General features: G+C 31.4%; 3 protein-coding genes across 5 annotated transcripts; 2 read left to right on the top strand and 1 right to left on the bottom strand.

Moving 5' to 3' along the window:
- Positions 1–24,785: 24,785 nt before the first annotated feature.
- mamo (maternal gene required for meiosis) lies at positions 24,786–58,084 on the top strand. Of its 3 annotated transcripts, XM_068775400.1 has the most exons (8): positions 24,786–25,063; positions 41,834–41,994; positions 44,394–44,585; positions 45,271–45,883; positions 46,704–46,903; positions 47,923–48,009; positions 50,138–50,567; positions 50,652–50,993. In XM_068775400.1, the coding sequence occupies exons 2-8, from the start codon at positions 41,854–41,856 to the stop codon at positions 50,801–50,803; spliced, it is 1,815 nt and encodes a 604-aa protein (XP_068631501.1). In that variant the 5' UTR covers positions 24,786–25,063; positions 41,834–41,853; the 3' UTR covers positions 50,804–50,993. The 3 variants fall into 3 exon arrangements, with proteins under 3 accessions (XP_068631501.1, XP_068631498.1, XP_068631499.1); XM_068775397.1 differs by lacking the exons at positions 50,138–50,567; positions 50,652–50,993 and adding an exon at positions 55,757–58,084; XM_068775398.1 differs by lacking the exons at positions 24,786–25,063; positions 50,138–50,567; positions 50,652–50,993 and adding exons at positions 25,085–25,170; positions 55,757–58,084.
- Positions 58,085–69,421: 11,337 nt separating this feature from the next.
- Positions 69,422–111,631, top strand: LOC137931641 (acetylcholinesterase-like). Its single transcript, XM_068775109.1, has 7 exons — positions 69,422–69,598; positions 98,004–99,319; positions 101,050–101,192; positions 102,665–102,817; positions 108,830–108,993; positions 109,783–109,940; positions 110,423–111,631. Exons 2-7 carry the CDS (start codon positions 98,134–98,136, stop codon positions 110,533–110,535), a joined length of 1,917 nt encoding a protein of 638 aa, XP_068631210.1. The 5' UTR covers positions 69,422–69,598; positions 98,004–98,133; the 3' UTR covers positions 110,536–111,631.
- Positions 111,632–116,558: 4,927 nt separating this feature from the next.
- LOC137931708 (corticotropin-releasing factor-binding protein) lies at positions 116,559–140,656 on the bottom strand. The gene is made up of 7 exons (XM_068775198.1): positions 140,496–140,656; positions 129,371–129,476; positions 128,342–128,502; positions 126,272–126,467; positions 123,739–123,914; positions 118,244–118,352; positions 116,559–117,030 (listed from the first exon to the last, which is right to left on the bottom strand). Exons 1-7 carry the CDS (start codon positions 140,562–140,564, stop codon positions 116,879–116,881), a joined length of 969 nt encoding a protein of 322 aa, XP_068631299.1. The 5' UTR covers positions 140,565–140,656; the 3' UTR covers positions 116,559–116,878.
- Positions 140,657–144,179: the final 3,523 nt, after the last annotated feature.

The following is a 144,179-nucleotide window of genomic DNA, read 5'->3' as shown; positions in this document are numbered from 1 at the left end:
CACTTCTACTGCTCAAATTTACACTTATCTCGTCTACTGTTTATGAACTTTTCTTCATTATCATCATTATTTCAGCCGGAGGACGTCCACTACTGGATAGGTCTATGTCAATGATTACACTAGTTACAATAATTTACAAACAAGATAGACGTAGAATTACAAAGATACAAGTAAATTATAAATTAGTAATCGTGACAGCCTAAAAAGTAAAAAAAAGATAAATGTGAGTAAGTGCACAGACAGTAATTACCTCATACAATATCCATCTTTGACCTGGTTATAACCTAAATGCAAACATTAGGGACACGCAAGTTGCAGCTACGTGCTGCGTGTCATTACTTGCTAGGCTGTCATGCAAGCTTATGCCTACCTATAAATTAATGTGAAAAATAATATAAAAATGCAATTTATTGAAGATAATTTGTTTTATCATATTACGACACGTAATGAACTATTTACTCGTTTTGTTTGTAAAATGCATATTAACGCAGTACAGAGTAAGTTGTTTGTGTGTGTTTCGTGGAAATCCATGTATGTAAATTTGCTGACGCACGAATGACAATCAAAGTCTATGAAAAGGTATACATAGTTCAAAATACATCGCAATAGGCTGAAATTATCATTTAGTGACATGGTAACAGGCCTTATAAAAAGATTATTATTTTAAATGCAACCATCTAAATTATTTGGAATTTGTAAGGAAAAGGATTTAAAGGCTATTTGTGCAAAACCGTATCGCTTAGTCAATTGAATAGTTTCTGAAATTATACTCAATTTGGTTAAATTTTGATTGATTTTGGGTGTTTGCTGATTGGCTATAATTTAAAAACTGAATGATCATTTGTATGTGTAAAAATAAAAAAAAATTGTGATATTAGTAAAAAGGTTTCTTTACAACTGGTTTAGAAGAATTCTTTATAAGCATACTGCGTAAACTATTAAACATACATTTCTACCAGCAAGTAGATGTCGTTCAAACTTGTTATGTCGATCAGCAAAAAGATGACCATTATTAATGGAAGTTAAAGTTGAAACTAGTGATAACGTTTATTGCTCTTTAATTGTTAACTGGAAACAAAGCACCCTTCTGTGTATACTTATAATATTCCAATATTCAATAAAAATGTAGTTTATAATTCGTAAATATATTACCTGCACGGAGGCTTCTTATTCTTAAGCAACTATCTGTTATGGAAGAACTGATGTCTAAGATAAAGGCCAGGCCTGGTTTCCCAATGTTAATTATTTCGACAGTTTACTTGTTCGATGTGTGTTCCTAATTGGGTTTGTTATTAAAAGATGTATTTTCAGTCGATTGCAGATACTTTTGATAACAAGAAGGCAAAATGTTGATTGTATCGCCAATTTATAATCTCCTTATAATGGACATACTTTCCGTTGAGATCTTAGTTGGCGACTTCGGTTCCCGGGATTCCATCTCATATAATTCACACTTTTATTAATTATATAGGCTTGCTTACAAACAAGTTTCCAGAAGATAGGCAATAGCGTCCTCTGCGTAATACTATATTATGACGACGAATGGAAATACTAAGCTTACTGTGTCTGTTTATGTTACTCGTGTTAATACGATAATTTATTCAGTTCAACAACGTTTAACAGCTTATATTCCAATAGAAGTATTCTGTGGGGAATAGACTATATACATAGCCAAGAGTATGAGTATAGAATAAAATTTCACTGGGACCGGTGGCAAACGATCTGCATCAAGCGTCGTCCAGCGAATATTAAAATTTAAATAATTTATCTTAATATATGATAAATAATCATTTTACTAAAAAATACTGTTCCCCAGTAATAGGTTAATTCACAGCTCATAATAAATAACATTGACCCGGTCCTACCAAATATATAGCCATACTTTCGAAGCGTGAATATTTTACAAGCCCATAACGTACAAGCATGACCGAGCAGACTCTGTGACTTTTTTCTTTAAGTTGCTGCAATGAATACTTTTTACAACATCATTCACGATTCGTCGAAGATAGCCCTTTTTTATTTGTAGATGGGCCATTTTTATAGAAAAATTACGCTCAACGTCACGGACCCTAGTTGTTCGCTTTTGAGTCATTCCCTGTGCATCCATTCCTTCAAAATGGCTTATCGGATCCATTTGATATTGAAGTAAGTTGTTCTTATGTTTGGCATGGATCTTCATCGAACAATTTCTCTATTTCAGCTTCTGGGAATATTTTTGTACCCTCCTTGAAGGGGATAGTCGGTAACAACGAAATCACCAAATTTCCACCAGCATTTCCGTAAACTTATATTGAAATGAAAAATGAAAGGTATAATTTTTCGGAAATGTCTATTATTTAACACAAAATAAAACATTTTCACATAGCTTATACAATATGCATTACTTACGTATTAGAGCCATTTCTTTGCCATATATCTGAACTGGGTTCATCGCATTTTGAATTATCAAAATCAAGAAATACTGTTGTAGCCATTAATTGACAAACGGATCGAAAATAATTTTGTTCCATAATTTAAAGTTTATGTACTGACAATTTCATATTTTTTTCAGAAATCCGAAATTTAAATAAATGATTCTTACTTATAACAAATATAAAACCTTATAAAAATAATTCTTGAAATATATTTAACAGGTATAGAATTGCTTGTGTTTGCAGCAAAACGATTTAATGTAATAAATATACATCTCTCGTTTTCTGTCTTTGACTTCAAAAGCATTCTCAATGGGCCATTGTCAATAATTGAAATGTTACGGTGGCCTTTACTAACATCTGCTACTAATGAAAATTCTATAAAAATACTTCAGTGCGTCGTGTATTGTTTTGTTAATTAATATTTATCAAATTTAAGAGTTTTTAAAAAGACCACTTTTTGTCAAGTAATTAGTTTTAATTATAGTCTTTTGGAAATTTATCAAATATGTATAACTTTCGGAACCGTATGGTATAAAAATTGTAAGCTAGATTAGTCGCTACTCATATGAGCTATCAGTTTAATAAAAATGTCTAATACGCCGTGATATATAATCATTAACTTTGACCATAATCGAAATTTTAATTTTCCGTTTCACAGGGAGTTGTAACTAACTTCGTAATACATGAAGTTTTAAAAAAATATTAAAATAGAATATTAAAAAATACACTAAAGAAACAAGATATTGGCTTAGATTTACACTGTAATCGATTAATATAAAATAAGTTGCTACAATTTCTACTCAATTAGTATGAATTCGAATAAAATCTGATTTTATTTTTTATTGTATTTCCGTGGATTATCAGAGAAATATAAAAATATGAATAAGATTCACATTTCATTGAAGGAGGGAACCATATCCAAAATAAATACTAATTGTTATTAGATATAAATAAAGAACTAAAAGGTTTTATTATTATTATTGGTATCCATAAGCATTCCTAATTAATTTAAAAGTATTTATTTATCGTTATTTTATTATGTACTTCAGCAGACATACAAAAATATATGTTATGCAAAATAATGTGTTTAGGAAAAAAAATACGTTAAAATAATTTCACAATTAACAATTTTAATTCAAATAAAAAAATATAGTGTCAGATTGTTTACAAACTGCGTATTGTGAAGACCTTTTTAACGAAACTGGTGTAGCCTAAAACCTAAAAATTGATTGACGATGAGAAAGAAGAAGGCAGGAGCAAAATTCTTACAGTAGATAAATATCGGCAAACGGTGATCTTATTACAACCAAAAAGAACTGCAAAAATTATTTACACCACACTATAATAATTATTTAACTAAGTACATAGACTATGTACTTAACAAAATAAAATCATTTTACGACAAAACCTACTTGCGTGGCTGTCATTAGTTGTACGCGTTTAGTCTACAAAGAACTTTAAGACTTTGACACTAAACTCGCTCCCGAACACCGGTTAATCGGGTAGAGACTTGATTTAAAGCAGAAGGTCACTCACTGTACATGCGACGTAATAATAGATCGTCGGGCCAACCACATGAATATTTATAAAAGAGTCAAAGTTTTTGCGTAAAAATAAATTTGTGAGAATGAAAAATTTAAACTGTAGACATTCGCAAAGGAATAGAAATTTAATTTTGTTTTGTACAATTTGCTTGCTATATAGTTTATAATTAATGAAATGTGTTTTTTCATTAACTTTTTAATTTGACATATTTTTAGATATAATCTAAACCCGAAATATTTTAAGAGGATTATGACATTACGCGTTTTTTACTGATTCAATATTACTCTCATTTTAAAACTTTACACTGCAAGGATAATTATTTTTTATTGGAAGCAACAAAACTTTTTAAACAGAAACATCTTCTGTTTTTTTCTGCCGCTGAATATAAAAAATCTTTATGTTGGTTCACTATTCCAGAATATTAGACGATTTTTAAACTTATTTTTTTAGAATTCAAACGTTGAGATTTTTTTATATTTCCAATAATATAATTATACCTTAATTATAAACTTTGTTAAATCACCGGTGACACCTTAGCTATTCTTCTGGTGGAAGCTCAAGACGTTAGCAGACGGAAGTGGTTACTTAAGTCCCGTGAACAGTTTGTACGTTCGTGCGCCTTCCTTACTTAACGGGACGGTCTGTTGTGATATTTCTCAGCTCATAAGGTTATTAAGAAGCTTATACTCATTAGGCTATCGCATAAACTAACACGTGTCAATAAGTGAAGAAACTGCAAATAAGTTTTAAAAAAAACTTTTTACTCTTAGAAATATTAAAAGACTAAAAACAAGGCTTTCGTCTGGGCTATTACACGCGGATAATTGGAGAAATGTTAACAAAGAACGATAACACAAAATGTAGTAAAATAATATGTCCTTAATAAAAACGATCGCAGACATTTCTAATATCGTTTTGTTTAGATTTAAGTCACAAATAAAAAAGATGCTTTCGTGCAACTTTTTTCTAAGGTTTTCAAAAGTCAGTAGAGAAGTTCTGAGATCATTTCTTTACGTTAATTATTTACTTGTATAAACGATCATGATTATTAAAAATTGCCATATAAAGAAGTATTTGTAAAAAACGGTTCGATTCCTTATTATAAACATTGTTTAAATTAATTTATTCTCAAATACAAATCGTAAAAGGATTTCGTATTAATGGAACATTCCTGAAAAATTTATTAAAATTTGCCTAACAAATACTTTTTGCAATTATTTTTGGTCTTAAACATACAATTTTGTTTATAAATTTGGAATAAATTAATATTAAATTGCATCGGTTGAACAACTTTCTCGTTTCTGTAACTTTATTTTACGCGTAGGATTGTTCGAAACTAGGCTAGGGAAAGTTACGCTACATTTAATAAGAACGCCTGATTAACCTTCAGTTTCTTGTCATAAACCTATGTTAATTGTAATATAAAGGTATATTCACAATAGCTTTTGCAAATGTATAAAAATTATATTAAATAAGTAACACCCGATTCTAAATTTTCAAATAAAATCCAAAAAAAAATTTTGTGACATTAATGTCATAAACGGCAAAGGCACAGACAATGCTAAAAACATGTTTGAGATAATTTAATCATTTTGTCTGAGCGAAAATTTTTAGAGGCCAATAAAAAACAAGAATTCTAATATAATAACAAAAAAGGCAATAGAAATTTTAACGTCTGCCTTAGTCATTTGAGAGGATTCTTATTATTCCAGTTCTGCATATGCTTGAGTGAAACATGTATGTGTACAATATGTTAATGACCTAAAATCAGGTGAAAATGCAAATTCAAAACTTCATTTCACGATTTATAAGGTCTGTCTTATATATTAAGTAATTAATTTACTAAAAGAGTTAAGCAGTTAATAGACCAAACATGGAAATTGTAAAATGTTGAAGAATAAGTGTACACGCTAATTACGGGTGCGAAAACAGCATTCGTGTTAAACAAAAATTGAAATATATTTGTTGCTGTGAGTTATGCATGTGCAGGTTTAAGAAATAAAGAATTTAAAAAAAAAATGTTCCGAAAACAAGTCTATTCTGGGTTTTATTCTGAAGTCTTTTGTTATATAACTAGTTTAATAAAATTAAACGAATACAATCTGTTATTGGGACACTAAAATACTGTCATCAAAAAAGAACTGATTTAAATTGGTCCAACATACGCGCAAAAAATTTCAGGAAATGCATTAAGTAGTCATAAAGTCATTTAAAATATTGATTTTCATCTTTAAATTTTCGCCTTTTTTGACTCTACAATTTTTTTCAATTGTCTGTACCTCAATCTTTATCTTTACTTCATCTTATATATTATTGTCTAACATTGCACGCTAGTTTAAAATATTATTTGAATCGATTTCACTTTTAATTATTCACTGGTGAAAATTTCTTAGAGCAGTGGTAGCCTAGCGATAGAGGACTGGAACTTGCGGTCCTGGGTCGTGGGTTCGATATCCGGGATACAGTCTTAAATGGTTCACATTTTGTGCATTAGTTATATAGCTTACTATATCATAACCATAAAATAACGTTGTTACTATATTATATTATTTATATCGTTGTTAGAATAAGGTATATGGAATTTACAAAAAAATATTATTTTAGTAAAATGTACGTAAATTAAATCAAATACCGTGAAACAACTTATAAATGACACTCACTTCGGTTCGCTCTTCGCACAGTCACTCAACATGCCATGGAGAGGGCTTGGAATATTCCGGCGAGATTGAATTAGGATTGAGAAGATTCGTAAATGGATTAACTTAACCTACGTAGCTCAGCGGATTTGGAATTGACTGAAATGGGCAGTTCACAAGTGCACAGAACAAACGGACGATAGAGTCCCGAAGAGGTGACCAAGAACCTGTAGGAAGTCCATAAATATAGTCAACAGACGACTTTGTTAAGATCCAGTTTGCTACTAGTGGTATTGGAAATCTAAAGGAGTAGGTACGGCAGAATTGATGATAGTGATAATAGCTACATCCGTGATTTTTAATTTCACTTTTAAATCAAACTATAGCAAATTGAAATTTTTTAAAAAAATCCTTTTTTAAAAATGTGAAAATGAATGTAAAATATTGTCTCAGTGAATATTTAAGTAGAAGCAGAAGACGGACTGTAAATATGAGTAGTAGTTGTGTATAAAAAGATAAGTAGAGGAGTGCTCGTACCAACAGGTCCACCGTCGGTAAACGGAGGCTGTTCCTGTTCTAGCGCGACGGGGGCGTGGCGGGAAAAGTTGCATATTATTTACGATAGCCACAAAGTCGATGCGGCGATAAGGCGCGTCGCAGTCGCTGCATCACGATCTCAGCTATTCTCCGATACCCAAGTTAAGGCCGTAATAATAAGATTGAAGGCATTGCTCCTAATTTACTTAGAGAGAAAATCAGCGTACTAGTAACAGAAAAGCGGGCTCTCCTAATAGATATGCCTAAAATAAGCCTCCTGCGATCACTAAAAAATATTAATTAGCACATAAAGTTTATATTAGACCATAGTTATAGTAATTTTGGGGTCAAGATGGTCATGACCATGATATTAGCCGGTGGAATATTTGGCGTCACAGGCAAAATAGACATTGAAGTTGGAAGTAATCCTAACGAAAGGCAAATGAGACTATACTAACCATATCAAAGGCAACCAGAGTATGGATACTATAGGATCCATATAGTATCCATACGGATGCTACTGCATTACCCTTGTTCTCGGTTGCTCTACGAATGAATATAAAAACATTTGCAGAGCATGTCTATGTATATACATATAAAACTTCGTGCCAGTGGCATCATAAATTTGTTTGTAATATTGAACAGTTCGTTTGGGATTCTGTCTACGAACATTGCATTGTCCACAGTTCTTTTTATTGCTCATAGTTTAGACGACAACAGAAACCGAAGAGAGACTTAAATACATTACTAAATAAACGATCAGCGAAACAAAACAAATTTTAATAAATTGAAATCTTAAATTATTATAACTTACATTAAACTAATTTTTTTCACTTTTTCAACTTTTTTATTTAAATCAGTACCCGTATTTTCATTATCTTTTTAAACTTTTATTAGTATCTTTTCTCTAGGCTTCATATAACTTCGTGGGTAGCGTAGACTACGCATATCCCGGGACGGTTTATTTAAAATAGCTACGCCGAGGGAAGATCGCATGGTGATCTCTGACCGGGAGATGCCGCAGTTCGCCACATCGCGCAAAAGGCGATCACCTATGGGTTTTAGTGGGAGTCCCACATAGTCCTGTCCTTCTTTCCAGATATATCCCCGTAATATTAGTAACTCTTTTGTGGGATACTATGTACAGTACTGTAATATTGTAAAGTAAAAGTGACCACAAAAAATCCATCTGCGTTTGATGTGGGCTCTATTTAGATCACGGGAGGCATCTTTGAGACCCTTGTGGCATTTAGGTAAAGCTGCCAATATAGCGGAGTTCAATCTGATTCTAGCTGCTGACAAATTGAGCTCTCCTTTGCATGACGTACATGAAAAATTGGATACTAATTGCAAGTAACACCTAATACAGTAGAGTACTAATACTAGTGACTTTTCATTACAATACATTAAGTAGGTATATTTTACTACATATTAATATTTCACTACACAAGACACCTCCGAGAACTCCGTTAATAAACATAAAAACAAATGAACTCGTTTGGACACCGTGTTGGGGACAAGCAGCGTGTCTTAACGTAGCGCTCCCCAGTAAGTTGTAAGTCACCTTGAGTTACAACTTACTGCGGAGCGCTCATCATCTTAAAGCAATGACTGCCTCTGCTGCCTCACACTTACATTAGAAACACATAACTCTGAAGCGTGTAAGGGCCACTTTCCTACAAACTTCCAACTAAAATGTCATCCCTAAAATAATTTATGCAGTAGTAAAATATGTTTTTAGTATAAAAATCTAGTACATTTGTTTTTAATACAGAGAGTATTCATCAACCTGTACATGCCTTCACGAGGAGATCAAACTGCTGCATTTGATTCTAGTTGGTTTATGGCTAGGGCATTATGCAACTCTTCCAAAGCCACAGTATTAGTAAAACGGTTTGCCTATCTTAAATCAATCCTACGTTACGGTACTCGTTTTGATAGCATTATTAATTTCCTACAATTTTAAACTCCATAAAATTGCGCCCTAAATTTAAATTCTTTGAATTTTAAAATCCATCATGAAGGTTGACAATATAGGTGAGTTTTCTGGTATTTACCTTGCGACGTGCAAAAGTGATCGCTTTAAATGATCCAATATAGGTAATAATATAAATAAATAAAATTAATATTATCATTAGATTTGAAGGCAAGAGATAATTAATTGGTGCTGAGATGAAAAAGTTCTTACCGTACGTTTCTTAATGTAACGTTTTAAAATTCCATCTCTTCTCGGCCACGACACTTGTTGTTGAGATCAAAATTCCCAGAAGCCAGTATTGAAACCAAATAGGAGCTTGTGTTCAATAGCGGTACCTCACCCGATGGCTTGTGCGTTGTCTTAGATTATGATTTATTAATAAAAAATAGCCTACAATAACGATATTTCCGTTATCATAAAACCAATACTCAACAACAAAATTTCTTAACGAAAAACTACAAAATTACAGAGTTCATAGACTTTTTAAAATTATATGTATAATATTGTTATTGCGTTGAATACGAATATGTAATCAAAATGGAAAAAATCTGAAAAACATTGCAAAAGTGTTATCCATATTTTCAGTATAACCACTGAATAAATGAAAATATTTGTTCTCCCAAAAGGCCTAACAAAACTAAAACTAATACGAAATAGGAAGCCTTTTTTTAAGTAAACGTTGTTAAATGTTACGACATTAAATCAATAAATAAAGTGACCACACTAAAAAGGTTTTTTTTCTATTTGATGGCGACAGACCAATAACTTATGACAGTAGACATCTGTCGAGATAAGCTAGTTTGATATAAATGCAAGGAAAAAAAACAGTCACTATTTTAAAATTTTAGAGAATTAGATAAGAAGGAACATTTTTTTACGCATTTTTTATTTGGCATGACGTAATACTTGGCTAGTGCGCAAACTGTCTTTATACATCGGACATTATAAATGCATACGACGCATAATGTATTGACGAGAACGTCGTAAATTGTAATCGGAATATAAAATTGTAAGTAATGGGCATTTGCTTCTGTTCAATGACAATATTTCTCAACCTCAACACCACGAATATATATATATAGCTGGCTGTCTTCTGCCCGCTTCGCGTTTTAAATTAGAAAAATAATATAATTTGGTCATGTTTAATACCTATAAGAGCTGAAGTTTGTTCAATGCCAAATTTTGTTTTTAGCTGACCTCGTTCTAGAGGTATCATGATTTTAATTACCAATTTGTATGATTACACGTATATGGTATATAGTTAACAGAGACACATATAAAATACGTATTGACGACTATGCTTTGTTTTTTCGAGAAAAGATGACAAGAGTGCAAGTGTCACTATATCCGATTTATGGAGCGTCGATGAACCTTCGCTATGAACGCATCGTAAGAACTAAAACTACTGAACTCCTTCAGACGTCGAATAATTACTTTAAAATTATTTTTGTTTATGCCAGGAACATCGCGTCGCATGTCGTGATGTTCTAGGTCAATATGGGCTTGGAAGGTTATATACTACCGCAAAAACTTGCGCCTTTCCTTGCCTCACTTAAAAAATGAAAATAAAACTTCGTTGTATAACCTTAATTCTGTCATTAATAGTAATTCAGACAAAGTTCGAGGCTCTGGCGCAAGTTGGAGAGATTTCAGTTACTAACCTTGAACGCTATAGCACGACCTTTCAACGACTCCGACGGTCGAACACCACATGATATACTGTTGAATATAAATAGAAGTTACTATTACTAATGTTTGCTATTATCACGGTATTGAGTTTTGATCTTTACGTGGGCGCTGAAAACCATACAGCACAGTATTTCCACATTTTAGTGCATGTATTAAGAGTTCATGATGAATGGCAATATTTTAATACAATTTCTATATTATTAGTTTTAGGTATTGTGGTATGGATTACCACTTTGGTGTGTTCATGGTAAACTTTAGAGTATTTGTGCTATTTTCCGTTGCCACCGTGCTTCGCCGTTTCGGTAAACATGTTTGATATTTACTTCTACTTCTCGTGTTCAGTCGAAGTAAAAACTTTGAGGTATTTATTGCCATAAAATTTAAGAGAAATTCACGCTCGCAGCTAGAAAATATTTGCTGTGTGTCTGAGAATTTCTTCGAGAAATACTCTAGTAGTTCCCATCTGTTTTTTTTTTAATTTGTTGTAGTGCAGCTCCTGCTAATAAGTTTATTCATACGTCATAATCACGTTGGAGTTACCGCTTATTTAGGGTAACTACACTAGTATTTTCCATGGATACGCTAATATTGATTGTTAAAGCATTAAAGGGATGAATTTATTGCACATTGCTTATCAAAAATTATCAAAAGGGAAGTCGCTGGAAGCGGCATTGCATTGCACATCCATAGGCTGAAAAGAAGAAAAAGAAGTTAAAGGTATTAGAAAACAAAAGATTTTGCATCTATTTCCAAAAACCTTTAGAAAATTTAACTCTGAAATATGTTACATTAATTTGATTATTATATTGAAATGCGACAGGCTCGAATCACTTCTGGCAGTACAAAGTAAATAATAATTCTTTTGATAAGTATTCTTACTATTTTATAATTGTGTGAAACCATCGATTTTTGGATAGGGTGTACAAGGGTGTGTATAAAGTAATTGACAGCAAATGGACTATACATTCACCACTAGTTTTTACATGTAAAACCCAGTAAACTGTTATTCATTTATGCTAATGTTAAGGGCTTTTCTCAGAAAGAGAGCGTATTAACAATGTTTATTCTGATACTTCTATTACTTTACTAAAAAAAAATGTATAAAAAATTGTAAGGAATGACTAAAACACATAGTTATATTAAGAATAACTGGTGTTTTCTTAGTACGGTTTTTATTATAGATCTCGTATAAAATTTAGAATAAAAAGGTAAAATTACTATATTTTGCTTTTATAATCTTTAAAAAAATATTTATTTAAGAAGTTCATTCAAGTTTCTCCATTATCTGTAACGTTATAAATTTACTCACATAAAAAATACATTTACTTCATTTTAATATTCATTCGCCAAGTGTCCATTTTTGTCTTAAGGTTCAAACAAATTACTTTTTCTTATTATCAGTAAGATGCATTGACATTAAACTACGTAGATAGATCAGTCGATACGCTTGTTGCTATAAATTCACATTACGCGTAGGGTTGTTCTTAACCGGCGAATAGGTTAAGTTATCATGCATTTAGTAAGAATAGCTAACTGTTCTCCGGTGCCTTGTGTCGAGTGCTGTAGAATATATCCACAAGATACTAACTCCCGTGTAGTGTCTCTAAATTATCGTGTAATACGTTTAATAATTTTAATAAACAAAAACTTATAATAAAATCCTTTTACAGTGTGAAGAATTTCTTAAGTGATAATAAAGTTTGTCAATGTATTGGTCATTGTCACTTTTACTATACTTTATACAGTAGTATTATTTGTTGTACGTCCGGAAAGTAATTGAATGAAGGCAGTGCCAGACAGGTCATCGTGGTGGTCTTTGAGAGAGGCCTGTGCATTGCCGTGGGTGTCTATCAGCTGAAAAAGAAGAAGAAGAAAGTGACCTAAAAAGAACCCGTCTAAGTTTGTTGCGGGTTCTTCTTAGACCAAGACGCGTATGAAAACCTCGTAGATTTAAGTGGAAGAATGCTATTTAAGAAGAGATTGCATGTTGCATTTAGTTTATATTAATTTATGTTTTTCCTTCTTTTTTTTAGGACATACACAATTCGCTAACTGTCAACTATCCTATGTGGATAACATACGAAAAATAGATGCTACAAACACTAAAAATACAAAAAAAATAGATTGTTATAATAGAATTAAACAATACAATGCTAAAAACCTGCTTAAGATAAATGAAAAAGGCGTAAACTTTAACACCAGCGAACATAAATGAAATTGAATGAATTGTAATGAATGCAAAATAGGCTATGAAAAGTTTAATGTAACCGACATTTTTAATGGCCAAACGTCTAGCACGAAGTGCGCGTGCACCGTTTTTAGTCAAAAACAACGCCACGGACACGAATGCGATAGTGTTACCGTAGTTTGCCCGGCCTCCGATCCTCTAAGACGCTTCGCACATGAAATACATAGAGTAGATTCGACAGTTTTTTTTTTTAAATCAGAGTACAAAATTTATTAAGTCTAGTACATATTAGTTTTAAAGATATATCGCATGAAATATCTTCATACATTATGTTTTGCCTTCAATATATGATTCCTTAAGACAAAAAGGGAGTATATACGTGTTTAAGTCTGTCTTTATGTTATATTAAGTTATTTAATAATTTTTAGTCTATGTACAATAACACGAAAAAGAAGTTATATAATTTTACTAAACTATATACAAAATAATAAAATTTAATTCTGCTTTTTGAAAACAAAATCTATTATTTGATTTCAAATAAAACTATTTCTTAAAATATAATAAATATTAAAAACCATTTTAACTGTGAAAAATTTATTAATAATTGATGTTATTTAACACGATTTAAATGCTAGAAGCAAGTCCACTTACTTTGTTATTCCATAGTGAGCTAAAGTATTTCCATATGTTTAATATTGTATTAGTATAAAGTTAATCGTAATGCGATTAATTTAGATTTGATTTAAACAGGCTTGAAAAGGTTAACATTACAACGGTACATTCACAAAATAACTAAGTTTTAAATATACTAAAATCTAAACTCTAGTAACTGCGAATCAGACGCATTGAAAAGCATGCATTTTAATATAATCACTAAAAAAAAGGCATTAGAAAGTTTAATGTCTGTCTGCCTCTAGACTGGGTACTTATTATTCCGGTTCTGCAAACTATAAAGTGGAACATAATTAAGAAGGATATAAATTGCCTAATCTCTCAGAAAAATGCAATATGTAAAACCATGTGTCATAAATGTCTCCGCATAAATTGTTATTATCTCAATTTTAGCGTTTCTGTTGCTTTTCATGATATATAGCGACATATTGAAAATGCGACGTATAGGTCATTAACCTCTAAACGATATTTTAAAATTTGGAAGTAGTAATTTATTTATCACGTAGCCACGTCACAAGTATTTATAACTTTTATTTAATCTGTTATATTATTAAACTAAAGCAAACTTATTTTCAGAAATATTGTTTTATTTAAATGTGAAAGTAGATATAAAGTATTGGCTTTTGAATATTTAAGTGTAATCAGAAAATGATATCCTATAGTTTAAAAAGAAAATTTTTTGCGTCATTTTATTTTTCATTAATATAACTCTAAAGATAAATGATTTTTAAACAATTAATTGTTTTATTATTATGTGAAGATTGTCTTAGTAAATATTTAAGTAGAAGCAGAAAAAGTATGCCATAAATATGAGTAGTAGTTGTGTATGAAAAGATAAGTAGAGGAGTCCTCGTACCAGCAGGTCCACCGACGGCAACTGCGGGCTGTTCCTGTTCTGGCGCGGTGGGGGCGTGGCGGGAAAAGTTGCACATTATTTACGATAGCCACGAAGCCGATGCGGCGATAAGGCGCGTCGCAGTCGCCGCGTCACGATCTCCGCTATCTTCCGATACCGATATTGAGGCTGTAATAATAGGATTAAATGCTTTACTCCCAATGTTTACCGACGGGACGTTCAAGTTTATTCATTTTTTATGCTAAAAAAACTATAACGTTACTCACAAACTGTCACACTTCTTCGGCCACTGCTGACAAATAAAAATACGTAAATATTACATTTATGTTTATTTATGTATTGAAATTTTATGTCGATAAATGCAAAAATATTACGGTACGATATTTTGTAGTCTTAAATTCGCGGTCGGATAGGACATCAACAAGCAAATATTAACTTTAAAAACAAAATCTTTTAATTTTTTGAATAGTTACTTTTGCCTTTTTTATTTTTTTCGGTTTTATCTTTATATAATCTGCAGAGCTAACCCTCACTATACACTAGACTAAAATATAATTTCCATATTATTCACTATACGAGACCGGCTGTGCCAAATGCAGAGTATTTTGACAAAGACGATGTACAATTGAAATATATTGAATAATTATTAAACAATTTTATTTTTGAAACACGAAAAATCGTGAAAATGTGACTTTATAAAAAGTATCAATATGTGGCCCATCTTAAATGCTACCAGCACATTTTAGGATCACATCCCTATAGCTATTCATTTAATAAACACTTTTTGAAAATTAGTTGAAACTCCATGCATGAAGACATGAAAAAATATCAAAATTACGTAACTTACATACATAAGAATAGCAGTTTGTTATTATTTTCTAACCTTTGACAAGATTATGACTAAAATAATATTTACACTATTTTGATCGAGACAAGGGGCGCCATCTATTATGTGTTTAATAAAAATAAATTCAGTTGTTGTAATAAGGTTACATATTTACTTAAAAAACATTTTTAAAAAGTATTAAAGCAACTGTTGTGACTGAGAAAATAGTCACGGTCATTAATTAGATTTCTTTGAGAGTTTACGTAAGAGAGCGACGGCAATTTAACGGTAAGACAAATCGGTCTGCGTTGCGCGTCCTCAGATATTCGTCTGTTAGGTTACGTAAATGCCGGTGGCGCAACCGATTGATCAACCCTAAATTAGTTGATGCGGGGCAAACGAGGCGCGCGGGGTAGCTTACGGCAAACTAGGTTGGCCGCGGAAGCACACTAACCCCTAGAAAACTAGGGGTGCGAAACTCCTCCCCCTTTTCTGGTCACGAGAGCACAGCGATTGGTCCGCTCGTTTCAACCGCTCGCCCCTCACCCAGATTACAATCGGTGGGGTGCGCTCATAGAAATAGTACTATGTGCCATGTCTATGTACACTTAAGCATCCTATGTATAACTAATTTATATATGCCTAGCCCCAATACGTGACATTGAAAACGTTTGCCATCGCTTACCTAGATTCTATTGACAGTGAACGGTATTCATGCCGATGTAATTTTATAATAAAATTACATTTTTAATGCACGATAGATTCGTTTTTCATCGACTTAACAAAAATAACCCTGTTCTGTTTTGCCACTTAATGTTCAATCGTTTTTTCGTACAATTGTATAAGAAAGTTTGGACAAAAAAAAAATCATCAATTCTCATGAATGTTATATAATGAATACATCTTAAATTTTTACATAATGTAAGAAATCCTAATTTATTTGAAACAAAGGAACTATTTATATCACCGACAAAATTGAAGTAAACAAACTATGAATTCAATTTCTAATAAGTACTTATAATTCGCTAAGATAATTTATTTTCTATTATTAATAAATTGTTAGTAATTTTAATTATAGCTTTCTTATTACTTCTTGTTACCATGTCCTAACTGAAAAAGTATGTATGAACTTACGTTAGTTTTACAGTATCTTAATATAACTACAATATTATAGGTGTAGCAAAATAAAAATATTTTTTCAAATTATAAAGTGGAAGGTCATCTAATAAGCAGTCACCACACAGTTGCAATCTACGATCATAACAATGACATAAGATAAATTTTTTGAATTATGAAACCAATTTATTTTTATTCACCATATTACTTTTTCTAGCTATGTAAGATAAAGTTATTTCTTCTTTATGTAACAAGAGAACAACAATTCTTTTGTGATCTGTGGTAAAACTATTTAGAAGCACAATTCAAAAATAATAAAACAGTCTTTATGAATTAAATCAGGTAAGAATTTTTAGATAAATAGTCACTAGATATGGTTCTTACATATTACATATTTATGCATTAAATAGGAATTTATTGCATAATTACAGAACGTGCAGTTTCAAATGAGATATATCAATGATTTTTACTTTTTAATTTTATAACAGTATGTAATGTAAAGTTTTAATTCATTTATTTACTATTACTTTTGAAACAAAGTAATTGACGCATGTAACGTTGGTTTTATTAAAGGAATTGGGTTAGTTGACAAAATGTCTCAATACAGTTTAAAGAGGTCGTATGGAACATGCATTTCTACAAGCAGACAAATCAAATATATAACTTTAAAAAGAAATGCTTTGTTTTTTAACTAGAAAATTTTCTCCGTAAGCTGATGAACATGTATCGTTGCTATGCAAAGTCAATGGTAATTGGCGGCAAATCTTAAGTAACTTGGTTGTTAACTCGTTGCAGAGATGCGCGCATTCGCGAGCCAGCAGCGAGCTAACTTCGTCTGAACTGAATGAAACTTCGCGGCTAAAGACTTTCGTTTTCCATACGAGCAGCTCACATGTTTGCAGCTTTGCATTTTGTTTCCCGCTTTTTCACTCATGACGTCATACGATTCATGGACGCGTGGTTTCATACAATATCCATCTAGAGTAACTTAATATCGAAACTCTAAACATGTAACAGCTTTGCTTAATCGTAAAGCTAGGAATACGATAAGCGAGGTTAGAGTACTAAAAGAATTTTGCCTGTTTCAACTTGTCATAATATTTTGAATATAAAAGAGATTAGTACCTGGTAATTGTAAAATCATACAAAATTCATGTAATGGTTGCTATCGTTACAATATGAAAGTAATTCATTCCAAGTCTGCCTATTGATGCAAATAGTCATAGTTAATACTACTGACTAGATGAATTTATTAATACAATTAACATTTTTACAACTATTACTGTACCGTGTTTATCATTAATTGGAGACAAATTTAAATACAATGGCCAAAAAACTTCAAGTTACTGTTTTTTTATTATAAAGACTTCTGTTTTAAATTTAAGTTAGCATTTTTATTAGCCATCATCAACATCATCGTTATGTCAGCCAATAGATGCCCCTTGCAAGGTATAGGTCTCACCTATACACCGCCGGGATGACCAGTTGCCAGAATCTTAACCTGACTATGTCTTTGGTCCATCTAGTTAACCTTTCGACCCCAATGGCCACCGGTTGCACAAGAGATGTACCCCCGCCAAGTGAAACTTCAAACGAGCAATTCTTCTACGATACTACGTCGGCCACCTTGATTCTTCTGCGGATTTCATCATCTCTGAATCAATCTCGCAGCCAAGCTCAGAGCATACCCCTCTCCGTTGTACTGTGAGTGATCATGAGTTTTCTTGCTAGGCCCATCGTTTTAAGTACAGTTTTATTATAGTAAAGAAAATAAACTCAACATTTTAATACTGCATTATCCAATATTTTGTGTTTTTTGTTGAACATAAGTTTGCTGTATTATCAATTTCTGAATGGTTTTGATTTGTTAATAAAATAACAAACAAGAGCTTTTATAAACATTCTAACAATAATTTAATTACAGAGGCATGGTGAGGTGATATAAATGTTTTGACACACTTCAATACATCAATATATTGTACTTCATAAATAAAATGATAACAGCTAGAATAAAATAGTCGAGTTTTATGAGGATATTTGGATGTATGTTATTTTTATTCTTGGTTACGTACTTTAAGTGAGGACAGAGGAGGTGTAAAAATGTACGATTGCAAAGGATTATTATTGTTAGATGTTTTATTGTTAGTAGTGGAATTTTTTAATGTAAGTATACCATGGAACTTTTAGAAAAAATATAACAATTTGATTAAAAACGTAAAAGACTTTTATATTTAAAAAAGATTAATAAAATTCTCGAGTCAAAAGTTAGTTTTAATTTTCAATAGAAGTGTACCCGGGTCTCCTTGACAGTAAAATGTCTATGAAGTTATACCAATGCCGTAGTCTTTTTCATGGTAAGCAGAATTAACTTTCTGATGTTACTATTATATATAGCAATAGGAAATTTTATTTAGATTTATCTATGGTATTACCAATGCAAGGCTTCAAAATCAAAGCGATAAATATAAAAAAATCAAGAAATATACTTAATAAATGTAACATAATATCGTTAGTACCAAATAAAGTGCCTGTATCTTAATTTATCTATTTAATTTAAATTCCTCCTTCAAAATTTTAAATATAATTAATTACATTGAAAGAAAAATCTGTCAAAAAATAAAAAATCGGTCTCCAAAAAAGGTACTCTTATTAACAAAAGATTTTTCAAATATACATAAAATCCTCTATATTTTTTAAAAAGAAACGTAGTACTTTTGGGAAAGTAAATTAATACACCATACTATATGGAAGGCATTGGAAATATTAGAAAATTGAACAGTTATTATTTTTCCCAAATTGTTTTATTCATTTACCATTTTTACATTTTGTGCAATGGCTGACTGCTTTAAAGGCATTCTCAACTCATCAATGTAGAGTAGTCCAGAGATAACAAGTAGGCAAGTGTATAAATAAATTAAAGTCAAATATAATACTATATATATGTAATAAATACTGTACGTCGTTTCTAATTACTCAGAAACGCATACCTAAGTAGAAGGATATACTTAAATTGCACCTTTACTTTAATTTAAATATATATATATATACACGTAGAGTGAAGTGAAGTCAATTCTTCCGTCCCTCAATTTCCGTGTTGGAGCTTATTTCAAAGTAAAACGCTTTAAACAGTAAAAGAAGTAAAAGAAATGTAGTCAGATTATAGTGGTAGAGAGAGTAGTAATAGATTATTGGGCGTTCGTAGATTTATCTCATGGTTTTAGTCAAAGAATTGGAGGTATCGTGTTAATTGGGCGAAGTATTAGACATAAATAATTAATAGAGGTTAGTTAAAGCTCGTAAATTTCTTCGCTCAAGAATTATTAACCATCAGAGATAACAGAATGCCGAGCAAAGACGTGGTCATGTTGATAAAAGTTAAAAACGAATTTTAAAACTTTTTTTTTTGTAATGATTACTATAAATGATTTGCAAATATTATTACGTAATTAATCCACGTGATATTTATTTTCCTTCTTCGTGCGTTCAAAATAAATCTAAAATTATAACACAATCTGACATATTTCGTGAAGCAAAAAAAAATTCTATCAAAATGCTCAAAACTAAAAACTTGTAAGCTGACTAAAAAAATAAAATTAAAAACTTGTCTCACTGCATTAGCAGACGTGTATAATTTGTTCAAGGATATATCAGGACTATTCAAATTGTATCTAGCCAAATGTGCCATAAGATATTTGTGAACTTGTTTTGTAAGTTTTTTGGAATTAACGCTAATGCGTTTCGCAACCCACTTAAATACATTCTAATGTTTAGAAGAACATCCCATAATAAAGCTTGTACAAAAGCAACGGTACCTGAGAGCAGGTTTGGTCTCTTTTTACAAAAAATAATTTTAATATTTAATATTAATATTGTGGTTTTCGAGGTGAGCTATCTTGCAGTATATTAAACAAAAAATGTAATGAATCGATATATATTTTCAATTACATATATTATATACTTTAAATGTTCCAATGAAATATGAACAAAACCAAAATATGCCTTATTGTGTTGATAGTGCTCATCAATCTTCGTTTATATTATTGGTCACTCTACCAAATTTGTATTACTTTAATTGATTGTCGGCCCTTCATTTGGAGATAATTTTCGTCTTACATTTACGAATTTTTTTTTAACATTTAACACAAAGGCGTGTACAAAACATTATTTAAACTCGAGCCTTTCAAATCGAATAGTTTTTTTTTATTGTGTCGTACAGACATCGAAACCTAAGTTCAATGACCATTAGAGTTAGTCTGGCCTTGTGTCTAATAAAGGTGCCTACGAAAATAAAATTAAGACTTTTTAAATTGATCGCTTATTAAAATAAAAATATTTTGTTTACGATTTAATTTCTAATTTCATATAACACGCAAACTCTGATTTCAAGACAAATAACTCGGAAATAAATAGAGAATAACCGCTTATTGTAAGTATTTATAAGTTACTTAGTACAGAAACTAATATATTATAACTTTAAAAAATTCAAGTCAGTTCTTCAAAACCAGCTTTTGCATTAGTTATTATAAACTGTCATAATGAATAACTTTTGTAATTTATTTAAAACTTGTAATTAAATTTTTTTAATAATTTCAACATCTATCTAAAAATAAATTAAAATTACTAAAATATAACATGGCTATGTTTTTTTCATATATAAAATACATAGCTAAAACGTAAAAGAAGCTACTTGCCAATACGCCAAACTTACTAAAGTTTTTTTGGAAAATTGTATTTTAAGCAATAAAATGTAAAAATCAATATTTTAAATAAAGCTCAAAAGTTACGGGAGTCAGAAATATCAATATAATCATCGATACTAGAGATTTAGAGGTAACCAATGTACCTAACTTGTTTCAGCAAAAAAGTTGTATAAATGCATGAGGCATAACCATTTTTAATGTCAGCCGAGGTCACGAAGCGACTGGCTTGCAGAAAAAACGGTGCCTAACACGCTAAGAACTAGACGTCCTACAAAAAATGATTCCGTAAGGTTGGCGCGCGGTGCAACGTTTGAATTGTAGCCACTATTTTTGAATTCCGAACGACAACGGCTGTCACACGTTCAACATATAATTTTTTGTTCCTCTACGTTTTTCGTTTAGTTATAATTAGTAATTCTTTTATGTATGCTTATTTTTACTAGCGAACACAAATATGTAAATTTTAAACGTTAGAGTGTAGCAACGTTCGCTGATACAAACCATCCAATGATTATCTGTCCTGTACATTTATGCAACTATCTTTGTCAGTTACATGTTTAGGGGAACTTAATTAAGTGGAAAATTTATCAAAGTATTGTCTGTCATTCCATATATTAGAAATCATTATATATAATGCTAGCGGTCGTTCGCTAGCTACGCGTGGCTCTCACTGTCGCCTACAGTGGGTGTTATTTTATAATATCAATTCTTGGTAATTTTTAACATGCCAAAACCAATATTCTTGCTAAACCTTGTACCTATAAAAGACTTTGGAGTTCGAAAATATTTTTAATGCTCCCATAACGTCTTGCGGATGGAATTTAATAAAATCCGTTCTTAAAACATGGTAACGGTTCCAGAGTATCGTGTTAGATCAGTAAATAGGTACTATAATTGCTTTCTTTTAAACGCAATCAAAAGTAATAGATTCGTGAATTAAATATTTTATTTAGTATAAAAACAAGTAAATATGTAAATATCGTTATAACTAGCAAAATGAATGAATTCACAAATTGAATTGTTGCATATTTTAATGGTTAATTAGCTTAAAGTTATCATATTAATAACAAACGATTATTTGATTATATACAAAAAGCCTTCCTAGCTTGATAGTTACATTTATTGTTCTAAAATTTATTGCAGAAGTCCTGTTAACACTAAATAAATTCCGCAGCAGCAGCCAAGTCTCACGTCTCGACAGTTCTTGGAAGCAAGCGTGCTGACTTTGCACTAGGCACCGGCCACCACCCACAGATTAGAAAGTTTGCATCTAGATATATAAATATTGCCAAACTAATTTTTTTTAAGAATTTGCATATTTCACCTGTATCAATCAAGTGCAATCAGGCTCATATTGAGGCCTTTAGAAAATTTTTTTTTGTTATTATGATCATAAAATTTTTCGAATTTGAAGAGCTTTTATGCTTATAAAAGCTCTTTATGCTTATAAAAGCTCTTCTCGAAACAAACGATCAAGTATCCCGATACTTAGTCTAAGTGTAAAAAGAAACTTTAATTTCATTTATTTACTATAGCAAAAATAATGATAAAGCTTCAACGAACTTAATAGCCTTATAATCCTTTTATTTAACCGCAAAGTCCATAAAATTTTATTTATTATTTCCTACTTTGTATTAAAATTTTCATAAAAAAGCACAGACATGTTAAATACACGAGAAATATTCATTGAATTTTCAAATGTACTTCCTTTTACATTTTTTTAGTTGCGAAATATAATTTTATCACCAAAACCTTTCAACTAAAATTATCTAAACATTAATTTTTTTTTAATTTTATCTAAGGTTCAATAAACGATGACGTACGACTTAGTTTTAGGTTCAACATTCAACCCAAGTGCATAGACCTCATTTCACAAAGAAAGGGCTTCGACCGCATTGCTTCAAATACTCTGAGATCTTCACTTTTAAGGACACAAAGTCAATAGATGCAGACAGCTACAAATCAATTTATATTTTATTTGTGTTAAGTTTGAGTCAAGTTGTTTTATTTTCATTATATTGCATATTAATTTAACGCCAGAAACTGTGTTTCGTAATGATGGTGTATTCACCATTGATCCTATTCTCTTTCAGTAGTTTTGATATACTTAAATATAAACTACTTGTAGCGTGACGAAGGTGATTCCAGCATTGGTGCTATAATTTGCTGTCACTCAATTTTCAGCATTTACCATTCAAGTACAATTAAATAACAGAAACAGTTATTTTCTGAATTGTAATGAGTGTATTACTTTTCTAATTCACATTGGCACTTTAAGTAATAAAAATTTTACGCTGTCAAGTTGCCACTATTATCTTATTTTGCCATAAATAATCGCTCTCCCAATAGATCATACTAGAATATTGCGGTAAATTAGTGAAACACTGCTTTTAGTTTTCATACAGATAAAGGTATGAATTGAAGTCTTTTCTTAGTAAGTAGTTTTAACTATTCCCAAAACGATGATGAGGTGTAACTTATATAATAGAAAAAAGTTTGAAATATCTATTAAATATAATGGTTTTATAACTTAAACAATCTGATTTTAATTATAATAGTACTTTGAAAGGCTGTAATTATTTTGAAAAGCAAATATTACATTACATGTTTCAGAATAATTTTTATTACTTACCTAATAAAAAATATGCCTTCATCAATACATTAAAATAGCAAAAAGTGGAAAAGTACCATTCATAACTTTGTGTGAGTTACCTATTAATAGGAAACATTACACCGGCCAACTGTTAGACATTGATGTAACATTCTCAGAATTGAAAATATGCTTGCATTAATATTGTATATTGATTTAAGGACAGTATGTCATATTTCATACTGTTTAAAAGTAAATTTGCACGGTGCTTGTTTAACTTTTACAGTGACCTAAATGATTTTAAAGATTGTATTTAGTAATAGAATATCGAATTAACTTTTTACTGTCCAACATGTCCTCAACTTTTGTATCAATACAAGTTTTATATTTATCTATACTAATATAATAATTACTTATTTCAATTTTTTTTTCACAATTTTTTTGCTGTCGAAAATTGTAACAAATCGTTTATGGATCAGTTTGCTATTTTTTAATATTTTCTTTTGTATAGGTGTTAAAGTTTTGTCATTTTTCCTACTGAACATAAATGTCAAATTAGTGCGTAAATAATATAGCTCCGAAATCTTGTTATTAGCAACCTCTTATATTTGTTTTTCTCTCTAAGCTTTCTTACTAATAAATAAAAAATAAAACATAAATCCATAAATATTTTTGTAACATTGTAAGAAATTTAATTTAAACTATTTACAGTTGTAAAAAGACAAGGTCGGGATTATAGTTGGTCTTTAATGTAATGAAGTAGGACGGTAACGGACTGCGCAGCGCTTGACCGGCACGGTCGCCGGTAACTTCGTCTGATAGGAGGCAAGGGCGCCGTGCGTCTTGCCGAAATTATTCGGGGCTCGCTGCACAATCGATTTTTCCCGCCCGATGCGGAAAATTCTTCGAGGCGGAGTGGGTGGCGCGCGGCGGGAGGAGGGGGCCGAAAGGGGGCTCAGCGGTAGGGGGGCAGGCAGAGTGCAGCGGGGCGGTGCAACGCGCGCCGCCGTCCCGGCCGTCGGGCAGACAGTAGGACGGCGACGCCACTGTGAGTCGGTGACCACGGCGCGAGGAGCGCGCTCGCCGCACCGTGACATGTAGCGCGGCCACAGCGCCGCAGCCCCGCGACCACTCCGCCGGTGGCGGCGCGCCGATGCGCTGCCCTCGGCCCGACGCCCGCGCCGTCAACACTCCGCCAGCCTCCACCGCGTCGACTCACCTGTGTCGCTTTGCCTCTAACACCTGAACCGAGCTCTTCTACCCGTCTGTATTGACGACCGTCGGATGGAACCCGGAGTGCGCCGATTCGCATCAAGGTTAGATGAATATTTGAATGTGAGTGTTTGTGCACTGCCCGCCGTCCGACACGAGTGCTAACATCCCCAGCCGTACGCGCACCCTTTCGGACATCGTAGCGCAATAGGTACGCCGAAATATTTACCTCTTGCTAAAAAAATATTAACAATTTGTGAATAACACATGGTTATTGCCAAATAATGTTATATTGGTCAGTTCACAAATACTAATGTCGCCTGTATATATATAGGATAGTTTTAGTGTAGCGATTGCTCTTTCAGGATCTGAACGAAGGCGGCAGTCTAGCTTAATGTCAACATTGTAGAAGGCGTTAATTTATTATTCGCGCCTTGTCTAGTTCGTTTACGTGCTTCGTGCAGTTTCTTCTGTCCTTGGAAATATGGTTATATATTTTTACATACATACTTCCCTTTATAAAATGACAAAAAACTGAATGTATAATCTACATCTTGTTCTAAAACTTTTGCACTAAGCACAACGTAGTAAAACGTAACATTAACTTTTACACATTTAAAATGATTGCAATAATTAGTCTTAAGGGTATAAAAATAATATAAAGGTTCTAATACAGGTAGCATTTATGTGTGCATGTATGGATACTGTATTAAAACATTCAACATAAGTCGTTTACTTTGAATGATAGTATCCTAATAAACTAAGGACAAGTAACCTTATAATCAGCTCCAAGCATTTAATAAAAACAGAAACGTTTTATTGTTTTATAATATTTATAAAGTGTCATCCCTATATATTAATAGCTATAAATGAAACATTTGTACGATGTTTAGTTAGTTTCTTTGTTCCAGTTTGAATATAAAGTTATATGTAAATAAGACTATTTAAAAAACATCTTTTATTTCTAGGTGTCAAAATTAAATGGAAGAGTTATAAATTATTTCATTATAAACACTGAATCCGTAATGTACTACACATTTAACGAATTTACAACAACTTTAACAACATCTTTAAAACCATCTGGATGGTTTTTTCGTATACCATTGCTATAAATTTATAAGTTCAATGAATTAATTACTGTCTGTTCACACAATTTTATTCTATGGTATTCAATTGCTATAAATTTATGTCTAGTGAATTAAATACAGTCTAGACACAAAACTTGTAATACTAAGTCTAGCGGTGTAAAGATTTTGACGAATAATAATGTTTGTATGCAATCTTTTTTATTTAAAAGTATTAGATATGGTTTTACGTAATTAACGATTTTTGAATTGTGATAATATCACATGGAAACAATTTAAAAGTACACATGTTTTATCGAAAAACGCAGGATTAATTTTCGATAATCGTAGAAAGACAAGATAACAGTAAAATCCTGGACTAAATGCATTTTATGCATCGTCAAGGTTTCTTAAGATTTTATTTAAAAATAGTTTAGTTGGTGTTAAACTTAGTTCTTGTGTAGTCTTTTTGTTATTATGTTTTTAATAACGAGTAAAGGTTAAACTGAATAACGACCGAATGGTATATCGGAAGAAAACTTTCAGTAAATTTGACGTAAATCAACTTAAACACTTAGAAATATACATATATCTCCTTACACATCGTAGCAGATAGTTGCAAAAGTATAAAAATATGTTAAAATTGGTTAAAATTGGTACATCCTTGACGATTGCATAAACTTAAAAATAAACATTGTAAGATATGATTTATTAATATTCAATATGAGCTTTTGGTATGTTTTCACGGCTGTGTTATGATAGAGCTATAAGCTCTAGCCGAACCGTATAGCAGAGTACACAATGTTATGACATTAATTAAAAATATTCCAAATAAATTCGGCATGTCTTGGAGATAGACTGTAAAAGATAAGAGTTATTTTCGTTATTAAGCGCTGACCTACCTCACATCGTAATCAACTGTACAACAGCGCGGTAGATAATAACACATTACCTAAATATTCGTAGATAGCTCTTTGCTTTTTGTCTGGTATTTTCGCTTAAATATCCAAAATTAATCATTTTGGAGGCCTCGCCGATTTTAAAATTATTGATAACGTTGGGTTGCTGATAATACATCGTCCTGTTGCTTTTTGAAGGTTATCAGTTACATTACACAGCCTATCTGATAGTGTTTCGAGTGAATTACAGATAAGGTTTTCGCATAATTCACTGGCTGCTAAAATAAACGCGTGCTCTAAAATTATTGCAATATCCATGTTAAACATAAGTCATGTGCTTTTTACGTCATAAATTAACAAGTTGAACCCGCTGAATTTACTTCGGTATACTTTACCCTGATGGTATAAAAATTGAGTTTAAAATTGACTGTTAATATGACTCGTATATCGTATTGTGTTTTTAATTATAAAGAAAATAATTTGGATTATTAACTTGGGTTATTTAAAACTTCAAAGAAATATTTTTGTATTTTTACAAAATCGAAAACAAATAGTTTTATTATGATTTAATAATAACATATTTATCTATTTTATGTATTTTATTTTATGTCCGGTACAAACTTATTTTAATGCCAGCCTTGTCACGTTCTCCTTTTGATGCGAATGCATACAATTAGTTAAAAAAGAGTAGGGGACAGGTAATTAATCAATTAGCTTAGTGGAAATCAGTGGATTTCTTTTTCGTTTTTTGACTTAAGTTCATCGATTTTTTGCTTACATAGTTTACACAAAGGATTTACTTATTTTTTAAATAAGGTAGTATTACTTATATAGTACATTCAATAATGAATACTAAGATATAAATTTTATAGATATTTCAATAGCAATTTTCAATTTAATAGAACGTACATAATACAATAATATAATCGTGAGACAGGAAAGGAGTTAGCGAAAACAAATATGTTGGGAATAACGCTTCGGCGTTCGATAATAGAAAGGGTGTTTTTGTTAGCACATACGACGGGTCATCTTCGCGTGCGTCTAGTTTGATTAGTTAACATTATCAATATATACAAGGCAAAATGTAACGGATAGATTCGACTCCACCTGTGAAAATACTCAATGTTATGGCATATAAGTTTTTGAACATCTTATACTAATTTTCATTTTATTTAGTCAATTATCATAAACTAGTCTTAGCCTAAAATATTGTTAAAGGAAAAATCTTTGTTAGTTTATCTTGTAGTTGTAGTATTTAGTATATCTTGTGTTAGTTTATAAATTAAGATAATCAATGATTTACTCAAAATAAATCATCATTCGAAGATAATTTCATTGGATCTAATACAGTCACCTAAGTGTCGAGGCCAGTTACCAATAGAGTCACGCACTCTCTTAATGGGTAAAATTTCATTGCTGATGTTATGGATTATTTCAGAGACTTCAAATTATTGTTGCGTTAATAGCATACCATACTCTCGAGAACTCTCCCTAAGTTATAAACCGACGGATCAAAATGGGGACAAATGACGGTCAGTTTTCAGCCATGGTGCTGTCCGAATGTTCGTTCCTAATCATCGCAATCGCTTGTGTGGATCGAGCTTATAATCGTAGTAAGTAAAAGTGTCGTAGACGAAGAGAACTTATTCTATGATTAAAAAAAGATATCTCTGCACCTAATAAAATCCCCGTCAACAAACATTCAACTCATAAAGACGATGAGTTTTAAAAATGGCATTTGGTTCCATACTTGATTTGTCTTATACTCGGATTATCCAATTACAATATTGTTTTATATCCTCTTTAGTTAATTTAAATTTTGTTTTCCTTTTCAAATTCGATTTAAGATTTCCTGAGGTCATTAATAATACTTTATAAAGTTGTCATCTATCAATTATTTAACTTTTAAGTGCTTGAATCAAATAGCACAAAACTTGGTGACTTCGTTTTAATTTTTAATAAATCTTTAAACTTATTTCTCTCAACTCGTTTTTAACAATTCTATGAGCGGATTCATACATTAAGAAAACTTAATGATTTTCATAAAGGAATAATAAAACAAGGATATCGACAAATTACGTAACGCAGCTTATTCGATTAAATAAAAGAATTGTTCATCAAACATTACAATTTAATAAATGAGCCGATTACTTTCATTAAAATTTGTTTCCCATATTTTGCGCTTATCTTTATTGACTTCGATTTTTAAAAAGAATATTTGAAACTGTGCGTTTTCTCAGTCGGCGTTATTGTAACAATTGAATTAAACAGTAAACTGTTTATATTCCCTAGACAGAAAAATGTTATAATTTTACTAATTAATTTAGCAATTTTATGGTAAATGAATGTGATTTCTTTTTATGTATTAAACCTGTAGAATTCTTTTGACTAGCAGTTTGTTTTTCACCAAACTTATACTTAATTACTTAATATCTTTAACGGGCGAAATACTAAATATTGCAATTATATATTTTTCTCATTGATGTAGCGGACGTTCGACGTGCGGCTTATGCTACGTCTTGTGAGATGGCGGTTCATTGCAAAACGCATACAGCTGACTCGAAATTCATCCGCCTATTTATTTCGGGCATAGTAACTACGTATCTCCTATCGAAAAAGTTAGCTGCCGCCAGCGACGGCCACGCACTCATCTATAGCATACCAACACATATGCACTTAGCTCACAATAGGCGCCTAGGTTACATGACGTTTATTCGAGCTCTACGCTCGCACGCAGACAACACAGTCGCACGAGCATGTGTTCGGACGTAGACTTTACCCTTGAGAATACGCATAATGCTAGACACTTAATTAGCGCGTAGATAAAAATTTGATAAACCAATTCAACTTTCGTCCACAACTCCTAAACAAATCAATGTAAAATGTACGATCTTTGATCGGCAATACTTTTTTCTATAAAACTTAATTTGTCATTTACTGTTCTACACTTGCGCGGACCGTCGACAAAAAATTAATAGATTGATTGATATGGTTTTAATACCGGTCAATACTCCATAATCCATATCTAACTAGCACAAAGCATTCAGTTCTTAAAAGAACTCTTTGGCTGGAACTGGCCCAGCTTAATAATATCCTTGTTATGAAAGTACCGTTTCACTTCCGATAACCCGTAAATTTAGGTTATTCTATTATAGCCTTTTCTATATATTATATATTTTTACATGTAGTATGAATATAAATGAAGCATTTATTGAATATAGCAAATGAAATAAAATTTAACCACTCCACCACAAATAAAAATTCAGTTCTAAAAAGTATTAATATAGTTTTTATCATTGATTAGAAAATAAATTTCTAAAGTCAAGCAAGAAAAAACTTAGTAGTTCTTGGAATACCTCTGAATAGAATTCGGTAGTCCTAAAAAAGCGAACGACGATACAGTTACTTCCTCGTATCTTGACAATTAGTGAGACAGAATTTCGGAACAGTTTTGCTTAGGTCTTCTTATGAATACTACCCGAGTAAAATTCAAATAGCGATAAAAACTATTTTAAGTTATACTGTAACTCTATTCACTTTTTTGTTAATAAAAATAATAAACTAACGAGCACTCGTTGATGTCTATTAAAGGTTGTTTTCTTTTCTTGGCACGCTTTACAATAAAGAATATTTTGAAAGAATACTCTCAGTACTACATGTAATTTGTTTATCATATATGATAAGATCTTAAAAGTAACATTTTAATCATACGTTGTCAAATAATATATTTCAATTTGCTTCTTTGTGACTGAAACAAAAAGGCATTAGTTTTATGTCATAAAAAATCTAGACACAATTAATAATTATACTGGCTTATCGCATAGATATAATGAATCATTGTATTTAAACATTATAGTATGTAGCCTTAGTATGTAACAAGGCAATATATATAACATTTGTGAATATGCTTGCCAACATCCTTTTGATTAATTTAAAACAGAAGGCCTAATACGAAAATTTGGAATATTCCCTCTCAAGAGTCATTATCATTAGTGTTAATGATTTTTTTTAAACGTTCTAAACATAAAACACGGCGTGTTAGATTTCGTTTACTATAGACCGGACTATTAGGCACAATGACCTCTATTCCAATTGCTCGTTTTTGTGCTAAAAGACTTTCGGAAATCCCCGTGAGTAGTGGTTAGTGGTTTTTAAATTTGAACACACGGGCATTTCAGAAAAATTATAAGTTCGATGTTATTAACTTACATATACTCTTAATTCATTTGATTTTTATTTTATAAATGCCCTTTGAACGTAACTGAAATCGCGGCTAAACATTATGACAAATTTAATATGTTTACGATAATTTGAGTAACTTTTTGTAAAAAATATTTGTTATAATTTACACTCAAAATAGATTATAGCGGTCAAAATGAAATTTCCTCTTACAATTTTTATCTAAGTACACTAGACTAAGCACAAAATTGAAGTGACATCTAATCGATTGTTAATTTATTAGAGTAATTGCCATTACATCGCGGTGACTAACTCTTGCCGAGGTTACAGCCATTGATCTATTTAGACAAAGATCGCAAGAAAATATTCGAAAGATTAGAATATCTAAACCGTCTAGGTAGACTGGTTTGACGCGCCAGACCGAAAATGAATAAAAAAACTAAGCCGAAACGTCTACGTCCAGATAGCCTTAGCATAGTAATTAAACAGTTTTTTCCGTTAGACTTGCATATTCATAGTCTTGATATTTATAAGGCGTCGGATATATCCTGTTTACTGTGCGTATTCTATAATTGTGTAAGATGGAGTCGTTTTTAAAAATCAACTAAAACCTTGAAAATATCAAAGAAGTGTTTCTGAAAACATATCGCAACATTTATTGCGTTATGATAGCATTTAGTTTATCAATTTTCACCAATATTTAAAGTTGTAAGCTTCACAACCGAGGAATATAAAACCAGCCTTATCTGACGGACATTTTGCGTAACTTATTTAACTCTACTTCGGTTATATTTTATAATGAATGTTAAACTGATGTTCTGGAATGAAAGACTATTGCTTAACTAAAAGCTTGAAAAGTATTGTCTTTAAAAATTAAAATAGACTTAGTTCTTATTTATCTTATTTTTTGTGGATATAAAGACCATGAGTTGAGCGAGAATTGTAACGCTTAAATGTGGCGTGGTTTTTCGGTCAATAATACTGAATTGATTGCGAGGATGCCGGACAGTGATAGGCGTTGTTCCGTGCAAAAATTCCGCGTAGGCGCTCAACATCTCCGCCCGCGCATTCCCCGCCTCTATTAAAGCGACGATCGTTTATACTTTTCCCCCTGGATGCGTTGTTAACGATTTCAAACATTTGCCACATGTCCCAAAAATTCAACAAAATTAATACTGTTTTATTTTACTATATCTAACAAAAATAATAAAATATGTGGGTGGATAATAGTTATACAACAGTTACCAAATTTTAACAAAAATATTTATTAATAATTATTAACACATTATAAGAATAAAACTGAAAACAAATAATATGTTAAATATACCCGGATGTACAAAAACTTTTTATTTCTTGTCTAGATAAAATGTTTGATGTCATTTATAAAAAAAAAAACTTCTGTTCATCCGTCGGAGATTCATGCCTATAGGTACACAAAAATTCGATGCATAAAAACAATGTTCTCTGGGTTTTCCCATACTTTGAGTTGCTTTAAGCAGTGAGTTATCACTGGTTTCTAATCTGTTCAATTGGTATGTGTGTCCAGATACGTTCCTAATAAGAAATTTTTAAGTAAAGCATTTATTTATCATCTACAATGTTAATTTATACTTTTAAGAAAACATTTTATGAGTTTTTGTCCAGATTTTACTTATTTTATTTAAATCTGCAGAGACACGTTAATTACAAAGAAATAGTATGTAATTTGTAATATAATGATATCCACTTTAGGAAGTTAGATTAGTTATTTACGTTTTTAAAAAAATCTCTGTAAACGTGTTCAATGAATACTGTTATTATTGAATAAGATTCATAATAATAATATAATTTATTTCAACAATAATACGAGTAGCTAATTAATTAAATTTTACAGATGTTCAATAGTAATATTCACCGTTGCAATACTATTTATCTCTCTGATATTAGTTACAACTAATTTATTTGACTAATTCAATATTGATCTCCGATACTTTATGTTTTAATTATGTCACGTAAATTTAATGTAATCTAAATCAGTCGATAGGGCAAGTAGGAGCAAAGCGCGTTAAAAGCAATTAAAAGAATCCATGTCACTTAAAGTCTACTTTAGTTGGACTTATTAATAATTTTAAGCACATAGTTTATTTTTAAGTATTCATTTCTTTCAAAATCGGGCTCTTGTAATATGAACTTTTGTTGTACGTTTATAGAAGGGATATTTACCGTAACAAGAGAATGAAACAAATGTAGTAAAAGTAATAGAACATTTTAGCATGCATACACATTATTTAATTTAATGGCCGTTTTATTAAAAATACACGACAGACGCGAGAATACTAAGTAATAATCTACCCTATTACACGATATCTGTTTGATGTCGATTTGTAGGATAATGAACAGTTCTCTTTGTCATATTCACTAATATAAAGTTTTACAGTCATTAGCATATAATTTAGTAAATGTATAAATTTATTGCAGAGACAGTGCTCGTTTTTTTAGTGTGTATTAACGATAATATGTATACATGTATAAAGATTTATTGATACAATTTTGAGGAAAAGTATAATGGTTACAATATAACATTTCACCGCTTATTTCTTTAGGTAATGAATTACTTTGGTAACGAATTATTTTAGACCACATTTGCTTATTACAAATACTTGAACATAGTATCAACATTTTGTATGTCACACTGAAATTTTTATACCAAAACTTTGGATTTTAATAACATCTTCATGTAACGTGATAGAAATGTTTTTGGAAAATATAGTTACTATTTCGGTATTCCACCAAACCGGAAAACTCTTCATGGTAAACACAATAGAATTTCGAAATGATCTTATTGTAAATTTATAATATACATTCTGAATTAAGATGTAAGCAACATTTTATGTAACTTACAAAAGCACATTAAAATCAAATCGATGACACAAGGTAAACATAAAATGAAATTACAGATATTGAATGTACGTTTGTTAAAATATTTCCACAAAACAGACAGATTGGAAAGTTATTAGTAATTTTTTGTTAAAAATTAGAAATTGTTAAAATATTTATGTAATACATATGTTGATATACATGATGATTTATTATAGTTGTAATAGATACTTCCAGTCATTCTATATAAAGAAGTACACTCAGAAATACTTAACAGCAATTTGTTTTTTCCATGGGAATGTGACAGTCCAAAAAATTCAGTACAATGTCTGCAAGTACAGATAGTAAACCAAGTAAATAATCTACCATATACAACAATAAGTAAGGTGATTGGTTATGGGTGTAAAAACTTTTAAGGAGTAGAATGTATGGATCATTTGTCAGCAAAAAGTTTGAAGCTTTTACACCTAATTTCAATCGCTCTTTATTAAGATACTCGTATTACAATGGAAAAGTTTGCATTAATTTGTTTTTCTATTTAAATGCAACATGATTAATAACTACAGTACGAAATCTGTAGGGACAGTCAGTGAACAATAATTAATTTTATGTATGGAAATCTGGATTGTGAAAAAAAATTTTTTGTATTATACTATCAATACATGAAATATGATAAAAACATTAATTTTTGGATAAGGTAAGTAGGTAGCGCAAGTGTGTAAAATCTATAAAAGAGTTGACAGTAAAGTTAACTTGGATACGTATATTTAACGCTTCTGTTAAAGTTAATACTTTTACAAACAATTAAGACAATCCATCATTTTACGTTATTTCAGTAATTACAATACATTCCCCGTTACGTAACATTTAGGTTAATTTGAAGGGTCTTAGTTAAATTATTTCATATTATTTGCGTTTTTGTATCTTATGTTAAACTTCTAATTAATTATTGTTCGTAGTTAATACAGTCTTTGTCTTTGAGTAACATATATATTAGATATTGTAACTTATTATTACGTATTGCATTGAAATAATAAACATAGTGCCCTATATGTACTATTTAATAATAAAAGTAACATTAACTAAATAAATTTCTACACAAAGTTATTTACTCATCACATGTTAATTTTCACAATTTTTGTTATTTATCTTCTTGTGTATTAAGCGTCAAAGATTGAAGTTTGGTGTGGGTGATATAGTAATTTTTTATATTACTAACTTACCTCATTCATAAAACATGAGTATAACATTTATAAGAAAGGAAACCAACAGACGCTGCCTTCATTTACATCGCAAGCCGGGAAGCTGTACATTTGCTTCACTTTTATAATCTTTTTTAAATAATTTACAAAGAGGTTTATTGTTTTGCAATACGTTGCATCTATGTTAGGTAACTGACATAGCTTAGTGGATTGGTAAGTTGAATTGACAGAGAGTAAGCCACGTAACGCGTAAAACATATGACCCCTGGAGCCTTAATGGTCTGGAAGGGAGACCACAGACCGACGTCACGTACAGCATAGGATGTCCACCCATAAGGTGGACTGATGAACATGTTACGGTTTTCGGAAGACGCAGGATGCATACCACCGTCAACCGGTCTTATTAAAAATCGATCAGGAGGCAGTCAAGCAATGTACCACGGCAGGAATGAAGTTTGTGTTAAATAATTTTGCGATTGTACCGAATATTTAGTGGCAGTTCTGTATTATTGACATTTCTGGATGCTTATTTATATATTAACGTCTTTTAATTATAAATCTGCATAGATGAACTAAATTTTACTACATAATACGTTTTACATATGAGTTTAAATACAATAATATTAAATATTACCTCCGTCATTAGTATATTCAATGTTAGGTATGAACCTGTCCAAGATGTCTGAACAACCGCAATGCCACGTCGGGTCCTAGTGCCTCGGAGTAACTCAAGCCCGGCCAAGATGTTCTTAATTAGGCAGTCTTCCGTATATACTCCAAATACTAAAGAGACATATTTCTGATTTAGGTTAAATTCCTAGAATTAATTTCTTTCGAACCATCGGTAAAAAAGTAATAATAATTAGACAGTAAGAGAATACTTCATTATGTAAATAAAAAAAAACACGTGGTCACGGACATTTATAATTATTAGTAATAACTTCCACACACATGTGCATGTGCGATACGCAATTCCAGCCCAATTTAGTAACGTACGAATCCTAAATCCAATTTGGGTGCGACCGGATGTCCAGCCGACGTTACCTAGTTTACCAATCGGCAGGCAACTGTTCAAAGATATCGCCAACGTACGTACGTTGTGTGTGCGTTATTTAGCGCGACCTTGATCCCCACGCAACGCGCTCAGATCAGCGCGTGCAGAGTAAGACTAATTCAATACAGTGCAGTAAAACTAATGGGACAGAGTATCGCTATCGAAGTGTCATAACGGACACACATCACGTGTATAAACTATTTAATTTTAACTATTTCAAATGCGCAAAAATACATTACATTCTTGTCTTGGCTAGTTCTATAAGAAATTATCCAAGTTTCCATCGATTGATAAAATTTTATGTTAAATGGATTCAAAAATTTATCCTTATAAAAAAAGTTAATAGATTATTTTTTTAAGTAAATAAGAACGTAATGAACTTGTTAATATTATTATCATACATATGCCATCAGCTTATAAAAACTGTAAAATCAATTAATTAAGAAGTGTTTAAAAATAATACAATACACTTTCATGTCCAGTTAAGTTTAGCAATATTTAAAATAAAATAATAGATTGATTAATAAATCGTCACGCATTTAATGGACGTCTTGTATTTACATAATACTATAATTTATGCGATAACCATGTTATTTGCAAATATTCATAACCGAAAAAATTATTAATATCAAGGCTATAATGCGTTCTTTTCACGTTTTTAATTTATGGCTAATAATTTCACACAATATTTTAGATGAGAAACAAATCAAATACTGTGTTCGGCATATATGATTTAACATGAACATCGCCACATTTGTCGGTTATGTCCACTACCTTAATACATAGTGCATGCTAGCTTCACTGTAGCTGTGAAGGTCATGCATAGTTACAACGAGCAATGTCGCGTCATCTATTCTCGTTTAAGCGTAGAAATCCATATTCTCGCACACTTAATACAACTATATAAAAAAACCTCTACCCGTAAAATTGTTAGATTCGTTTCAATAAGATAAATAAAACATTTTAATCCGTCGGCAATGACGACGCGGATCTGAACCAGATCTTTGATATGATCAAAATTGATTACCGCGGCTGTAATCCCCAACAAGACTATGTTGGGATTACTTTACGTCAACATTGCTTCGCAGTATTTATAAAAATGGTCGGTAAGTTTTTATTATAGTTAACACGAATTTTGTTCTAAAATGAAATCATCAATATTATTTTAATCGTAGAACGTTCTCAGCTGGACATACACGACCTTCATAGATTTCCGATGTGACTGGATGGAAGTGGCCTATATCCAGCATTTTTCTGCTACCTTAAGAAGGACATCTGTTTACCTTGTGGATGGACGTCCTGCGCTACACTTGCCGGTCTGTGGCCTCCATTCCAGAACCTTAACGCTTCAGAGGTCATTTGTTGTGCGCGTTCCATTACCACTTCAACTTACTAACATGCTGCTATGAAGTAGTTCTATATTTTTGAGTATATTAGTCGTTTTCGATAATATAAATACAAAATTTAAAATTTATTTTTAAATAAAACCGAAATGTAAATTTATTTTAAAATCCTAGACAAACTAGTGTCTAAGGCCACTAGAAATTCATGCGGTCAAAAATTAAAAATAGAACGTTCCGCATCCGCGGCCTTTCTGAAACGAGCGTGATGAAGGAGTGGGGAGACGTAGACGGCCCGATGACATCACACCGCGTTGCAGTGCGGTGCGACAGCCAACTCTTGCGCAATCGCGCGCCCTTGATCTTGACTGCGTCGCGGCAGCACGCGTGTGCGCACACCATATTTAAATAGTATACCCGCGACTATATTTATCTTCTCGCATGGAGGCGCGAAATAGTAATCATAGAATATGAAACGTAACTACATTTACAACGCAGTGCTGCTTCGTTTGAAAATAATATAATAACATTTTCGATGCAAATTATTACTGAACGGAGTTTTGAAGGTAAAATATGTATTAAATAGCAAACACGAAATTGATAGTTTATTTTTAAGAATAAATTTTACAAGTTACTCTTTGTTTAAAAATACATATTTTACGATAATTTAATATTAATAGAATTATATTAATTACAGTATTCTTCATCGAACATTATTTACATCAGGTCTAATGAAAAGTCCGAAATATTTAAAGTGCACAACCATTATATAATTATTAAAATGAATGAATGCAGAGTAATAAGCTTATTTTAATTTATAAAGAAACAAAAATATGTATATATATCTATTTTTAAATATTTTTTAAATAAAATTTTATATTCAAATCAGATATTAACATATAAATAGCGTTTTGTATGCGCGTTACGGGTTATTAGTTGTCTCCTGTAATAGTTGGCGGAATTGATTGTTGACATCGTGGAATATTTATTTGATACTTTTTTATTTATTTTATAAATACGAAACTACTGGTAAAAAATTAACCTTCTTTTCCAAAGAAGACAAAGCGTGCAAGCAACATTTTGTAAAAAAATAATGTCTGAATAATTCTAACCAAATATAGAAATCATGTCGATTTTTTGTAAAAATCCAAGCGGCGAATAATGCTAATCAATTTTATAAGTTGTTAGTTACGTACGTGAACAGGAAATAAGTCGGCGCGCTACGCCGATAAGACGAAGCTAAACGTAATGAATCGTCCTATCTTCTATAGTGTTCTAAATAGAGAAGGAGTTCTGCATATTTATAGGTCTCTAACACCACTCTGAAGTAAAATTAAAATTCCCTTAAATTTTTCTGGTTTATCTTGTTAAAAATGTTCAAGGTATAAGTTACTGTAACAACCTAAAAAAAAAACAGTTTTTTTTTAATGCGAAAGTTATACTTCTGAAATATTTTTATCAGTAAAAATTTTAATTCATTCATTTTATAATAAACATTGCGTTTGCAGAGAATATTTAAATAAATACTTTGAAAGAAAAAATAATTTAAATTGTGTAAGTAATTTAAATTAGCTGCAGAAGCAAAAATAATTATTTCATAATATTGATACTCTATGTACAGAGAAAAGCTGTGAAAAGCACAGGGGAGCAATTCGAAAGTGGACTCGACACGAGTTTTACCCTTTCGCTTTAATATAAAGAAATATATGTGTTACATAGAGTGGCGTAAGAATTTTAGAAATGCTACGGTGGGGCATTTCACATAAAAAGTTGACCAGTATTTTTCAACATTTTCAGGCAATGCTTATCGATAATCTTTCTTTCTTAAAATTTTAATATACTTAGACTAAGTAAAACAAAGAAAGTTCGGTGCTGTGAAGAGACTTGTTGTCCAGGGTAGAGTGAATGGTCCAAGATCTAGAGGACGATCTATTTACGCCATTCCCTTTCTATCACTGAATATACAGATATGCAGCGGCCATTTATCTATTTAACGAAGAGATTCCTCTCATGCAATCGAAGCCTTTCTCATTGTGGTTTTAATATCCACAACTGACAAGTGGAATTTTCAGTTGTGAGTAAGAGTGCATAGTCTATTACTATTCTAACGTATTTCATCAAAAGCGACTGCATCACCTCTTATACTTACGTAAAATGGCATTTAAATACTAATGTATGATAATTTTATAAAATCAGTGTGTATAATCAAGACGTATTCTAGACATACATGAAGGACATGACGTATTATGTCAATGTCAGAAAGTAGTAAATATAAATAAAAACATTTCGTTTAAATTTCTGACGCGGTGAATGATTCAGTCTGTCGTTTAAATAAAATTTCTGCATGTAATTTGCATGAATGCCTTTAAACTAGGATATCTATAATGTGGTATTAAACAAACGGTTACAAAATGCGCTATTGACTATGCTAAAGGTCACTATATTCACACGAAAAAGGAAATTTATAAATTTATTCTAAGCATTACGAAAAAAAATTAAGGGCGGTTTATACGAAATAATAAACAAAAATTCCAATAGAGTGGAATTAAGAATTGAAAAATATTTTATTATAAGCAATATTTATTAAAATTGCTGTACGCAACGCCTTGATGTAGGCTTCATAGTGTCTTGCACATAATTGCCAAAGACAGTTTTTATTCATTCATAATCACCCAACCGCTTCTCTGCAGACTCTAGTGTTAAAAATTCTTTCTAAAATCGACCAGATGAAAAGATCTAGATTCGCTATCTTACTATGGAGAATTCAGTAGTTGTGATAAAGATATCCACGGTGCAGACGAGAATATCATAAACCCAGCCTAATCCTTTGCGGAAAACTAGGAAACCTTAAAAAATGCTTAGCTTTATATGTCTCCTACTAGTAACGAAGTAGAAAAGATACGCTGTTTTTATAACAATACATCTTGTCTGGAGAGGAACATGTTTCCAGCACCTTCTGAAGCTACTACGAGTGCCATTGTGAGATCATAGGAGCATTCTAGTGACCCTTACTAGATGTCCATAAAATTATATCGTCGTTGATATTCAGCGGTTCGATTTTGTCGATTCTATCAAACAGAGGATACTTAGAAAAGTACGGATCATCAATAAACAATGGTTACTAAATAATATCGAAGTTTTCTCGAATGTCTTATAATGCGTGATTATTTGATAATACATTGTATAATGGTTTATGTAAAAAATAAGAAAGTTTTTTTTTGTTAAATGACTAGGTTAACTTTTAACAACACCATGAGCATGGTGTTTTGTTTTTATCAAGAATGATACTTTCAACACTCAGCACCAGCTCATGAAGCTCGATACAACCATGTATAGTTGGAGAGCAACGTTTCCGATTTACCAGAACGTTTGAAGACTTACCGTTATATAGTCTCGATCTTAATTTAATTTTCAGTATTAGAGAGTATGGAATGCTTAAGAGTACCACGACAATTTAGTCAATGAAAAAACCTACAACTTTGGCAGCGAAGAATTTTCTGATAAAAAGAATTTTCATATTTTATTTATGTTGATAATTGACCTCGACGTTTAAAGGACGGCACTAAACACAATAGAGCACATTTTAAATAAGTGTCTTCGTGCATCTTTAATGTTATTAAATTAATATATACTAACACATATTACAATAATAAATGGTTTATGTAATAAAAAGGTGTCTTTCGTATTGAAAAATTTATAGCTAGACTAAGCTAATATTTATACAAATAAGTGTTAACGACGTCATTGGATAATAGAGATGATATATTTAAAAAATAATGGAGACGATTGAGAACTACTAATGATATATAATAGTTGTCAGTTAGGTATTTTCGAATTGAATATGCAGTATTGAAAAAAAAAAGGCAATAAAAATGTTGCACTACTTTACAAATTTCAAACAATAATCTCGTATACTAAGTTAAATATAAAATATTTCTATTATGAACAAGCAATTAACACTGAAGTTGTTATTTAAGAGACCATACGTCTCACAATATCTAAAATCTGTTAAATGTGAAACAAACAGACTAAAGACTAAGATCGTTTATTACAGATTTTCACATTGTAACGTATATTTCCTAATACAGACACACTGAAAATGACACACTTGCGAACTATTTGTAAACAAAAACCTTGTGTAAAATAATAATTTATATTAATATTATAATCATTATTATTTATACAGGATAAATAAGTTCGTCGTAGGTTTTTCGTAAAGCTAAGTTACAACTTACTCTTGGTTGTATTTTTAAACATTTTATTTTTTATTGTTTTGCCAGCGGCGGGAGCTAGCTCAGACATGGGAAGTGAGCACTATTGCCTGAGGTGGAACAATCATCAGAGCAACCTGCTGGGAGTATTCAGCCAGTTGCTGCACGACGAAAGCTTGGTGGACGTTACGCTCGCCTGTTCCGAAGGTGCCTCGATACGGGCTCACAAGGTTCGCAAAAAATCATTTGTCAACTAATCAATTTGATTAACAGTTATGACGATTTTGAATTAATAATTTATGTTACTATTAAATAAAAAATTAAGATCGATAGCAAATATTTTCAAAATCGTACACATAATTTTGGAAAAAATTAAGAACATTAAGATGCTAATTTTAAATCAATAGCTGTTAAATTTGACATTTTATTAATAATTTCCCTGCATATTTATTATTCGTGTAAATAATAGGAAAATAAAATAAATGTCTACAAGATCTCTCTTGTTGATCTTTTCTATCTACTTTATTCTATTATTTCTTCAAAGGATTTAATATATTACTTACTTACTGCGTTCATAATTATAATTAATCGATTATTATAAAGAAATAATTTGCTTGTCGTTATCGTTTATAATAATTACCGTTATCACTAAAAATATTATAAATTTAAATACTGATTACTAATTTTAACGTATCATGTTGGCAATCTTAAAATAAAAATATATATGTATAAATAACATAAAATTTTTCAACTATTGGTATCGATTAAGCTTCTTTTTCATTCGAAATGAACTAGATTTTTTGTGCATTAACAATTTTGGAAATTTTCTCTACAATGTATCCACTCATCGTCCTTATTCGTTTAAAACCATCTATATAGTACCTACTTAAACATTTTCTCTATACTCAATACTTCTATTTTCGCTAGAAGTAGTCCAGAAAATGTTTAAGAACAATCTAGAAAAACCTTAAAAAATTAATAGTTGTCTCCAGATGGATAAAAACTATAGTTTTGTTTATTTAACAAATAAAATTAAGGTAATACTTTACTAAATGCCTCGGAATAAAGTGGTCTCAATAGTTAACGTCGAACAAATTGAAGCTTAAAGAACCTAAAACTGCAACTTTTTTCTTTCTTTACGACTGACTACGTTCGTCGCAAGCGCTGTACATTCTGCCACTAAACAGTGCGTAAACTTGAATTTTTTTTTCAATTTGAATGCATTCTTTTAAAGGAAAAAATATATGTCGTCAAAAATTGTATGTATTAATTTTGGACAATGGGTCCAAGTTGTTTTTATTATTACTGGTTACTCAAAATGTTATCAAGTATTAAGAAAATTATTTAAAAAAATAAAAAAAGTACAAATAGTCAAACACAAAATTAGCGGAATCAATGACTGAACAAAAAACTGTTTGTGTTTTTCGATTCTCAACTGAAACCTGATTCCTAATGAAAAATATCGTTGCCAAAAAAACAATTTGGGTAAATTTAAGTGTCTTGATTTTTCTAACGTACTATTAATGAAAAGGTCCTCTTAAACTTAATTTACATAAAATTCTAAAGATTTGTTTTTAATTTTAGCTTATGTGTGTTAGTTACCCATGCTTAGAATAAATATCTTTAGATTAATTATGAAAAATTATTGCTTACTACAACTCATTTAAAATTCAAACAAAGATTGTTTTTAGAAATGTCCACTATTAAAACCTGGAAGTATAAACTTCTACTTTTTTATTAACACAACAAGCTGTTCAACATCTGAGTATGTTTATATATGTGTGGTATAGATCCTATTAATTTACTTGTGTTTAATATAAAATAAAGGGCTTAAAAGAGCGAAAATAATTATTGTCGGCTCTTCTGTGTGTTTCATTTATGTTTAACACTAATTATTTCATCTGATTTTAAAATCTTCTTAGCTAACCCATATTACCCTTTACATTTGGAAATATTTAATAAGCGTTAAGTTAAAATTTTTAAAATAACCGTCAAGATCATGGCATAGAATCTTGACAAGAAGCTATGAACATTCAATTATTTAGCAAAAGTGAAATTCGCTTCGAAATTCCTTTGTGAATTCATTTAATTATTTAACGTATTAATATTTTTTCTTGGTCTGAAAAAACGAAATATGTTAAATTTATCGATCTGTCCGTGAAACAAAATAACGACGAATACATATGAATATAACCTAATATATTATAATTTTATTAAAATTATATAGGAGTACGCGTACGAAGATAAGCTTTTTTGTGAAAATTTTATAATGTGTTAAACTAATAAGTTAATGTACCACATGATATAAGATGTATTTACCTTAGCTTGAAATAACATATATTGAATTATTTACTTCGGTTAAAATATGGATTACGCCATTTTAGTTGATTATTGAATAGAGAAAAATGAATACACTCGATTTTTAATTTCTCTTAATAAAATTATCATAGATTTTCTTAGCAATTTTTGGTATAGCATTTTCACGACCAAATATTGGAATCTTTGATATACTTTTAATTTTATAAAAATTTTTTGACATGTTCTGTGCTCAAGGCTAGTAAATGTTCATTCTAAAAAATAAAACAAAAATTACAGCTGGAGATAATAAATGTGAAATAATAAATTTCAGGTAGTTCTGTCTGCGTGTTCATCGTACTTCCGGTCGCTGTTCGTAGACCATCCTTCACGCCACCCAATTGTGATCTTGAAAGACGTTGGCTTGGAAGAGCTACGAACGCTCGTCGACTTCATGTACAAGGGCGAAGTCAACGTGCAATACTGTCAATTGCCTGCTCTCCTTAAAACTGCCGAGAGCCTTCAGGTAATCGGTTATTAATGTAATATCAAAGTAATGAACTATTATTTTGTGACCAAGAATGTCAAACAATACCAGTGATTTAATACAATTGTTTGATTATTTTTACAGAAATAAAATATTTTAGATTAGAAAAATAGCTCAATTTTTAATGTTTTCTTTATAATTCATCCAAATGATGTCGCAATTTCAGTTGAAGGATGTCAATTACTAGACGTAAGCCTCCCTCATATATTTCGCATAGGTCCGGGAGGAAGTGGTTTCCATTCTGCGTCTTTCAGGACTTTAAAAAGGTTGTCTGTCCTTGTGTGCGACAAATATTACGTTCACGGGTCTGTGATCTCCACTCTAAGAATCGAATCCTAAGGCCTCACCAGCAATCTTTTCTTGATTAATATGACTCAATTTTTTGTCATAATGCGTTAAAAAAACATCTTGATTATAAAAAAAAATCTGTAATAGGTGCGCATTACGTCAATACAACAAAGTAATGCTATGAAACCAGTATATATTACTTAGGAGGAAAAATCTGTAAGGTATGTGACTATTTTGAACTAGGTCCACGTGGTGAAAATGTCCTTGTAGTTTTTGTTTGCATAGAGGTGATAGCAGGAAAGTTGCGAACATATGACAAATGATACAAAAGTAAAATTTTTAATTGTTAACTAATAATTTGTAAATCAATTTTTAGGTCAAAGGTTTAGCTGAAATGACTACTTTAAGCGCAGCTGGGATCGATACAAGAAACGTTTCGGAACCGATGGAGGAGAGCCAATCGCAAGATATGCGAGACAGCACTGTATCACACGAGAGATTGGAAGATAGAGAAATCCGGGAAAAAGAAGAAAGGAAAGATTCTAAAGAATTGCGTGAGAGGGAATGCAAGGATAGCCGAGACGGAAGGGAATGTCATACAAGGGAAGCTAGGGAGAGTCGAGATATACAAAGAGAACCCCGTGACCTACGTGACACAAGAGAATCAAGAGAATCTCGTGAATTAAGAGAATCCAGAGATCATAGAGAGCTACGTGATTCTAGAGACAACCGAGAATTGCGTGACTTAAGGGACATACGAGATCCAAGGGAGCACAGAGACACACGTGATCCTCGTGAGGCACCAGATGCCTCACCTCCCCGAATATCCCCTTTATTATCTGTACGCAGATTTCGGTCAGAGACCACAATTGAGACACCGATACCCACACATCCGTCTATACTAAAAGACGAACCGCCAGACGACCTGATACGTCCACCGTCTACCGAAGAGGACACAGTATCTATAAGATCAAATGGTGATAACATGGGTATGTATTTAAGAATTTTTAGTAATGTATTTTATTTAGCTACATTAATTGAATATTGGAACGGTATGAATTAATAATTAAATTCTATTATATTTTTTTTATAAAGGGGTAATAACACCGCCATAATTATTAATTTTTACAAAGCTCGAATTTCTTTTATGGTTAAGATTAGATTGGACTACATTTAAGTAGGAATTCACATTATCACCGAAAACTACAACAAAATTTTAAATAGATTTTGATAGTAACAATGCAGTGTTTACCTTACTTCTTTAAAATAAAAACATTTTTCAAAAAAAAGCGTGTGTGGCACTATTGTAAAATATTTTTCCAAAGTTTGGATATAAAATAAGCCTTTAAAATTATTATACTCAACGAGCGGTATCATAATTTTATATAAAGAAATTAATTTATAGTTTACTGAACCACAAAATGTTTATAAAATTTATAACTAATCGTAAAGAACAAGAAGTTATGAGAATTATAACTATTAACCCAAGAGAAAATTTACTATGGTCTAACCACACAATTAAAGTGTCAAAGTTAAGCAGTGTTATTTTGCGCTGTCTAAAATTTACTGATACGCAGTTGCAGTTCTTTAGATTTAAAAATGATATCCATAAGGCGCAGAATTAATATGCATCTATTAAATAAATTCTTAAGTTTTGCTATATTTTTCCAACCATGTTTACTTTTTTTTTGTGACATTAAACCTGGAGATATCACTTGAGGTTGAGGTAAACACATTTTGCGCGACACATTTTTAACATAAACAAACCCGGAAGCCGGTACTTAAGAGTATTCAATAATGTTTTTTCAGGTCTTAATATGACGATAAATAGCCACAGTAGTGTCAGCACATTAGGTTCGCGGTATTCTCCTGTGGAACAGAGGCTAAGTGTATTAAACGCATTACCACATCCTGGGCTTCCTCATCCATCACACGCATCTTTACCAAGCCCAAGAAGTGAACCCATTGCCGGCCCATCAGGATTGCCTCCTGTACAACAAGTACCATTGGTAAGTTATTTACACAAAAATGTTTCACATTTTATTTATTTAAAATGAAGAGGTGAGGAATTTAAACAATATTTCCATACTCTTCCATTTTTGGAATTGTGATTCTAAACAGAGATCACACAGCGCTCTTTCAACCACACTTGTAAGAAAGTAAATGGAGCAGATGTTTGTAGTGGGTGTTAACAATAGTAAAAAAAAATAATGATAGTGTTACAATTGGTTTCATTTTAGATGTGGTGGAAGTTACGATGTATATGTCTTAAGTTTTGTTTTATTTTCCTATTATCAGTCTTCTTGTTTTATGGAAAATAGATCTTTGTTGCTGGGGTTTCTGTTCTATTTGTCATTGTTTCCAAGAAATAATAAGTCACAGATAAATCAGGAATCAATGCAAAAATTTATGATATCAGCAAGCCTATTTTTGTTTTGTTAATTAAACGAATTACCCTGAAAGTAAGACAAGTGTTCATGCCATGTGAATGACAGTTGCATCTAAACACATTTGTAGCTTGTTAACACTAACTAATGAATGAGTGATTAAAGATTACTGGTTGTTGTACAGAAAGAGTTATTTAAGTTTTACTGGTGCAGCAAAACTATTACTGTAGAGCTATTGTTTATAAAACTTGTTAATAGATAATTTCTTTGTAATATTTATTGATGTTGCAATAAATATTCATATATATGAATGATCAAAGTTGCAAGTTCTACATTATGGTGAGAAATAACACTTGTATTCACAATTAGTGATTAGGAATAATTACTAAAAGCTTTTAATTATGAACATAGCAGAACTTTTCTGTTTTTTTTTTCTTTTTTTTATTAAGTCATGTTACATTTCTTACTCAAATCTTACTTTGGAAGTCAAAATGCTAATTTTGATCTAGTTTTTAAATGTAAAGTCTTTTAATTATAATAATGAGTGTCAATAAGCTTGATCAATTTTTTCAATTAATCTATATAGCACTTATGATGTGTTAAGATGCCTATACTAAAATAATTATTTTTGCTAATTTCAGTCCCTTAAAAAAGAAGTTGATTGGGAGAGGGGTAATGAAGATAAGCTTGGAGAAACATCAACAGAATACCGGATGCAGCATGAAACGGTATGTGTGACTTGCTTATGTGTTTGTGATGGTAGAGTTAAATATATTTTGAGTAATCACAATATGTATAGCATATTAATTAACCTATTTGCTATAATTGGTATGATGCTTTTCTTTGAAATAATTGTTTTATCTTATTATTCTGGGTGACCCATATATCTGCAATTTTTGTCAAAGTGAAATAGGATAATTGATAGAAGTTAACCCTGTTAAAATTAAAAAAAATAAATAAAAAAACCTTTTTTTAAAACCATTTGCCCAACATTACATAGTAATTTTTTGTTAATACCATATTAATAAAAAAATACTATGTGATATGGGAATGTGGTTTACCAAAAAAGTGAGGTTTTTTTTTTAAAAAAAACAGGCTATCATAATATGAATTACTAACTTTGTTCACTAGCGGATTTTTATTTTTATTATTTTACAACATAGACTGTTCACAGTGATATGAAAAAAGAATAAAAATGTTGATAAATAAACGGTTATTGTCATAGTTAAAGTAAGAGCATAAAAGTTGCATAAAATCATTTTAAAAATATGGGACAAAAATTTACTAAATTATTCTGGAACTAGCCATAATTGATATTGGCTTGACTTTGCTTTATGGGTTTTCATGTATAAATCTACCAAATTTTGAACTACAGCAGGCTGACATTTTTGAATATTTGCTTATTTTCTTGCTGCTGAAAAAATATTTTAAAGTCCAAATATTTTATGAAAGTTTTATATTACTGATAAAAAATCAAAGCATAAAGTACTCATTTAATTTGTAAAATGTTGCTATTATTTTTTGTTGTACAGAGATGTAAAATATTAAAGAACTAAATGAGTTTTTTTTAAATACTATTGTGATTATCAAGATATGTTTGGGATTACTGTATAAAGGTTGCATGCATGTTGTATACTTTTATTTATATGATGAGAACCGGTAGCTTATATTGGTTTAGGCAGCACCTTAGGTTATTATTATATACTTACTGCATGATTGTGTGTTATATTTTTGTAGTTCTATCAGATATTAATGCCAACAAAGAGTTTGTTTTATACTGTCAAAGGGTTTATGCCTAATATATGCAGATAAGATTAAGAAAAATCTAGTGAAATAAATTTTAAATATTAGCTTTTAATTTTTGTTTTTTAATTATCTAGTTTACAAAGACAATGTTATACATTTGAAATGAGTAGGCATGGCCGATTATTAGACAGCTTGTTGGGAAGTATTTTTTTAATAGTTATACAAAAAATTTATAAGAAAAAGTTATTAAAAAAATGTTTATATGTTTCTATTTTTAATGATTACATAACTACATTAAAAATTAAACACAAAATTGTAGTGTGTATTTAAACACTTAATTCTTTCTTTATTCTTTTAAAACCATTACTAATAGTTTGTATCTGAGTAAAAATAATGCACAGGCATATCTAATGTGGATAAAATTTGTTTCTGCTACATGTATAAATTCATAAAATACATGCTAAGGTCAACATTTTGAAAAGTAATTGTTTTATTTACTTAAAATTTTTATAAACGTTCTACAATTTTTTTAAGTATTACTAAAGTATATGTTCCTTAAATAACACTTGTAAGTCTAAAATAATAAATTAGGTAATTGAAAAGACATGAAGTAGTAACTCAAAAACTTAATGTGTGGGTAAAGAATTATTGAATTTAGTCATTACTTTGTGTGCTTCGTTTGACTTCCCAAATGCATGCTTGTCAATGTGCGCTACGCTATTTTAAAGATCGAGTACTATGCCTTGCTGTCAAGAAGTTGACCTTCATTTTGTTGGCCATCATTTTTATATCCATTCGTTTTGTTTGATATATATTTTGGGCAGTTTTATTTTATTTGATATTTGGCCATTGATGCAAACGTCTGTACGAATCAGTGATTCAGTACGCGTGCGTTGCTAAGCAACAAGGCATTACGCGTAGCCGGATCCCGGGGCACTCCTGCACAGATTTTGGGCAAAAATGAGCGTCAACTTCTTAGATAGTGAATCCTAAGAATATAACGAGACTGCATCTCAATTTAGAAAGTAGTGGTAGAGACATTGCACACACTTTGGTCCGTGTAAGACTCGAACCAGAGAAAAGAAGTTGATGTTCTTTTTGTGGTTGCAGGAGTACGAAGGGTCCGGTAGGGGACGAATTGAGGAAGGGGAGAGAGGTTTTCCTTGCATACACTGTGGCGCGGCGTTTCCTCATCAGAACAAATTGGCCAGACATATCCTTACGACACATACGCTCGAGTCGTTAAAGTATCGTGATGCGATATTGGGTAGGCCAATAGGTTTGCCCATGATCGGACAGTTCAACGAACCGACGTATATGACGATGCCTACAGAGGACACGCCCATCGACTTAGACATTGGCCCAGTTGAACCGGGAAACGTCGTCCTGTGCAAGTTTTGTGGCAAGAGTTTTCCAGATGTTTCGTCGTTAATAGCTCACTTGCCAGTACATACGGGCGACAGGCCATTTAAATGTGAATTTTGCGGAAAAGCATTTAAGTTAAGACATCATATGAAAGATCATTGTAGAGTACATACAGGTAAGTCATGCCAATTCTTTTTTATATTTTTGAACTTATTTATTTTAAATGGATTAATATATTGACGTGGTTTCTTAATTTTAGGCGAACGGCCTTTTCGTTGTGTGCTATGCGGCAAAACCTTTTCCCGATCAACAATTCTTAAGGCCCATGAGAAAACACATTATCCAAAATACGCTCGAAAGTTTCTTTCGCCCAGCCCCGTGGACACGGAAGAAGAAAGTCCCCACCAATGAGTATGGGATGGCTATTGTACGCAAACATGTGGCGATTTGTTAGTCAATAATATTAGTTATTATTGGAAGTAACCAATGGTGAGAATTAATTGAACAAATGAAGGACAATATGTTGTAATTAGTTAAGAATGTGATTAAAACGCCGCAACTGTGATCTGAATGATATGAATAATATTTGATATTTCACTAATAGATACAAGAAGTTGTTAATTGTTCGTTTTAGTTGATCAAGAGTGTTATTAGTTTTCTGCTTGTTTCTTTTATACTTTGAACTTTAGGTGCTTATTTTACGCTTTAGATTATATTTTTTAACTCAATAAATTATGAATACCTTAGATGGCATAGCCAAAGTTAGGTAGAGAAATAAAATTTACTTTAAATGATATTTGCTAATCGCATGTTATCATTTCAATTATTTCAGTGTAAATTTACTAATTTGTTTAATGTGTTTGAGAATTTCTTAATTTTTGTTTGCAATAAAAGTATAATGCAATGAGAAGTGCTTTTCAAATAAACATTAATTGTAAATTACTATATTAATTTAGAATTGACATAATCTTTAGGAACTTGCGTATTTTAAATTAGTGTTTCCCTCAGAAATGATTTTGAAGAACCCAATTGAAGATTGATTATGAGTGCTTTAATTATTGTTAGAGACTTTACAGAGATCGCACTCAATATAGTTAGTACCATTGACGTTTAGGGATTTGAGATTTTTACTAATTTAATGTCTTTCCAAATTATCGACGCACGCTCCCCTGAGGGTACTCAAAAGCAATACTACGACATATAAATGTAAATACATATAGTTTGATACATAATATCGGATTTTTAGAAAATTTATATTAGATTATTACTGCTTCAGTAGCTCTATTTGGATGCATGGGGAGGGTTGTGGGATTTGTGATCATGGGAATCAAAGCTTTAAGCATCGTTTTCAGTTCTATTTGTTGACTATGCCTTAATTTCCTGTTGAAATATTAAAATTTAGATTGTTCAATATTTGGTTACTTCATAATACCCCATATAAGTTTAACTTATTATTGTGCAGGACGACATAAGGCATAGTTACAGCAAGTAATTGTAAATTTCTTGTCTATTTTAATACAGAATAATTCACATTCTCTTGTTATTTATGTAGAAAGTTTCAAATGCTGTATCTATATAATTGTCTCCGCATAATTATTTTTTCATGACACATAATATAATTGTTTATGACAGAGATGAAAATAAAAAAAATAAGCATTTGAAACTCCACAAATACTGTGTTCATTAAATAAAACAGAGTTAAATACAGGGATATTGTACGAAACTTAATTTACTAGACACATTTTTTGTTAAAAAGAATTGCCTGTGGCCATTGGTCCGGATGAATCTGCCGGTGTTCACAGGCAATATGACATCACAACCGACAAATAATTATTGAAGCTTTGATTTTGTATTGATTGAGGAGTTGATGAGGTGGCGACTTACTTTGGTTAGCTGATCTTACTGGACACGACAGAGCACAAAACACATTAGTTAATCTTTGACGCGGAAGGTTAAACTTGTGCGCTTTGCCTTGTTAGAGTAAAACGTACTATTTTTTCTTTATAAATTGCTAAGGTAACTCTGACTGGATCATGTGCGGGATCACATTTGACCACTTTACAGTGTAAATGTGCGTCATTAAAAGCTCTTGCTAGTCTCCGGACATACCCGATCTTCTCATAATACTTATAGGGCGTTCATAACATATCATTTGATATTTAAATAGTACTTTAAACTTGTTTTAAATTAGTATTTGTCAAAATTTTTAAAGAGCGAGAATAAAATGGGATGAAATTGGTGATGTTTTGGAGTAGAATTATGTAATTTTAGATTATTCTCTTATATCCAAAATAATATCAGTCTAAAGTATTTTGGTAATTTAGAAAAGATCTGTGATATTTTTTAAATAAGTACGCAACCTCTGGACGATGGGAACCTCGATCTCAGATTGTGATTTGAAGTTTAGGAATACTAGGGCCACCGATGTCGGTATTGGTTAATAAATTTATTTACTTTGTAGTACAACTTCGGTATACTCTGACTTGACTACTGCTTTAAAAAGTAGTCATTTAAGATTAGATTAATTGAAATGGCAATATTGTTACTTTTGGGCTTTCTTAATATAAATTAGATACGCTATTTCAAACAGATCTCATATATTTAAGATGTAGACTAAGACACTGTAGAAATTTTAAGATTTCTGCACTGTCTCGTACAAGTAATAAAATTTGTTTTAAATTTTACGTTAATAAATTTTGTAAGTACATGTCGATTTTTGAATTGTTATAGAATAACATAACAATTTTCTGTATGTTTATAATTTTGCTAGATCTTTTATGATTTGCAATTCCACCGATATCGTTAACTCTGACAAAATTATATTGTACATTTCAAATTAGATGATTTTGTGATGTGAAAGCAGGGAGTACCTTAGCAATTTCGTGTAAAAATACTTGTTAATCTTAACAAAAATGAGGGTAGTGAGAATATTTGCCGCCGTAGTTTTAGAGGACTCTTCCAATTGCACGTGGTTAAGTAATTAGATGTAACCAGTGCAGTATTTATACATGAACGAAAGTTGGTTTACGTTCCATTGTTTACGGAGTAGGTGAGAGCGCACTACACACCTTGTTGTTGAATGTTTGTACAATGTCAACATTCCATACGATTCTATAGAATTTTAACTTTACTTCTGTACTGGTTATTCACATCTTTTCGTTTTTATAATAAATAGATAAACTTATATTGTGACGTTGAAATGTCATTCGAGTTGGCACAATGTTATAACAAAAGTTTTAGTTAACGCGATAAAACATAAAAAAAAAATTGTATCACCGAAAAACATTGATTTATATGACATAAGGGATGACATGTAATTAAACATAAATAGTGAATAGATTGGTAGATGCGCTACTTCCCGGAGTTAGTGTTTGAATTAATATGCGTAATTGCGAAAGAGACAACAATGTTTCTATTTGAAGAGCTGCACTGTTTTTGTTTCCCAGAGCCGAACGTTACCAAACTTGAAGCAATATCGCAACCTTGATTAATGTTCCTCTTCTTATTTTAAGAAAGATTGAATATTTACAATTTACATAATAAATTAATAGCAATAAAGAAATTGTTAATAAAGATGCGAATTAACAAATTTGTACGAGTTTTTATCAAAATAGTTTTTATAATAGAACAAAATGCAGTTTAAAAAGCTATTTTATTTCCTAACTTTCAGAGGTACTATTTATTAATTAATGGATAATATTGTTATAATTATATTTCTATGTATTGACATGTATATAGCCGGAGAGAAGAGTTGTTAGTGGATTGTAATGTAACATACACAAGCAATAGTATTACATGAACCCTAAGTGCAGTTATTCAAATTTTAACATTTTCTACTCGTTGCCACGTCCCTGCGAAGTTGACACGCCATTAGCACAAATAAAAGTAATAGACTAATCTATAAAAATATATGATATTTATGTCAAATTATGGTAGATATATTTTTTTCGAGTATCTACTGAGCATGATAAATTATAAGAAAATCTAGCACGAAATGTTTTATGAGTTGTAACGGTTAGACTTAGACTCATTTTTATATCATGAATTGTGACCACAGTTTTATATTTAGAGTGCCTCTTGCCTATACAAGACTTATATAAAGGCTGCAAATCACGGAATATATAGTTTACGTAGAAAATGATCTATTAGGAGCGAAATTTCAATTTTATGGTGAAAATTGTAAGTTGCGTTATGATATGTGACTTGCTTTCTTTGGTAATTAAATTGTGGAAGATATATTAAATAGCTTAACGCGACCACGGCTCTACCAGGATCGAGCACCTCGGCAGCTAGCGCATTCCAATCTCACGATGTGGTTGACAAATCTATCAAACCAGTGCAAACTTGTGTTTACGACCAATCCTAGGACAATAGCGTTTTTTGTATAGTTTTAGGTAGTACTGTTAAGTTTCAGCAACAACACGGTGAAAGCCGAACGACAGAATACAAATGGTTCGTTGTGATTTTCTTATTATTTTAAGTGGCATACCTAAATATAGAACTTTACTGCAATTTTTCTAAGTTCCTGTAGGCGTATTAATTATTGTATGTTGCTATAATTTGTTTATTAATTGTAATTTGTTTACTATAATTTATTTAGGTTTAAACCTGTGGACTACCGTTTGTATTGGCATAATATACATTTCAGATAACATTCGTCGGATTTTGTTACTGGATGGACTTCGTTGGTTTTGCAATGATGTTCCGCTAGACATTAATGGTGTCTTATTTGTGTATTATGCTTTGGTAAGTTTTATTAAGCACAAGTTCAAATAATTTAGTTTCACTTTGTTTATTAAATATAACAGTCATTGTTTTCTTTTGGACAGGCGGTGACTATCTCCCTTCCGTTTTATTTAACATTGTTGACATTTTAGATTAGACAAATCTGTTTTGCCTTAATATTATTAATAGTTCATAATGTTGTAACTGAGAGCAGTATGGTTTTGTTGAATATTAGATGCAGTATATCAGAACGATCGAAAGGATCCAACTGGTGTAACGTTCGTCAATTCTGCAACAGTTTATAAAGAACCCTTAGATGGTTGAATATAGTAACATTTGAAACAAATATAAGCATATCATAGCTGTAAAAATACAATTTTGACAAATAAAAGCTCTACAATCATTACATTGTTTTTTTATTTACTAAACCTTCAAATGAGAAGAATAAGGAAGAAATATACAGGTATGTAAATGTTACACCAGCACAAAATAATAAAGGATTACATCCAAATTTACCAAAAAAAATTGTGTATGTTGGCAAAGGTACAAAATATTTAGTAGGTTGATTTTTAATAAAAGATAAGACTTATTGAAAGAAAGCACAAATAATAAAATAATATTGTTTCATTTTATTTCCAGATGTGCTTGGATATGACATGTGGTTCCCCCGGCATTCCGAGTCCAATAGCTTCTCGGAGCCCTACCGCATTGCCGTTGTGGTCACCATTGTTGGCCCTGCAGGCTTGCCGGCTACGCAGGTACCTTAGCGACGATTGTATGACTTACCAAAGCCGTCATTTATTACATACTGAAAGACGACGTTGCGGAGTTTGTCTCGCCTCCTTTCCCTCGTCTTGGCTTCTTGAACGCCACGCTGCCCTCCAACACGCGTCTCAAACATCTTGCGACGATAAACCTTTCGTGTGCGAACAATGCGGACAGAGTTACAGATACAGATCAGCATATGTCAAACATAGAGAACAAAATCATCGGGCTCGACTGCCTGCTGACAAGTTATTCACTTGTGATGTATGCGGTATGCAGTTTCGTTACCTCAAATCCTTTAAAAAACATCGTCTTAATCATACACTAGAAAGGCTTCACACAAAAAACACAGACCCCATCGAAAGCATTGACCAAGTATCAAGCACGAACGAAGTTTTTGGACAATGCGGTGAAATGGATTTGTCAGTAAAGAAGAAAACCAGCCCTGAAGTCACCCGTACTCCGCCTATCGAAGTTCTCGGCGATGCTGAACAAGACAGCACTGTTGATTCTAACGGACCGTCGGATTCCATCGTGACGGTTGACGACTCCACTGATTGTAGAAATTCGGGCGCTGAGAGCGAAAACAAAAGAGATAGGGACACACCGATAAATGAAAGAAGACGTATACCAGTTTCCTTCGCAAGCATTAGTTCAATGGCCGATAGCTCTGAAAGTGAGTCACGCACTGAAAGCAATAAATTAGAAAGTTCGAGCTCGCATTCCGGCATCCTGGGTTTCCTTCAGAATGATGAACGGCAAAGAGACAGGGAAAGGAGATTCGCCTGTCCTTTTTGCGGTAAGTGTGTGAGATCCAAGGAGAATTTAAAGCTGCATGTTCGTAAACATACCGGGGAGCGACCGTTCGTTTGCCTGTTCTGCGGCCGCGCTTTCGGCGGCAAGAGCGATCTGACGCGTCACCTGCGGATCCACACCGGAGAGCGGCCGTACCACTGCGAGGCGTGCGGCAAATGCTTCGCTAGAGCCGACTACCTATCGAAGCACCTCACGACGCACGTACACAACGCTCGTTAAATGTCCTCCGCGCCGTCCGGTTTTCAATCTTTTCTTACCTCTTATAGTTAATGACCGAGTCATATTATAATAACAGCAAATCGGAATATTTTTTGTAAAGAGTTTTTTAACGTTTACTACATTATTATGGATATATCTAAGCAGGTCTAATTAGTCTACAGAGTTTTTCTTTTTGAAGGTGGTCATATATATAGTTTAAAAAATAATTTTCGGATATTTATTGTTTAGGAAATAATATGAGGTGAGGATTTAGTTACCTCTCACTGAAAGTTACGCAAGTTGATTTGACGAAATGATTCCATGTGTTAAATTAGTCTCTTTAAAACTTATCATCTTATTGTAAACATTGATTAAGGCTTCTAATTTATTTTGTATTAAACTAATTGAGTTACCTTGCGTTTGCTAAGATTAGTCTGCGTCTCCTTGGGTGTTTGATATCGAGTCAACGTTTTCAGTATATATGGAGGTTTTTTTTAAGTTGCTATAATAGTTAATTTGCCATGTGTTACAGTTCTAATAAGATTGAAAACTCATTCCATTAAAGGGAAAATCTAGAAAAATTATAGTGGTGTCGATAGGTTAGTAGGTGAATGCAAAAAAGCTGTGATCCATACGATTAAGACCAGTCAACAAGTTTTAGAACATCGAAAATTGAAACGTAATTTTAAATATTATTAATGTTTAGAGATAAACAAATATTAGATTTAAGAAATCTCTCTGTGCCAAAATATGTACCTCATACTAATAAACATTAAAGTAGATAAACGAATTGTGTAGGATTATTTCTACACATTTTTTTAGATTTCTTTGTTATGAATACCTTTGCAAGGTTGAATAATAATTTTTGTACGCATATAAAGTATTCTATTTTTGATCACTGATTAAGCTTTTATGCTAGGAAGTAAGGAACGATTCCACACGAATAATTATGACCTCATTTTACACTGTCTAGACACTAGCCCGTATTAGTACACGGCTCTGATATTTTTCAACTCAAGTACTGCCATTATTGTGATATTTCTTGTACGACAGTAAATTGTGGGAAACATTCACACTGTGTCAAAAACATTTTTTTCTGAACCATTTGCATTTATTTTGTGCTTTAATTTTATCAAGCAATTACTGCATATTTATGTGCGTATAAAATTTTATCCTTTTGCTAAAAACATAAACAAAATTATTTTCATGAAATGTCAATGTCATGACAGTTAAAATAATTCTCAATAAGTACTTTAAACAAATATGGTTGTCCCTTTCGTTTAAAGTATTTTTATCAAGCCTTTTTTGTTTAAACTTAGTTATCACGAATTTTCTAAATGTTCGAAGAATAGGCAATGTTCTCATAATTTACTCTTCAGCGTATTTAACAATAGAAATAGTATAAATCCGTATATTCTATTCTATTAAATCATAATGTCTCAAAGACAAACATAAATACAATGTCAATTAAAATAATATAAGATAATTAATTATTCTTAATTACGTAAGTTCAAGCGTTTAAAACGGGCTAGTGTCATTCTGTTAATTGTATTAAATACAATAAGATAAAACAATAAATTCCATATATACGTTATTACAATAGACCGTTTACTGAGTTTTTTGGTTGTGGACAAGTTGGGAATAGTTTATATGACGAACGGAAAACAAAACTACTTGTTTTTCATAAAGCAGATGTATTATGATTTTTTATCACATATTTGACTATAGTCTGTCTATTGTTTACTAATAATTGATTTGACTTTTTTACATTATTAAATGGCCTAGAAAAGTACTTTTTCTATTCATATTACGATTATAAATTTATACATTTTTGTAGATAGTTTTTAATCTCAATTTATCTTAGGATGTAATTATTTCTATTACTACGGGGTTTTAAAAATAATATCAAACCGACTCGGTAGTGACATAATCTGTTATGTGCAAGAAAAGCCCATGAATTCTGTTTGTGCTGTTGGGATTATAACATTGGCTACCGACAGTCTCTATGTTTGATATTATAAATGTTTCTCATATAAAGTTATTCCCAGTTTGTGTCGTAATAATGTGTCACGTGTTTGTTGTTAAATAGTACAGAATCATACATAACGACTAACAGACAAGTAACAGATATATGTATGTAAAGCAGGAGCAACGAAATAGCCTAAGTCGTAAAGAGTATAGTCTTATTTATTTAGTTAGTGCTGTTGCCTCGAGTGCACCACTGGTTAGTTACAATGTTAATGTACCGATTTCAATTAGTACATTGTTATATGTTGTTCGCCTACGTCTGAATTTAAATTCTATTTAATTATTAAATATGTAATAGAAACATTGCCAGAGGGATATATTATAAGGAATATATTTAGGTAGACGAAAACTTTTAGTGTAAACGAGAAGCAATACTCTGAATTTTTATTTTTTACTGCAGAAATACTCTAAATGCAATAAGAAGCGTGTACGTAAGATGGGCCGTACGTATTCGTGTATCACACGTGTCAATGTGTACACATCTGAGTGCGATGACGTCATAGACGAGTAAAACTAGATACATGAGACACTTACTGATTATTAGTTTTTATTAAGCCCTTATCAACTTATATAACAGTACCATCGAAATGAACAATGTAGAAGCAACATTGAAATTGTGTATATGTAGATATTTTGCCATTACGTCAAATTTATATTATAAATAATAATTATTCGGAAATTGATGTTGACTGTTTTTATAATTATATCATCGGTAGTTACTTGATGTTGTGGTGTAAATTAGTGTCTTATAGATTTAAGGTCATTAACCACTCAAAGAAATTACCTAAAAGACAACGTTAACCTGTAACGCGGCCGAGGAAAGCGTTATTTCTCCGTAGCCAATTCATTGTTTATTTCCAGTAAAAACTCTTACAACTAATATTTTAATTGACATCTTGGTATTTTTGAGTGGTTCATTATTTTGAATTCTCGTAATATATAATATTGGTGTGGTCTTTATATACATATGTTCTTGTAACGTACGTATTAAATGTAATTTAAATAATTTTCAAAACATATTTAAAAAAAATTATAATGCACTGTAAATGTTCTGTAAATGATTGATTATTAATCAGAACAAATGTGATATATTAGGGTTTAAGTGATTGGACAGCCACAAGTTATGATTGCGTTCACCTCCTTTGCAACGCAATGCAAATTGATTACAGATGTTTTATTAAATGCTATTTATAATTACCATTTACCGACGACTTTTAACTAATGGGCATTATTTTTATCTTATTTATTTTTACATTGGAATGTAGAATTGTCAAAAGGTGTACGTCATACCCGGACGAGACAAACCCAAAGTTTGCACGTGTAACGTGAGATCAACTTTATGACGTTACAACATTTTAGTAATTTTATCTCCGTCCATGTCATAAATGCGTTGTAAGTTTTTTTTGTTGCCAGTGTCAACAGTCAATTGCTTATTAAATATTAATACGTATTTTTTATTTTTATATTGTTTACAATTATTTTAGCAATTTTAATTCTTTTACGATTAGGTGTTTTATTAGTCTTATTTGTTACAAAGCATTCATTTTACTTTGTAATTTCTATAGATGGAAACCACTTTGTGGGTATTCCAGTTGTCATTTGACAACATCGAAATTATTTTCGTTGTTTTAATTTTTTATTTGTGTACATTTATGTAATTTGTTTTATTATCGATATGTTTTTGTTCTTTAAAACGATATGTAAATGAATATGATGATTTTTTCCTAAGTATTTTACTCGTAATTATGGTAAAGCAATCGAAAGATGTGATTCGTTTTACAAGTGTATCCTTTTAAATTAATTAATTTATAATTTGTTTTTGTTATTTATTGTAATTTTTTGTTATGACTCGATTTTTGAAAACATTGATTAGTGAAAAGCTCGATGTACGATTAATAGTATATATGTTTCATAAAAAATGTTACTCTATAATAGTATAAATTTGTATCAGTCCTTATTTAATTCACGTATTCACTATTTAAATAAATATAGATTGAGATGTAATTGTTGAAAAAATTAGGAATCCGATTGCGTTTTCAGAAAGGAAGTTTGTTGTGTTTGAATTATATATGTTCTGCCCAATTAAGACGACGTGACTCTTGCGAAGAAGATAACAGGCAAGCGGAGAGCATTAATGTCGATAGAGTATAATCGCGCCGAGGGATCATGTTTTATTCTGATGGTTTTTAAAAATGTTTTATGACGATTATGGTAATTGTGATATTATTATAAGTTATATAGCGCGTGACGCACGAGAGCACGATGTCTCAACAACTAAGCCAACGAAGAACGAACGTAGACTGATTTTCGGGTAGAAGTAAGATAGGCCAGAAGATTCGCAGTCAATATTTAATATCTACAAATAGGTGTTGATTTTAAACGTTTTTAAGCCAAAACACAGTTTCAATAGTTAACGACATAAAACAATAAGAGAGTTTATTTAATTTTTAAACATAACTTATACAGAATGTTTTATATACCAATCTTAAATTATTTTTCAGATGTATTGATTTTTATACATGTCCATATACAACAATGAATAGTGGTAAGTGTAGTTAACGTAGATGGGTCTATTAACCGCGTGGTGCTACATGTGTAAAGATATGTGATAGAAACTGTTCTACATATACGTTTTATTTACCGAAGCCTTCCCAGGCAAACGATAGAAATCACCGGGCATTATGATGTACAGTATCGGCGATCATTTGCTTTAGGTAACGGCTTAGTAATTTTTCATTGCCAGTGTTTAAACGAAATCGTCTGGGTCTGTGGTGTCTCTTAGAAACCAAAGTGTTGTAATAAGCAGAAACAGGTTTTAAAAACAGTTTGTTGTAAAATCCATTTGGTTTTGAAAGATGGGGAAGCAATAACATAAAATTATTGGAAGGTGATATGGATTACAGTTTTCAAATATTTTTTCTTTTCGTTCGCGTTACTTCCGTCGTCAAGTACGCTGAGCTGCAGGCACTAAGTTTATTTTATTTAAACGGTTACGGCTCGTCTTTGTCGCTTAATACTTGTGTTGTTTTCTAGCCCCCTTTTTAGATTGTAAAAATGTTATTATTTTTATTTAAAATACTATAACTATATGTACAACTAACTATGTTAAATATGATGATAGGCTAAAGGATTTAAAGTATTTGTGGGTTGATATACAATATTTCCAGTCACAATTTTGAACATTTGTTTACAGAGAAAGTTTTCATTTATACTCAACTCTTCGGATAATTTTTAAACCATGAAATTAGGTTATAGTACATACTGTTGTATAACAATATATTTTTTTTACTGGTATATTCAGATACTTATTACTGTTATACATAGTCCTGTTTTATAGTTTTAACATGTAAATCTTATTAACAATTATATATATAGGTATTTCCATATTTTTTTTTTATTTGGCGGATAGGTTTTTGAACATATTTTATCTGAAAACAGTCCATTTAATTTTAATATTGTCTTGTCCATTGTCCAAACTAACTTAGATATAATTCAATATTTTGGATGTGTATTACGCCACATTCTAAATTAAATGCTATTGTGTATATTATTTCATTAAATATTGATGTGCAAAATTATAGTAAATGTCTTGGATCTCTAAAATTAAGTAAAAAAAAAAGACAAAAACACTTTACGAAAAATCTAAATGTGCAATAAATGTGTGTGTTGTAGTGTTACCATTAGGCATAAATTTTTACTACAAAAATATGGTTACTGAATTATTTGGACTGTGAACACTGTCCATTATTTTAATCTTTGTGCTTTTGAATATAACAATGATCTCATTATAATCAGTAATCATATTTTTATTGCGTTACTTGAATATTTGGCACTTTAAAAAAAGGCACATTTTCCTATTATCTTATTGAAAATGGTTTGAAAAACGTGTTGAAAATGGATTTGTTGGGTAATTAATTTCGTAATGAAATATATTTGTTTCATTAATAATAGCTGTTTTATTTACTCTGTTTTTCCCTTTTATTCTGATATATATGGCTACGTAACGTAATTCAAGTCAATCGAGGTATAAAAATAATAAAGGTTTGATTGTGATTTTTATCGATATTGATAGATAAATATAAGTTTAAAATAACGAGATATCCTTGAAAAGATTTCCGAATGATGAATATAGTTCGAGATGATAGCTAATGAAAAAAAACTTTCATGCTATTGTTTTCTTTTTGTGAGAGCCAAAACTGCGAGCATAAGTCTAATCGCCATTGTAATTATACCTTAATTAAAGACGCAGAGATCTTTTATTTTAAGCGAGTTAACATCCTAAGGGAAACTAATTATTTACAACTAACTAAAGGACATTGTTAAAAGCTTAAATTCAAATAATATTTATAATTTAAACATCTAAGAACCATGAAAGGCGCCCGATGCAATCTGCTTTCAATCGGTCTTATTAAGAATCAGTAAGGGAGCTCTATGTTTAGGACATCTTACGCCTAAAATATTGATGGTGATAATGAAACATAAATATTGTCAATAACTTAATAGACTAAAATATTTATTTTAAACTGTGACATGAAGTTTTATAGAAATAAATAGTATTAGTAATCAGTCTGATGCCTATGCCTTGCGTGTGAGCGGCGTGTGCTTGCTTTATCAGTTAATTTGATGGCCGTGAATCAGTCTGATCAATCGAGAGTTTTTTTCATTCATATAGATATAAAGATAGTTTATATTAATACCTAGACATTGTAAATTACTTAAGTAGTTTTTTTAGGTGAAGTGGGCAAATGCACAAGTAGTCCATATAAAGATAAGTGACCACAAACATACGTAATATCAGAAAATCGCAGGTACGTTCCCGAAGTTCGGTATATGACAGAGGTATATTATATATGTCAGCCTATGATAGGCGCGCTGGTCATTTTTAACTGATAAATTAATAAGATTTGAGTGAAAAAATCAAAACAACTGCGTAACCGGTAAGCGGACGGAGGTCTTAACAAACAAAATTCCCATATTCATGCTGAAAGGTCTGGAAAAGCTACCCAATTAGTCTACAGGCTACTACGTGAGCACTATCCGATTTCAGTGATGATTTAATAGGGAAATAGCTATGAAGGAGTGACTGAGTTATATTTTCGTGAAAAAAGGTATCAAAATATCGGAGAGAAGGTAGTTAAGCTCCTAAATGAAACCGCGTTCAATAACCAAGAATGCTTCTTCCAGTAAGACTCGACGTCAGGCCATAAAGCTCGATCCACTGAATCTTGATTAGAAACGAACTCTCCGGACTTCACTAGAACATAAAAGTGGTCGTCATTCAGAACTGTATTGCGGTCAATGGAGACCACTTCAAATAAGTTTTATAAATTTGTAATGGTCTTATGTTAATGTACTCTAATGTGCTGTAATAGTATTAATATATAAAATAATACAAATATGTACGAACACACATATAAACATATTAATAATTAACACCTTTCAATAATGTATGTAGTCTACGTATGCCAGCGACGGCTTATTCTATAACTATTTTATTCGTATTTAAATTTATGCTTACATTGAAAATTGAAGAACTACTACAGTTTGACGTCGACAAGATAACAGTAGGTTTTATGTGTATTTGCACGAAGGTACTGTAAAACTTCGCTACCTCGGAGAGGCGTTAAGCTCAGTGTCCTGTGCGCTCTGCCTCCACGCACCCGCAAGCAATGTAAGCCTAGTCAAAAATATTATATACATTTTTAATGTATATAAATAATTTCAAATAAAACCGTATATAAGGCGTGACTTTAAAATATCTACACTTTTGTTGCGTACGTAACTTTTATATTGACGGTGAAATTTTTCGCCAGTCTAAATATTGTAATTTGCAGAATTTCAATACAGGCTTAGGCAAATAAGGTGAAATCATTAAAGGTTTCTTGTTAGTAGTAAATGTGTAAATATTTTCTTTTGGATGTTTTATATTATTTATTTTGAGATTAAAATTCTGGCAATCCTTACGTTAAGTTGTCTAGTCAAATTAAACCGATTTATTTGGTTTAATTAGAAAATTAGTTCGTAGGTTCGATTCTCGATGTATAATCATGTATAATTCAAAATATGTGCAGTAATTATATAGATTTGCCACAGATCGTAAACCAGTTTCCAGACGTTGGGCAGCAGCGTCCTCTGCCTACTATAATACCATACTGCAATTGCCATCCCGCATGACAAGTGTGGCGCTTATAGTATATTCCCCATAGATATTTTCGGGGGTGGCCTATGCATTGCAATGGGCGTTTATAGGCTGAAACGACGACGACGAGATTATAAAGGAGTGGACGGTAAGTGAGACAAATAAGAGAGACTTTACACCAACAGAGTTGCCACTAAAAACGGAGAAATGTTCTTAGGTTATTAGAAGGATTTTGCCTGAGCTTTTTTTTATTATAACAACATTTTGCTAAATTATTATTCGCAAACTTTGACATTATGAAACTTTTCGGTCGGTGAAGTTGACATTTCCACGACAAAACTTATTTGAAGAAGACTGGCTTGTTTCAAAGTTTCTATATTCAAATTTGTGAATACAGTATTGAATTAAAAAAAAACTTTCGTCAACGATATTTGATACTTTGTGGTATTCAATTAAATTTAAGGAACTGAAAAATAAGGCATCATTTTTTTTAAATCTGCAGTCATTGACAAAACTATAGTTCAGTTCATCATGCATGTTTATTCATATTATTATCCGCAAAAGACCATTAAAATGACCATTTTTGTACTCTATGAGAAGTTTGCCGGAGAAACCCAATTCGATGGAAACTAAAATAAGAATGTACTCCCCTATAAGGCATCCTTAAATGTAAGCTACGAGGGACTCCAAAAGCGCCAAACGTCTTTCACAGACTCCAAGTTGCACAGAACAGATTCATGAGAAGGCCCACGGGCCTGACCTGGGACTCCCAACAATCGCCCATTTCATTAAACTGTAGTTGCCACCACTTACAATACAATTACATCTAGTTCACAACGCCGCGCCGTCTTGAGACGTATATATACGTACTTGAGTTTCCGGACATTGCGACGATAATAAGCCAAGAAATGTACATTGCACACCATCACTGTCGCCATTCCATAACCAATCGGTCACGTCAAAAACGAGGCCGGATCGTTTTATCACAAAGGAGGCCACCGCTGATCATAATAAATAGCATTGCTGAAGTTTCTTTCGCTACTTTTGCTCCCGACGCTAAAGCTTTCTAAAGTGGTAGTAGTGATGTTAGCCGGGCAATAATGACCGACCAAGCCTAATTTCAGCCGTCTCGGGTGCCCTTGTGTCGGAGTTCTTGGCGGGTATTATCGAGTCATTCCACAGCGCATTCACCGAAGCTATCTTCGCCTCCCAATCTGTTGAAATGGCAATATTGAGCTGACCGAGCCGAGGCTCCCCAAAGAGCCCTCGTGCTTTACTACTTTAAAAGGTCTTATGCTAGGCGCTCTCTCCGCTCTGCTACCTCAAACCTCCGAAATCTGAAAAAAAAAACTTTACCTTAGAAAAGCCCTAACTTGAATGGTTTATTTAAATAAACGCAGGTTCTAATAGAGCATGAGGCAAACGTTTTACTATCTGATTAAAACAAAGTTTCTATTCAATCTTCTCTCCATATGGTTTTGTCAAGTAGTCTATTTTTATTAATTCTAATTTGTGTCGCTAGTGTTTTTTTACAATATTTTTTTATCGCTTTTACTAAACGCAGACAATTGGGAGTGGATTGCCTATTTGATACGGTGCGTTCTTCTCCCAGCTGAGAGGCACGACAGCGTTTTACCATTATTTACAATATTTCATGTACAGTTTTCTCTTACGGGTAAATACAGCTAAAATTTATAAATATTAACAATACAATTTGAAAGTTTTACTCGAGTATACATTAGTTAGTACATTGTTTTGTTTCAAGTCGTTGCCCAAGCGCTACAGATCATTAAATGTCTTGAGGTTTAGGACCATGTGCCGGGCCAATTCATCAAAAGATTCTGCCTTAAATTTTTTCGGAGATGGAATTTCTTATGGCGTTCGATATCTCCGGCCGTTTTTGTTGTGTTTACGTATCTTATATTTTACTGTTTTTTATAAACTCTTAATTTCATAATCATCTTAATATTCCTGAAGAAGTTATTTTGAACCTTTTACAAAATAACGCAATATTGTTTTTGCTGGCTAATTTGGATGACGTATGTTCTATGTGTTTTATGGTGGTATACATATACATGTAGATATCAGAAACTCGTTGTCTATAAAAAGCAAGGATTTTTTAAACTTATGCTCCTATCGAACAGTCAATTGAAATGGTTCGCTTGTTTTGTCAATGTTTGCCGCCTAAACCAGTGATAAACAAGACATCCCAGTTATTTTGTGATAAAATATTATTTTCCAAACGAACAGGAAAACAGTGTACTTTACTTTATATGTAGGTTATATGGTAAGAATGCATCATCATCATCATTTTATGGGACGGATTTCCACTGTTAGACGTAGGCTTCTACCATAGATTTTTAATAGGACCGAATGTAAGTTGTCTGTATCCAGTGCCTTCCAATGACCTTGTGAAGCAGCTGGATGGACGTCGTCAGTCTCCTTTGAGAATGGAGTGAATTATAATTGTCCGACGACCCATTCACGCCCCTATACAATGGTTCCTAATTAGAGAGATATGTAACGCAGTGATCAGGTAAAGGTATACCTACTAATGCAATGGTTGTTTAACTGCTACGCTAAAAGCTACCTACAATTGCACTACTGTTACCCTGCGCACCCTGACCGACGGCGTTGAGCGAAGAGGGAACAACTATCTTGTTTGTCAAACGACTTGCCTTTAAGATCGCCACCGCACTGACGATTTGAGCAACACCGCCCCAACAAGACACCGCGTTGACAAACGTCGCTATTATGCATGCTCCTGCGGGTAAAGGGAAATTTTGTGATATATTATTCCACAGTTATGTCAGTGTGTTACCAGTGATGACTGAAGGAAATAAGCGTGGTCTCTCACTTTGAGCCAACAAGCTCACAGTAACCCGTGATCGCGTTGGAATGAGGAGATCCGTGAGCGAATGTTTTTGATTTTGAATGAAATTTTTGATAAGGTACTGATGGCCGTTGGTGAGGAGACCATAGACCGACAAGGTGGCTTTGTTAAGGTTGCCGGAAAACGCTTAGTACTGATCTATCTTTGGACCAGCCCATTTTCAGCAGCGAACGCCTTTTGTTTTAAATAATGAAGATTCCTTAACACGCAAAAACACTAAGATTCCCTTTATCGCCGTCTATAATATTGCTTACATATATTAATTTTTAAAATGCACATAAAACATTTATTCTTATTTGAACTTTTTTACTTCAAAATTATTACCTCTATTAAGATTAACACAAAGATGTATATTGTAAAGTATGATTGTTAATAAGTCATTCATCATTAAAAATCTTTTCATATCATTTTTATTTGTAATTTTTGTTATACATTATCATATGTAATGCGAATATACAACATTGAATTATTCTGTAACAACCTGTGCAAGTTAAATAGTTCCGGATTTTTCGAAGTGTTGCTCTTAAAAAACTGGATATTCATGTTAGGATAATATTAATAAGGAAAATTTAACATGTATTATACATTGCTTGTCGGTTGCAATTTGTAATAAATTTACTTCAATCAAAACCAGCAGTGGATTGTCCTAATGTAAAATAACCGTAATTCAACACGGACATTGTATACCGCGTAGGGTGCCCGGGGCACGATGCCCGTCAGGAGGATTGATCATACAAAAGGTATACAGCACACGGGAATTTTGCCACATTTTAGGCAAAATTTATTTGACAATAAAATTTTATTTAATATTAAATAACCATTTTTATTTCATTGTGTATATTGAAATAAGCTAAATTTTGTAACAAATTTTTTGAAATATTTTGTTATTATTCAACTAAAAACCTTTTTTAAATGCATTCAATTTTTTTTGTATTGTGGAAAATCATTCAAGGTGATTGATTATTGGTGTATTATTATGATTATACGATTATAGGTGTTAAGCTTTAAATGAGTGGATTTGTAGTTCATTTCTCAGCAAAAAGATTTTACAGCTATTTCCAATTAACCTGTATGATGTGATAACTGTGAAATATGAAATATTTATTTTTTGTTTTGATACGGGATAAGCCAATAACTTCAGACAGTACAAATTCTGCAGGGAAAGATAGTAAACATCAATTATTTTTAAATGTAGTAATCCAAATTTTAAAAACGCATTTTCCCCATTATATAATAATTATTATTTATCATTTCTGAAAGCATTGCTAATGGAAGATATTGAACCTACAGTAACAGACAGCAAAGGCAATACTTTCACCCCTTTAAAGATTTTACACCTGTAACCGATCAACCGTATACTTATTTTTCGTATAGCCCCCGAAATGTGGTGAAATGTGTCAGAAGCTAGCAACCCTTGCAGCAAGCCACCGACCGACTAGCGCTCAGTCTACACGGAGACGTCAATGGAATCGCTTTCCGTTAGATTCTCGAATATTTACTGACTATATACATATCATACGAAACGCGAGTGTTTGAGTGAACCTCTAGACTTCCTAGTGTCGATTGCACTCCTCCCTTCTGTTAATTATTTACCGAAGGTCGAATCGTCAAATTTGACAAATGATTTTTATATACATATAAGGTAAGCATAGACGTATTTATTCTGATAACATTTTATTTATTTAGACGCTGTTTATCAATATAATAATTAATTTAAGTTACGAAATTATTAGAATTTCTAGTGTTTTTGTTTACTCTTGCATGTTAGTATTTTTATATTTCAATATTTGGTATAATTATTTATTTGCAACTGTTGTTATAATTAATCATGAAATAATATTGAAATGATGTTAACCATGAAAAATAAATCCGAAAAATTAAAACCTTTTTTTGAAAATAAATAAGTGAAATAAAAATTTTTATATTTTATTTTTGTAAGAACAAAAAAGTCGTAAATTTAAAAAAAAGTATAAAACGGGCAAAAATGTATTATATTTTGTTTGGGAACCGGCAATTGGAATATCCTGGATAATCAGTTGAGTGTACGGCCCGGGGCAGCGGAAGCGTCGGATTCATTCAAATAATTCAATTAAATCTCGTGTTGAGCAGAGGGCAGTCCTGTTTCACAGCTGCAGATCCGAGTAGAGATTTATAATTACTAGCAATAATGATGTGAAATTTTTATTTATAATTTTGTTGAATATTTTTCTATCTGTATTTAATCTTTGTTAACGCATTTCAGTGTGCTCCGTCTTACAGTTTTACGAGGAATGTCAGTAATTAATGTAAAGGCTACTCATACATTAAAATCAATCCTATTTTTTAGTCAAATGTGTTGTGCTATAAATGTTTGAAAACATATTTTTCTTTAAAGAAAATTAACAAAAAGTCATCAAAGATATGAAATATATTGAGTCATCGAGAATTTACTAAAACAATTATATTATTTTAACGTTGAGAAAATTATGTCCATATGATAAAATTGCTTATTAAAGTATAACTATTATATTCCATTTACAAAAAAAAAACAAAGACATCATATATAATCATATCAACACCAAACATGGATATCGATATTTTCATCGATACGCCGATACCCTAGTCTATTATGCAATAGCGGCATCGATGTAGCTCTTTCATGTCAGATGCACTAACAAGATGTTGATAACAATTGATTATCGATCTGTATTATTTTATGTTATATATCTCTTTGATTTTTATTACATCAAATTGTACATGATTGAATTTTATCGTTTATTCTACGTTATGTTGAATAATGAGTATTGGTGTTACAAGTTTCAATAAACCTCTTTAACTATTTTTCAAAATTTTATTACGCTCTTATTTTTTTATTTCATGACGTTTAAAGTTTGAATTAAATTAAACGTCGTAAACAATTTTAATAACGCTATAAAATTAAAAACAAATTGCGTAATGTTTTTTTTTTTTAATTTAGTTAAAGAGGTTTATAAGAACAATTAGATATTAAGAAAAATACAAAGAAAGAATTACGATTCTTACAAAATTAACATTTTTCTAAACTCTAAAGACTATATATCGTTGCATATTATGTTTCTTTGGTTAGAAATACTTTGCAGTTACAATGACGATGTAATAAAGCTATGATGCATGTAATTACAAAGCCTTAAGATGTTTATTAGTTCTGTTACTGTTCTGTTCTGTTAATTTGCTCTTAAGAAACAGTATCATGGTAATTGAACATGGTATGTACATGTAGATGGTACACAGGACTTTTTTCAGCTCGAAAAATTAATAAACACGCAAAAAATAATATGTGCTCAATGACCTCAAAATTGTTTGATCTTATACTGTATGTCTTCTTTTCCATCTCTTCGTCATCTTCTCTTCTATAATCTATGTCTTATATTTCAAGATTACGTGAGATTGTGTATCAGAGTTCCTATATATAGATAAATCATAGATACTTTTTGGTAGTATAGCAGTGAGCTGTAAATGTCATATAAATGCATAAAAGCAAAGTTCAATTTCTTTACATACGTCCATGTTAATTTTAAACCGAGTAAATTTTAAACTACGTGAGTTTAAGATATCATTTACACTTTGCTAATGAAATTATGACTCTTTCAGTGGAACTTTTTCTGCCGAACTACTATTGATATTGAAGCTTGATACCTACGTAGTTTTTGTTTAAATATTGTAGTCTTCCGATATGCCCGATTTTGTTGACTGAGTAATACACCAACTTATAGATCAATCAGAAATTAATGCAAGAAATATCAATATCACAGGTTAAATAAGCATCTTTACAAAAACACGTCGGTTTGTATAGAGTGGTAGAACAATTGACATAAGATAAAGAGGAAGCTTCGACACCATGTAAACCGTGTACGTGTAAACGACTCCTTACCTTTTCACAATTAACCAAAAAAAAAAGCTGTGAGTTTTACTGTAACAACTCTCTTCAGCGAATGCATGAAGACCTATGACAAGGGAAGACTACTAATTAAAATCAATTACATGTTGATTAATTTGCGCTTATGCTCTTAAAATAACCTGCACAAGGTTATTTTCATAGAATTAAAGCTGCTCATATTCGATTATTGACACCGCCTATGTAATAGCGCACCTCAACTTATAGATGTCTATCATCATCTTCATCATTTCAGTTACAGGACTACCACAGCTGGACATAGGTAGTCTGATAAATTATTGAATTTGTTTACCTCACAAATTTGTTATTTTTTTACGATTGCGTACTTTCTAGTCCATTCCATATTATAATGCCTCATAATGAATATAAGTAAAAACATTTGAGGATTTGTAATTCGGAGTTCAGAAAAAAATTGCGTATTCTGAAATTGTATTTATAAGAAAGGCAGATAAATATTGTCATCTTTAAAAAGCAAAACTTTAAATAACTAATTTTTTGACCTCTAAATAAATTATACATGAAGAAATTATGCTACAAACAACTGAAGCCCTGTTAACCCATTTTGTACTCCGTGTTATTCTTTGATTAAAATTTTATTAACAAATAAGTCATAAATTTTGATAAAAGAATAACACGTGGAATAATGTAGTTAAATAGCGCTTCAATTTTCCTTGTTGAAATATAAAGACTGAATAAACAGCGTTAAGAGTAGCTTCCGTCCGTTTCGTCTCTGCAGCTTATTAGGTTCGATGACAGATGCGGACCGTTGGATTTCTTATTCCCTATAAAACAGAGAATATTACTACTAGGTTTATAAGATTTTCTATAAAAGAATTTTTTTTTGGCTAAGCCTTACTATTTTTTAAATTCTTCTTCTAAAATGTTGTCTCGTCTTTGATAAATGTGCTCAATAAGACTGACTGATTTGACCACACCCATTGCAAAATTGCTTTTTACAACTACTTTCTAGATATACTTGATTTATAGACTATCTGCCCTTGCGCTATCATTACCTACGGTAGACAGGTGACCATAGACAAAGGTCAAATAATTTTAAACGAAAAAGCTTATATTGTTTTCGTAAACTTTGTACCGAAATAAAGAAATATTAACCTGATAAATGGTGAGTAAAGGATCCTAAACAAACATGTTTATGATATTGTTCATAAACTTGCGAAACGTGGGAGGAAAATATACAGATTTAGGCAAATTAATTTGGCCTACTGGACCAAATAATTTTCTTGTTATTTAGAGCTCCGGGCTAGAATACCAAATCTCTGCCTATTGAATAATAAAAAAACTATTTGTGATGTAATTAATATTAAGTCAGAAACTTTAGAAACTACACAAACAGAATTAAGCATAAAACTAGTTTGTCTTCTTAATTTAACCTACAACTTGTTTACAATGATAAAAACTAGGGTTTCTTAAATTTGTTTTCCAAGATGAAAAGAAACTCTTTATTTGCTCTGTAGTATGTGTCTTATTAGGATTTTTCCAACGTTATTATACAAAAGATGTATTCCTGTATCAGGTCTTTACATATCAAAGAGCCGTAAATATAAACGTAATTAAACTGAAATAACAATATAAATTAATTTATAAATGTGCACTATTGTTAAAGATGTGTTTCCGCGAGTTTGATTCGACGAATCCTTTGTAGGTGATTTTAACTGCCCTAACGGATATCATTTTATTTCCAGTTGGAACAAGGTTTGAAAAGTTTGTAGGTGTCGGAGTCTTAGTAACTGCTTCTCTAATATTAGCAAAATGTCTGTCTGTCTGGCAGTGTGTAAAAGGCTGCTGCCTTAAAGGAGCTCTTTACTATAGCAATTGTCCTGTTGTCTCGATTATTGAAGGGGCGAGCTTTTCCATCATCGTTTGCAATTGTTAACAATACATATCAGCGGTAATTGAAGTCTGAATTGATGCAAAAACTAATGAATAACTAATTTCGAACAAATTTGTGGAAACAGCTTTAACTTAAAATGATTTTGAAGTTAGAATTTTTGTATAAATTGATATAGATATTTTGATTTCAAAATAACCAGTATGGAGTAACAGAAATTTTATAGTTTTAACGGTATCGGAGGAATACTATAGATATTACGAATTTATTATAGTGAAGAAGTATATTTCTTTATTGAATAATTAACTGCAAAACTGTGTAAAAATTCTAGTGAAAGCAAAAATCATCTTAAGTTTACATTATTTTAGTGTTGACGTTTTGATTACTTCAGATGTAGATTAATTTGCCACCGTTGTGTATTTGAACGAAAACTTTAAAAAATTTACTTCTACGATATTAAAATAACATTTAATGACATTAATCTTACAAAAAATAAAAAAAAATAATTTCCACTTGGAATTAAAGTATTTTATTGGATTCGGTACAGTCTATTTTTTTTCGAATAGGCAACTAAATAAATTAAATAAAGCCTTTTAAGAAATGCACGAATACGTTTTTCGGATGATGACGTAATGTCTATCCCTTAAAACAATGTCTATAGATAATTTTCTCTCTTCCTCACAAAAGAGTTAATTTAACAAGCCACAGATAGATACCGTTTGAAGTTACATACGATATTACCAAAAAGAGTAAATACATTTTAGTGAGAAATTTTCAATAAATACTAGGTACAACTAAAACATAATAATCCTATTTTATTTATTTATAGAATATAACTGGTACAATCGGTAATATGTTAACATACTGGAAATGAGTAATTAATAATTGTTATTTTAAAAAATTAATAAAAATTTCTATGTCATTTATGTTACTGTTGATTACTATTAATATTTAATATCAATGGTGGCTAATAAAATTAAATTGTAATTAAAAAATAAAGTTAAATAAACAGTCCACAGTGCCCCAGTATTGGACAGCAAAATATTAATTGATATGGTCTTTTACGCCGTTATTACAGCTTTATAATCTAGGCATCATTATCGACACTTACGTGTGTTTCGGCTAAAGCACTCTGCGATTACACGTGGTTATAATGGAACTGAAAGATCTATTGTTACGAGATTTGATAGTAAAAAATCTGCGATCGCATAAAAGAAGATAAACATTCAGTTCACGGATGAGGGCGCTGCGAGTGTGACTTTGACGTAGAATTAAGTATGATTTATGACTTTTATGAGCCTCTTCATCCTCCGGCGTCCTTATTTGCGTGCGGGATCGTACCATAATAGTCGCTTTGACTCCGTCTAGGTAAAAAGAAATTTCGCCCATTATTTCTCTCTTTTGCTTCAACTATTAATCATTTACTTTGTCAGAATCATAAATTCTGCTATGACTCAGGCTAATTTAATCTGCGATCATTACTCTGGAAAAAACACTTTGCACAGGCAACTTTTTTTTTAAATTATTTACAGGCGTGATCATTTTAACATTTATGGAAACGCATTGATTACTTATCATAAGTTACAGGCAACAAATTATTTCAAATTCATATTAGTTTATACAAGTGTATAAATGACCAGTATGAAATAGTCATTGTAATTAATATTTACAAAAAAATAGGTTTCTTTGCAAATTATTGTGATTATAACATAGTAAAAGATTCGAAAGTAGTTTCGGGTTTGTTATAGTAAAGTAACAGCGAAAGCAGATTTTACCCAAAGTTCAGTTAAAGAAATCCTACGCAGCACCGTTAATACCATAATGAATTATGGCGTCCTTCAAATTGGAACATAATAATGTTGTACTTCCTACTATAAAATTAAAACTAACTATCGCGGTAGCTAAAATCTCACAAAACTTATCACCAATAAAATTTGATTCCCTATTCAGTGTACAAAGCCTAGTAACATCATAAAATTGTGTTCTTAAATCATTTAACAACAAAGCTGACGCTGACGTAAGTAGTCATTTAAATTTAGAATTTACTATCGTCTATGTTGTCATCGTGAATACCTAGTTAGACAGTTTGGTGTGCATTAATTTTTGTTGTAGTTCATAATTATATATATTTATCAGTATATATCGATATGAAACATTATTCATCCTGCTCTTGGCCTCCTTTCACACCTACATACCTATCGTCTTCTAGATTTATTTATACTGTATTCACCGCATATAGCGATCTATAAAGTGCACTATAGTAAGCAAGTAAGAGACAGGTGGGTCTCAACTACTTCGACGATCTAAAGCTAATAGACATAGACATTGCTACTTATTTGAAAAGTGCAGGTCAAAACTTTTCCTTAAATTGATTTTAAAAAATGTTCACTATCTGATTCACAGACCATCGGTTTCTGATTTTAGCAGCTTTGGTGTCACGATTTTTAAAAACATTTATGAGATTACTACCTCGCCGAGTATAAAAAGATTTTCCGAAACTGTATTTATTGGAAAGATATTGTAATCAACAAAATCATATTAATGAAGACAGTAAAGCTGAGAACGCGAGTTGTCTTCTAATTCTTCAAACTTGTCGTTTATTAATGTGTAAACGGCGTTACCACATACCGAGTGACATTAGGAGTGATCTACTCTAATATTCACTTTGCCTAGAGAATATTTTATTAATGTATAGCGCCTCTCTTAACGGCACACCTCACCTCTCTTAATGATATGTCTCACCCGTTGCGGTTTGAGAATAACCGCATTGTGGCGTGTGGAACATACGATATATGTTTACGACCCTGACGGTAAAGCTGTCCTCGTATTTTGCTAAAGCTGTAATCGAGACTAAACAATTATTTATTTACATTACATTTTGTACATCAATTTAAAAAAATCGTTATCAATGTTTTTAATAATTAAGAATGCTTCGAATGCATGCAAGGCATGCTTTTATAATTTATGAACTGTGCAGATTTTATAGTCTTCTTAGTTTAATTAACTAACATGTAGTTAGTAAAATAAAAATGCCATTAATTAATAAGTTATCTGAATATATCACCTGAATGTACAAATTTTTTTGGTTCAGGTATCATTTTCACATGTATCAACCTAAAATTTATAATATTTCCGTTAATAATTATCCTAAATGGTTAATGTATTGTTACAAGTTAGTAACAATATCGATTAAATATTTTTTTGTATGGAAATGAGCAGTGTGTAAAAATCGCTACACGGTATTTTAACATTATCATGGTTATGTTCAGGATAAGTAGATCCGTAGACATACGAAATTAACTGTTGTTGCAGTGTAGCCGTTGAGGCCTTAAAGTTTTAGAGTGTAGACTACGGACCGGTAAGTATAGCGTTAAATATCCATCCTCAAGGTCGTGTAGCGCCCGTGTGCAATGAAACCCTGGCGCCCCTAGGCTTGACCTCCCCCCTCCGTGGCTATAACTATTACCTTTGCTGTTGTGACAAGAAAGTTTTTTCATATTCCAACAAGCTGTTTTATAAGTAGTTATAACTTAATGTATGGTATTAGTTACGGCCTTTCTTTTTATGACAGCAGAATAAGACTCATTGTTTTTACACCTTTAGCACATCTCTGTTGCGAAACTAAGCAGCGAACCGTGATAGACTCCAAGACGATGCTCTTAGCTGTCTCAGGGAGCGCCGCGGCGCCCCCCATGAGACGGCGGCGCCCGTGTGCATTGCACACCCTGCACTATAGGTTAAGCCGCCCCTGAGTCGACGGCACATTTCAAACTGGAATAAACACACTAGATTCAAGTTATGGTTCCTGTTTCAACGCCACAATGCAACTGAGATTTCGCAGTCATCTTTAAAATAATAGCATGGTTGCATACATGGATTATTTATAGGTGTAAAAGTTTAAAGGATTAATGTATAGCACATATGTACGTAAATTTCTTTTTAGCTTTTACAACTATTTTCAATCACTCTTTTTAAAGTGATAACTCTGAAATATGTTACATTAATTAGTTTTTGCTCTTAGATTGCAACTGGCTAATAACTTTTGGCAGTACAGTCTCAAGGCTCGGTAATTAAACCATGATAAATTAAATATGTGGTTATCCAAATTTTGAAAGAGCCTTTTATTACTATATTGTTGTAATGTTATTTATTATTCTAAAAGCATCGATTTTTGGATAATAAATACCATACATATGTAGCAATTGAGCTACATATTCCTTTTATGCCTTTTACACCAATAAAAATCACTCTGTATATTCATCTTATTCGATACAAATTGGTATAAAAATATGTAATAGGTATATATGAACAAAGTATGAATAATGTATTGACAGTGTCGTAGTCTGCCGGATTAATTCCCCTGACACATAAAAATCATAATAGATCCTTCGAACAGACGTTTTAATGATAAACGCTTGTAACATACTCGTACATTATTGTTACTGTAGCTTATTAATGTACTATTGTACAGTTCGCGATATTTTGTTACTGATTATGACCTCAGTTGTCTTTTGTGTCAATGTAATCATGTTTAATTTTACTTTAGTTCTAGCCGTCTTCACCTTGAAAATATCCCTAATGTTATAGTAATAAATCAAATAGTAAGTGATTCCACCCAGTCTAGCCATAAGTTCTGTGACAAAGAAAATATCCGATAATTTATAAAAATATGATTTTATTTATTTTAAGGATTTATATGTGATTATGTAGAGTGAAAAAGATATGTGAACTACTAATTCAAATTGTCTACCCTTAGCTTTAATGCACAGCTTTTAAACGGTCGGGCCATTCGTCGATTGATTTTCGAACGGTTTCCATTGGAAACACTGCTGCCTCAAAAGATTTCTTAAGCGACTCAATATTTGGGTGACCAAAAGGGTTTAAGTCCGGACTAGACAAAGGCCAATCATCAGTCTTTATGAAGCCTGGAACATTTTGATAAAGCCAAACTTGTGTAGTGCGCCTTCTGACCAGGGGCAAAATCCAGTTGAAATGACCACACATCGTTTTTAAATAAGGTGTTGTTGAGAGGTTTCTAACACGATATCTTGATACACTTTGGCTGAAGTTTTCACGGCTTTTTCGCAAAAATGGAGTTTTGTAACCTTTTGGTAGGAGACACCCCACCAAACCTTGACGTATGTTGGATGATGGCCTCGCTGAACTTTGGCCGTTACCTCGGAAGCTTCTTAAGAGCTGTGTGCATACACTCCGTTATTTTTTTTTGCTGTAGTGCTCCTCGATTGTCAAAATTTTTTCATCGGTAAAGAGAATTTTTATGTGTTTTCCTTCCACGTAACGAAGTAACAGCTGTTTTGATCTTTCGACTATCTTTTGTTTTAGTGCCTGATTGGAAGGTATGTCGGTGGCTTACCAAAGATACACATTCTCCGGTAAGCCCCTAGACCTAAGTTTTTTTTCATAATTCGAGAAAGTGTCCTGGGATTTCGACGAATTCTGGCCTTGACTGCATTAACGGCCTCGTTTGTTCATATAGACCGCGGTCGGCGGGATCTCTCACGGACATGATTTCAGTGAACCTTTGGATGGTACGATACACAAACATTCGGCTAATCCCTAGCTTTTTCAATGTATCAAAAATGTCGGCTGGCTCCTTACCTACTCTGTACAGTGCAGTTCCTGCAATCCTATTCTCTTTAGTACCCCACTCCATTTTCAAAACAAATAATTTCTAAACAAAAAACATACAATAATGGCGGATAAAAGTCTATTTTTTGACATAGATGCTACAGTTCGAAATTCAAATTAATGTTTATACTAAATGTATGTCAACAGCCATTAACAGAATTTATGGCTAGACTAGGTATAAAGGCACATAACATATGTGATGCTTAACCTTTAACTATGGACGTCATTTTTTTGTCACACTACCATGGACGCGCGGTCTCTCGCACCGCTATGTTCTGAAGTCCAAATATTACGTAAATATTAATTTTATTTGTACACTATTGTATTTATTGTTTTTTAGGTATATTAAAATTAAATAATTTCGAGGCTTTTAATCAATCTTTCTTTATTCGTAAATAAAATAAAGCATACTAACAATTAAAGGCACTTTTTGGCATACATTTACTAGAGATCAATTGTAGGACGAAAAACTCGAATGAATTAAAATTTTTAGAAAAAATAACAATCAAAACTAAAAATCTAAGGTTTAACCTAATATAAAAACAAATAAAAGTCTTCTCAAATTAAAATAAAAAATTTTTGACATTGGTCCAATTTTTTAAAATTATTAGCAGTCCCTGCACAAGGGTTTGGAACACTGCAAACATATGACCTGCCTACAACTTATACAAGTGTAATTGGACTTTCTCTTTAGTTTTGTTGGACAAAGAGGACATGTTTTTCGTTTTAATGAATCACTCTCCTGGCTAGGGGGTTCATCTAGGAGCATATCTGCCCCTAAATCTCGCTTCAATGTCATTTTCAATTCGTTTGGTATATTTGGTTTTATTGCTCGATTTTACATATGCGGAAGATCATCACTAAAGATTGGGCTATTTTTTTTAGGAATACTCCTCTTTTTATTTTTTTGCTCTGATGCTCATTGTGTAGTATATGAGCATTTATACCGCACAAGTCAAGAATGCAATATAATATGAGCATAGACCATCTTCTCGTTCAATATTCATTGACATTTTGAATGAAAATAACACAGTTTATGTTATTTACGCAGGAAACGAGGACGTGCGGTCCGACAGACCGCGGTTAAAGTATAAAGTAAAATAACTCAGCTAATTTGTGTCCGCCGACACAACCTATCATCTCAATATACGTTTCGGCGCTAAAACTAAAGCTACTGAGAGCATTAAACGCGGGGAGCAAGGGGAAAGGTGTAAACTCAAAAATTACAAACTGCAAGCGGTCTGTGAGACCGCGCGTCCACAGTTAAAGGTTAAACATCTATTTGTTCATATTATTATTCAAAGGGATAATATCTAGTGCCCCGTTTGTGTATGTTACCAGAAGAATTTCAGAACAATCCAATTTCATTGAAACGAGTATCGGACTACGTTCCTTTATAATGAAATCGTTAATGCTAAAAGGATTCCAAACGTCCTTTGATCTGAGAAGAGACCATTACAAACTTAGATGGGTTTTTTGTGGTCTATTTTACAATTTCCTTAGTGGTAACATGCTTCAATAACACTTAAAAATCCTACACATTTTAGTAGTTTTTTTTTTATTTAATTCACGATAATTTAGAGACATTGTAACATGGGACTGTATTATTTTATATATATCAAAGTTATTTATTATTATTCAATGAACCACAAATCCAGAGATTTACATTTATAGTGGTCACCAAACCAAGTTTTCTTACAATTATTAGTAAGGCCTAACCTAATCTTATTGTAATAGCAGTTTTTTTTTTAAATTTTATAACTTAAGAACTATATGTATTTATTTCCATCCGCATTTAATATAGAATGATGTTGCTTCAACACGAGATGTGTATTGAATATAAAATGATTACTGTTATTGTACCAGCCATGTACTTAAAGAAATTATCTAATTTGAATTGCCATTCAACGTTTAATTTTTATAGTTCTTGTCCTTCCGATAATATTATCGTTGTGGCCTCAATTAAATTCTGCCCCACTTTCTATGTCCTTCAGTTTTAATGTTGAAAATCTATGAATAATTATCCATGCATATATACTAATCCATTATGAAAAAGCTTAGGAAAGATGTCATTTTGATTTACTGAATGCGATAATATTATTTGAAATAGTTTTTATCGTCCTAGTTTCGCATAACAGTTATTTTCTTTTTTTTTTAATACGAAATATTTATTTCCATGCAAATTCAATTACATCAGCTTTATTCAGTTTTTTTTCTACAGAAACAGTAATTAAAAATATTTAATGGTTTAGAGAGATTAAAAAGAAATTCTATTTTCTCCCTGCTTTTTGTATAAGGAAAGTATGACTAGAAATATACAAAATGTGTCTAAAGAATCTGTTAACATCCTTTATTATTTCTCCTCGATTAAGTTTTTTTTTTATTATTTTGTGGCGTAACATATAGCTATAATCTTCAAAATTTAAATTTTGAGCCATTTTTACACAGTTGATTTATACCGTGTTTTATTTAATTATACGTCATGCTTAAAGTTTTTGTTACTTAATCTGAATAATCAATTCTATTTTTCGACTTCAATTAGATTCGATCTGACACCACTATATAATAAAGAATAAATAAGTTACATATACAAAGTAAAACCCAGAGGTTATTTGAGATAACCTTTTAAATGTGATATCAATGATGCATTTAATTTTATTCGACGAAAATGAAAGAACGCTTTATGAACATGCGTTAATACGTAACATAATTTTATTAACCACACTCTTGACTTTTAAGCCGATTATTTATGGTGAAATAAATGTTAAGCTATAATTTTTAATAACTTTCAAATATTTATAAATAAACACAGACTAAATGTAAGTAAAATTGGGATAATTTAGGATATTACAAATTATCTATAATTAATACCTATAACTATAAAACCACATTTATTTCCTATTAAGTTATTCGCAAAGATGTACTTTTTACCCTTCCCCTTTTATTATTATTAAAACTGGATTCTCATTTAAATGGTAAAATATTGTTGTAACGATCGTTATTATATAAAGTACCGGAATTGTACAAGCGTTAGTTAAACGATTGACAGTAACAGCAAAAAGTCTACTATGGGCAGAATTAAATAAGTGATTGGCATACTTGGTACTATTTTCATGTCTTAGTAATTTTAATAGGAAACCTTAGAGGTATCACAATTTCAAATTTATTGCTTACAATCAGATGATTGTTTTACATTTTTCGTAGTAAATTATGAAGCGCATTAAAAAAATAAATAAATTATGATATTATGAATTAAAAACATAAAAGTTACTAATATTTCTTTACAGACAGTTTGCTACAAAGAGTTAAATATTTAAAACTGAGCAAAATGAAAAGATAAATATAATAGACAGTCGTTTTAGTAATTTAATTTATAGATTTAGCTTTGCCAATCTTTCTAATATATACAATTTAATTCTTGATACATGTTTTCAAGAAATAAATTCCAACAAAAATGTTTCTTATACTCTCAACTTTAACTTCTTTAATTCAACTAGATCTCACAAAAGTATATTTTGGAAATGTTTCTATTCTAGACTAGACGTTGAAAAAGTTATATTAAAAATACACGTATCTTGAATACCTTTCGCTACATTTACCATAAAAGACAACTTTGTTTCTATTTTAAATGTCGTCTACGAGTAGATTTTCTTTGTAGCGCTACATGTCTCCCTTGTGGGTGTCATAACATTTTATTTCAAATAAGTCCGACTCACACGTAGCTTTTACTTTGTCACTAATAATATCTCTTATGTTACATGTTGTTTAGCCTTTAGGATAGGAAATTGTATATATTTAAAAGCTTCTAAAAATATACCATCTTAAAATAAAATTCCATAGGTCGCAAGGCTTGCCTTCATGTGAAGTAAAGCGTACAAAGCTGAGGGTTGTGTGCTATATTTAGACAGGTGTTCACTAACTTTTCTGTTACATTAATAATTAATGAATAATTTCTTAGTTTCTATATTTAATTTTAAATTATCAGAGAAATTCCCCGAAGAGAGTATTTAATGTGTAGGCAAGCAGTAACAATCAGCTAAATTTTAAAGTTATCCATATAATTGCCAAGGATTATAAATAAATTAGAATTTGTTTTTATTCACGTCTAATTATGAACACGTTTATGATAGAATTATTACTAGAAAATAATCCAATCAGCTACGTATAGGGAGACTAAACGCATTAAAAGTATCACGTCTTTGATGTCAATATTTTTGCTAGAAACAATTTGTTTTCAATAGGATAATAATGTCTGATTTTGAAAAGAAAGTTGGTTTATCGGAAAAAACTCCATTGGGTCAGTGTTGAAGAAGGTGTTACTTGAAAATGTTCAAATATAGTTAAAACTAAAACACTAATTATAGTTAAAACTTGGAACACCAAGAAACGTTATTACTTTGAAATAATTGCAAGTGTATTTTATTATCTATATAAATTAAAAAGTGTGCAAAACTTCGATATTATAATCATATTTGAGGGGCAACCACGGCTTTTTAAATAATTCAATATTCATCATAAGTCATGGTTATACACATTGTTCTAACAAGACCTTTGTCTAAAGTCATTGAAATATATTGGATGACAAGAAATTTCGTTGTTTCCCAAACGTTGCCCAGCTATGTAAATTTAGTTAAATAAATCGAATAATCAAACTGAGATGTATTTTTCAAATTTGCAACAAATATTATTGTTTCTAATTTAATAAAGTCAAAGTCATTTTCACAAAAAAATTAGTGTAACATAAAAAAACAGTAGTAAAAGCACAGAAGCAGAAGGTAGTCAAACAGCGTAAATAAAAGATACTACACACGCAAATCACTAGATTTTATCGTGAACGGTAAAAAATTGAGCACATTATTGTGCTCCACGCCTTCTTTTAAAAACATTAACTAAACACCTTTTAATGGTAAATAACAATAATAATTCTTTTTACATTTCAAATTGTTTTCATATTTCAGATTTAAACCTACAATACAATTTTTTTTAATTAAGTCGAATAACAATTTCATGTACTAATTAACGAAATATTAAAATAAAGTTGATAGCCTGTACCAGAGTGTTTATTTCTAATAAAATACATTTAATGTTCTCGAGCACGAAAAAAAGGAGTTATTTCATTAAGTATACTAACCATAGCTTCCATAGTTTCCATTCTATCCTTAATTAAGGTTTCCAAATAATAACCATCTGAAATTTTTATAATAGTCGTGAATTGTTATTGATTTAATACTAAAATGATATTGTATATTCTTTTTTATTTATTGTACAGGCCGGAGTTTAAAATATTTATTAATTATTTTGCCTGCTGTTAAAGGAGTTAAGAAAAGAGAGAGGATAGTGGTCTTTTTGTCAAGAGAATTTTCATATAACAATACTCGTACAAATATTTATAGCACAACTTTTATATTTCAATAATGTTTAAATTGTTCTTTACTGCTTTGAAATTCTTCGTAAATTATGCACCTTGAAAGTTCTGTTAAACTATGGCAATTTGAAGACCTAGAAACTTCAGAATGTCGATAGCGTGTTTCTAATATTTTTTGTAATTATTTCGTATAGATTGGAGTAATTAAATATTTACGAGTACACTTGCGGGCTTCAGTTAAACAAACGGGATATTCATGAAAGCGCTACGAAGCACTGTTTCGTTTTTGGAGCATACTTTATCGCGACCGTGGCGTGACTTAATGTCACCACTTATTACGTAGGTCGTAAGCTGTATTCCATTTACATAAGTCAATTCGCAATTTAACGGGTTTATTAAAATACTATTGAAGAGTTTTACCAAGGTCAATCAGGTTTGCATGTTTTATTGCTATGTGTATTTCGAGCAAATAATTTATACTATACCGTAATGCGACGTCATAATCAACGTAATAAACTCCTTATAGAATTTGCGTGATATTTAAAATCAATGTAAATAACAATGTTTGTTTTAAAGTAACTATTTGATTTTGATGATGACAAATATAATCTTTAAAACTTCTGGTTCGTATACCAAGGGATAGAATGAATATCAGATTTATTATTGTCGCATATATTCTTAAAGAATTGATTAATAAAAGTTCGGGTGTAGCGACATGTTTAGCGTGCGTGTCGAAGTATATATTGTATAAAATGTCATACCATGCAATAATAACTTACCATGCTATGTTAGCGGATTGGCGAGTTTAAGTGGTAGTAGGCGGATCATAGCGCACAGAACGGAGAATCGGAGGGGCCCTGAGTAGAGAAGTAGAGAATACGAACCGGCAAGCTCTGTGTAGAAGGTTCATACACGATGTGGTCAGAACACCTTGTTTAGTGTCTTAGAAAGACGCTGGATGCATGCCGCTTCCCTTCTCTTAGAAATCTATAGAAAAGGCTTATGTTGTATATGTTCTACAGTGTACTCCCCACATATGAGATTATGATGAAGTACCAGCTGCCGGACAATCTTTGTACATAATAATACACCCCGCAGGTTTAACATCGTGTCATGTCATTATAATTGCATCAAATATCATGTTCACATAATAACATTTATAATAATAAATTTAAAAAATATTAATTAGTAAATTACAGTTTAATAAATTATAATTTAACAAATATGCTAAAATGTATTGAATGGTTCTTGTTTGCATAAACCTTTTTCAAGATTGTATTGATTTGAATTGTCAGTTTTCTGGGCGTGTAAGACTGTTAATATCTAGGTTTTAGTAGAGAATTATACTATCTTTTTAAAACAATATTACTAACAATTTAATTTTATGACTATTGCAATTCAGTTTTCCTTCTGTACATCTATCATCTCGTGTCATGTTAAGAAGTGAAAACGTTTAATAGTAAATTTATTTAGGTAAAGAGAAACTTCAGCAAACTCAATGTTTTACATTTACGTTTTATTAGCGTTATCATAAAAAGTTAATGTTCCTATTAAGTTGACGCTATTGTTAATGTTTAGTATTCTTTAGGTTAATATGTTGAGAAAACCTTCATAGCTCTTGATAGTTTGTAAAATAAAGCGTTATCGCAACGAAAATTTAATGCTATTGTGACCTTTAAGCAAGCAATTGACCTTGTAATTACCATGCAAGAGGGAGCTAAGAATATTCATTGTAATATTACCTGTAGAGTGTGCAAAACACGATTAGCTCTATTAATTTTTGCTTTCTTATATGAATTTACCTTAGTAACATCATAAATCTTTTTTATATATTGGTTACATTTCCGTGCGCCGAGTGAACAAAAATGAAAGAAGATATAAATGTTGGATCCTGCTGAGAAAGCGATGGTAGTGAGGCGATGTACGACAGGTTAGGTAAGAAAAGGAATGCAAGATATTGTGAAGCGAAAAAAAAAAAGAATTAACAGAAGACATTGACAAGGATGAGAGATGAGTATGACAAGAATAACATTGCTGCTTTACCATGGTAGGGGAGAAACGTAGATCCCAAAAATGAAGGACATAAAAAGCTTGATGCAAATATTTAATTTTTTTGTTGATTTGGGGGAAATCTAGATGTACAGAGTACCCTCGACGTGGTCTCTTTCTGGTAAGGACCGTCGCGCAGGCGGCGTTATCTCCAAGCAAGACATGATTTTCAGTCAATTTATTCGGTTGCCTCCTTCAGGACCTCGATGAGACAGTACAAGGCCTTCAACGAATCTATCTTAACTTACCTAATTTGTTTGCCTTAATTATTTTTCTAAAATAATTAATTTTATCGCTTATTTTATTGTACAAATGTCAAGACAACAACGTTCGTATTTTATTTATGTAGATATATTGTGAACGATTTTGCGATAAAATTAGAAATAAATCTTTAAGTTTAGTTTCATTATTAACAGGAATATGCTGGTACATCGCTTAATGTCTCGTTGATCGGAGATAAGTGTGCTATTCAAGGCGCTGTTTTTAAATTAAAATATTGGAACATCTTTAATTCGACATATCTCATTAGTAGGATTGTACTAGATTATTATTATTATCGCGGAGACTCCAACATTTAATTGAAAGCAGATCCTAAAAACCACTTACAATTTTACATATTTTTAGACATTTTTGTGTATATTTCTCAAAGGCCGGAAGTTAAGCAAGATTTTAGATGTAAAATTGAGCGTAACATTATTTACAATTAGAAGTCACTAGCAATTTCGGTTGATATACTTCAAAATAAGTATATCTAAAGTGGTCTTTATGTATCCCTTCAAAATCATTTCCGATCATGGTCGATGAGGTCTTAAAATCGACTCATATTAAATGACATTTGTTTTTATTTGAAACATTCGAGACAGCTGTCTTACGTTTATCAACTTGTTTAAGAATGACTAATATTTTAACAGAAAGTATCATTGTTGTACTTTTATAAAACTTAACAATTCGACGAAGGTGCACAAGTTTGTACAAGATGAAAAACTTGACAAGTCAATAAGCGTGAACGGAGAAGTTCGTGTAAGATAATGTGTTCAAATAAGTATTTCAAGACCATTTTGACTTTATGTACGCATCGCACGTATGTAATAATTTAACTTGAAAGAAACCATGATCAAGTTCAATTCATGTTCCTGGAACACCTTATCGCTTTTTCATCATCACACCTAGTCAAAAAAGCATCCACATTTTTACAAAAAAATTTAAATAAAAAATAAACCGGTTATAAATCTTCGAATGTGGAGATTTAAGGCAATATGTCGTCAATATTGAACTAGATTTAACTAAACAGGTAGAAAATCGCAAGACATTCATTTTAAATAAAAATAATTTTTATTTTTACTTTGCAATTTCACTTTTTTTTTTCAAAAATGATTACGTAGTTAAGGAATTTGTGTAAGTAGTTTATATTAATAATTAATACTGATATTTACTAAATTCTATTTCTGTTCATTTTATTAAGAAAACTTTGTCAAATCTACTCCGGTTGGTAGAGTTTTTAAGTAAATATTTTGTATACAAAGAGAAAAAAAGGATTGGATTTTTTAAATAAATTGGCTTTGGTTTTTGAGGTCTCAGATTATTTTTTGACAAGAGTCTCCCGCCTTTGTATTTCACAGAATTAAAATTAAACTAAAAAATATTTTGCTGTACTATAGTATAGATTTATACCTGGAGACAAATGTGAAATAATTAATAGTTTGTTTTCACATAAAGTAAACAAATTTATATTATAGAAAGGAATTACCATTCCAAAGTTATTCTTCAATATCATTTTCTGTTCTTGTATTATGTTGGTTCTATTATATCCCAATTGTATAATAATTTGAATAAAAAATAATTATTAAACTAACAAACATATTGTAATTTTTTGGTAATAATATCGGAACAATTCGTAAAATATTTTACCGCCTATTTCTGCTATGTTAATCATGCACGCATCTGACATTTTTACTGACGATCTCTTTAAACTCAATAATATATAAAAATTCCTTTAATTCTCTGAATGACTAATTAATTCGCTACAGTAGTTTTGTGAATTAAGATGGACAAAGAAAGCTCTGTTCGGGTAATCTACGGATACAAGGCTTGTTCCTTTAGCCGTGAAATGAAACTTAATGTTGTTTTATGTAGTTCGTTATAACGACCACCCGATAAAAACTGTTGAAAGCATCACCAGAAGAGTAACCACAGTTCTAGTTTAACAGAAAAGTAATATATTAAAAATAAACGTGTATTGATTTATTTTTAAATTTTTATTTATGTACCACGTACAAAGATACACGGGTTTTTGTGTTTTTCGGACAGATTTGATTTGATTGATTTTTGTTTGCCATAAAAGATGGTGAGAATGTTGTTGCAGAGAAAATGTTGATAACCGGAAAAGAAGATGGGCGACGATCACAAGGCGGCAAACCCATTCGTTAGTCCAATAAGGATCGAATAACATTCGATACCGATAGTAGCCAAAGAATGCGTGATATGTGTTGATACGACGCAAGGAGGAGGCTTCATTTACAGTATGTTCGTTATAAATATGCCACTATTTAATGGAACCAGGCGTTATTTTGCGGAAGTCCATCCTAAGTAAGAAAAGGACTAATATATAGCCACTTCCGCTCATGCAGTCGTAGACGAGCAATAAAGTGTACCGCCCGCCAGCAATTTTTTTTTCAAATTTGACTCACTATGTTTGGTACTAATCGGTGTAACATAACTCCTGAAGATACCCCATGGGGGGGGGGACACGTGTTGAGTGATTTAGCGGTGGTAGTTGTGTAATTCGCATTGTTTGCCGCATGCGCATTTATGAGCGGGCTGGCGGGCGGTGCACTTTATTGCACGACTACGACTGCATGTGCGAAAGTGGCTATATATTGGTCCTTTTCTTAAATATGACACTTTCATGATGTTAATCGCAATATTTATTTATTTACTTATTTATATATACACAGTACGTCATTGAGTGGTGGTAGTATAGCGGTAGGGATTGAGTCTTGCGGTCGTAGGTCAAGGGTCCGATTTCCGGGATCCAGTATTATATACGATTCATACTTTGTACATTAATTATGTAGGATTGTTACTGCTCACAAACAAGTATCCAGAAGTTGGGCAGTAGCGTTCATATTGTGTACCGCAACACCACACTGCGATCGCCGACCCGCCTACCAAACGTGGCGATTATGATATATCCAAACAGAGAAATCTTTGGGGAGGTCTTTGCCATGCAGTGAACGTCTATATGCTGAAACAACGAGTCTCCACTTCATTAAATTAATGCCAGAAGAGCCTAATCTTATATTAATTAGAATCAGATTGGATATATAATGGCTATATATATAATGGCATACTTAAATTTAAAGTTACGAAGGTTACCTAAGCTTCTTAGTTTTGAAAATACCTTACAGCACATTAAGATCAATTTTCGTGTTTGGAAACCATTAAAATGGTAAAATTTAAGATAGTAGCACAGCAACTCATTTCCTAGCTTTATAATCTCTCTAGATTCCTTCACACTATTGTAAGATTTTTTTAAAATCTTTGTTTAATGAATTGCTTAAATTTATTACATTACGATAATTCCGAGACATTACAGGGGACTCAAATGTAGTACCGTACAGTTGCCCACAAAACAGACATTAATTTTATGAATCATACAAAAAGATATAACAAACTAATTTATGTTTTAAGTGGGTACATCGCTATTTTCCTTATATTTGTTAATGTAGTTATGCATATGGATTGAATTATTTTACAAAGGTTGTTACAGAAATATGTCATGTCTCTTTGGCTATCTTTGGTACAATGGGATTTGAAATGAAATCCTCTGATATTTCATTTCCTTTTATGTTTCCTACTATTGATACGGACATGTGGAGAATAATAATATTGTGTGCTTAACAGTAATGATCGGGTTGTCTGCGTAAGTATATTTATTATCTATGAACACTTTGAACGTTATTCGCGAGAAATGTGTATAGAATAAAAATTACAATGTTTGTTTAGGTTTATTCTAAAATTGTTTTTATTTATCTACATAAGAACTTTGGTTGATTACAATTCAGCAAATTGTCACTTGTTATTTTATATGAGTAGAATAGTATTTTTTTTAAATTTTGTTTTACAATTTATTGAAAAAAAAATCTTTCTTTATGCAAATTAACCGAATATATTTGTCGGTTTCATAGAAAACAAATTTTGCTGTGAATAGCTGATGATATTATGATACCAAAAATGAAAGTTTTAATAATAACCTTATCTTAAATTTATTCCTCCCATTATAGAATAATTAACTACGAAGCTTTTATCTCTCTGTATTTTAACGTTTAAGCAAAGTAAAACGAAATTAAAATTAATTTTCTTCTTGTGCATAACAGAAGTAGGCTACATAGAAGACCTTCCTACGGCGAATAATATTATAAAGCAATAAATATAAAACATAACTACATCAATGAGGAAGGCTCCGTCGGTATAAATCTCGTATGTAACAATTTCTATGGTTCAGTAGTTTTTTTTATGTACGTTTATCACAGTAACAACAGGCTTTGTAGATTTTCCATTTAATCCTAACCTCAAACCCCGTCGATGTTCCACTCATCTTTATTTGATAGCGCCCCGTTAATGTTTTTACACATCAACAGTATCATTAAAGACAGCTGTCCACGCCTCATCTCAGGGGAAAAAATCTCCCTTTTTCTTCTTAAGCAAAGTTGCACCGGAATCCGGCGCAACTAACATCTTAAACAAACTTACTTCTTAAACAAACGCCGGCAGCAGCCAACCTTCTCTTAGCTTCACTGTAGGTGACCATGTCATCCTCTACCCCCCATCTTCCCCGGATGCTGGTGACTTTCAACTGGTCCTGTTGGGAATTTCTGGTATAAGCTTATGTCGAATAGTGAAAATCTTATGGCTAATATTATAGTGATAGGATTATCAAAATTTACAGTGATCACCAGTGATGTATAGCTTTCTTGTTAATTTGAATAATTTAAAAGCTGGTAATAAAGCATTAATAATTCATGACCATTGTCCTGTGAAAAAAAAAACATAATTATTCTTAAAGAACAAGTGTTTTTTTTTTTTAAATCAGTCATAAATATCTTTTTTCGTATATTGTCAATTATAATGTACGATCCATAGCTAAACGTTAGGAAGGATATAATTTTTATAATAAAAAATAATAAAATAAAATGATATTAAGGCCATAGAAATCGTACCATTAGAGATTGTTATGTGTAAATATTTTTCATTTTTGTGTGCCAGGACATCGGAAGACGGCGAGCTTGGCATTGAACTTGTGAGTAGGGCGGAGGTGTGTCTTGCAGGCTGCAGCGCTCAAGGCCAATCCACCGCATAGCATAGTACCCACATCGATTTATCGAGCGGCGCGCGCCGGCCTCCCCATCTCTCTTTTCCCTCCTTTCCCCTCCTCCTTCCACCTCCCTCCACCTCCCGCCTCTTCTACCAAGCCTTCTTAGGCGACTTTTATCTACCGTTTTCTCTCGACTCTTGACATAGGACTTGCGTTTATAATTCGATGAAAACTTCTTATCAAAGCAAATGTGTTTATCTAATCTTATGTAACACGCTAAATTATTCATTAAGTAGAAATATGTGTTAATATGGTAGTAAATTTATTTGTCTATGATCTATTTTATGCTACATTTGTTACATACGCAATTTACTTAAGCTTATCCTGAAGGTTTGAAAAATCTTATCGAATGAAGCATAATCATTTCATCATCATCGTTGTTCCCGTTGTGGGCCGTACGTTGCTGCACATCGGCCTTTTTTTCGAGAGGACTGATTGGCAGCAGCCTAATCTAGCGACCTTTACAAGGTCATTATACCTAATAAAAACAATATTTAATCTGTTCTTACGCTAGCGTCATTTCAGTCCATAGACATCCACCGTAAAAAAAAGCACCCCAAACATTGCCACGGCTGACAGATGGGTTGGCGTTTGCAGTGTAGTATTATGGTATGCAGAGAACGCTACAGTCTGTCCTCTGGAAACTTGTTCGTAAGCAGTGTGAACAATGCTGTATTATTAAACCACAAAGTGTGAATTATATAAGATTGTATCTCGGGAATCGAACCCGCGACCTACGATCGCAAGTCTCAGTCCTCTACCGCTGGGCTACCACTGTGACTTACGGTAGCATTTATAATTATAGTAATTATGTTTTTATATATATATAGATTGATGGTCGATAATGTGTTATTGATATCACGTACTCAAAACGAGTGTAATAAGGAATATTAATAATACAAAAGTGTACAAATTGCTTAGATTATGCTTAGATATACGAGTATAATAGAATTCACTATACTAGTCCTACTTTACGTGTAATTTACACAAAGGTACACAAGTTAGTTTTCATCTTATATTATTGAATGCTGCTACTAAATTATACGAAACATAGCCTTTGTCGGAGTCGTTAATAAACAAAATTTTAATTAGAGGCAACGTATTTGAAACGAGGAACTCAAGACCGCCGTATGCTAACATACGTTCAGTATGTATGTATAAATTTGTGACGAGATTATTTCGTAAACTTACCCGTGTATAGAGCGCGGTTCCGCAGGGTCTCGGACCTCGTTAGGCGGAGCGATAGTCTGCATACAGAGCAACCTTAAGTTAATTTGCAACGAAGTCTGCTCCCACGGGGTATGGCCGCTGATCTCGCCAAACGGTGCTTTAATATGCTTTGCTATTCTGAACATGGATGGAATACATTTTGTCCTTAAATATTATAATGGATTCTTGGTAAGCTCTCGGTCCTAATTACTTTTACCTACTTTTAATTGTTTTGTTTATTCCATTTTACGCGTTGGTTTATTAGAAAACTTTTAATTTGTGGATCAAATGAAACCGGTGTACTTATATTGGGTTGGAGGAAAAGGTCTGTCGTATTTAAAATAATTGCCTGCCTATTTCTTTCTTTGTAAATAAGAAAACATCTGGACATTATCTGGGAAATTGAAGAAGTGTTTGGCATTCGTCATACAACTAGTGGCGATCACATTAAATCTCTTAGGTTTGTGTTATAGAAAAGTGTTTGGGTTCCACATGAATTATCGGAAAATAACTTGTCTGATCGTGTAATAATGTGTTCATCAGATCTGATTAGACACAATGTGAAGTCGTTTTTCAGCAAGCAAGAAATTTAGGTAGTAGGTGAACGAGTCGCCGACTGACCCGGCGTATTGTCAAGTTGAATTGGCAGTGGATAGGCTACATGGCGCGCAGAATAGATAGCCACTGCGGCAAGCTGCTGCTTCAAGGTTCTGGAGTAGATACCACGGAGTGCTAATGGCAGCATGGGACGTCCTTCCATAATCTCCCTACTCAATCGTGGGATGTCTATTGGAGGAGTAAGTCGAGCAGCTTAAACCCTACGACTGAAATGATAATGATACTAGTTACATATAAGTGGCATTATTGCTCTATATTGTATGCAATAATATTTATACGGTTTAATAAAAGATTTATATCCGAAATGATTTACGAGTATTTTAGATAATACTTCACTCAACTTTACATTCCGAACGTGTACCCTTTACGTGTTCCGCGAAAAACCTTAATTTAATATTTATTCTTTTCCTCCCGTAAACTGTAAGCCAAAAACAATGTTATGTGTCCCCGGCGTACGATTTTGTACGTCGATGAAATAACGATTTGTTTAGGTTAAGAATGTGTATAGGGGACTTTATGTTATGAAATAGTTGATAATTTTTAGTACAGTTCTATTCTATCAAGCAGATCATTGATGACTTATTGAAATTAGTCTGTTGTGGGAAGCATTACCTCATTTCTTTATTTTCTGGTACTTTAGAACCTAAATTCGATTAGTTTTTAAACTTTTAGTTGTCATCGTTATTTTAGTGGTTTTTAACAACGGTAACCACATCATCTGTCCACCCAATGGACATTTTACGCTTACAGTTGGTGGTTCACTGGCAGAACCTTAAGGTCCCAGTAGCCACTTGTTCTGCACACTATGTGGCCTGCCTACTGAAACTTCAATTTGCCAATACGCTGGGAATGAAAAAACAATACAATATCGATTTGCTAATCATGTACCTGTTCAAAATTTCGTAAAAGGGTTCAAGCATTTTACATGACCTAAAAATATGCGCGTTTTGCGGATGTCAGTAGAAATCATTCATGTGCCCATTTTATTCTTATTCAAAGTCGTGGAAAAAGAAAAGCTAGTTGTGATCTATCTGCTGTACATTATAGAAACAGTTTACAATGATGACTAACTTATCAACTAAAGTAGCGACTATTTATCTCACAATTCGTGTCCGTGTTCAAATTGGTATCCGATTTTGGATTTGAACGAACGATAATAAATTAACTCTTAAAAATAATAATGATCGCTGTGGCCGCAGTATATCTAAATATAATATGGACCGTTCGTACTCGAATGCTACCGTAATACAAAAATGTATATAAATCTTTTGCATCTGCATTACTTTTTTCTAGAGTCTTGATACGTTAGTGAAAGAATGATGAAAACTGAACAGTTTGTATTTTCGATGGGCAGTAGCCAGTACTGTGAACAAAATGTTATTTTTAATACTTTTAATTGGTGAGACGGGCAAGATGTTTAATCAATGACTTTTAATCGTGCGCTTTGTACCGATACTTTGATATGGACATAACTACATTAGCCGAGAACCATAAAGTTGTGAGCGATAATTAATTCCGCAAAGCAAAAATTGAGAAGTCTATAAACGCAAAACACAAAATCCTATGCGGTTTCTAATAAGATAGCATGTTATTAATTTTTCAAATAAAAATCCTTTTCTGAGGTAGCTGTGGAAATCATTGTTCCCCGATACACAAGTCACAATTTTGCGACTCAGAACCATTATAGTAATAGATAGCTAGAGCAAAATAATTACCTTGTAGTCTCCGGGTTTGCGGTGTGAACCTCTACAATTGATGGATGTGGAAACTAATTCATTTATTTGTTCACATTATTTAACCTTTAAAATATTTTATAGACATTACAAGTAAAGAGCAAAATTCCCTAAAGAATTATTTTCCTAAAGAAAGCTCTCTTATAATACAATAACTCCACTTGAAATAAAACTAACGAGGGTTCTAAACGCGTTATAGTAAAAAAGAGGTCTCAACAATCATAGTGGATTTTATTGTTATAAATTTGCACAGTTCCTTAATTTATCACTATTATTACTGTATTAATAATTGTAAGAATAATTCATATCAAAGCAGCTTTTCCACTTAAATATCATTTACTGTAGTAGGATTTTTTTAATGTTTTTGTTTTATGACTTCGATGAAAATTATTTAGATAAAATTTAGCCATAGTGACTTGTGCTCAATATTAACAACAAACTCTTTACAATAGTTCGTAATTTTTGGCCACAACCCCCACATACAGTCACTCAGTAAGTCCTGTTGAGCTGATTAAGACATATTAATAACTGGACTTCTCATTCCTACTGTCCTGAGAAACGCAGAAGAATTTATGGTATGAAAGAGATAATCACCGATTCCGTCACCGAGTTTCGAGGTGGACACGACCTTCCAAAATGAAGCCGCGACTGAAGAGAAAAAGAAGACTAATAGTCGTCTTATTAGTGGTAAAGATTCTTGATAGACCCTAGTATCTTCACATTGCACTCTTGCTTAGCTAAAAGTTTCATTGAATTTTCATCATCGATGATATGTCCAAAGAATTCTGAGATTCGTATTTGTACAGTCGACGATAACCTCTCTTTTAAGTTCTTATGGGATCGAAAGGTTGCTTCGGTGTTCCGTCTACGGTATTCTGAGTATTTGAGATTATTTTTCAACAATCTAGAATTCTCAGCGTCCGGGATTCAGCTCCGTATAGAAAAATTAAAAAGACCAGGCTTCTCTTCGAACCTTTGTGTTTCTGGTTATTCTGCAGTCTGTCCAGATCTTTGGGAGTTTTTCAACTGAGAATCTAGTTCTGACGCAATGATTCCGAATCTCACTCATCCTCGAAGTCTCCAGGATTGGTGAGAGTGAAGTCCAGGTGAATGTAGCTTTTAACTACTTCGCATACTGCTGGGATATTACCCCAACCCAATCTACTTATGCATATAAAGTGATTTTTAAGTTTACATCGTCATATATTATGTGGTATGAGATTTGAGTCTAATGTAATACCCTTGTCTCCTCTTGAGTTCGCTACGATAAACCGAACTTGCGTTGTCTACATTATCACAATTTTTATACAGATTTCATCATTATGTGCGATATGTGATGAAAAAAAGGAAAATAATATGAAAAGTATACCTAATATATAAAATTCTCGTGTCACGGCGTTCGAACTTGAACTCCTCCGAAACGGCTTGACTGATTTTTACCAAATTTAATATGCGTATTCAGTAGGTCTGAGAATCGGCTACTATCTATTTTCTATACCCCTAAGTGATAAAAGTTGTTCACACTTAAAAAAAAATTTATATTTTTTTTTTTACGAAATTTTTTGTTTTTATTTTTTTATGATACAGCATACAAGAATACATTCAACCATAAATTTTCACCCCTCTACGATCAACCCTTAGTTTTTATTTGTAAATTAAAATATCATTTTTTTTTGCAAAACAACGTTTGCAGGATCAGCTAGTATTATATAATTCAATACTTCTTATATACATGCGTCCGTATAGCTAGGAGATAAAAAGGAATATAGTCTATTGTATACATAGCCGAAATAATCTCACTACTACCACTTTAATCGCTTTGATCCCGAAAGTAAAGATGACTTATACCTTTTTAACTTCAGTACTTTTCTTTTTCGGAACCATTAAAAGCTTTCTTTGACATTAGTTATAAAAGGTTTGACTAGATAAAGAATCACATAATTTAATATTGATAAAAATCGCTTGTTCTACTATTTGTTACTACTTATTTTGTTATATTCATGACGCCAAACAGCGTTTGCTTCTAGGGTTTTTGCAAAATATTGTTGTTGTTTTCAAGAGGCAAATAGACATAGTGTGCAACATAAAATTTCCTGTTTTATATTCCTGTATAGATTCAGATTTTGATACAATGACAGCCTACACATCTAGCAAGTCTAGGACTGCATTTTATAAGGAACTACTAATTTCTTAAACGAATAATTATCAAATTAATTATTTATGACATTTAGTTCACTAAATTAATCACTTATTACAAATAAAATACCGTTAATATTTTTTTGTTTCAGATAACCTTCAGGCGAAAAAAAATTGTGAAAGAAATGCGTTTGAAACATTGTCTTATAAACGTAACAAACTACTTAAGTTTACATTTTGTTACGTGCTGTTAAACATATATTGGAAGTCAAGGATATCAATATGATTGAGCTCAAGAAATTTGTGTTTTTGAAGCTCATATTGCTATTGTTGGTGTCCGGAGCGCGGTGCCGGTCTTGGGCTAATCACCATGACACTACAACTTCCACCACTCAAACCACACCAACCACTAGCCAAGCTCCCAAGAATTTCCATAATGACCCTCTCATCGTAGAAACTAAGAGTGGTCTTGTAAAAGGATACGCTAAAACTGTGATGGGCCGCGAAGTGCATATATTTACTGGTATTCCATTCGCAAAGCCCCCTTTAGGTCCTCTGAGATTCCGAAAACCTGTTCCGATAGATCCATGGCATGGTGTTTTGGAAGCGACTTCCATGCCCAACAGTTGTTATCAAGAAAGGTACGAATATTTTCCAGGATTTGAGGGTGAGGAAATGTGGAATCCCAACACTAATATATCAGAAGACTGTCTTTATTTAAATATATGGGTTCCGCAACATTTACGAGTACGTCATCATCAGGACAAACCTTTGACCGAAAGACCAAAAGTTCCCATACTGGTGTGGATTTACGGTGGCGGTTACATGAGCGGCACAGCCACACTCGATCTCTACAAAGCAGATATCATGGCTTCGTCTAGTGATGTTATAGTAGCTTCTATGCAATACAGGGTTGGAGCATTTGGATTTTTGTATTTGAACAAATTCTTTTCACCTGGCAGTGAGGAAGCGCCAGGTAATATGGGTTTGTGGGATCAACAATTAGCCATCCGTTGGATCAAGGACAACGCTCGCGCGTTTGGCGGAGACCCCGAATTGATTACACTTTTTGGTGAATCGGCAGGGGGCGGTAGTGTTAGTCTGCACATGCTTTCCCCGCAAATGAAAGGATTGTTTAAAAGAGGTATACTACAATCTGGAACTTTAAATGCCCCATGGAGTTGGATGACAGGAGAAAGAGCTCAAGATATAGGAAAGGTTTTAGTAGACGACTGCAATTGTAACAGTAGTCTATTGGCAGTGGATCCTAGCCTTGTTATGGATTGTATGCGTGGTGTTGACGCTAAAACAATATCAGTACAACAATGGAATTCTTATACTGGTATATTAGGATTTCCGTCTGCGCCGACTGTCGACGGTGTATTTCTTCCGAAAGATCCTGATACGATGATAAAAGAAGGAAACTTTCATAACACCGAGGTACTACTTGGCAGTAATCAAGATGAAGGTATGTAACACGTAAATGTATTATAATTATACAATTTATGAACATTTTTTATCTATCGGTTTACTTCATGAATTGATAAAAGATGTGTTATTGGCTGTCTCCATTAGGGTATTGGTAATGTCATTATAATCATGAATATATTACCAATTCATTGTACCGATGGGAGATATCATCCACACTTGTGAGGAACTGACTGAAAACAAAATTAAGATAATTCCGTGGCGTCTTCACAGATATTTAAAAAATTGTTAAGCAATTACATCTTTAGTGTCCCTGAAAATTAACAGCAAAACGGTTTGAATATTTATATTTAAATAAAGGTAAATAATGCCTACAAAAATTTCTACCGTTTCGATTATCTAAATGAATATTTCAATCGTTTTGAAATGATTAAGTAAATAAAATTTGTTAAAAGCAATTTTCCTCGTGAATTTGATAGTGTATCGGCGGCTGATGATAACGATAGCTTTAAAACAACATTTATCAATATCGGGCGCGGAGTTCGAGGTCGTTTGAGTGTCGGAGGCTTGTGTACCTGCCGGTAATGCTAGGCGGGGAGGCACGCGCATGCGCAGAACCATGTAGACACAACAATAACATGCTGTTGGTTTTTAGTCGTACTACCAGGTACTACAGACTCGCCCACGTAGCCGGGCGGTCTCCCTCACCCATCCCTCGATTCGGTGTTGCCACGCACCCCACCCTAGAACGCGTTCTCACCCGGCTAGATAAGAGCAACTTCTCCAAAGCGGGGGCACCACTGCCACCTGAATCTTATTATTTTTAATAATTGAACGCCCTAGTTTAACGTTTTATCTTGTTTACCGCAAAGATCAAATCTTTTGTACTTTCATAAGTCGTGGAAAAATGTATCCATGTTAATGAGGAACTACGCGTTAGACAAGTAGATAACGGATATCCGATCAACGCCACGTCTCTCCGCCTGTATTCTGACTATGTTAAATTGGACTCATCATTACGGCTTCCGTTGTAACTGATGCACGTATCTAGCGGGTAGGCAACAGCGTGACATTCATCATTTGACACAGGTGCTTAGTATTTTCAAATAACACAACTAATCACACACGGCTACTCGACCATGACCTTGACTGTTCTATATCGTGATTATGACATTAAAGTTGTGAATAGCTCGCTGCCTATCTTCACATTACGCCGCAAGGTTTTACAGTGATGTCATTTTTAATGAACACACTGAGCAGAGATCTTATTATTTTTACAGCATACAAATTATTTGGATAAATAAATGATCATTTTATGTGTTAATGATTTAATTAAAAAAAATTATGCTATTTTTTTTGAGAGTTGTTTAATTTGGACATTTTTGAGCACTACTAATACAGCTTTAAGTTACTTTTGTACATATTTGAGCTTTTTTAAAATTAAAAGATTGGGAATTTATAATCTTTGTACGTTTTAAAACCTTTTTATAACTATTCAACTCTCGAGAATTGTTCGTTACTATAAATATGACAATATATTATTTATTTATATAAAATGACCGTGGATTACTAGAATGAAAAACATGAATACGTTTTAATTATGCGTGTTATATCTGCGTGTTGAAATAAAATTACGATCATTTTCAACTACATTTATTTACTTTTTGTTCCAACCTTTTTTATGTTACAAAAAGTAGCTTTAACTTACGGCATATCTGTTGGCAGCCATATTAACGGTTATTGTATAACTAACTCATTCTTTTATTACAGGGACCTACTTCTTACTTTATGATTTCTTGGATTACTTTGAAAAGGACGGACCAAGTTTTCTACAAAGAGAAAAATTTCTTGAAATTATCGATACAATTTTTAAAAAATTCTCAAAGATAAAGAGAGAAGCTATTGTTTTCCAAGTAAGTATAATTTATTTTTATTAAACCATGAACCAAAGTAATCGTCTAAGCGTAACAATGAAACAATTTAAAACTTGATTATAGGTGTTTATACCTTTTATGTTAATATCATAGTTAAGGCACAGCTTCCGAAACGACGTCTACGCTATTTAAAACATTAGCCTGGAATGATTTTTTGTATTATGTAATATTTATGACCGAGTTGAGGCCAGGGTAACTTGAATTATGAATGGTTATACAGACTCGCAACCTATTTTAATAGGTTGCGAGTCTGTATAACCACGACCAATGAGTTAGCTATAGATGAGAACTTGTATAATCGTAGGATGTTCACTGCTAGATGTAAGCCTATGTTAATTTCAACTATGACCGGTCAGTACTTTGGCCAGGTTTGGATGTTCTACGCTGCACTTACCCCTTCTGGTCTCTGTTGATGTGATTATATATATATATATATATATATATATATATATATATATATATCAGAGGTTTGTTAGTTACAACGTTTACACCATAATTTTTCATGATTTTTGTGGTTTTGTATTTGTCGTCGTCTGGTATTAAAAACGCATCCGTAAAAAATCAACTACTAACCGTATTTGTAATAACCGTATAACAAATTGAACTCAATAATTTTGTATGAATTTTGAAATACGAAATCTGCACATTCATTAACTTTTGAGCGGACTGAAATTTGTTAGGTCTGCTAGTTTGAAATAAAAAGCATTTGTTTTAATGTGTTAATTACAGGGTGAACATTTCTACCATAAATTGTTATTGTATGGAGCTCGTAATTTCACATTACTCTGACTCAATAAATCAAATAGAATGAATAGTCCTCGCGGGACGACGGTGTAATTAGTATATGTCGTCGCTGGAAGCGCTTGTGTGCACAATCTACACGTTAATATATAATCGCTACACAATTTATTACCCTCTAATATGACAAAAGACTCTTTCTTTAATATAACAAAGCGCATATATATTTACGACCTGACCGAATTTACAAACATTTCCTATGTAATGTCGTCACATTGAGATGTAACATCTAACACGGGCAAGCTACTTTATGTTTTGAATCAAAATAACCGCGGACCACAGCTTAAAAATTAATTTATGCAATTTCACAAGTAGAAGCTGTTGTGAGCTTTTATCACCTGAAAAGAAGTAAAAGAATTAAAAATCTAATTTATTCTTTTATTTATTTTACGCATAGTTGATATACCACGGATAAGTAAACCCATGAGTTGGACAAGGCAACCTAGGTAAGGTCAACAACGGAATACTCTGGATGGAGGCCACTTTCTCCTGGTACTACTAGTAGTTTTTTGGAGACAGCGGTGTCATGCTTTGGACGTTATTATTATTTATTATATCACATTAACGAATAAGAGTTATGGATATTATTGTCGGCTTGTGAAAAAAATCGTGTACAAATAAATATAATCAATATTTGGTATGTTTTCTTTTAGTATACTGATTGGGAAGAAATTACTGACGGCTATTTGAACCAAAAAATGATTGCTGACGTTGTAGGCGATTATTTCTTCGTATGCCCCACTAACTACTTCGCAGAAGTCTTGGCGGACTCCGGCGTCGAAGTATATTATTATTATTTTACTCACGTAAGTATCTATAACGATATCTTAATGATTTATTACTATAAACTAAATAAACTTTATGTTGTCTAAGCTACTTTTCTTTATAAACCGTTTGAACTATTCGAAGACGGTGAAATTTAAATGAAAATCTTTGAGAGAAGAAATACTTAGTTAAACTTAATTTCTCAAGGGAACAAGAAAGTAAAATCTCAAGGGGCCTTGCTAGAAAAAATTATGAGGCGTACGGCGAACACAACTTTTATTTTCTAGGGCACGACTTGTTGCAATAATAATTGTTTTTATGTTTTAAAATTATGTAACGGATTTATTACTCCTGTTGTTACTGTTGTTACCATTTTCCATGATGAACTTTCTCGATAAAATAAAATTATTATTGAATTTAGTTTTAAAAGTTATTGCTCGATAAAAAATCAATAATTGTGTTTTTATGTGTAATAAAATTAATACCTATGATACACATAAGGATAGCAAGCAAAAAGTTAATGTTTCAAATGTGTGTTATAAAAATTTCAAGTTATTTTTTGTGAGGAAGATGCTCTTGAAAGTAGAAACCGGTTCCGGCCTAACACGTTAATTTAGCTAACGAACCAAACTCGAGGGCCCTTATAAAGAGCCTGCCTGCAAATTTGCTTTTTGCTTTACCGCTGCAAGCTCAAAGGCTGAATTCCGAGAGTAAAATAACGTTTCATGAATTCCGTGTAAACTTCCACGTCATGTTCAATACGAAAAGACGAAAGTTTAAAGTTGTGTTGTGTAAGAGATTTAATTTTTTAAATTTGTAAATACCATTTATTATTTGTTTTTTTTTTTTTTTTTTTTTAATTTTGTTGTTGGATTTGACTGTTTGAACAGTTTACTACTATTTATTATTGGTATCAAAGATTTAAAGAAGCGCACTTATCAGTAAAAATATTTAAGGCTTTTACACCTATTTCTAATCATTCTGTAGAAAGTTATCGCTCTGAAATATAGTATAATAATTATTTTTTTTCTGTTGAATTGCGAAAGCTGGCCAACACTTATTGGTTTTTATATGTATCATGCTTAATAAGAAGACCCTTTAATCATATTATTTTTATGTTGTTAATTATTTCTGAAACCATTGATTGTTGGATAGTTTGCAACACTTTAAAGATTTTACATCTCTAACCAATCACCCCGTCTTTAACTCAGAGTTAACAACGGTGCACTTTGGCGATCTCCCAATGACAATTTTCATCGTATAAAAATTATTTCAGACCACAGTTACACATTTTTTCTTTAAAATAAAGTGACTGGGCGACGACTAGTTTTCTAATGATAAACAGTATGCCCTATTTATATGATGAAATTCTACGTTGCACCGCGTTATAGATTGATATCTTGATCTGACTAGTCGAAACGTGATGTTTAGTCGATCCATTAATTTCACCAGGAATAGCGCCAAAGGCGCTGAATTTAGCTTCTATTTACCTAAAATATTTATAGCTTTTATATTGTCTGTGCAAATTAGGATCATAAATATCTTTCGGAAGATATGCTGTGATCGCGGTTTTTTCTTGCAAATGTGTGAAAACTAAAACGCTATAATGCAGTACAAACTCTTGATCTTTGTTATTGTTGTCGGTAATTTGAAATAAATTTAAACAATGTTAATTACAATATATGTAAGTATGATTATTTTTAGGTTTATTAGAAACAAGTTCGTTCTTGAGTTTCTTAGATACAGAAATACTAAAAAGTACATGTATGTATGTGACTATGGGTGTCAAAATATAATTTTAGTCAATAAAATATATACACTGAAATCTAAGAAGTTATTACATAGAGCTTTACACTGTAAATCTTTTCGTTTCTATCGTAGAAACCCACTAAAATGAAATTGTAATGTTTTTTTTATTCAACACGGGGAGTTTTTTAATATTTATAAATTATGTTTTTAAAATATTAAAATAAGTTTTGCCTTTAATAGGAATCTGAATTTTTTATATTTAATCTAAATCTAAAACTAACAACGCAAACATAGAGGTCGTTGCAAACTTGCGACGCTATTGTGTTCAAACGTCTCTCCTCTCTACCCTTGAATATTTTTGCTTCTTTTGTCATTCAATTCTCCAAGAATGGCCACTCAAGCTTGTTCCTTTATTGTATCTGAACTTTAACCATTCTTACATTTTGTTTTATTCTAACATTTTAAGCGGCTCTCGGTAAACTCTGGTGATGTTATGTAACAGGTTCCAACATGCTTTCCGTGTTATTATCCACGTCACTGTGTTAGATAATGAGGTTAACTGTCATCAAATATTTAGAATTTAATGGACCTGTGTTTAATTTACATTCTGCTTATAACCTACTTATTAACTATTACTTGGGTAGATTAGACTTGCTTAATACGTTGATATAGTCATTATTTTTTATTACATTCAAATATCAATATTCGTTACAATAGTTTTAAATGATGATTGAAATTATTTGATGACTCCAATAAAAGTTTAAACCCCAATAATTTGATTTAAATAGAAATATCGCATTTTAAATTTATTTTCTTCTATAAGTTTTAAGAGAATTCACAGTGAAAATTTGGTTTTTACTTTGTTTTAAGGACATTTGATATGTTTTGCATCCAGAACTCTGAAATAAGTTATTTAAAATACTATAACAAATATCATTGCGTTATCGTGCATATTTATAAATTAAAAATTTTAATTCTTAAAAGAGCTGTGATAGTCTTTCGATTATACCTAATGTGCGACTTATTGAGAGTTCGATTCACAGAATGCGACAAATGGTATTCTGCTTAACAAATGTAAGGAAGTGTGTCTTTATCATTAATCGAAATTACAGACAAATATTTCAAGCAAAGAACACTCTAATTGTAATTCTGTTTCAGCGGAATTTCGCAATTGTCGTAATTGTTGTCTTAACAAGTTTATGTACAGAGATACCCCGGTAAGCTTTATTAAGTTGACTTCACGAGAAGTAAATTTAGTGACGACTGATTTAGCTCCAGCTTACTTTATTAACGAGCTTATTCACAAATTCTTTTTCACGTTTTTGTTTTAATTTATCTGCTAGTGATTGAACATTTTAAAGATGCCGATTTAATGTATATTGTTAATAAATTAAAAATTAATGTTATTATGGTTAGTATCTAATCCGCTGTCCTCATATGAAGACTAATTCTAAAAACTCCCTGTAATAACGCTTTGACTTAAAGATCGGATTATCCATTTATTAAAAAAAAAATTGTAGATAAGAGATTTGAATCAGAATTTTCAATAATGGTACACTGTATTCACTATTATAAAAAATAGCGTTAAAATGGTAACTCACAGGCCATTACCGTTAAAAATTCAAATAAATGTATGTGATTATGGCTGTGAAGAATATTTATCTACGTCGGAAAAAAATAAAAAAAGTAAAAAACCGAACGTCCGTCGATGAATCAAAAAGTTAGTGAGACTGGCGACATCGGCGATTTGTCGTTGGAATAAGGTTTACCAAACGGGCAGCGTCGACAGTTTATGGGTCACGTGTTTTCAAACACTCAACCGGCCATCGCTGGGTATATTTTGTGGGTCGTAAGTAATCAATATGGATTGTTATTAATAACAAAAAAGATGTATCTGTTCCTATTTAAAATAGGCATACGTTAGACAAATTTCAGGTATCGATTTATACCTTTTAAACTTACTTACTACTTTTAACTAAATGATTAAAAATAATTATAAAAAATTAAAATTGTTTACAACATTTATTATGCTAGCATAAAAAATATCTAAAATACTTTTAATTTACAACTTTTAGAAATGTCAACGCTATAGAAAAATATAAATAGAAAAACATAATAATATTAACTTCATTAACTAAATACGTAAATCATTAACATCAAACGGTTTAAGTTAGCGCCTTTTTTGAGTACAACAATACATATTTGTGTGCATTGTTTTAAAGCAAATCTACTATTAATGTAAAAATTAATTTTGTTTGTATATTTTCATTGTTTATTTTTTATTGTCATTATGTTGGATATTAGCAATGAAATTGAATAAAAGCCAAACGTTATATACAATCTTTAACACAATGTAGATTATTTAGTATAAACTTTTAATTAAGAAAGAACTTAGTAATTAAAATATATAATTAATATTTTATGTAAGCAAGCAATCTATATATCTATAAAAACAAACCTTAAAAATACTTTTTATGTAGAGAATAATAACTTCATGGTTCAAGTTAGTTAACATAAACATAAATTGTATGCTTGTTCAATATATGTAGTTTAATAAAATTGTTCATAAAGGCGCTTACTTTTGCCAATAAACTGTGTGTTATTTATTATACTTAATTTATTATACTTAACAATAACTTTTATTTATTTTGTATAATAATTAATTTTAATAGTTTGGCGATTAGGTATGTGCGGAATCCTTATTAAAATAAAATGAAATTGAACTAAACGTAATAAAATAAAGCGTAATTTTGATATTAAAGTTTTGAAATTTTTATTTTTTACTTTTTAAACATGGAGTATTTATTTTTATTTTTTGTTTTAAAAGTAGCTTTGTATCACTTTAAAAAAACAATGAAAGTTGAAATCAGAACGGGTACAAGAAAGGGTTTTTTTATGTGGACATAGAGGAGAATATTTATAGAGGGACTACTGTTGGATGTCGTTAAGAAATGGCTGCGAGTTGCTTTAATAAATTAGGCATGGGTCAGCAGTAGCTGTCTGAGGCAAAGGTCACAGATTAACAACGCGCTATTTCGGGTTCCGACCTGTCACCGTTCCATTTATGTTTCCGACTAGTTATTTTCAAGTATAAATGTAAAACCGGAAATTTTATTTTTCCTTTTCCTATTGACATCTATCACAATATTATTTATCAATAAGCAAGTTTCACTTGTTGATAAATAATGTCTTAATATTATGTTACTTAAAATTAACGAATATCGGAGAATCCATGGGATATATGAGATACATTCGTATAAAATAACTAAATCACAACCGCGCTTTAACAATTCATTTTGGTTTAATTTTAATCTTCCCAGGTCCACCGAATCATAAAATCTTCGGTTCAAGTTATTGAAGCCAAAATTTTTATTATGTATAATACGATTACCCGTGTATTGTTAAAAAAAATTGAAATAGTTGTAAAAACTTACAAACTTAATGACTATTGTCAAACAACTAACAGCCTTGATTCTCATCCCGGTTGAAAATTCTTTAGCTTCATGCAGATTGGAATTTTGTATAAAGGAATAAGTTCGTAAATTACCATGGTTCAAGGCCAATTGTCTTTTTACTTGATTAGATGGAACCGTCCTAATGTTAATTACATTTGATAACATCGACTGTTCGTAACTCAACGAGAAAAAAGCTAGCGTGGATTTTGAAACTGATATTTTTACCATTGTCATGGTATCTCGTTATTAGTATTATCTCGTTATTAGTATTAGTAAATATAATATACATTATCAGATTGATAGTTTAAAAAAGATACAAAAATGTGTATGTAATAATTAAAACATTGATGTCTTTTTTGTAAGGGGAACGTTAGATGATTACCAAAAATAAAACAAAGCTGCAATATTATTGATTGTTATTGTGATTATTTTAGTTAAGATTAGTTTTAAGTTGGCCGTAACTAGTGATATAACTAAAGTAATGAAGAGTCATTTTGTTTCTCAGGATAAAGGAAACTGGTTTTTGAGTGCTGCTGGTACTTTGTCCTATAACAAAACCAGGGGCTGGGCTCATGCATTAATAATAAGAATACACGTTCCAAAAGTTCGAATCAGAAGGAAACGTTTGCCTGGTCTATTTTTTAACACTTACAAAGTAAATGAATTTTTAACTGGGACATGCAGTTTATTCTGTGAAAAAATAAAATTGTCCAAAAACTTTCCTATATAAATGATTTATATTTATGTTGAACTATCACAAATTGTAACAGACATTAGTGTTAACGGCATATTTCCGCTATGATAATTAATAAAAATAAGTCAGTTTTAAGTACAAATTTTAATTTACAGCGTACGAGCACAAGTTTATGGGGTGAATGGATGGGGGTCATGCATGGAGATGAGATGGAATATGTCTTTGGTCATCCCCTCAATATGTCGCTGCAGTATCACACCCGGGAACGAGATTTGGCCACGCACATCATGCAATCTTTTACTAGATTTGCATTAACTGGGTAATTTTTTCCATAAAATATTAATACTAAAATAAATAATCTGTACCTGTAGCTTTTTGTTTTAAATATTATCTACGGCCTTTCTCACCGTCTTGTATTCTTCGCCGAGGCACTTTGTACTATTATAATACCACCAAGTAAGGCTGTATGTTTACTTATTTCTTTTCCCCTTTTATTCCAATATCTTATATCAAGACCTTTTATAATATTTGAACCCGCCTTGAATCGGATACAGTAATATATGACAAACCTTACTTAAGAGTATTCGCGCGTTAACGACTACTCAAGGATTCTTTTTAGCTTAATATGTTTTTAAGTATTCTATTACAGTTTATTATAAAAAAATCTTATTTTAAAATAGTTAAAGTTATGCAACAATACGAATACATTTAGGAGAAATGAGGCTTACACCTGAACTGTCTATCGCAAAGAAAGCGAGCTCTTGATCCTGAGTTATTCACTCTATCCCGGACAAGTCTTCTCAAAGCTTGGTATTCATTTCGCATAACATGACCAAAGTATGTTGAATTAAATTTGATAGTTAATTATTGCCGATCGGCGGTGATGCTTTTGCTGTTGAGCTCCTGCAGAATGGGGACATTAGTGTGGTACTGATTACACTAACAATCTTTAACAGTTCAGCCGTAGGGTGTTCACTTCTGGTCTATGGTCTTCCCAATAGGACTAGTTAGGAGCAGCCAGGGTGTTGTGATGCTATACATAATTTCTTCTCACCTTTTCACTATTTTTTTTAAATTTAAATACTAATAAAAATTATTGATTTTATAGGAAGCCGCACAAGCCGGACGAAAAGTGGCCTCTCTATTCCAGGTCTTCACCTCATTATTACACTTATACCGCTGACGGGACAAGCGGTCCTGCCGGGCCACGTGGTCCACGAGCCTCTGCATGTGCCTTCTGGAACGACTTCTTGAACAAACTTAATGGTAAGAGCATTTTATATTTAAGTAAGATATGTACTTCTTTCAATAATCTAATATCTGTAAAAGACTGAGACTAGGTTAAGTTCTCTTAGGCATCTCGAATCTTAATGATATAACCATCTTTCGAGTAACAGCCCAACACGAGGACACGTTTCAGGAGTTCTTACGCCCAGTCACTGCATTGAGCGACCGCCTAAATGTTCTAGAACTAGACCGTCTCCCAATCTAGTGAAACAAACAATCTATGGGCCCTACTTGAAGCCCTAGAGCATAACGTAAAAAGGATTATGGAAATGACCCTTTAGTACCATTAAGGTGGCCGTATTTAAAATAGTAAAGAGAAGAGGATTAAGAGAGAATCAATCACGTGGCATTTGTTTCAAAGTTTAATGGTCTAATGTTAAGTATAGGACGTGAAAGTGAATAATTACTTTTTATAATTCCATCTGAAACTTCAACTCTTTTTTTCTTTTCATTTTTTTCAGAATTGGAGCACGTCCCTTGTGATGGCGCAGTAACAGGGCCCTACAGTAGCGTGGCTGGCACTAGCCTGCCCATAGTACTGCTCACAACGCTTGCTACAACTGCGGCACTGTAGATTTGTTCGTGACGTTGAATTAACTTCAAAATACCCTTTTAGTGTATTTCTTTAGTGTAAAAAAGTAGTAAAAAGTTATTTGTTACTTCATCCAATGTATTTGTATTTAAATTCGATTAATTAAATTAATGTTTTTCTGATTTGTGGGAGGTAATGGGAAGGAATGAAATGTAACAAGTGTGGAACAATTACAAAGTGTAATGAAAGTAAATGTCAAATTGAAAATATTTACGAACGCGGTTATCCGGTGCATTGATTTACTGTTACATGGCTGGATAAGGACGATGTGGCTGTATATTTATTCCTTGCGCAATATCGTATTGGGTTGTTTGTTAATCGCATAGCATAAATAAATAAAACGAAGATTTTTCGCAAAGTAGTATACTATAAAAACCGTTGATGATTGATGATCGGTAACATAAATTATTAGTATTATAATTGTTTTGTGCTTCCGAAACTTTTTCCTGTAATACCCTTTTGATTTTTAATCCGATTTATTTTATCTATTGTACTTTTGTCATGTCCTTTCTCCTAGAAAATCTATGATATGAAAGCGATGTGGTTACGTATAACGTAAATATATGTATGTGTTATTTTTATTTATGTATAATTCGCGAGATATCCAATATGTAGATTGTGTGTATCTTAGACAAATAATTAGATCGGCTTTGATTGGTTAAGCTCTGCTTACTAAAGATGGTTCGACAAAAATCACAATACATATCAATGTGTGCCTCTGCTTATATAGCAAACAATACATATCTTAATGTAGTGAAATTTTAGAAATATACATATATATTGGATATTGTAGGGTCTAGCTTCTTTGCTGGACATATTTTTACCCATATATTTATGACTATTCGTAATTAGGACGCTGTATATTTACCACTCAATAATCTTATGAACTCCAAATTCTTATGAATACGATCAAATAATAGTACTAAATTTTGTAAATAATCCTTTCTTATGAATAGATCACGATATTTCGAACACTAAATAATCTTTTCTATGTACGTATGTGAAAGCGATGTGAAACTAGGGTAATGAATAGGAACGTAAAAAAGATTTAAGAAGAGTTTTCGACTATTATATATATATATATATATATATATATGTGTGTATATATATATATATATATATATATATATATATATATATATATATATATATATATACATATTGTAAGCAAACACGCGAGCGCACTAGTGAAGTTAAAGACTCTTCTGTTTTACAAATTTCCTCTAAAGGCAGTATTGTATAATTATAAACAGGTATCGTAGCTTTACTTCTACCAATCTATTTACTCGATAGTTTCCGTCATGCTATTCGAGATATTAAAACATAGCTGTAGACTGTTCCATATTATTTTTATACATAATATTCAAAATTTTCCTACAATGATTATATTGCATAATAATGCTTTAAATGAAAATCGTCTTATGAATGTAGTTAAAAGTAATATACTATATACGAAATGAGAGTATTAGCTGTTAAATATTGTTACGCGATTGTCAATTACTATCCTTGAACGAGTTTGAAAGTGTTGGGATAATGAAGTATGTTTTTATCGGTTTTTACACGAACACGAAACTCTCAAAGAGAAACAGGACGCGGTATAAAGGTACAACGTCCATTAATGTTTAAATCATAAACTTTACCTAAATTATGGTTACAAAAACGGAAATCTATTGAGTGTAAATTGAAACCGATGTCATTCTGCAACAAAAATACGGTGTAACTATCCGTCTTGACTTCTACTTTACTGCATGGAGCGCTGTTAGTGTCTGCTGATGTTTAGATGTTCGACGTAGGTTCTGAATAAAAATGCACCGACACTAGCTTTCTACGTTGAACTTAGCACAATTTGAGAAGTTGTATGGGATAGCTTTAATTAGTATAAACTTATACGTATTAGAAAATAAGTGTATGCGTTGTCGTAAGATGTACATTTTATTTAAATAACTTTAGTAATATATTTATTTTGATGTTGACTTAGTTGCTTTGAGTGAATAGTCTTGTTATTATCAAATTAAGATTGAAATAATTGAAAATGTATTTTCCGTCAGATATATCTATATATTTAAAAATCCAATTTTATGTACACTGTAAACTAAAATAAATGGTTATTACTGAAATGTTTCCGATTAATGAATTAAAATATATTTGTGCTATATATTAGTATTGTATTAGAAGCTTGTAATTAATGTACTTTATGGTAGGCAATAGGTAAGAATAACTTAAGGTATTAAATTAAGCTTTATAAATTAATTCACATACCCACACACACACACACACATGGTAAATATGTATACATGTAAACGCTTATGTAATTGTTAAATCATATACATGGATCTAAGAATCTTAAGAGAAAAATAAGTACGTTCAAATTATCCCCATTCTTTGTAACCACCTTATTCGTACATATCAAAAAATTATGGGCAGATACATTTGTTTATATTTATCATTAATTGAACTATGAATTAAAAAAAATCGTGGTTCAAATTTAGTTATTGTTAAGATATTTTTTACTCATTCGATTTTCAGTTGTATTTAAGGCGTTTATTAAATTTGTTTGCTCATTAGAGCATAGCCATTTTATTTATCACTTAACTAAAAAGTATCAATGAATCAGATATTTATAACAGCTGAAATTATGTGGCATTATACATAAAATATACTTTTATTTTTACCTTACTTTTCATTCCACTCATAATCAAATTCCATTAATGTATATTATTAAGTTATTATTTTCAAGTGGAAACCAAATTTATCGCTGTTCTGAGTTAGAATATGATCGACCTTAGAAGTTGGTTTAAAGTCTAATTAATACGAGATTAAAATTAGCCGTGAATTTAGTTTTCTAATTTAAAAATGATTTTGGTTCTAACTAGAAATTAATTAATATATGGGGTGTCAATATTTACTTGTAGATGATACGATAATTATATTTATGTTCCAAAAAAAAAAAAACTTAAGTAAAAAACTGTTATCTCAACAAACAAACTTTTATGTATAGTTGAATATTTATCAGAATTTTTCCCGTAGCAAGTTGATATGATTTTTATGTAATTAAATGTTTAAGATTATATGTGAAATGCTTCTATTTAGTACGCGAAATTGAATGTAAATGTAGTCACTGCTTTAAATTAGGTGCTAAATGTATACATATCGGTGCACTTACTCATTTTATATTACCTATTTAAAATCAGAATTGCGGTTGACATTGACAATATCAATTTTGTACGTTGATTAAATATCAACTAAATCATTGCTTTGTGAGCAAATGCTTTTGTAAAATTACTAAACATCTGTTTCTAGCTAAAACTTTCTGTAAAATAGCAAAGCAGATTAAACAAAACATTGCGCATTGTAATGCTTTATGGTCTCTTTAGATAAATTAGTTATTGTTGTTCTTAACTTAATTTATATCTGTAATTAATACTCTAATCACACATAGATGTTATAATAATTAACAAAGTTGTTACTACTACAGATAATCTATAGTATCTGAAAAATTAATAAAGAGAGTGCAGTTATTTTTTTTTATTCGTTTGTACAGTTGCACTAATATTTATTTCAGTGTAGTAAAAACAAATATTTATCTAAATGTTAATAGACAATAGTTAATAATTTGCTTTAAATATTTTATGACATATTATCTCTGTCCTAAATCAATAAAATATAATACATATGTCTTTTTTATTGATCCTATATTTGTTTTACATTAGTTTGTAATGATACTACAGGGATGTAAGAACTTGCATCCCCGTGGTGATCGCATTAGCCCGTAACGATTTTGTTTTGACTTTGGGTAGAAAATGATGTTTTCGTCTGTTTTACATCGCAGTATGTCACTCTACCTCTTTACAAGCTAATTTAACACACCGTTACCGTATGAGATCACAGTGAAGCGCTGATTTATAATAAAAAACGTGAAATATTATTTGATAACATTGGTGAAATTTAATTAATTGCACGAAAATATTATTATTTTACACATTTGTGAAATAATAATTTGTTTCATTATTGATATGTACTTCCGCTTCCTCAGCCATCTACTTCCAATCACTTAAACAAGATGAAGTGATATTTTTTTTAAAATCTGCATCGTGCCGTGTTGCAAGAACGAAAGAAGACGTAACGAAATTATTCTGGTTTACCAGCAAACATTTTAGGTATTAATTATATATAGTGCATGTGATAGAATGTACTCATTTAATATGACGGCTCATAAATTGCAGAGGACAACAACCTTCAATTAATATAAATAAAAGGGTTTCTGGTGTTATTTTCGCTACTTTTTGTCCTAACGCTAAAGCTTTCTGAAGTAATGTTAGCCAGGCAACAGTAACCGACTAAGACGAGGTTCTGCCGTCTCGGGCGCCTTTTAGTCGTAATATTAAACGACTGCTGAATGAATCCAAGCTAGAATCTCCTTTTGGGGGCCCTTTCGCCAGTTCACACCATGGACTGTCCGCCTCAGGGATTGAATAAGCTCGTTGGCTTACCAATGTGGTAATTAGGTAGTACCTATAGCACCGAGTAGTACCGAGCTGTGGCTGCTAAGGAAGTCCACCGGTTTTGTTACCTAAAACATGGTTTGGATTTAGCGCCATCTACCTGTCAAATCAATAAATGCCAATAAAGTAACAATGGCCGTTATTAGGAAGAACATATTTAAGAGAATATACTTTAATGATTTACTTATTAATTATTATTAAATCCTCAAGGACTTCGGCGATATTGCACAGAGGTCGTAAAATCATTTTTATCGGCAATGTAGAGGACAGTTACCTACTTGTTGGACTGACGCGATTACAAAAGCGTGCAACACCATTGTGCACTTCACAAAACTTTCAGAAAACATAAAAGCTAGGAAAAAATGACTGCGGTAACGGTCATGTTGTACCAAGACTCTTAGGTTTGAGGAAATGACTCATAATGAAAGCTTTCATGATATTGTGGTGTACACTCACAAAGAGGCAACCACTTGATGTAACCGGATATTTTAAAAAAAATAATTTAAATAATTCATTTCAATTCTGGAATTCGAAATGACATCTAGTTTAAAAGCTTAAAACCGGTCGATTGGTACGTATTTGTAGCAAATAAAGCCTATGAAATATGTTTGTCATTGAAGTTCCGTAAAAAAAGATTACGAACAGCAATAACATTAGTATACATGATTGCATATTACCGAACTTGCTAATTCTTTAGCGTTGCTAAAATTTATTTTATAGCCATATACCTGATACAAATCGTAACTATTTGGGGTAAATTATATCTAATCATAATTTTATTGGGTCATCACTTAAATATTAACTTTCATCATCATTTCTACTGCAGTAAATCTACTGCTGGATTTGGGTCTCCTCCAAACTTGTAGATTTCCGATAGAACCTGCTCGAAGCGGTCTGCATCTAGCCTCTTTTGAGGACAACAATGTTCTACTTTGTGGGTGGAGTTATACCTACCTTGCACTTGTTGATCCATGGTCTTCGCTATAGAACCTTAACGAGGTATTCAATAATAATAATGATCATCACCACCATCATTTCAGTTATACAACGTACACCGCAGGACAGAGGCGTCCCCAATAGATCTATTTCGATATTTTGGAATTGGCCATCAATAGCAATACATAAATATTTCAAATATATGTAATTCGTAAAAAGAAAACGGAGAGCCTAGCCATCGTTTTAAAGTATGTATTATTTTTAATTTTGGCTAATTTTGTTCATACATTATTATTCATCTATTACTTGGAAATATATAAAAAATTAATAGGTTATTTAAACATTCTTCTGTTAAATAAAACATTTGATGATAAGTACTACAGGTTTATTGGTTTCTTATAACGTAATAAAATAGTTCACCTTAACACTTTGACTAGAATTCACGTGTATGCTACAAGTTGGAGACATTTAATGTAACATAAAACTCTTTTATGTAATGTGATACCTTTGATTTCTTTTAAATTATGCGAAGCCAGGACTTATTTGTCTTCTATATCTACTGTTCTGAAGCTTTGTCACTAGGTTTATAATATAGATACTGACTGAATAAACAATTAAAATAGTTAATCAACGAGAACATGTATCCACTACTCCAATCTGAGAAAAAAAGTAACCTAAAATATTGTGCCTATTCTATTTTTTATATTTTTATCGTAACTATGTTTAAAATATGCATTTTTGTTTGTTTTTATGTAATCGATAGGATAACATTAATTTTGCTCTACTTTCACTATGAAACAAATAAATTATTAGAAAACTTGGTATCGTAAATTTTTTTCGTAGTCATAAACGGTATACATGGGGTGTAACTTTTGGTTGATTTCACTTTAGATGTCGTTTATTTCGCAAATCAAATCGGCGTGTTCGATGTGCTCGAGTGGCAAGGGGCCGAAGGCGAGCGTCACAGAGTTTTTATATAGCCCACTGGACACTAAACGAACGACGGTATCTTCGCATGCGATGTAAGCGGGTCGTTGACCTGTAATACGAGTTAAGTAAAATGCCTTGTGAGATATTCTTTTATTTATTTTAGTTATTTGATGTACGTTGCATTGGTAAAATAACGCCACCTTATAAAATAAATGTCTATTTTATACTTATATGTAGAACATTTATATCTAACTTGTATGAACGTTGACACGTTTTATATGCACAAAATAATTTTTTAACAAATATGTTTTCACTAGTTTTAAGATTTGCTGTAATGTTTTGCGTGTATGTTTGTATTTATGGTATTAATATATCGTAAATATAAATATTTTCGGAAGTCAATATATTATAGTAAATGAATTATTTGGAGACATTTATAAAGAATTTTTTAAAAATGTATCATAACACTTAATCCTGGATGATATTATTAAAAAAAAACAATATAAGTCTAAACATATTAATACTAGTGACTGAATAGGTTATAAAGGAAAGCAAGTTTCCTTTTAAAAAGCTCTTTACCATCAATCATCTCTTGGCACGTAATACCTATTCACATCTACCTTATCGTGTCAATGCCGACAGCTTCTTGGATGAAGTACGGACCATGAAGATTTAAATTTTTTTAGCAGATGACTCTTCACTCTCAATTCGTACTTTAGATATAAATCTAATCATTTCGAATTCACTGAATTTACTATTTTTTATTCGAAAAAATATTTATTAAATATTTTAGTTGTCAGTAAAATGAAAATGAAAATTATATTCATTGTTAGTACATATAAAACATAGTTGCAATATATTCATTCATTGGTTTACGAAGACATTTCGTTTACAATAAATGTTAAGGTTTAATGCATATTACCCTCTTTAAACGATAGAAGTACTACTGGAGTTTGTTCTGTAACTTCACCTAGCGCTAACGCTAAAGTGTTAGTAAGGTTAGTTTAAAAAGTTCTTTTTACAATCCGATAATAGCAACTCTTCTATTGTCTTGCGCCGAATACGAATGCTAAATCCATTTCGAGTAAGTTGATAATGAATCAAGGAAGTTGATTAGCTAACCAGTCTGTTGAAATAAATAATGATACGGCTCGAACTGGAGGTTCTGAAAAACCTTTGAGTTTTGTTAGCGTAAAAAAATCTTTTGTCTATACTTTGTCACTTTGTTTTACAATGAAACAAAAAACAAAAAGATATTAACGACCATAATAAATCTAAAATGAGAATGATTTCACAAAATCTTCTTCATTAATTTTACTAACCTTCATTAGAGTCAAGTCCGCAGACACTTTCAAGTACCTCCATTTTGGTGTGATCCAGGCCACTGCTGCCGCCAATCTCCACATAATCAGATAACCCTCGCTTTGTGCACTACACACACAAACATACACTTTTATTGAAATTTAAATGTACATAATTAAGGTTACGAAATAATTTGGATGTGATAAATAATGGTACTAACTGTCATTATTAATGTTTCTAATGAGTATGTGAACGATTAAATAGTGTAAATAAAATATTAACATTGAAATGCTGAAAACGGTATACCAAAAATAAAACCTATTTAGATACTTAAAAATTTTAATAGGTATATATCACCTAATCGGGCACGTGATGCAATTATGTAATTTAGATATGAAGTTATAAAGGCGGATTCTTGATCCTGGTATTTGAAAACATTCAAGAGTTTACAGCTATTCATTCGATTCTCGACATTTATTGATCCCGAAATATTTACGATACTAAATTATATTCCCTATGAGGCAGTCTAAAGTAATTGCCTTTATTTAATAAACCAGAAATAAAATGTAGCGTTCCCGAAATTTAATGAACTCTGTTGTAATCAACACATCAAAATATTAAATGGATCAATCTCGAAATTCAGGATTTTATTTCGTTGTAAAAGCGCTTTCTATAACAAGCAAATGTTTTTTTTAATATTTTAAAATTTATTATTTACTAACTTTTTCTTCATTTAATAACTATTTTACAATACAATTTTAATGAAGATAGTAATAATTAACTTAAGCTTTGATTGATACGAATACGATTATCTCACCACTAATAATAAAGAAAGTATTCTGTATTTAAATTAGTTCATGTTTTATAATAAGATTCATAATGTAAAAACACCGTAAAGCGCAAAAACATTTTGGAGCGAAGCCAACATTAGCCTGTTATTCCTCGTCCGTACCTCTTTAAGATAGTACCCACCAGTTCATTATAAAGGGTGGGTCATAGTAAAGCTTAATTTTGTTTTTTAAATAATTTCTTATAACCTTTAAGGACTATATGAATTGATTCCTTCAGCAGATGGGGCAACTTATCACAAAACTGATGTCTGCAAGGAGGTCGGACGAGGAATCTTCAAAAAAAATCATACTTCTGTCGATATAATTGACATAAAATAAATTTAGTTCATTCTTTTGTGTAAATACATTATATGTTTCACAATTACTCTGTGGGTTAATCATGTATTTTTATCTAGTTTATTTTCAAAAATAAATATTATATCACCAAGGTTCTCTTTTTTCTTTAATATTGTTTTAATAAATATATATCATAAAGTAAAATTTATATAATTATAAAATTCAACTGAAATTTTAAAGGCGACAGTATTTTGTCTTTTATTTTTCACTGTGTTAACATTAACCTTTGTTACTATAAAGTTTTTTTGTTACAAATAATTTTATATATTGTTAGCTCTTAGATTAAATATTAAATCATTTAGAGTGTATATTTGGAAAACTCATTGAATAAAATGTTTTTATTACCATGCCCTTTGTAATTAAATAAATATTTTATTACGTTAAAGGTAAGACTTGTTGAAAGATATTTTACAGCATGTCTTACCTTTTTATCAAAGAAATGAGTTTCCAATTCAATATCCATTCATGTACATCAAACAAAATGTACTTTTAACATCACAAAGCTTAAGTCACGATGAATTGAAAAGTTAATATGATATAAATTGACATTTTAAGCAATTTGTATGATTAAATAAATTTTAGGATAATAAATAGGGAAAATTGAACTAATTCATTTACATATCATTTTGTTATCACATCGTTATCAGGAAATAATTTACTTAGAAAGGGCGTATTCATAAATATTTTTAACTTGCTATTAGGTTTAATTATCATTATCTTTAAATAAAAAAGAAAAATCAGACGTGTTCATACATCTTTAAAGTATATGATGCCATAATAAAATTATTAACGCAACAAAGTTATATGATTCCCATATGACGTTAGGATATGTCAAAATAGGCCAGCATTTACTGCTAGAGCAATCTATTGACTAAAATCGAGAATAAACTGTGTATCTATTTTATTATGTTTATTAACATGTGAATTATTCTTAGCAAATGATACAAGACAGATCATTTGCAGTATTATTTAAAATAACAAACAGCCACATACAAATAAGAAACCATTCCTTAAAGTTGGTAAAACTTAAAATACTTTGAAATATTGTTATACTGTAATAAATGAATATTGTTTAAATTGTCCAATTATTTTTGTTTTCTCCCTACCATCTAACTTCATTAAAGCGAATTGTTTGAATATCCAAAGCCATTCCAACAATTTGATTAAAGAAACAGTTTTAACTTTTAATTTTTAGAACTCATATGGTTTTCCACGTCCCCAATAACAAGACCCAAAACTTCTCCATTCGTTTTCCATAGCCATAGTATTGCGGAAATATTCTACGAATATTTGTACCCTCGTCAATCAGACCCTTTTATGTCTGTGCTCAATTTTTAGACGTAACTAGAGGAAACCACAATAAACTGTTTTATTTAATCGGAAATGGCAAAATTTCATTTATTACTTTAGTATTGTGATTGTTACTCACAAGTTGGTCGCTGAATTTTTCTGGGTATTAAGACTTTCGTTCTATTGTTTGAGTTGTTCTTTGAGAATGAGAAATTGTTTTGTGTTAAAAATTTATCCATGTAATTAAAAAGGAAATGCTTAAATGTGTTGCTAAACGTAAAATTCCAGAATGCCTAGATCAATTAGGTCAACCTATTTTACAAATATTCGTTAAGGCACGTGGAAGAATCTTATGGAGAGAATACATTCTGTTTTCTGTTACAAAGCACTGAGAAAATTAAAAAAACCTGTGCTATCTGCCATATATTTGATGTCAATCACAAAAATTCGCTTAAATTTATATCACTTAAATTATAAATAAAACGTCTGAAATCGTGCGATAATTCCTACTGTTGATATTCGTCGCATAGCCAGGAGCAGTTTCGATGCAAAGATGGTCCAATTATCCCTTTTGGTGTAAAGGCTCACCAAATAGTGACCCTGAGGAAATGCAATGATTTTTATGTTTTATTTGAGGGTGTGATTTCTTGGACCAGTAAAGGGAAAATTTTGTTATTGACGTGGCCGTTTAAGCGAAAATGACTCTCGTTGCTTAAAACAATGGGATATAAAGTGAAAAACGCTCCAACATTATTTGATAAAAATTTTAGTATGAAATAAAGTCATTTTTTTACAGTTAATATCAATTTAAATTTTATGTAATATTACTGTTTTAAATTTGAATTAAGAATGGAACTTCAGATCCTTTTTTGAAATTTCATGAATAATCGCTGTTGGACCCTCCAGTCTTGCTCTTTTCCGTTTTGAAAGTGGTAGATTTTCACAAAACTGCTTTGAACTAGTTAAATTTTTTCGGAAGTCCTTGTAGATTGACTGGACCCTGGCCGTGGGGTGTTCATAGCCAAAAAAAAGCAGTTACATGAAATCGTTGCACCCAGGAAAGGATTAAATTTCGACTCATTCCACGACTTATTCGTCGAATACCTAAGTGTGAATAATATTTACGACGAACAGTTACGCAAGAATCATAATTCTTAAATAATGCCTCGTCGGCGAACACGCGATGCTTGCTCGGCCAGTGCAACATCGTGTCTGGTAAATCCGCACGGTCAGTGTTTCCAACGGTTACTCCTCCAGCACCATTTATTACTTTTTGGAATAATTGTATTTAAAAACATAAATCTGCCACTGAGGATATTATAACTTTATACTAAAGTATTGCAGTATACGAAAAAGAAAAATAATTTTTAAAATTATAGTTGTTTGTTCTTGAGACCTTTAACGTATAGTCTCAATTAAAAAAAAAAGGTTTTTTTTAGTTAGTTAGTTTTACAATTGAACTATGATACGGTAATAACTTTCAGTACGAAAACGGTACGACGTCTCCGAAAAGATAGTAATTCATAAAAGTCATCTTTTCGTATTCGTAATTAATTTGACATTTGATGAAGCTTTACTATAAAAAATAATTCAATTTGTCTTCACGTTCTAGGTTGATACTTAATCTTCCCAACAAACTTTCTTTTATAATGTACTTTATAGTGTTTGAGATGTACTGTCGTTTGTCATATTGGTGAAGGTAAGTGACTAACTCGACGTAGTTATCCAGTAGTCACTTTTGGATACGTCTAAGTGTTAACCTGACAACAACGTGTATGTTTATGTTTTTTTTTTTTAAATCATTTATTCCTTGATGGGGTTCAGAGATTGTAAACATGAGAATTGTTTTTTTTTTACAAAAAATAAGCTGTTGTAAATCTACTTACAGATAAGACAAGGTACATATGCATTACAAAATAGGGTTAACAAGAAGAGCTGTTGTTCGCACATTCACCCCTATTAAGCTACGCTATCGGCTAAAACCGTTACTATCTAGTTCACTACATTTTGAACAAAGGCGTGCTTCTATAATTAGACGGATAGTTTGAATAGATTTTGATGAGAAGTTTTGATTACCCACCCATGTGTTATTATAATGTTAATTACGTAAAGGAATATTAACATTTAAATGTTTCAACTAAGTACGGTGTGTTTTAAATTCATTATTCATTCAAATTCATTATATTTAATACATCATTATTATTATTTTAAAATCGGTTAATTACTTTTTGCCATAATTTAATCGCCTTTTCTCCTTCTGTAGGTATAGAAGAAATAATGATTGAAATAAAAAAAATGTGTATAAAATCGAATGTCATTAAAAAAACTTGCTCGAATGTTCTTCCTAATTATTTGCTGTGAAATTTAAGTAATTAGAATTATGGATTATGCAAATTTGATTAAAGAAAATATGGAAATAGTATGTTAGTTATAATAATATTATTTTAAAAAGATTAAAAATCAAGATGGACTGCCACTTGACATTGAAAACAAATATTTCGAAGGTTCAAGGTACGAAAGACTCGCGGACATGTTACGTGGATAAATAAATTACGGCTAATTAGTAATAATTTTAAATGGTTTCAATGTTGCTAAATCGCTTTAATTCAACATAAATGTTTTAAAAATATTTTTTGTGATTCACTATATATGTAACTAAAAAATGTTCAATCTTTAATGAATCAAAATAGTAATTGTAACTAGAAATTAGCTTAAAAATTTGACAAGAAGCAGTTTTAAACGAGACAGCTTTGAAAAAAAAATTATCATAAAAATAAGATAAGGTAGTGTATATATATATATATATATATATATATATATATATATATATATATATATATATATATATATATATATATAAAGTCTATAACATTTGCAATATAATTAACATAAGTTTTAAGACAATCCAAATTTTGTAAAAACTGTATTTCGTATTATATTAATTTGAGAATTTTGTGATAATTAATATAAACTTTTCTCACTTAGTAATGATAAGTGAAAACCTATAATAACCAATAATAATCAATAACAAGACTTACCCGACGAATGGTTCCAGTCTCAAGACTCAGCGGGCCCTTTTTTATAGATTGTCCGACGTCGAGATCCAATATCCGAACGATCGCAGGCGATATTGCCAGCAGCGAACAATTTCCAGTCTCGCCATGGTTTCGCAGAGTGTACACACCCTCAGATCCAAACACAATTACATTGCATGCTAAAAATATAACTGTTTGTTATACAAAGTAATTTTATAAAATCTCAAATGTATATGAGATTTCTCAATGGTTATGGCCAAATTCGCTACGTATTTTGTATTGGATTCGGGTAGAATGGAATAAAATTATGATAGATCTTGCTTAATATTTATAGATACGTATCATATTACAATAAAACAACAATAAACAGAGTAAGTATTAATTTATTTTCAGAATTATTGTCATCTCATTTATGTGATTACAACTTGATATTATTTTCTTTACCAGTAAACATTGTCGTCATTTTAGTTAGAGGATGTCCACGGTTGTTGGCCTCCCGTGGAAGTATATACTTTTGATAAGACCGGTCGGAAGCGGCCTTTGTCCAGTGTCTTTTGAAGACCTTAACAACACTTAAGATAAATTCATACTATTTAAGTAAAAACCATAAATAGCCTTTACAATTTTATGTGATTTAATTTTTCACTTAGATCACCGAACCATGAAAGAAGCAAAATATTTTTTTAAATCATAGATTCATGAGGTAAGGCCTCGGGAGCACCACGGTACATGCGCAATGAAGATCTCCGTGGAGATCCTGAAGTACTAACAATAACCTTTTTTATTAATCTAACTTCTGAGCATTATTTTGACTTTGCCGCTTCACACCCAAATACGTGTAATAGTTTAGGCACCACCAACAAAGCAAGCCCTCCGGGAACTTTTAACAGTTGCAGCGTCTTGAGATCGAGACAAGTTCTCGACTTTCTGGATGACTGAACGACCATGACTCAATAAAGAAATCACTCAAAGAACAACAAAACATGAACAGGTAGTATACTCAGCACCACGCAAACTCCAATCAAGTAAAAAAGCTACTTAAGCTGTCAGTCAAAAAAAATGTATAAAGTATTTAATTGCAAATTGTAACTCGACTTTTATTTAATTAATTTATTTATACACAGATAATTTATAAAAAATCTGAAAAAAAAAACTGGAAATCCGATATTGAGTGTGATATGAACTTTTTAATAATTTAAAATTAACGTATTATTACAAGTTTTACAACTTAACCGATGCTCTTCGGATTGAATCGAAAATATAATTTACATAATAATAACGTTTCGTTTAAGAGTAATATCTTACTCCAGACATCGACAATTACGATGTTTCGTAAAACACTTGTGATAATGATAATAAACACATGAAATAACTAAAAAGAATATCAAGTTATTAGAAGAAAACCTTTTTTGGTTAAATAATTAAGGTGCTCATAGTTATTTCAATAATACTTTGTGTATGTATTTAGAGTTAACGATGGTATTTATTTTGTTAAATAATGTTTTCAATTTTAAATAAAATTAATTCACCTTTTGTTTGCAGCTTTTTTACTTTAATTCACATATTTTTTATAATATGGATTAATGTAATAAGTAATACTTTCTCTTCAATCTTATAAAAAAACTAAATACAATTAAAAACAGTAAAAATTTAATTTTCCACTTGTCATGTATTTCGTTGTCGCAGTCGTCGTTTCAGCCATAAATGCCCACTACAAGCCTTAGACCTCCCTCAATGATATGTACGGGATTCTTTAATCGCCATGCTTGATAGACGGGTTGGCGATCGCGTGTGGTATTATGGTACGCAAAGAACGCTGATGCCCATCCTCAGGAATTTCGTAAGCAGCGGCAATTCTATGTAATTATTGCACAAAGTGTCAATTATATGAGATTCTACCTCTGTTATCGAAGTGTCGATCTACGATTGCATCTCTCAATTCTAACCGCTAGACTACCACTGCTTAAATTTTATTGTTTTAAGTTACAACTTTAATAAATGTGGCAACACTATTATGATATCTCCACTTTCATTAGACAAAAGCCACAGCATGGGTTAGATCTGTATAGAGCTATATCAGAACTCCTTCCAAGTTCACTATCTAAATTTGGAGGATGACCTAAATAGCTCATATACAAGCTAAAGTAGATAATAGCTGGTCCACAGTTGGTTCACATTAAAATTACCAAACGTTAAAGAATCTATAAGCAAAACAATAATGAAAGCAGAACATGCAGTAAATAAATAACAGTATTTATATCATAACAAGGAGTTTATGAATAACTAGCTATCTCCGGTCCATTTTGCGTGTTGTAAAATATACAGAAAAATAGAATATATTAATTACTTGTAAGAAGAATACTTTGAAAATATGCACATTTTTAATAAATGCCGGACGTCTACTCGACGAAAGGAATATTGCTTTCAATTTCTTGGTTTCTGTTCTTTGTGGTTACAGAGATTTCGTGATGAGTCAATACATAGAAGCAAATCTCTTATATTAATAGAGTATTAAATATATTGCATTAATACTCACGTTTTGTATTTTTAAGATGTCTTATAGTGACTGCAAAACCTTTTCCCCTGGCCGGTACTCGGTACTGAATGAGAGCAGCGTTTTGCCTGGAAGTCAATTTACGCTGCGGACGTCTATCACAGAACTCGACCACGCGATCGTCGTCCCAGGCATCTGCTGGCCACACTTGACCATTCAATTCCCATCCATCAACCCACTGGAATATTATTATCTATTAATTTCTTGAGTAGATACCACAGTCTATACAGAAGAGAGGTAAACGATATTGTTAAGCCCGTCGGAAGACGCTGGTTGAAGGCTATTTTCATTATGTCGTATTAGAAATCTATGAGAGGGGCCTATGTCTGGCAATGAACTTCGTGAAATTATAATGATGATGTAAAATTTAGCACCGATTTCTGCATATTAAAAACATGTCAATACTTTACAGATAAATAAAACCAATTTATATTTAGATACAATGTCAAAAATAAAATTTTAATTTAAATCATAGAAACATGGTTATCATCAATTTTATACTCTAGCCATTAGCTACAAAGATTTACCGTTAATAATCTAAAATAAAGAGATTTGTTAGTAATCCTATAACTTTAATAATTGTGGCGACTTACTATCACTACGGATTGGAAGTAAATATAGTAATAATTGAATTTACAAAATACAAATTTATAAAATCAACATCAGATTAAGAGCTACTGACTCTCGTAATTGAACAATACGTAACAACCAAAATAAAAATTAGATGTAATTAAACATTAATTGCAATATTTAAGCTTAATTAATATAAAATCAACTCAAATTGGACTTTTAACTTTATTATGAATGAATATGAAGAGAGTAAATTAACTATTTGTATGTGTGAGACGTAGACGCGAGCGTATTTATAACGTAATCAAGAACACTTCTATTTGAAATGTTAAACACTTCCTGCTGGCAATAATAAATATTGTTATTTCCATCTCTACGTGGTCTAAAGATATCGCTTTTACGAGAATTAAGTGAAAAGACGTAATAATAGATTTTAACCGTAAATTTTAGGAGCAGAAAATAATATTTTGTTATTCGCAGTGTTTCAAAGAATGTTCGCAAACAACCATTCAATTTGGATTATTAATAAAAGTAAGCTGTAGAAGAAATTGCCTAGAAAAATATTTTGTAATACATAGATTTTTAATAAAAATAAAACTTAATAATGTAACTTTTTTATTCTTTAACTTAGGCTTCATCTGAATAAATTAAAGCGAAAATTTGTTGTTTTGATGCATTAAAATTTTTTAAATCCATTTCATTATACTAATGAAAACTAATATTACTTTTGTACTATATATACGCTTCTGCAGATTTTCTATCGTTAATAATAATAGTTTATACAATACCTTAGCGGATAAACTGATTCAAAAAGATCTGTGGAAAGCATCATCCACTTTTATATTACAAAGAGGATCACAAAGATTCTTTATTGAAGTAAAGCTATTATATCCGAAGTGAATGTGTTCTTAATGTTTGTGTACAATTTCAGCGGAAATTCACGATAACCTTCCAAAGTTGAAACGTAACAAACTTACCATTACATAGATTAAAAAAAAACGTCAGGTGATGTGTATATTTTTCGTCTATTGGTGAAATGTCGTATTATTGACGAAAAATGTTTCACCGTTTCATCTAAATCTCTATATTCCAAACTACTAATTTTTTATAAATACAATTGAATTGCCAAATGTGTCCATAAGCGCAAAATTAGACAACGGCTCCAGTTTTTGTAGTGGATAAAAAAAATTTACAGAACTGCGAAGAAAATATTGAAAACCCGAGATTTTTCTTTTCCCATACAAACCTGTCTTTTATACTGGAACAGAAAAAGCTTATAGCATAAATAATTACAAAGAATGTATAAAGGAATATAGAGATTTTACATTATAATCGTTATTTATTACCAAGAACTTAAATAAGTAAATTGAGTGTTCATTCTAGTACCAGTAATACAATTTTTTTGGATTGTGGAAAATATTTTTTTCTCCGAAGTTAGTCTGTTAAATCTAGGGTTAAATAAATATAAAATGTGGATTTTACCGCAACTAGTCCTCCATTGTCGCAAGGTACGTCCATATAATTGAAAGTGACCTGGATTTTCATGTCAGGTTCAGCTATCATGTATATTCCACACACGGACGGTTCATTCGAAGGTGATTTATAAAACATTTCTCCTTCATCGGAAGTAACCAGAAAACAGTCTGTTGACAAAAAAAGCTACATCGAAATATTTGAATTTGTTTAGATTTTTTTTTATTATATGGCACCTATTATTTATTGTTACCAGCTGGCCTAGCTAAATAAAAATAGTCTTGGCCGGCGTGAAATGATGGTTAGTTGCCTTATTAAAGCAAACGGATAATTTTTCATAATGATCATGTTCAAGTAATTGATGATTACTTTTGTACAATAAATTAGTATGAATAATATCTGATTTAAATCGACGCCTATAGGTTAATATTAACGCACGCTCTACATTTATATACTCTTTAGCATTACGCGTACTTTGCATAATGAATAAGGGTAGTGTTTCTAATGTCACGAGCAGATAAACGTGTGAAACCACAAAGGAATACATAAGCTAGTTCCTGTCCGGCTGTCAGGCTTTTGTGTAAATTATTTGATATTCGTATATCGACTGCAATGAATATATTTTTGAGACCCTTTTTAAAATCATAATTACGATTTACTTTAGAATAGCCGAAGAGTTTTAGCTAAAATATAATACAAAAAAATCTATGACAATTTTTGGTCGTACAAAAAGAATAATTTTTTCAGTAAAATTTCAACCTTTAACAATTTATCTCCAAATGAGTCGAAAAAAGCTACGGGATTAGTTTATTGTAGATACGGTTGAGTTATTTATTTTAATTTATTGAATAAATAAACATTTAATAATTATGTGATACAAATTAATTGGTGACTAAATATTTAACACGATTTTAAAATATTTTTGTACATTAAAATACAAGAATAATTAGATATATAACGGTAGATAATTCAGAGGTCTTGCCTATTTTTGACCTGTTACCTAATTCGACTAAATTTATTTATTTAAAACAATTGTACCATCTGCTGGATCTATAACTCTATGGGCAGGTTCGGGCACACGACGGTCTCTTGGGAACCATGACAGTGCTGGCGCAAAGCTCTGCTGCCGAGGGTAGTCCATGCTCTAAAAACAAACAAAATATTTTTAGGTACAGTTTAAATAAATATATCGACGACGTTCATCGACATGCTACTGGATATACATATGTGAGTCTTACGCATGAAATACAGAAAGAGCAAACGAATGGCTAATGTGATGGTAAAAGATTATGTTCGCCGCGAGCTTTTGCAAATACGAGAGAAATACTAAGATTAAATTAAATTAGAAATACTAAAATTAAAAACATCATCAGTATGAATTCAGCCGTTGCACGTTCACAGGTGTAGGAAAGTTCCTATAGGATCTGTAGGAAGCAGCCAGCACTTAACCAGGCCCAGGTCTTGATAAATGAATAATGAAGATTATTTATGTTTCTTTTGATTGCAAAGAAATAAGTACAGAAAAATGGTTAACAGAGTTTTGTTATTTTTTTTCAAATCCTATCCATCATTTCAAACTCTTATTGATCATTAAATACATCACAAAGTTCCTGCTTTAGGTATACAATGATCAGTCATTAACACACTAGCTGCCATGACATACTTCTGCACTACCAAAAGTTATTGACTGTAATTACAGGTAATAAAAATAAATATAATAATTTATTTAACTAATAAATAATAACCTAATTTATAGATTTAAATATAGCTTCGTCGACGTTTCACGACTCCCGCTGCAAGGTAAAAGCGTCTCCTAAAGTTATCTATGGGGGGACATAACATATTCGCCACGCTTGGCAGGTCTCATGGCGATCGGAGTATGACATTATGGCATGCAGAGGGCATTTCGGCTGCCAATCCTCTATATACTTGTTTGTGAACAGTGGAAATCCTATTTAATGAATGCACTAAATGTGAATTACGTAAGATTGTAACCGGGGAAGCGAACTTGCAACCTGCGATCTCCGTCCTTACCGCTGGGCTACCACTGCTCAATAAAAATATTGCTTTCACAACACTTATAATTCGCACAGTATTTAAGAAATAAATTCGGTTCCAATAGAACTGACAATCTTCCCTCTTCATTAACATAAAAATAAAAATGAACCTCAAAATTATTTAGCTTAAACATGTTCAGCTGTGGACGTCTTACGACTTAAATGATGTTCAATTACTTGGTATTTTTTTTGTAATCAATATTTACAAGATCAAAGAAGACACAAATGCGTTTTATTTTAAATTTTATCCGAATCAACTGACTTAAAATAACTAAAAAGCAGTTTAAAAAATATATCGACATATTCAAGTACTACTTATATGCTTTGAGAACTATTTCGCTATTGGTTTATTATCTGGATAAGTAACAGTTTATTTCACTTTTAAACACAGATAACATTTTTTTGAAACCAATTTCTGTTGTTTTTTTGTACAAGAACGTAATGTTACAGATAGCTTGAATAGCATGCATGTTTCTATGTTACCTTTGAATACAACTATGATTTCGTAATAAGTGAAAAATAAAAGAGCTTTTATATTTTATTTCAAATATAAAACAATTAAGCTTTCGTGCGGACTTTACTGTTTAAATAATAATTAGTCTAAACTTAGTTGTTGAAATCGATCAGAACTATTTAGTTTAACTTTGCTGAAACCGGAAGCTTTACTTATTAGTTAGTCATTCGCGTTACCAACGTGGACGTACATGTAATCTAATTTATCATGGTTCTTAGCTTTCAGGGCTTGTAAATTTCACTTTATCCCGTAACATGGGTTCATGCTTTCGTTTGAAAGGAAAGGGTTTCGATTGATTAATTTATTAAAACATACGATTTCGAAACTCTAGAACAAAATTTATGTAAATACATAAAAATCGAGAAATATAGTAACTAAGTTTTCGTCGTGCCAGAGACAAATTCTGTGTTTTTATTTTTATTTTGCAGTGTATAGTTTAATTTTTTTTATCTCGTTTGGGTAAATTAACGATTGTTAATTAAATAAGACCAACAAAGATGTTAAAAGAACAACGATAAAAAGAAAAATGACAGTAACACAACTAAAATTATTAGCTACTTATATTTCATAGCTTATTTAAAATCGCATATGTACGTATCTGAAGCAATTCCACTTTAAGTGGAGACAATCCGTTCCCAATAAATGTATCGAATAATCAGATCCAAATATATTATTATGTCAACATATAAGCGATGTCTTTTAAACCAAATATATCCAAGAAATATTGTTATGTCATTAAATGTTATTTCCTTTGTCGGAAACTCTATCTAATATTTTTTCTTACAAATAAGAGGATATTGACATGTTTATTATCAGTAAAGATCTTTTATTGACAGGTTAGCATGATTTTCCTTAATGTGTATAAAATACTGGGCGATATTTATGATGTTCGTAATATAATCAATTCGTGTCCTTAATAGTATTATTATTCGACAATTAAATAACTATTTCTTAAATATTATAATAATAATTATTTTTTTAATTTTAAAATGTTAAAATTTTTGTATTCTGTTGTACGGTATATTGGATTGTCTGAAGCAATATTTATCTTTTGGATGTTACTGAATTCTAAAACCAAAGAATTCTTTATAAAGTATTCAGATACTTAATTTGGAATCAATTGAATATAGATAGAAGTAATTAATAATCCTTTTTATTGGTTTAAATTTAGAAGCCCGAAGAATATTTTGAATTTCTTATTAAGATGTTATGTAGCTCAAGTAATAAATAATATGACTTCAAAATTGCTTTTCTTAAAAAGAAATAGACTGACACTTACACAAAGTAGTTCCGACATAGAGGCTTGACGCGAAGGTGGAGTTGACGACTTATCTAACAAGTTCTCTACCCTATATAGCATACTAATAGAAATTCCTTTAAAGCTGTTTGAAACAAAATAAATTATTTCAACAGAAGGTAATAAAAAAGTTAGAAGAGTAAATCTAAATTCTTTTAATTATTTAAAATTTTACTTTTCGTATCAATCAGGAATCATTACAAAATAACCAATAAACAAAGTGTTTTTTAGGTTAAAATTGATATGCATCATCATATAATATATATTATGTTAATATTTTTTTCTTATAAAATGATGGCCTGTTTTCTCAGGTGTACATTATCTGGGGCTATGTTAAAAATAAGCTCGCCATCTTTATCTTATAAAAAACGTATTAATATTTTTTGTTTTCTAAATCGATGAAGAAAAAACGAAATAGCTTAATCATGTTTGGTAAACTAAATAATGTCAGTACAATGTAGACCTACTTAAAAGGCGAGCGTGTAGTCACTTTGGACATATTTACGACGATGTAGGTTGGCATCCAGGGGCCTGCTGTCGAACTTCCGTTAGTAAAATGTCACATATTGTCGAAGGATTTTATTTAATCAATATTTTTATACCAAGTAAGAATTATCATGGTAATTTTTACTACAGCACATATTTGACTTGTTTTTAACCAAAATTTATATTACTGAATTCTAAAGGTCAGGCTACGGTGCACAGTGTTTTTCGAAGTAATTTTTTTTATTTAAAAGATCATTTTAAAAATATCTAATGTTTTTAAGGCGAAATCTACCATAACTAAATAAAGTTTTTATGTAAATTTATATCAATCGTCACCTAATTTTTTTACATAAACTTTATTAACAGTTCATATGAATAAGCTTAAAATAATAATTACAATTAAAAGCCAGCCTTCTACTCTCAAATATTCTAAAAGGAGGTCACACGAGCAAGTCACGTGTAGGCTCTTGCATCGTTTGGCAGAAATGTACAGGAATTATTATAATTGTACAAAATTATATCTTTATCTAATTGAGAAAATATTTTTATTGTTATTTTGATTTTGTCAGATTAAATGTAAAGCTGTGTTTTGTTGTATTTTATTGTACGACGTCCATATAGGTTATTATTGCTTTGCCACCTTTATTCACTTACGGCTGTCCTATAAGGCCTTTCACTAGATTTAATCCCGCCCGCTGAGTGACTTCAAATGTAACGTCCCTAATCATCTACCGTATAATACTATGATAGGCGTATAAAAAGCTTTAATCCCGAAGGAAGCAGCTTTACAATGACTCGGAAATGTAAAGAAAAGATATCAGTAAAACCTAATCTAGATATATAGTTTGTCGTTATTTTTAAAATTATGCATAAAAAAGTTTTCATACTTCGGAAACAAGTGTGTAAGTTACTAACATTTTCTAGTTTAGATATTCTGCAATAGACAATATATGCAAACTAATATCTATATTTTTAAGAAACTACTTGATGAATAAAAAAAAAGTTTTATTTTAGACACGGTAACAGCTACTAAAACAATGCATTATTCATTTTTAATAACGCTTGAATTAAAATTGAAATATAAACATAATTTATATATGTATTCATATAATGATTTTATAAAAGCGAGAATCTCGCGTCAAAACACTTGTATCAATTTGAATAATGGTAGAAAAATATAAAAATATCCGTGTTTTATGAATTCGAAGAGTAACATTCATCAGCAAAAACACAAAGTTTCTAACAAAAAAAAAAGAATTTTGTAGCTATACGTGCCGACTCGGTACTTGTTTACGTCAAGTAGTCAAAGCTCCTTGAAGTTTCGCGTACATAATAATTTGTTATGACTTCTATTGAGCATAAAATATTCAAATGGTTAATGTTACTAGTATTGTTATAATATTCTAAAATAACTTAGGTAGTGATTAATAATTTTGTAGAACTAACACAACACCGAAAAATCCCTTACACTCGTTGCGAGTAAAAGTTAAATGTAGTAAAAGTGAAGCCGTGTTGAAGTACGGCGATATTGGCGTACTGTATGCGATAGTGATAAAAATCTACAACTCAAAGCAGACTCAGAATAAGTTTGAAAGATTTAAATTTTATTAACAACTACGTCATTGAGCTTTTACATGCAACGCAACTTTAGTGCCGATCACTACCAATATCTATATTGATTACTACATTTATAGGTAGATTACATTATATTTATCGATATAACTACTCAGACATTACAAATAATTGGTGAAAAGAATAAAAATGTTAACTAGTCAGCCTATATTAGCTTCTGTAATCACCTAATATAGTATTTAATATGATAAAGTAATGTTCTACATTACAGAGTTATTTAAGACGACAATTATAGGCTAGTTTTTTTTCTATGCAAACGTTGTTTATAGGAATACTTCCCTTTTTTCTCGTTGAAAAATTCTACACGGCATGCCCTTCCGTTACGGTACAATGGAGAGATTATGCCGAACTTTTATCTGTTAATGCCTAATGCATTAGCCTAATTCCTCATCGACTTTACACGGATCAGCACGAATCTTTTGCTAAGGATCTGTTATGAGGGTGAGAGAAGGGCGTAGTATAATCTCCTTCGATGTCTCTGCTTGAAAAAATATTACGACTTCATAAAGCTGTAGCACCTTGTAGGTATTAATGAGACCTTCGAATAGTTTTATTATTTTGATAACTTAAGCGCTTTCCTAACTTGAACATACTATTACATTTTAACATTATTATACTAATTCTAGCACATTACCAGTTAATGGTTTTTAAAGAGAAACAGAAATCTTTGTTTTCTTTTAAATAAAGAACTCGTGGAAATAATTTTTTCTAATTTCTGTATTAGTAATGACGATATACCATTAAAGAATGTTTCAAAATAATAGAATAAGGAGAGAGCACTAGTCGGTTATCAGTTCGAGCCACCCAACGTAATAATAGTTTCGTGAGTAGACAAAAAGTTCTTACACCATTCGGTTTTGGTATAGTTATTTATAGAATACTCGTTTATATATTCTCATAGCCAATTCTATAAAATACACTCTCGGTGAATAAGATAGTTTATACGTCAAATAGAAGTGATGAGTTAGCTTTTTTATAAAGGATTTTATACGGAAGACAGAGGATAAATTGTCAAAACGAATTAAAACTTTATTTATTAGCTAGGCCTGCTTTTACATACTAGTTTTATCAATACAAGTTTTGAATAGGAATTTTAAAGTTAAGAAATTTAAGTTTAATAAAGCTAAATTTAGCGCGTAACGTTCTTAAAAAAAGACTAAAAAATGCTTTATGTTTTCCGTTGTATAATTTTATTAAACGCTACAAAATGTATTGTGGAAATTTGTTGTTGAACTTGTTTTAGTCGCATTCGTATGGGTCGTTCTATTATTGATATGGGTTAGGTGGTAATAAATCGTTAGACTTGCTGTCGTCATAACGTTAGTTGTACAATGGTATTTATGATTTTTTTATGCTATCGCACGTGATCTAAAAATCTTTGGACGTCTTTCGACAGTAGATATTATTGTCATTATATTTATTAAAGATACAGAAATTACAGTATTCATGTGAGCCGGTGGACGGTCACTACAAGGCTTGTGTTGCCCGCATCCAGCGATTACGTCGTTCGGTCCACCTAGATGGAAGCCGACCCACGCCGCGTCTACCAGCAGAGGTCGCCATGCGAAAGTCTTTCGGCCCCAACGTCGGTCTGCTGCACGAGCGATCTGCCCCAACCACTGCCTTAATTATTTGCATCCTACATCTTAGATACGATTTAATAAAAATTAAATTATTTCCTCATACTCCATATGTTTCAAGTTTTTTAAATAATTTGCTATGGTGAAAAGCTTTTGTCATATTCACGAACAGGGCCGTAATGTTCGTCCTTTTATCTATACAATGGATTATTTCTTTTATTAATTCGTAGACGGCTATGTTAAATTTTTAATTTTTTCTGAAACCTTTTTGCTGCATTTCGAGAATATTGCTCTTTTCCAAATAAGTAAAAAGTTGTTCGTTAATTACTTTCTCAAAAATTTTAGCGAAAATAAGAATAAGTGCTACAGCCCTATATCATCTCGTCGTTCATATCGTCTTGATTATTTTACCTTTTTAAGCAGTGGCTTATTATTAATTTGTCAGGAAAAACGCTTTTTTCTACACACAGATTTAAGATGTGGCCTAGTATAGGAGCTAGATATATACTATTATACTTAATAACCTTGGTACTAAAGCTATCGTAGCTAGTACTATTTGTATTTCTAAAAATATGAATAAAGCGATGAATGTTATGGGTGAGGCTGGAGTCATAAATAGGGATTTAGGAGTCATAAGAATAAGCCTTTATAGGTTGTTAAATTATTGCTAAAACTATGCGCTTTACTGCTTAATAAATTAATTTGGTCAATGAAAAAGTCTCTGCAATGGTATTGCCTATCAATTGCCCATTTGACCAATGTATCCCTTGTAATAGTTGGACTTTGCATTGTTTATAATGTTCCAAGTAGCTTGAGCTTAATTTTCTGAACATATATTGTCGGATTAAACTTATTTTTTTTAAATACTCGCTTATTGTTACTATTTGGTGAAACCTTACACGTCTATAATGATTGTATTTTTTTACTACCCAATTTGACTCTTGGTTATCCATTTTTTATTAATATGTATGTAACTTTTATTTTCTGATCTAGAAAACAAAAATCATACAGACAGCCAAATAGCGCATACAAACAAATGTACGTCACATTGTGGTGTGTGGCACTGTACATTTTACTGAAAGACAAAGAATGAAGGTAGTTTTTACACAGATGTGTGCACTCTCAACTCTCTACTTTGTTCTTAAATACGTACCAATAGCTAAGTATGAATAAAAATAATATTAGATTGCAATTATTCAGTCTTGCAATTTTCACGCAAGAGGTAGTACGAAAACAAAGGAATTAATTTGAAGTTTCGCTCGTAGTTCGTAGGTGTTTTAACTGTGCATTATATAGAATTCATTAAGCAGAACCTTTGTACTACAATATGACAGCGGATTAAATTAAAATAAAAAAGACTGCGACAATATGACATGAAAAGCCACCGTTATGTAACAGTATTTAAAACTAGTAACATGAATGTGATTCTATTTGGGTTAGCGTGAATAAAAATAATTACCTAAACGAACCTTTTAACATTGTCTTGTAAAGCTACGACACGATTTCTGTATATTGACAATAATCGAAATAATTCATCGATATTTAGGTTAAAAGGTTAAAATTTACATTAAAACATTATAATTCGCATAAAATGCACCTACGATGTTTTGAAAAATACATTTGCTATGAATGCTAAATTATTATTACACCTTTTTTATAATATTACAATTACACCTTAATTACTACTATCTTCTAAACAATTAGCCTAAATATTATTTTCTTAACGTTACGATGAAAAGTCTGCATGAAAATATAAAAGGTTCTTCTAGTAAAGCTTAAAATTGACTTTAAGTAGTTGAAACATCGTGAACGTTATTTTAATTATTACTGATGATATTAAGAGAAATATTGATAAAAATATTGCGAATGATTATTTTGGTACTTTCATGGCAAAACATTACTTCTTGACAGCTTATGTATGTTATTTAGATCATGCCATTCGTTTATGTGCACACTGCTGCTTGTGTCTAACCGTCGCTATTCTTTTACCTTTTACCTAGGGTATGTCAATTGCTAATTGGACTCATGACAGGTCTGACAGAAATTCGCCTTTACTACTTGCTATTGTTAAATTTTAACAATGACTACAAAGGATCCGTGTATTATCTATGCTTGCGTTGCCAAGTTATTTAAGGACTGTTATTTCAGATTATAAACATTATCGAGGAAATATTGCTGGTATATCGTTGCCGTACGTCGATTGATCTCTATGTGGACAAAGCAATCTTCCATAAGACATTCGAATGACGTGTGACCGAACACGTTCTCAACTTTTACCACGAGATAACATCACACATCGGCAGTTTATCTCTTATTATAAATGGAAGTGTAGTTACTTCTGCCACTTCTTTTTCCAGCGCCAACGGTATCTTAAGTGATAATAATTATACCTCGACAATACCGATAAATCAAGTCAAAGTTTGGTCCTCCCCGACACCCTTCATTGGAATGCTAAACGCCTGTGTGACAGTCAAAGCTGAGATTCCCTCTCGACGCCCTTGCATTCATGATGATTTTACGAAGAGTTCGCTCAAGGCACTCAATTCCGAAGGTATTCTTCGAACTCAAAAACGTGGTCTAGGCTAAACGCTGCCAACTCCAAGCGGATGGCGAATTCTGTAAAAGGCAGTAAGCCAAAAACCTTCTGTTTTTAGCCAAGTAGTTATGATGGTTACGAGGTTCTGAAAACGGAACACGTTAATGCTTAAACACTAATGTCTGCTAGACCTAGGTCGCCTAGGAAGAGAAATAAAAATAAAGTTATAAAACCACTGAAGTGCAAGTAAAGAAACGGTAGGATATGGTTTAAAATCCAAGTTTATCCAAGACATCAGTAAAGGTTTTTTCGTTGCAAGATTTTCTTTCGACTTAATTTATTAATATTCAAATTAAAAAATAGTCCAATATACTTCGTTAAATTATAACTAAATTTTGGATTTTAATTAAAACTAGGTTCCGCTAAAAATAAAGCTACTCGATATGTTGATACACTATTTTCAATAGAGTAATGCTTAAATTAAATGTTAATTATTAATTTCAGTTAAACGAAGTTACGTGTTCGATCAAGTTCTCAAGATTTGTCCCAATGTATAATAAATGTCTTTAAGCTGCTGCGATCAACATTAGACGAATTATTTGTAACAAATCCTTATGAAATGAAACTTAAGTTGTTAATTGTTATATAACATGTAACCACAGACCACTTTAACTAGAGTACAATACTTCGAATATTTACTTTCTAATATAAAAATTTACAATATGGAGTCACGATTAATATTATCGGTCCACAAAAATTGTCCATAATATTTTATTAGTGCATATATTTCAGTAATTAGTGATTTATTGTCCATATGTAACATATAAAATAGGCGTTAATATAAAAAATTAAAATCAATTTTTATGTTTTTATTATTTACGACGAAAATTTCTAACACAGGCTAGGCGCCTCCAGGTATTAAAAGATGATTTACTCAAACAAGGCAAGCATGGTTTTAAAAATCAAATTTCTACGTAGCATATAGCTCCATGTACAGGACACCGTGAAGGAAAGTAATGATAAATCCTACTATACTTATAATTTTTTGTGCGATAGCCTAATATTTATTGGGTAAGCAAAAAACGAAGAGACTTACTAGTGAAATACTGGCTTACGTAGACCACCAGTAAAATACGGGTTTATGAAGACAAACAGTAAAATACTGGGTTAGGTATTACATGATAATTACTATTTATAAAAAATACATTATAGACGTTTAATTGATGTGGACCACTAGTAAAGGTACTGGCTCATATATTAATCCATGTTAATAATGATCATTGAAAAAATATCGTTAGGGTACAATTCTGACTGCACGAATTGAATTGCGTTTGATATTTTAATTATATGGAAATACTTTTGCATTACTGAGAAAGAAAAAAGTCGTATTATTAATTGAAAGATTATTTTAATAAATAAAACAACAGTATAAGCCACGGTTATTAATTCTACGCAATATTAAAGAAAATAAATCCTAATTATATAGGGTAAATATTACCACAGATTACATATAAATAGTTGAAAAATATTGTCGTATACCTATTATACAATTTCAAAATATAGTTTAAAATTTAACCTTTGGCTACATATTTTTTATAATCTGATTTATCGTTAAGTACCAGGGGGTGAGTTCCGCGAACGTAATTGATCGATTAGCGGAACACACTAAGTTCAAACCTAGACATTAGCAAATGTTACAACTATGTTTATTTTGCTTATTGACCATAACTCTGTACAATAGTTTCAGTAATAATGTCTTAGTGTTCACTATTTTAGCGCATTTCACGTCAATGTTTGTAATAATACTTTTGAATATTTACACTTCTTTTAAATAAAATAAATAAAAATAAAAATGATATTTAAAAAAAAAGACCATGTATAATATAATTAAATAAAAATCATAACAATAATTTGTTTTAGAAAACTTTGAAATGGTATTTTTTGTTAAAAAAATTTGTGAAGCATAAATAAGATAGTAAATTGGATACCAAAAAAAAAAAAATTAAACTCTCCGTGTTTTTTTATTATTAACACCGTGTAATATGAATCATAATAACTTACCGGTAAAAACAAGGCGTTAAGAATGTCGCCGGCTGCAATCAGCACCAGCGCGCAAAGAAATATTCTCATTTTGGAAAAATTCGTAAAGTTAGGAATCACTTCACTATGTTGGCGAAAGTTCTGTAAAGCGCCGGGCTGTATTAGTCGGTGTTGTGACTTCGGAGTCGGGTAAGTTGTGAATGGGGCGGGTTTGCTAGGCTCCCTTTATAGGGCCTGAGAGGGTTACTGCGCACCCTCTAATGCGCTTTCATTTCCACCTACGTACATATGCGCTGATGTCACTTAATGACAATCACATTCAATATTACAATTATCAATTGTTTCATTTTCATCGTATCATTTCCATTTTTTTGTATAAAACGGACAATTCTTTAAAAAAATACTTTATTTTAAGTTATAGATATAACAGCAATGTGTGGTTGGCTGAAAGAATAGAAGTCAATTAAATTTTTAAAAAATGTTATCACTTCTTCGACGAACGAAAGTTTGTGATTACATTTTATTTTCTTATCAGGTTTAAATTATGTAAATTACAATCAATTTTAGAATGTCCTTAAGATGCTAGAATGTTTATTAATAAGGGGCTCCTGTGGTGTACTTTATAAGTTACAAGAAATGCTTGATTATTTTTGAAGAATCTCCTTTAAAAATAAAAGATAAGCATCAGTTTAAACAAACTGAAGACTATTATAAAGTCGTCTTCCGTTGTTCAGAAACTTAAATATTCTCACCAGTTTGTAGTATAAATCCCTTATTCTTATTATAAACAAATCATTATCATTTAAGGAGATGACCTTTGTCTGATGACGGCCATAATTAAAAAAATGGCTTATTTTCAGGTATATTTTATTACGTAATATGGTATGAAATAAATAAAAAATAAATTTGTAAGTAAAAAAGCATAAATCTAATTAAATAGACTCAAAAACCTAAAATATGCTTATAATAAGTTTAAGCCTATTAATTAAATTTTTTATTGTTTTTTTTCTCTACTCTGTATGAGATGTTCGCTGTTTAACTTCACAAGATCGATGTATTAATTTTCGGAACATAATTTTGTAACAGCTTTGGTGGTGTCGAGCTAAATGTTAATTAGCAAATAATTTAATACAGCGGATAATTAGAAAAGTTATAATCAACAATAATTAAGACGTTTATTTACATAATCATACCATTTAATCATAAAACTAAACAGTGTTAATAACATCTTAATTAGAGACATGTAATCTGTACCCAAATACATGTACATTATAGATCAATTAAGCTAAATGAGATTAGGGTAACTATAAAGTTATCACGTCACGGACGACTCGTAAATGATAGCAATTGTTTTAAGTTTTCAGGCATGAGGTAAAAAATGTAGTAGTCTTTATTATCACATGCTATCATTAAGGTTATATTGGTGGATTGTTCAGCAAGTAGCGATATTAAACATTTTATTTAAAGCATTACACGTTTAACTCTGGGATCTGATCAAGTAATCAAAACGAGCAATAAGCATAGTAAATAAGCTATTTTTGACGAGTAGTTTGAAATGGACTAACATAAGAGATTTCCACCTCTGTAGTGACTCATCACGATGTCTCTAAAGCCTGAGGCATATAATTGAAATTTGGTTAAAAAATTTCTTTTGCCGAGTAGAACTCAGTGAAGTTCTTTATGTATGTTGTAGAAGCCTTCATTAAAAAATTTTAAACTATACATAAGGCAGTGCAGACCTAATAAATACTTACGTAGCTATATAACAAATTAAAATTTCTATCTATATATTACACCACCGAAAGCGCGTGAGTGAATTGTATGTATTATATACGCCGTAGTTAACGCGGACTCGATCATTTCAAATGTCACCTGAATTTTGAAAGTTAATATGGTTGTGGGACAAACCATTACACAGAGTAATTGGTTGTAGGTGTAAAAGCTTTAAAAGGGTGAATGTATAGCTTATTTGCTGTTAATTAATGCATTGTACGCCCTATCCTAAACACAATGATTTCAGAAATAATAAATAGCGAATTGTAATATTGTCACAAAAAACTTTTCAAAATTTAAATTATTGTTTATTAAAATTAATAACTATTTACTATCTGTCCCTGCAGATTATATACTGCCAGAAGACATTGGCCAGTCGCATTCCCTTAAAAAACATAAATTTCAGAGACATCACTTTCCACTTTTTTTGGAAATATGTGTACTTAAAAGTTTTTTTGTTGACAATCATAAGGCAAAGTACAGCACTTTGCCTTTTCAAAGCTTTTACACCTATAAACAATCACCCTGTATAACTTAAAGGTAATTTAGTAACTTATTTACAACGTACTGCGGTACGTTATAAATAAAATATTAAATTGCGTAACGTACAATGTGTTTGGTTAAAAGGAAAATTAATATTTCGATCTTCGATACAATCTGTAAATCCAATTCGCACATATCTTTTAAAATATACAGACAAGGATAAAAAGATGTACAGTTGACGACCAAAAATTAATCTTATTTAAAATTAATGCAAAAAAACGTATTCGAATCTGTATTACAACAAGTATAAAACAAATGAAATTTCTTCCTTTACTTTACGTTACCGAAGTAACAGATTATACTTTTTATGTAATTTTCTATATTAAGTAAGTACAGTTTGCTTTCTGATTTTAATATCAAAACCCAAAGTTTCTACGCCGGGGAAAATCAACAAAGCGTCCTGGTTTAAGCTCCCTGGAACCGTAATCCATGCGATAGAACTGCCAGAGCCAGATAATTAACATGGGGAGTTCTAGGCTTGTTTTCTAAAAGTATAAGGAGCTTCGCTCACAATGTCAATAACAATTTGAATAATTAATTCAAATATAAATAACACATTTTGAGATAAAAACATACTAATTGAGAAGAATAAAACAGAGAATGACATAAATGAGTTCTTTTTTTCTTAAATCTCTTTTAAATCTTTTAGCAATATTTTTCTTGTGACATATCAGTACCTAAGGATATTCATTTATATAGTTATGAAATTTAACAGTACATACATTAAGCATTGAAAAGAACATAATGTTTTATTAATCCTATGATGTAAATCTACCTAATACGAGTATAAATTAACAATATAGTTGTTAGTTAATAAAAGCAAGTGCAAGGTGTAAAAAACATTTTTTTATTAAAATGACCCCCTATTGGGAGCCTCTTGCTCTCCTCTATTATATTTATGGGACAGGGCATGCAAATCTATTTATAATATACATCATCCTTAATTAAAATACTTATTTTACTTTCACAATTTAATAATTTTTGCATAAATACATAGGTTTCTGGTTTGTTTATTTCAGTTTATTTTGCTTCACATTAGTGTTTTTTCTCCTTTAATTTCTTGCCCGACTTGTAGCATTTTCACCTTTATTCCTATTAATTACTTCCTCAATTATGGCTCTGAAACATTTCAGGAACGCAAGCTTGTCTTCGTCACTGTTTATCGGTAAGGCGTCGTTATCCTCACTAATCTTTTTTCCCAGCAGGAGCTCGACGTCGCATCGCAGTCCATGTAATAAATATTATTACGATACAAATATTTTTGTTTAATTGGAATATTTGCTGAATCTACAAAACAAATTGCGTAGGTGGCAGTAGGCGTAGTACCCCATGGTGAAACCAACGGCTCCTTTCGCTCTTTTCACCCTTCCACATGTCCTTATATTTGCA

This window comes from Battus philenor, unplaced genomic scaffold, assembly GCF_028537555.1.
Source record: "Battus philenor isolate CCGP_79_NKW_IND1 unplaced genomic scaffold, ilBatPhil1.0.hap1 SCAF_8, whole genome shotgun sequence".
In the NCBI taxonomy this organism is placed as follows: Eukaryota; Metazoa; Arthropoda; class Insecta; order Lepidoptera; family Papilionidae; genus Battus; species Battus philenor.
This window is presented reverse-complemented; position numbering and strand designations above follow the sequence as displayed.

Excerpts from the sequence above, each read along its gene's own strand:
- LOC137931641 (XM_068775109.1), top strand. The coding sequence starts at position 98,134 with ATGATTGAGCTCAAGAAATTTGTGTTTTTGAAGCTCATATTGCTATTG. Across the intron at positions 108,994-109,782 it reads ACTAGATTTGCATTAACTGG|GAAGCCGCACAAGCCGGACG; the intron begins GTAATTTTTTCC and ends TTGATTTTATAG. Across the intron at positions 109,941-110,422 it reads CTTCTTGAACAAACTTAATG|AATTGGAGCACGTCCCTTGT; the intron begins GTAAGAGCATTT and ends CATTTTTTTCAG.
- mamo (XM_068775397.1), top strand. The coding sequence starts at position 41,854 with ATGGGAAGTGAGCACTATTGCCTGAGGTGGAACAATCATCAGAGCAAC. Across the intron at positions 46,904-47,922 it reads CTGTACAACAAGTACCATTG|TCCCTTAAAAAAGAAGTTGA; the intron begins GTAAGTTATTTA and ends TGCTAATTTCAG. Across the intron at positions 48,010-55,756 it reads ACCGGATGCAGCATGAAACG|ATGTGCTTGGATATGACATG; the intron begins GTATGTGTGACT and ends TTTTATTTCCAG.
- LOC137931708 (XM_068775198.1), bottom strand. The coding sequence starts at position 140,564 with ATGAGAATATTTCTTTGCGCGCTGGTGCTGATTGCAGCCGGCGACATT. Across the intron at positions 129,477-140,495 it reads TTAACGCCTTGTTTTTACCG|AGCATGGACTACCCTCGGCA; the intron begins GTAAGTTATTAT and ends GTTTGTTTTTAG. Across the intron at positions 126,468-128,341 it reads ACAATGGAGGACTAGTTGCG|TGGGTTGATGGATGGGAATT; the intron begins GTAAAATCCACA and ends ATAATATTCCAG.